The sequence below is a fragment of the Perognathus longimembris genome, chromosome 21, assembly GCF_023159225.1.
Source record: "Perognathus longimembris pacificus isolate PPM17 chromosome 21, ASM2315922v1, whole genome shotgun sequence".
In the NCBI taxonomy this organism is placed as follows: domain Eukaryota; kingdom Metazoa; phylum Chordata; class Mammalia; order Rodentia; family Heteromyidae; genus Perognathus; species Perognathus longimembris.
In genome coordinates, this window is record NC_063181.1 from 33,807,337 (window position 1) to 33,915,447 (window position 108,111).

Genomic DNA, 108,111 nt, shown 5'->3' on the forward strand with positions numbered 1-108,111 from the left:
CATTTGTAAGGAAATGGAAGGACTTGGAAAAAAAAATCATACTAAGTGAAGTGAGCCAGACCCAAAGAAATAAGGCCTCTATGGTTTTCCTCATAGGGAATAATTAGTACATGTCTAGGATAGTCTTAGCAGAAGATCACAATAGCTCAACAGCTATGCTCATATGAACACATAAGATGATGCTAAGCAAAATGAACTCCAAGTTATGGAAACAAGTGGTATATCATGGTTGTAGTTATTTTCAACATGCCATGTGAAACCATACCCACTTTTTTTTTCTCTTGTATTCCCTTCCCAGGGTTTTACCCCTACTATTACTGTACCTGATCTTAGTACCCTGGATACTGTATATACATGTATTGGAACTAGGGAAAGGAAAGGGAATACCAAAATCGAGAGACAAAGGATAAAAAGGCAAACCATTGCAACAGCAATACGTACAAAACTATATGGTGTAAGCCAACTGTACAACTCATTGGGGGGGGGAGGTAGAGGAAAATGAGGGAGAAGGTACAAGTTGGAGAAGAAATATACTCACTGCCTTACATATGAAACAGTAACCCCTCTGTACTTCACTTTGACAATAAAGAAGAAGAAAAAAAACCATATTAGACAAACTTGAAATTGCAGTCCTTTACTTATAGCTAAAATTTCAGTTCTCTAGCATGAGTTCAGTAGTGCACACCTGTAACCCCAGGATTTAGGAGGTTGGGGCAGAAAAATTTGAGTTTGAGACTAGGCAGTAAAAACAAAACAAAAAAGCTGAAGGACAGCCTGGGGACCTGAATTGAAGCCCTAATATTGAAAAGCAAAAAATAAATAACAACAATAATAATAAACTATCAGCAACAAAAATTTCTGCCTTCTGTATGCCATAAAATGGCTCTGAACTGGGACTCATCTACATAGAACACTTAACACTTTCTAATCAGAAAAAAAATAAACCTTACATTTTAAAAAAGATGGTTGTGTGGGACTTGGAAAGTGGCCTAGTGTTCGAAGGCTTGTCTAGCATGCATGAAGCCCTGGGTTCGAATGCTTAGCACCACATATACAGAAAAAGCCAGAAGTGGTGCTATGGCTCAAGTGGGAGAGTGCTAGCCCTGAGCAAAAATAAAAAAGATACAAAAAATGGTTGTGTGAGGTAGTGCTACAGATGTGGTATGTAGTATTAAATGACTGAATTAAATGAGGGTTTGAAAGTCATTTATTTATTTTTTAAGCTTTAAATAGATTTCATTCTCTATTTCTTTTTTTTTTAACATTTACTTATTTATTGTTAAAGTGATGTACAGAAGGGTTACAGTTTCATACATAAGGCAGTGAGTACATTTCTTTGTTTTGTTTTGTTTGCCAATCCTGGGGCTTGGACTCAGGGCCTGAGCACTGTCCCTGGCTTCTTTTTGCTCAAGGCTAGCACTTTACCACTTGAGCCACAGCGCCACTTCCGGCTTTTTCTGTGTGTGTGGTGCTGAGGAATTGAACCCAGGGCTTCATGTATACGAAGCAAGCACCCTTACCACTAGGCCATATTCCCAGCCCACATTTCTTGTTCAACTTGTTACCTCCTCCCTCATTTCTCCCCCTTCCCCTTCCCCTTCCCCCGCCCCCAATGAGTTGTACAGTTGGTTTACACCAAATGATTTTGTGAGTATTGCTTTTGGAATTGTTTATCTTTTTATCCTTTGTCTCTTGATTTTGATATTCCCTTTCCCTTCCCTAGTTCTAATACATGTATATATAGTATACAGGGTACTCAGATGAAATACAGTGATAGTGGAGGTACAACCACAGGAAGGGAATACAAGAGAAACAAACAAACAAAAAGCTACAATTTCACATGCCATGTTGAAAATAATTACAACAATGATATAACACTTGCTTCCATAACGTGGAGTTCATTTCACTTAGCATCATCTTATGCGTTCATAAGGGCATAGCTATTGGGCTCTTGTGATCCTCTGCTGTGACTAGCCTAAACCTGTGCTAATTATTCCCTATGAGGGAAACCATAGAGTCCATGTTTCCTTGGGTCTGGCTCACTTCACTTAGTATAATTTTTTCCAAGTCCGTCCATTTCCTTACCAATGGGGCAATGTCATTCTTTCTGTTAGAGGCATAGAATTCCATCACTGGCCAGAAAAGAAATGCAAATCAAAACAACACTGAGATTCCACCTCACCCCAGTAAGAATGTCCATTATCAGGAAAACTAACAACAACAAATGCTGGAGGGGATGTGACCAAAAGGGAACCCTACTACATCCTTGGTGGGAGTGTAAACTTGTTGAACCACTCTGGAAAGCAGTATGGAGATTCCTCAGAAGGCTAGACATAGATCTCCCCTACAACCCAGCAGCCCCACTTTTGGGCATCTACCCAAAAGATTACAAGCAAGGCCATACTAAAGCCACCAGCACAACTATGTTCATCGCAGCACAATTTGTCATAGCTAAAATATGGAACCAACCCAGATGCCCCTCAGTAGACGAGTGGATCCGGAAAATGTGGCACATATACACAGTGAAAGTCATTTATGTCCCTTCTCCTTGAACGGCTTCTTTGGGAAATCCAGACATACTAACTTGGAGGTGAAGTGCTCATTGCCTGCCTTCAATAAGTGAGTAAAACAGGCACTGAATCGAAGTGCAAGAGACAAGTTAGGAATGGGGACATGGTCAAAGCTTTGTGTGGGACGTGGGGAGTGATATAGCACTGGAGGTGTGAAGGCATCCAGGGCATTCCCTGTGGAGACTTGACACACGAGAAAGACAATACCTTTGTGCTATCTATGACACAAAGCTTGTTAGACCAGGCAGTAGTGTCAAGACAATGGCAGAAAAGCCGCTCATCTGTGCAGTTCAGATGCCATTTTGATTTCCCCCTTTGCCCCAGTCACTAGGGCAAGGGGAAAGAGTTGGGTGACAGTGATCTAGACGTCCCCATACCTGGTGACCCCACCGAGTAAGACCTGAAAGGCAGCCACCGTGAACCTGGTGGGTGGGAGGCCATGGCAGCTGGGCAGAGAAGCCAGGAGGCTGTTTACCACGAGCCAGGTGAATGAATCACTGTGTGTGGACGTTTGTCACCACACCCAGGGTGTCTGAGGCAAAGGACAAAGAGGAGCAGCCATTACCAGTCCCTTTCTGCTCCTCCCTCCAGACTAGCACACAAACCTCCCCCCATCCCACACCTGTGTTCCTAGACAAGATTTTGGAACCCATGCACCTAGATGGGGCAGCAACAGTCTCCCCGGAGTCCCTCTTCTTCCGTCTAGCAAGGGGCACAGGTTTCGAGTGAGAGCCATGCCAGCCAGCTGGAACATGGCCCTCCTTTCCCGGTCTGATTTAACCGCGCAGCTGCTCTGTAGGGCCTGGGCTGGACGCCTGGCTCTCTGCTGCTGCTCGTGGAGGAGGATGGGTGTCTTACCTGTCCAGTCTAACCTGCCGGACACCTTGCCCACGTGCTCAGGGCGACTGAAACTGGCTTCCTCTTTCAGTGGGTCTTAGAGGCGGGGCAGGTGGGAGGAAGGGCAGTCATTCTTCAATACCCAGGCTGTGGGAGGTGAATAGAAACACTCCTGAGATCCGATCCGTGACCCTGGGAAGGTGCGGCTGACCTCCAGCTGCTGGCTGGACAGACGGGGTGGGGTTGGGGGCAATGGTCAGGGTGGGCAGCAGGCTGGGTCCCCCGAGTGCTAGCCTTGGATTTTGTTGCCTGTCACTGCACCTGTGCATCTCCCCCAATCCTCAAATATGGGGCTGTCAAACTGAGAAGAGACAGATTGTTACCCCTGGGTGGCTGGCTGCTCAGTCATCCGGTCTTGTGGATAATGTGCTCTGGACTGGAAGGAGGGAGGGGGCAGCCAGGGAGGCCCCGGGGGGAAGCCGCATATGGCTCTGAGACACACACTGTGCCATTGTCTCTGACAAATGTCCAGTTCCTACCTCCAGGGACGCCATGCATACACCTGCAGCGCTGAACATCTACTACCAGCGCTAGGCATCCGAGGGAGGACGCTGCTTTCTCCTGGTGGAGAGCTGGCCTTCCCACCTCCTCTGTCCCATCACCACTGCTTTAGCCAGTCTGGGTCTGGCAGAAACCCAAACATGGAGGTCATAGTGCTCACAAGTTTTCTTCCTGCTCCCTCCCTCCCTCCTCAGCAGTGAAGAGCTGGTTCCTCCCAGTCAGTGTGGCAGGTCAGCCAGGTATCATTCCTTGTTCTCTTCCTTGGAGGAGTGTTTTGAGAGCATCTAGGTGCTGGTGGCTCATTACTAGCTACGCAAGAGGCTGAGATAGGAAGACTGAGGTTCAAAGTCAGACAGGGCAGGAAAGTCTGTGAGATTCTTATCTTAACCAGAAAAAAGCCAGATAGAGTTGTGGCTTAAGTGGTAGAGTGCCACCTTGAAAGGAAAATGTCAAGTGACAGGGGGAGGCTTTGAGTGCAAGCCCTAGGCTAAGCATGTACACACACACCCATACACACACATACACAACCCTACACACACATGTGGACATGTTCTGGAAGTAGAAGAGCAGAGTGGAGATCAGAGCTCAAAGCAACTTCCCCTCATGTTTGGTTTTGACCCCAAATTTATCTTTTGTTCTTTTTTCCAGTTCTGGGTCTTGAACTCAGGGCCTGGGCACTGCCCCTGAACTTCTTTTGCTCAAGAGTAGCACTCGACCACTTGAGCCACAGCGCCACTCCTGGCCTTTTCTGTTTATGTGGTGCTGAGGAATCAAACCCAGGGTTTCATGAATGCAAGGCAAGCACTCTACCACTAAGCCACGTTCCCAGCCATGACCCCAAATTTAGACTCTGAGGCTGTTTCTACTCATGCCTGTCAGGTGGCCTGAGCACAGTTAAATGCTATCCCTGCTCATAGCCTTAACCCAGGTCTATAACTTGGTGCTTATCTCTTAATGACCTAGTCCACCATGGTTGTTCTGTTTCCTTCACTGGCCCCAGTGCTCTCCTAAGTATGCAATACTCCAGTTATAAAGGGGTAGCCTGTAGCCCCTAAATACGCCATGACTTTGACACCCTCATGTCTTTGAGACCCTCCCAGCTGTTTTCTCCTATTGATATTTTCTTCTCCTATGCCTCTTTTTCTGACTATCAATCAAATATATCCTCAGTGCCATTACCTTCCTACAAACATACCTGCTTACATAGATATTCTCTTTCCTCAAAAATACCCACAGCAGCTGGGTGTCTCAGGCCTGTAATTTTAGCTACTCAGGAGGCTGAGATCTGAAGATTACAGTCAAAGCTCTCTGGGGCAGGAAAGAGTAAGACTCTTAACTATCAAGAAAAGTCAAAAGTAGATTGTGGCTCAAGTGGTAGAGCACTAGCCTTGAGCAAAAAAGCTCAGGGATAGAACCCAAGCCATGAGTTCAAGCTTCAGGACCAGTGCGCATGCACACACACACACACACACACACACACACACACACACACACACATCCTAGAGCAGCTTACCAATATAATATTTCTTTTGTATTATTTTAGTGCTTATTAATGTAATTCTTCCATTGTATTATTATGGTGTGCTTTGGAACCAAGTCACGCTCAGCTTTGGGCCTCCAAAAGCACCTGCCTCATGTCTGTCACAAATTAAGATTTTTGTGTGTGTACCAGTTCTGGGGCTTGAGCTCGGGGCTTGGGTACTGTCCTTGAACTTCTTTTGCTCAAGGTTAGTGCTCTACCACTTGAGCCACAGCTCCACTTCCGAATTATTTATTTATTTATTTTGCTGGTTAATTGGAGATAAGAGTTTCATGAACTTTCCTGCCTGAGCTGGCTTCAAACTGTGATCCTTGGCTCCCACCCTCCTGAGTAGCTAGAACTGCAACATGAGCCACTGGTGCCTGGCTTACAAAGTAAGTTCTCAATAAATCTTTATGGACATGTATTGAGCTATGAAGTCAAATGAAGAGAACAGATCCTCAAGAAGGGAAAATGGTACCAAAACACATAATTCTGTTATGCTGTCCTGTCCTACACCTTCCTTCTTCCCATATTTAGTATGTAGCTGCCTCCAGTTCCAAGTCTGAGGCAAAATGCCTGTCTTTCGATATCCTACAGTTTAAATGAAACACTTAGGAATCATGACTGGCCAGCATAACCTACAGACTCGAAGTCAACAGCACTTCCTGAATACCTTTGTAGCCTCAGGTTTCTGCTAGGTACCGTGAAGGTACCAGTTGCCTGATCCCTACCCTCAAGGTAGTGACAAAGAGTCAGAAGAAGGGAGAAGTTTGAGTGAAGTCTTGCTATGGGAAGGACTTGGGAGAGGGTGACAAGAGCAAAGAAAGGGATGGGCCACAAAGCCAATGCCCTCCTGGAGGGGATAGATTGTCTAGACAGGTCTGTTTGTTCAGGAGGTAGAAGTGATTTTTCAAGGTGGGGCCCAAGGAGGAATAAATACCTTGAAATCTCTAAGTGTGAAGCTAAGGCTGTTCCAGGCAAGACAACATTGCAGGATTCACCCCCCCCCCCTCCACAGGGTTCCCAAAGCTTAGCGGTGTGGAGGGAGGGAGAGATCTGGAGGTTACAGGAATGAGGCCAGCAACAATCTAAAATTGAGGGTCTGAAGAAGCAGGAGAGTCAGTCAGCTCTGGATTGGGAGCCAGTTTTAGGCCCAGCTCTGCAACAGAACCTAGAATATGTAGCTATGTTCTTCATACTTCCTTAACTGTAAAAATGTTAAACCATTCAAACAACCTTTCAAAGCTGATGAGCCACTGGGAAGGAGTGGAAACCAAAGCCTGAGAAATGAAGGGAAGTGGTCAGACTAATAGGCCCTTAGAACAAGAACTTAGCTGAGGGGGAGCCCCCAGATAAAGTTTAAAGAGGGACTGAAACCAGCCCAACCAGGGCACAATGCGGAACTGACGGGGGGGGGGGGGGGGGAAGGGGGGAGGGGGGGGGCTGTCATCCGTGCTGCTGTTTGGTTTGGCCATCCCGTTTCCAGTTCCCCCTTCTCTTTGCTTTTTCTGACTTAGCCTCTCAGCGTTTGGCGAGGGCAGGGCACCTCCTCACCCACCTCGTCCCTACTTACCTTCCCCTTTTCTGGCCCTCCCCCCAGACCCCCCGGAGCTAAGGTAGAAAGCAGCCATGAATTGGGCCTCCCACACGTCCAGTCTCCCTCCAGGTAGAACGGAGACCTCACAGAGTTCCAGGACGAGGCTAAAAAGTGGAACGCATGTTTTTCTTTTACAGCAATGCTAGCAGGCGATGGCTATCTTATTTTATGGCTGAGCAGAATAAAACGTTAGGTAATCTACACAAGGCCGTACACCTGCCACCTGGGGACGCCTTGGGCTGCGACACCCTCAGGCCCCGGGGCAGCCTCCCGGCTGGGAACGCCCAGGCCACGCCCCTGCTCACGTGACCTGGCCCTCCTCCCCGCCCACCACACCGCTCCGGCCCCGCCCCTGGCGCCCCGAAGCCGTCCCTGGACAACAGGTTGGGGCGGGCGGAGGGACGGGCAGATGGGGGCGTGGCCAGGAGGGGGCGTGGCCGGAAGCCTTAAAGGGGCCGCGCGGGCGGCGGGCCGCAGTTCTCTTCTGCAGTCTGAGCTGGGCGCGGCGTCACCATGTCCCTGGCGGCCTCGGCGGGCAGGGGCCCGGGGACCCTGTGGTCCCCAACCCACGTGCAGGTGACGGTGTTGCAGGCGCGGGGTCTGCGGGCCAAGGGCCCCGGGGGTACGAGCGACGCGTACGCGGTGATCCAGGTGGGCAAGGAGAAGTACGCCACGTCGGTGTCGGAGCGCAGCCTGGGCGCGCCGGTGTGGCGGGAGGAGGCCACCTTCGAGCTGCCGCCGCTGCTGGCGTCCGGGGCCGCGCCCGCGGCCGCCGCCACCCTGCAGCTCACCGTGCTGCACCGTGCGCTGCTCGGCCTCGACAAGTTCCTGGGCCGCGCCGAGGTGGATCTGCGCGAGCTGCACCGGGACCAGGGCCGCCGGCGGAAGCAGTGAGTGTGGGCCGGGGGCGGGGTGGGGGGGGCCGGGGGCCAGGGGCGGGGTGGGGGCGTCCCGGGGGCCGCGCCGAGGTGGACCTGCGCGAGCTGCACCGGGACCAGGGCCGCCGGAGGGAGCAGTGAGTGCGGGCCGGGGGCGGGGTGGGGGGGGCCGGGGACCAGGGGCGGGGTGGGGGGTCCCGGGGGCCGCGCCGAGGTGGACCTGCGCGAGCTGCACCGGGACCAGGGCCGCGGGAGGAAGCAGTGAGTGCGGGCCGGGGGCGGGGTGGGCGGGGTCCCGGGGCCCGGAGGGGCGTGCGGGCCGGGGCGGGCGTTGGCGGGGGGGGGGCGGGGGGCACGCTCCCCAGCCAGGTGTCGCCGGGCTCCCGCGGCGCTCGGCGCCCGCGCCCGGGTCTTCCCCGGTGTGGGGCTCTGGGGACGCTGGGGACCGCCGTGAACCTGCGGGGCGCCCGTCAGCGCCCGACGCGGTGAGCTCCAGCTGGAGTGGTGATGATTTGTGGGCTGGAGAATTCTAGGTGTGTGTCCGGTACTCGTCGCTGAACCCGGGGAAAATTAGCTGCAGAAAGGAAATCCCACGCCGCCCGCAGAGCGGGGCCCTTACCTGGGGGCGGCTGGGGCCGGGGCCGGGGCCGGGGCGGGGAATACCACCTGTCTGTTTTGCCATATCCCACATCTGGTTCCTCCAGCAAGCATAGTTTGGTGGCTGCAGGGCTGGACTGGTTATCTATCGGTCCTCTTTGGAGTCTGTCCTATTCTTGGCCTTGGCTGCTCACCTGTCACCGCCTAGGGGCTGGTTCTCTCCCAGAGTATCTCACTGTACCAGAAAGCTGGGCAAAACCCAGTCCAAAGCTCACTGTTAGGGATTTATTTAGTCCCATTGGCAGGTGTTCGGAAAGGGCTGTGCGTTATCCCATGGAACATCTGTTTATCTAGTGTACCAAAGCTTAGTTAGCCTCACTAGTTGCTTTGCTTGACCTAAAAGATGCCGGCCAGCCATCTCACCGCCTGAAACCCTGCAGTGTTTTGAAGCACACTGATCCACTCTGAGTGAATTAGGTAGACTACTTTAGCTTTTCCGAGTGCCAGAGGCTTCCTTGTTGCTCTGAGCTTTACTTTAGGGTGGGCTCAGTTTCAGGAATGTGTTAGCACATGGACTATCTCATTCACTTATCTGGTCATAGATGAATAGCCATTTCTGAACGCAAATCAGATAAAAAATAGAGACTCTTGTGAAGATGGAAGAAGTATCTCATAGCATCAACTTACAAGCCAGCAGGCTGTTCAGTGTCTTTGGTAACGAGCAGTTGAAGCAATGCTAATTTTCCATCAGATTAAATGACATTTTGGAGCCTTGGGTTGTTGGCTGTTGGCCATTCTTTGTCTTGCTTCATCTTAAGATGTAAGGATGTATTCACTTCCGTCTTTGCCATCTGTTTCTCTGTGAATATTTCATCTCTTTGACAGATAGATCACATCTCCCTACCAGAGATGGGGATTTCAGAGCCCTGGGTCTGGTGTCTTCTGTGAACCTGACTCATTGTTGGCTTGCTCAGGCTCACCCGTTTCCCTATTTCTAAATGGAGCATGTTGCCGGACTTAATTGATGTTTGTAAGGTGTCTCTACGATTCTGGACTCAGGAAGCCAGTGTTAAGGTTCAAAAGGTTCTGTACTGTTTTGTGAGAGATGAAGCCTTTCTAAGCTGTCTTAAGAGTGAAGTCTCTGATTGCATTTTTCTCATCTTCATGGTAATCCTAAACCTACATGGTCACTCCTGTTCCTAGTAGAAAAGCTCATTGCCACTTAGTCACAGTGTGGCTTACTGGAAAATTGTGCTTAGTTAATGTTTTTTGGTCACTTCAGTGGAAGACTTACTGCTCCTCTATGAGTAGTAGGTAAAATCATAAGCTTTTCCATCTACCACTTCCTGGGGCTTTCCAAAGAGTTGGTGGAACCCAGTTAAACTAAGTTGTCTTTATGCCTCAGTTTATCACTAGGGTACCCTAAAATAGCTGAGATGTGGAGAGTAAGACATGTTCTAAAAGGCAGATGTTTAAACAAAAAGAAACTAGTTGAACTGGAAAAGTCATTCAAACTAGTTATTAATGGTTTGACTCTACCTTAGACATTGCAAACCGGAAACTGAACAAAAGTTAAAATCCTGGTCTGTATATTGTGTGTATATGTGGGGTGTGTGTGTGTGTGTGTGTTCCTAGCAAAGAAGAGTTGCTTCAATGAAGCATGACTTTTGTTATGGGTTCAGATGCAGATACTCTAGAGCCATTAGAGCATTAAGAGCCAACTGTGCTAATGTTCCCATTTATTTTCTTGTGAAAGCCTCCACCTATCAAATTAAGTTGGAGTCAAGAGAATGTACTTTTTATTATCATCTCAACTTTGGTGTGATGACACATACTTTAAAAACACTAAGGTGACACATAGATAGGATATATTTAATAGGAAGCATGTGTGACTTTTAGGTAGGAAATGCATTTTAACATCTGGTAGAGACTAGCGTCTCAGTCAAATGGGAGTAGTGAAGTACCTGGACCTCAAACCAACAAGGCTCAAACTGTAAGTGTACTCAGATGTTGGAATCGGTTGACAGTTGAAAAACTGGGGTTATTAAAAAGAAATAGGAAATTGAACTATGTAACTTGAGGGTGAGGATGGGAGGGGAAACGGGGAGCATGACGGAAGCGATGACCATGGTCAGGATGCATTGTACTCAGCCTGACTTACGGGATTGCCCCCTCTTTGTACAACTGTTTAATAATAAAAATGAAAAAAAAGAAATAGGGCTAGGTGGTTGTTTTTCTAGGATAGATTCAGAGAATGGCTTAAATGGCAGTAGAGATAACTCCCAAGATATGAGCAATTGGGGTTTGTGCTTATACTTTTAGGTAAGAGGTTGGAAATTTTAAGCAGTGTTGTTGCTGTGTTTTTTTTTCTCCTCTCTTTCTTGGAATTTCCCTTGAAGATAGTATTGGGCCTTCCTGGAAGCCCTCCCACTTATCAAGCCCTACCTACTTTACTGGAGAAAGCTGAGCTTGGTGTGCAAGACCAAGTTCTCCTTAGGTACTGGGGTAAACAACCTTACCTCACTATGACAACTAGGAGAGTAAGTCAGACTTCTCATTAGTTGAGGTGGAAGAGGTTTGTTGTGTTTTTTTTTTTTTTTTAAGACAATACTTAGCATTTTATTTGTAAGACTTTCATTTAGCATGGAGGGACTTCCAACTGTTTTTTCTCTTTCTCATTTTTACAGTTCATTTAAATATGTTTACTACCTCCTATGTGGCAAGTGCTGGCTATACAGTGTGAACTAGTGCTGAGCAAGGCAGGCATGGCTTCTGCTTTTGGGAAGCTCAGGGCCTTGTGGAGGAGTAGACATTAAACAAATGAACACAGAAATGATCATGAATTGTGATAAATCCTGTAGAGGAAAGAGCAGGAAGGTCATGGTTTAAAGAAGGAGATTGTGAAATGGGGTGTAGTGGATGGAGCTTAGAGTCCCAGTTATGCTGAAGAGTGAGACGGGATTATTTAATCCCAGGAGTTTAAGGCCAGCCTGAGCAGAGGAGACTGCAGATAGTTTTTTGGCGTACATCTGAGCAATAAAGAGGAATTCTTCTACTGAAGAGTGAAGCAAGGGGGTCTGGTAAGAAACCTGTGCAAAAGCTCCAAGGCCGGAGCACCTGAGGACTTAGAAGATTGTATAGGATGAAGCTGAAGAGAAGGGTAGCTTTATTTAAGAGGAATAGAGCCAGGCCCTAGTGTTCACACCTGTAATTCTAGCTACTCAGGAGGCTGAGATCCGAGGATTCGAAGCCAGCCTGGGCAGACAAATTGTAGAGTTTCTTATATCCATTTAACTAGCAAAAAGCTAACAGTGGCGATATGGCTCAAGTGATAGAGCCAAGGAAGAGCTTGAGTTCCTGAGTTCAAGCCCCAATACAAGCACCAAAAAAAGGGGGTGGCGCAGGAAGGATAATGTGATTTGGTTGTGGATTTCAGAAATACTTTATGGGTTTAATTGGCCTAACTGATGGGCTGAAGTGGTAGGGGGTGTGAGAGAGGAAGTAATAAGAATGAACTAGTGAAGTAAAGTGTTGAAAGTGAACCAGGAAGTGTGGCTGCTTTCTTCCTCCAACAGTCACTTAGATACTAGGGTGAGGTCACGATGACTGACAACTTTGGGAGTGCCATTTGGGAGCTGAGTCTTCTATTGTAGCAAATGACTGGGACATGCCATAGAAACTAGGGTGTGTATAAGTCTCTCAGTAATTACCATTTTAGTGCAAGCCTTTGTTCTGTAATCTAGTGGCAACTGTAATCTCATTGGTGTACTCTAAGCAGTTGATGATGTCACTGCTTCTGGAACTATAGGTCCGAGGAAAAGAAGTAAGAACTGAGGATCATGGTTCAAAACTAGGATGGATAGAAAGTCTGTGAGATTCTTATCTCTTACTAATGATCAAAAAGTGGGAAATAGAGGTGTGGTTAAAGTGATAGAGCTCCAGCCTTGAATGAAAAAGCTAAGTGAGAGCATGAGACTCTTGAGTTCAAGCCCCACTATTGGCAAGCACACATTACCAACCCCCTCCTCTACCCCCCAAAAAGGTATAAATCCATGAATGAAAAGTAAAGCTCACAAATAAATGAACCACTTAATTAATGCCATCAACTCTAGCATATATTTTCTGGCATATCTTAGGTAGATAGTAAAATACTGTAGGATTAGTTGTTGTGTCCTGGAAACTCATCCTTTTGAAGGAACAACACGTCCTGGCTTAGCTCCAGAGGAATCAAGGAGCTCCGGCCATAGAGATAGGAGAGTGATAGGAGGCCATCTGAGGCTTTATTTTCCTTACAGAGCAATTCCCAGGCTGTTCTTTGGTTCTGGATTTTGGCAGATTTCTATACCTTGAGGATCTTTGAATTCCAACAAAACCAACACCCAGCCTTTGTGTTGGCAAAATGAGGCCTGCTCCCTCTGAGAAGTCCTGGCTTGGCTTTCGTGCCACATCTGACTCTGAAGACCTAGCCTGGCTTTGGCCTGTTTTTCCTGAGCCAGGGACCATTTCTAACTTTGCTTTGCTATGTGACCAAATGCAGGGGTTCACTCAATGTCTCTGGAGTGGCTGAGTGGTTGGGGACATCCTACAGGCCTGGTGGCAGTTTGCCGGGGTGAACTGGAGAATTGTTCAATCTTACATCTAGCCAGTGGATTAAAGACTGGAGGTAGTGGGCAAAGTCAGGGGACAAAGCTCTGCCTCATTGTTTCCCAGCCTGGGATTCAGCTCTGTGATTGATTACTACCCAGGTTCCCTCTGTGACTAGGGCCAGGATGATGCCTTTTGCAAAGGAGCCAGTTTGACCCAGTAATGAGAAGAGAAATTCTTTCCCTGCTGGGAAAGATAATCTAGTAAAGAAAAATCCAGGGCTTGAGGCTCCAGGGTGTCCCGGGGAAATACTTTTAGGAATGTGCCTGTGGGGAGAAAAAAGGCAGCCGCGATGACCTGTTCTTGAGTTTGGGCCCTTGAATTGCCCAGAGGAAAGGCATTTATGAGAAATATTTTCAGAGGTGTGACTGCCACTCGAATCACTTTTGTAGTGCATTTTTATGCATAAGGACATGGCTAACCTCTAGATAAGACAACAAAGGTTCTAGAAATACTCGTCTGAAAAGGCCTCTTTGTCGTGGAGTCCATGTTCTCTGTGCGAGCAGTTGCAAAGGCAGTCCGTGGTTATAACTTCTTCCAGGATGTCACCTCCGGTAGCACCTTTCCTTTCTTGGTCAGCGAAAGTGATTGGTGTGCACTGCAACCAAATGGAACTTTTCATTTTACTAATCATTTATTAAAGTGAATTTTTAGTGCTTTTTTTTCCCTTGCTGTAGACATAGTGTGATTACGAGATAAATCACAGATTCTCTGCTCCCTTGCCAGGAGCTCTCAGAAGGGAGTACATGAGTCTGTTGATGGGGTGAGGAGAGTGAACTGAATGTTCTTTGATGTTGGTCATGCACAAGTTTGTTTTCTTTTGTCCTGGCCCAGGGATGTGAGTCAAACCATTGCGTTTTCTTTTCCGTCCTTAAAAATCTCTTTGCTTGAGAACCCCACAGTTGGCATGCTGTTCTTTGGTAGATCAAATATAATGCATCAGTGGCTCTTACGTCTGGCCAACAGGTAAGAGCCTGGATCTGATGGTAGAGTATTAACTTTTGTGTCTTTTTTGAGATATGATCAAACCTTGCAAGTAGATGATTGAAGGCACAATAGGCTTACATTTTACAAATGCGTTAATTTTCCTAATTGTTAGAGAATCTTCAAATGTTTTTTCCTTCAGTCTTCACTGAAGAACCTACTGTTGGTTCCCACTTGGAAACATTGGTTCACACATGTCAGCGAATTTTGCCCTGGCATGTCTGAGCGAATGGGAGCCCTGTTTCTCATCTCTTCTTGTTTAGAAACTGAAGGATTCTGTGAGGGTAACTATGTGTCTCTCAAGAAGTTACAGGAAATATACTCCAATCATAATACAAACCAAGTGTTACTCCCTTCAAAGGAAAATCTGTTGTTACTTATGTTAGATGATTAAATTTAAGTATTAGATAATGTAGGCAGAACTATTAATACCTTGGGCTATGGACATGGTTCAAGTGCTCTACTGTGCTTGTCTAGCAAGTTACAAGGCCCTGAGTTCAAACCATAAGAATGCCGATGCACATATTTGTGATCCTAAATTCTCTTTCAGCAGCAACTTTCTGAAGGGTAAACTGGAATATTTGCACTTCACAGAATATCGTAGTCTTTAGAATCAATGATAACGAGACTATAAGGCAAGCACATGTCATGTGCTGCAGATAAAAATGACCTGTGCACACTAGTTTCAACTGAATAGTGATTATGGCTACAGCTACAGCCGGACACTGTTTTGAGCATTTCTCCTGTGTTAAACCATCAGATCCTCTTGGCAGCCTCGTGAGGTGGGTGCCCTGATGCCTGTTTCAGAGAGGCAGCTGGAGCCACAGGGAGACAGATAACTTGCCTAAGGTCTCTCAGCTAATGGTGGGTTAGGTCTTCGCCGGAAGAAGAAAATGTATACAATTTTATAGGTCATAAACATTTCAGTCCCTGTTTGCTCCACATTGCTTCTAGGCTAATAGGGGAAGAGACTGGACATTGCAACTCAATCCGAATGGACATGACGTTCTTTTCCTTGGGTGTCCTCACACACTTACCACAGGACATTCCACTTCATTCATTCATTCATTTTAAAATTTTACTGTGTGCGTATGCATGCACACACACACCAGTACTAAGGCTTGAACTCGGGGCCTCACAGTCTCACTTGTCTTTTTTTTTATTCAAGACTGGTGTTCTACCACTTGAACCCCAGCTCTACCTTTGGCTTTTTGGTGGCTAATTGGAGATAAAGATCTCATGGCCTTTTCTGCCAAGGTAGGCTTCAAATAGTGATCCTCAGATCTCAGCCTCCGGAGTAGCTGGGTATGATCCACCAGCACATTTGTTGTTGTTATTATTATTATTATTTCCAGTTCTGAGACTTGAACTCAGGGCCTGAGCACTGTCCCTGGCTTTTGTTTTGCTTAAGGCTAGCACTCTACCACTTAAGCCACAGTGCCCACTTCTGGCTTTTTCTGTGTATGTGGTGCTGAGGAATCAAACCCAGGCCTTCGTGTATGCTAGGTAAGCCCTCTACCACTAGGCCACATACCCGGCACTATTTATTTATTTTTGTATTAGTACAAGCACTTAAACTTGGTGCCTTTGAGCTCTTGCTTGACTTCTTTTGCTCTTGGCTGTTGGCACTTGAGCCATGCCTCCAGTCCTCGGCTTTATTTCTAATCCCTGCCGAGGTGGTACCCGAGCCCTTTTGTAAAGCACCTTGCACAAGGCCTGGTACACACTCTGCTCTGTGTGCTGCTCTGTGCTTCCTGCTTCCCTCCCCACCCGAGGCCGCAATCCCCTGGGTGGTGAGCCTTGGTTACTGTGGAGGTGACTCACACCTCAGGTTGTACTTGAGGTTTGGCCTAAAAAGGAAAGTAGGCAGTCCACACTGATGCTGGAGTCTAGACCGCACACATCCCTTGAGATGAACACTGACCCATCTCAAATGTGGCAACCACGCGTAGAGCTGCTCCGCCTTGTTGGCTTTCCCATGCCTAGAGCTTCCTGGAGTTTGTTTGAGGATTTGTGGTTATTCATTTTGCTAAATAGTCTCTTGGTAGGTGGCTCTGGTAGCCCTCTGGGGGTTTAAACTAGCTGAGAACCTTATTTACCATGAAATTATGTGCTTGTTCAGGAATGTCTTTTCCTGTGAAATTATTTTTGTATGCTTCCCAGTGAAGAAAGTTGCCTTGCAATTGTACTGATGTTCAAAATGAGAAACTGGACAGTGCTTGTACCAGTGTACAAGCCCTTACCAGTGTAGCTGGCCCTTAGTGATGTGCAGTGACCCGCTGTGTAGTCTTCCAGAAGGTAAGCTTGTGCGGGCGTCTTCCTCGCGCTGTCTCTCTTGCTCCTGGGCACGTAAGCATGTGTGTACTGAATCTCAGAAGCCAACATATTTCTATATGGGTCTGCCCTCCAGAATGTCTTGAAGGAAAAACATGTTTTCTTCGACTGTAGAAAGACATGCCAGCCAGTTCTTTGCCAGCTGGTGTAATCCTATCTGTACGCAGGGACGCACTGAGAGACAGTATTTCCCTGTCTCAGAAACAACATTGCCTGGCCCTGTGGCAGTCCAGTGAGAGGCCCCTGGGAGCCACTGGTTTTTGTCATTGTTGCTTGTAGGAATTGAAATCAGGGCCTGGGCACTGTACTAGAGCTACAATTCTTCTTCCAGTGTACTGGTGGTTAATTAGAGTCTCATGGACTTTCCTACCCCGGCTAGCTTCAAACCACAATCCTCAGATCACAGCTGCTGAGTAACTAGGCTTATAGACGTGAGCCACTAGTGCCTGGCCTGGCTTCAGTTTTCTGTGTGAGATGCCGATTGTAATGTTCTTCTGCAAATGAGCCAATAACAATGGTTATCTCTGGGAAGAGGACTGAGGGGCCAAAGGAGTAATAAAAAGTGTTCTGTGTGGTTGCAATTTTTATTCTATACCTGTTAATTACTTTAAAATATGGTTTGGGGCAGAAGGTGTAGCTCAGTGATTGAGTATATACATAGCTAGCGCACATAGGGCCTGAGGTTCTTTCCCAGCAACACCCAAAAAGAAGACTTATAAATCAACTGTTGATTTCTTATGTTCAAAGATCCGTGTGTGTGTGTGTGTATGTGTGTAAAAACTCAGGGTCTGGGAACTCTCTGTTAGCTTTTTTGTTTAAGGCTGGTGCTCTATTGCTTGCGCCACAGCTCCACTTTTGGCTTTTTTTTTCTGGTTAATTGGAAATAAATGGATTTTTCCCACTCAGGCTGACTTCAAACCAAGATCTTCAGATCTCAGTCTCCTGAGTTGCTAAGGATTAAGGCCGGAACCACCTGTACTTGAGGAGCAAAAGGCAGTGTTTTAAGTATAAGTGGATTATAGAACGGATTGTTTAATTACTTCTTTGTGGGCGGGGGAGATGGAGTGAAGGCTTTTTTTTCCCTTTGAGGTTATAGGCTTTAAAATAAACCTCTTGTATTGGGATTATACCTTTCTTCCTGTACTCTGCCCTTTGTTCAGGTAAAGGAGCCCAGCCTGGGTTTCTGAGATAAGTGCGGCGTTGTGGGTCTGTGTGGAAGGTGGTGCGGCCCACACGCGTGCCACCTCGCTGGGACTGCATTATTGATGGGAACTGAAAGACGCAGAGACAGAGACACTGAAACACCGAACGCAGCCCACTGGGAAACCCACAGCCCCGTGCTGATTTGGGATTTCTAGGAGGAGACCTTCACCGACTGTGGCCGCTTGTCGTCTGCAGTTCTCTGTGTCACAGATATCCCTTGCTCACCCTGCCTTTCCCTTTATGGCTTTCATGAATCCAGCACAGATTGTAAACCAGTTGAACCATTTCCTGGAAGGCCTCCCTGCCTATGACTCCTGGTCTATTTCGCCGTCCTCACAACACCCCTGTAATGTGCTTGGCTGTCTGGTGTTTGGTGTTAGGTTTGCTTGGGAAAGTAGACAGTAAGAACAGGTTGAATTTCTGTTTGAACCTCTTAGTGGTCCTGGAAGCTTTCTAAAGTTCTACCTTACGGGTGAGGTAGGGGGAGAGAGGGGAGAACGACGACGGGGTAACATTGGTCTTGATGTACTGTCCCCTTTGGCACGCCTGTACTCCTAGCTTCTGAGGAGGCTGAGATCTGAGAATCGATGTTCAAGCCCACCCCAGGCAGGAGATTCCATGAGGCTCTCTGAAAAGCTAGAGGTAGAGCTGTGGCTCAGCTATCCTTGAGGGGGGAAAAAAGGTCAAGGACAGCACCCAGGTCCTGAGTTCAAGCCCCAGTATGGGAATGCATGCATATCCCCCGCTTCTCTCTGTCTCTCACTCTCTCTCAGATAATTGAAACAAAATAAAATAAATCCCACTTTAGTGCCTGGTAGTAAAACCGGCCACTAGGCAAGAATCTGGGCTTTGATGGCAGGTTTGCCCTGTAACTTTGTAGAAACACACATAGTCAAGTGGCATTCTTCGAAGATCTTTAACCTGCACCGCTGGGGAGCAGGGCTGGCAGGAGCCAATAGGGAGAGGCTGGTGGAGAAGCCCAGGCCGCTCCTCGCGGGTGGGGGAGGTGAGGCCTTTGCTGCTGTGGCCTCAGCCACTTCTCCTTTCCTGGAGCCTGCGACTGGTAGTTACAAGAGTTCCCCCCCCCCCATTCCACCCCCCATTCCACCCCCCACCAATAACCAAGCTACTGCGAACCACGTGACCATCACAGGAGAAAAATACAAATAATCCTCTCAACATCCAAGTGACAAATATGCCAAGTCGTCCAGGCCAGGTCCTAGAAAATGGGTTGAAAATAAAAACGCAAGGCTGGCTGGGGAGAGAAATGGGCTCCAAAGACCTTGTATCTTCTAATCCGGAACACTCTCTCTCTCTCTCTCTCTCTCTCTCTCTCTCTCTCTCTCTCTCTCTCTCTCGCTCTCTCTCTCTCTCGCTCTCACTCTCGCTCTCCCTCTCACTCTCTTCTCTCTCCTCTCTTCTCTCTTCTCTCTCACCTGTGATGGTGGATAAACCATAAAAAGTTCAAAATAGTAGTTCCATCTTGGCTCTATTTTGTCAATTTAAGTTCTTAATGATTGTATGTTGGGCTTTATATAGTCATAATTTATGGTTGATAGCAAGCTATAGTAGGGTCTTCAACTTCTTTCCTTAATGGGGATCATTTAAATTAGAAACTTATGGGCTAGAGGTGGAACTCAGTGGTAGAGCACTTGCCTAGCATGCTTAAGACCCTGTATTCCATCCCCTGGAGAGCAAAACAAAAATTTGAGCCACACTCTAGTAGCTTACATCTGTAATCCTACCAACTCAGGAGGCTGAGATCTGAGGATTGTGGTTCGAACAGCTCAGCCATGAAAGTTTAAGACTCTTTTTAAAATTATTATTATCAAGATGATGTGCAGAGGGGTTACAGTTACATACTTAAGGTATTGAGTACATTTCTTGTAGTCTGGGACTCTTATCTCCAATAAACTACCAGAAAGCCAGCTTTGAGCAAAATAGCTAGTAGCTCCTAGTCCTACAGTTCTAGCCCCAGTACCAGCACAAACAAAACAAAACAAAAATCATGTGAGCACACACACAAGAGCTTAAGCTTCTTCAAGAAGAGTTGAAGTTTGAACCCTTGCTTTCTCCTACAAAAGATGGATTAGGGGAGAATTTAAAGTAGAAGTCTTGGTGGGGGAGAAAGAAGAGCTCTGGAAAAATGCAGAAAGGATTTAGAATCCTAGTTGTATTCATACTAGTTACCAATGAGCCACTTTGTGAGCTCTGATTTCCTCATTTGGGAAGTGAGCATAATATCCACATTGTGTTATTCTTGTGAGACTTAAAGGAGGTTGTCTGTTAAGTGCATATTGTCTCTGGTATGACGTTGGTGTTAGTCAAGTGTTAGCTTTCTACTTTCCTCTGCCCCGTGCATTTCTGTATAGAGCAAGCCAAATACTGGGGCCTGTGGTCTGCACTCATTTGGACAAAACCTTAATTTCCCTAAAGCCCATGGCCATTGGCTCTTAAATAGGTCACTGAAAAAAACATCTGAACGTGGGTTCTACATTTGCAAGGTGACCTGTGGATGGCCCTTGTTAGGCCAGGTATTTGGACTTGGCTGCCCCTTAATGGTTCTGTTGGCAATTAGATCTCACAGTTCACCAAAGGTGTTGGGTTCCCAGCTGCAAAAAAAATAGATGCCAGGGAGATTGCTTTTCCTGAAGTTGTTCTGTCATCTGAGTGAGGCTGCTATAATGTCATTTGCCACATCTTGAGGTAGTTTGTAAGTGATTAAGTGAAATACTTGCATGGCGTTCGAAATGTTCTTTTTTATTCTTTAGAATAATAAGTCTGAGTATACTGCCTTCTTTCTAGTTTCTTTCCCCCTTCAAATTGTGGTAATAAAACCTAAAATTAAGCTCTATTACTTTTATCCTTTTGTGTTACTGAGGATGGAACCCAGGGCACAGTACCTAATAGACAAAAGCTATACCACCGCTAGCCCTTCTTGTTTTTGAGAAAGTGTGTCACTAACTTTTGCTGAGACTGGCCTCAAACTTGTGAATCTCCTGCCTCTACCTCCCAAGTATCTCAGATTATCGTTGTGTGCCATCCTGCCCAGCTATTTATTTCTTTATTTTTATGCAGTCCTGGGACTTGAACTCAGAGCCTGGGAACTGTCTCTGAGCATTTCTTTGACTTAAAAAAAATTGTTTTTGTGTAACTGATATTCAAAGAGGTTACAGTTACATGAATTAGATACAATCAATATACTTCTTTTTGAGCCATTTTCCCCCCTTCCATTACTTTCTGCCTATCTTTCCCTCCCATCCCCACCCATAAGATATCCAGTTCATTTTCTGCATAGTGTCTGTCTGTTGTATTTGTGCATCCTTGTTCTACCCTTGTTACCCACCTTACCCTTCCAAATACAAAGTAACAAATAATACAAAAAGAACAGCAACAATGTCAATTCTTGTTCCCTGTTTTTGGAGTTCATTTCATAGAATATTATTTTACATGGTCATCTGTCCACAGCTATTGAGCCTTTGCCCACAACTCCTATGCTTAGCCTCCTTTAGCCTCTGTATGTTAATTATTAGGGTCCTATATAATTTATTTATTTATTTTGGTCATTCCGTGTGTTTACTTGTAGATTTATAGGCACATTTTTTGTAATTTATTTATTAATTAAACACAAAATTTTTTGACAACGTGTTGTGCAAAAAGGGTACAGTTACATAGTAGGGCAGTGTGTACATTTCTTGTGATATCTTACACCCTGTTTTTCTTTCCCTTCCCTAGGTCAGGTAGACATATATACAATACACAATGTACCAAGAACATGTACAGTAGCCACATGGCCTACGCCAAAGAAAATTCGCCTAGGGCTTTAAATGTAATGTTGATATTAGACAATATGTCGACAGTAGTCTTATATGAATGTACATACATAGCTTTTGAGCTATTGTATTCCACTGAGAGGTCAATTTTTGACCTTTATATGTTGAGTAGTTGTTTGGTTTTAGTTATATAATGTTGGGTCGCTGCCCCAATCCTGTGGGAAATACCATTTGAGAAGCAGTTTTTGGTTTCACAGACCTGGTCTCTACTGTCTCCCCTCCCCCCACCTTAACAGTCATATATCAGGGAGATCATGCCCCTTTGTTATCTGTGTTCTAGGCTTGTCTCGCTCAACATTATTTGTTCAAGTTCTGACCATTTCCCTGCGAATAACAATATTTCACCATTCCTAATCGCTATGTAGTATTCCATTGTGTATAGGTACCATATTTTTTGGATCCATTCATCTGTGGAGGGGCATCTGGGTTGTTTCCATATTTTGGCTATTGTGAATTGTGCAATGATAAACATGGAAGTACAAATGTCTTTTTGATATCTTGGGACCTGCTGTTCAGGATAGATGCCTAGGAGTGGTATGGCTGGGTCATAGGGTAGGTCTATATTGAGCTTTTTGAGAAATCTCCATACTGTTCTCTAAAGTGGTTGTACTAATTTGCACTCCCACCAACAATGGAGAAGGGCTCCTCTTTCCCCGAACCCCCTCCAGCATTTGTTGTTGCCTGAGTTCAGAGTATAGGCCATTCTAACTGGAGTGAGGTGGTATCTCAGGGTTGTTTTTATTTGCATTTCCTTTACTACCAAGGATGTTGAACATTTCCTCATATGTTTCTTTACCATTTTTATCTCTTCTCTTGTGAAGTCTCTCTTTAGCTCCTTTGCCCATTTCCTAATTGGTTTACTGGGCTTGGAGGGGCTTAGTTTTTTGAGTTCTCTGTAGATGACAGATATTAGGCCTTTGTCTGTTGCTGTGCTGGTAAAGATACTTTCCCATATGGTTGGCTGTCTTTCTGTTTTGGTGGCTATGTCCTTAACTGTGCAGAAACTTTTTAATTTGTAGTAGTCCCATTTGTCGAGTCTCTCGCCTATTTGTTGTGCCCCTGGGACTCTATTCAGGAAGTTCCTTCCTGTGCCTATAAGTTCTAGCATCTTTCCTACTCTGTCCTTCAATAGTTTCAAGGATTCAGGTTTGATATTGAGGTCCTTGATCCATTTTTAGTTGATCTTGGTGCATGGTGATAGGCTTGGGTCTACTTTGAGTTTTCTGCATATGACTGCCCAGTTCTCCCAGCACCAATAGTTGAAGAGGCTATGTTTATTCCATTGTATGTCTTTGGCACCTTTGTCGAATATCAGCTGACCGTAAGAGTGTGGTTTTATTTCTGGATCTTCAATTTTATTACATTGGTCTTCCGGTCTGTTTTTATACCAATACCAGGCTGTTTTTGTTATGATGGCCCTATAGTAGAGCTTGAAGTCTGGTATTGTGATACCTCCTGCACTGCTTTTTTTGCCTAGAATTGCTTTGGCTATTCTAGGTCTTTTGCTGTTCCATATGAATTTATGGATTGCTTTCTCTATTTCAGTGAAGAATGTAACTGGGATTTTGATAGGGATTACATTGAATTTGTATAACAATTTGGGCAATATGGCCATTTTCACTATATTGATTCTGCCTACCCATGAGCATGGGAGGTCTTTCCATCTCCTTGTGTCTTCTTTGATTTCCCTTATTAGATTTTTATAGTTCTCATTAAATAGGTCCATCACGTCCTTGGTTAGGTTGATCCCTAGGTACTTTATTGTTTTTTTGGCTAGTGTAAATGGAATTGTTTCCGTAATTTCCTTTTCTGTTTGTACATTGCTGGTGTACAGAAAAACTGCTGACTTTTGTGGATTGATTTTGTATTCTGCTGCTTTGCCAAAATGGTTTATTAGGTGTAGGAGTTTGGGTACTGAGTTTTTTGGGTCCTTCAGATATAAGATCATGTCGTCTGTGAATAGGGATAACTTGATTTCTTCCTTGCCGATGTGTATAGGCACATTTTAGTTACTACAAATGAAGGAAACTATGCAGCCTATGTTCCTTTGGCTTTGGCTTACTTTGCTTAATATAATTTTTTCCACGTCTTTCCATTTCCTTCCAAATGATACAGTATCATTCTTTCTGATGGATGAGTAGAATATATGTGTATATGTGTGGTGTGTGTGTATACATACATACATGTACGTACATATGTACATACACACATGTATATATATATATATGAATAGAATATATATCACATTTTCTTGATCCACTCATCCACTGAGGGACATCTAGGTTGATTTCATATCTTGGCTATGATAAACAATGCTATAATAAACATGGTTTTGCTGGTGGCTTTAGTTTGGCCTGGTTTGTGGTCCATTGGATAAATGCCCAGGAGTGGAATTGCTGGATCATAGGGAGAAGCCCTTTTGTTATTGTTAGCTTTCCTGATAATGGTCATTTTAACTGGAGTGAGGTGGAATCTTAATGTTTTGATTTGCCTTTCTTTTATGGCCAGAGATGTTGAACACTTCTTCAGGAGTCTGTTAGCCATTTTTCTTCTTCTGAGAAGTCTCTCTTTAGGTCTTTAGCCCATTTATTGATTGAGTTGTTGTGTTTTTGAGGATTTATTTTGGATATGAGGCCCTTGTCTGATGTATAGCTAGTGAAGATTTTCTCCCATTCTGTAGGCTATTTATCTTGCTAGCTATGTTCTTTGCTAAGAAGTTCTTTAGTTTAATATAATCCCATGCATCTAGCCTTTCTTTGATTTGTTGTGATTCTGGGTCCTTATTTAGAAAGTTTCGCCCCATGCCTAGAAGGCGTAGGGTTTCCTCTACCTTTCCCTGTAATATTTTTATAGCATCTGGCCTTACATTGAGGTCTTTGATCCATTTAAAGTTGATTCTTGTACAGGGTGATATGTAGGTATCTAGCTTTGGTTTTCGGCATGTAGATAGCCAATTTTGCCAGCACCATTTGTTGAAGAGGCTATCTTTCTTCCAACCTGTGTTTTTGGCTCCATTATCAAATGTTGGGTTGCTATATGTTTGTGGGCTTATTTCTGGGCCTTTTATTCTAGTTTGTTGGTCCCCAGGCCTATTCCTGTGCTAGGATCAAGCTATTTTTTTTTATTACTATGGCTTTGCAATTAAGTTTTTTTTTTGTTGTTGTTGTTTTTTTTCCAGTCCTGGGCCTTGAACTCAGGGCCTGAGCACTGTCCCGGGCTTCTTTTTGCTCAAGGCTAACTCTCTGCCACTTGAGCCACAGTGCCAGTTCTGGCCATTTTCTATATATGTGGTGCTTGGGAATTGAACCCAGGGCTTCATGCATGCTAGGCAAGTACTCTACCACTAAGCCACATTCCCACCCCTCCCTATGAATTTTTGAATTGATTTCTCTTATTTCTTTGAAGAAAGTTGTGATTTTGATGGGTATTGCATTGAATTTGTATATTACTTTGGGCAGAGTTACCATTTTTACTATGTTAATTTTTCTCAAAGCTAGTGCTCTACCACTGTAGCCACAGCTCTACTTCCTACCCAGCTAGCTTTGAGCTGTGATCCTCAGCTCTCAGCCTCCTGAGTAGTTAGAATTGCAGAAGGGAGCCACTGGTGTCCAGCCCAGCTCTTAATATCATTTTTACTCACTAACTTATTTGTTTTGACAGGGTGTTGCTCTGTTGCTTAGGCTGATCTCAAACTTCTGTACTCAAGTGATCCTTCCGTTTCAGAATCCAAGCTAGTTGGGATTACAAGTGTGAACCACTGTGCTCAGCTTTTTAGTGTTAGAAATAGCTCTTTAATGGATCAGGGTTTTAGATGATTACACGGGGTGGAGGTGTAGCTCAGTGGTAGATCTCTTGCTCAGTATGCTCAAGGCCTTGGGTTCATCACCAGCCCACAAAAATCAATAAAGAAATAAAGGTACAAGTTCTGCCCTCATCACCCATTTCACCAAAGAGAAAGCCTAGGAATGCATTTGTTGAAGCAAAGAGGAGGGGCCAGTTAATGAGGCTCTTCTGCCCAAAGGTAACCTGTCAGCCTCTCTTTCCCTCTAGGTGGTATACCTTAAGATCCAAGCCAGGAAAGAAGGAGAAAGAGCGAGGAGAAATTGAGGTGGACATCCAGTTCATGAGAAACAACATGACTGCCAGCATGTTTGACCTCTCCATGAAAGACAAACCTCGGAACCCGTTTGGAAAACTGAAAGACAAGATCAAAGGGAAGAATAAGGATAGTCTATCAGATACGGCCTCTGCCATTGTCCCCAGTGTGACACCCTCTGTAGACAGTGATGATGAGTCTTTGTCAAAAGACAAGAAAAAGAAATCAAAGATCAAGACTTTGTTTTCTAAGTCGAATTTGCAGAAAACAGCACTTTCTCAGTCTATGTCTGTCCTGCCTACTTCAAAGCCAGACAAAGTGCTCCTTCGGCCTGGAGACTTCCAGTCTCAGTGGGAGGATGACGACCCTGAGGATGAGTCCTCCTCTGCCTCAGACAGTGAGTCCCTGCTGCTTCTCACTTGGCTCCTCTTCCCATTCCCACCTTGGCCTATCATGCAGTGGCAGGTGTTCAGAGAAGACTTTACCTCAGCATGTCCATCATTGTGTTGATGGTGGTGGTGGTGGTAATAGAGATGGCTGTGATCATGATGGTTAATGTCAGTTTGGGCTGAGAGCCATATAAAGCCAAGGAACCACCAGGTGCTGGTGGCTCATGCCTGTAATCTTACCTGCACAGGAGGTAGAGATCTGAGGATCCCAGTTTGAAACCAGCCTGAGTAGACAAATCTGAGACTATTATCTCCAGTTAACCAGTAAAAAGCCAGAAGTGGAGGTGTGGCTCAAGTGGTAGAGTGACACTTGTGAGCTAAAAAGCCAAGTGAGAGTACTAGAGGCCCAAATCCAAGCCCAGCAAAAAACAAGCAAACAGCTAGGCTCAAATCTCCAGTTAGTCAACAGAAAGCTGCAAGCGGAGGTATGACTAAAGCAGTAGAGTGCTAGACTTGAGCAAAAGAGCTAAGGGAGAGGCTGGGAATGTGGCCTGGCTGCAGAGTGCTGTGCTGGCCTAGCATGCGTGAAAGCCCTGGGTTCAATTCCTCAGCACCACAGAAACAGAAACAGCCAGAAGTGGCGCTGTGGTTCAAGTGGTAAGAGTACTGGCCTTGAGCAAAAAGCAAAAAGAAGCAAGAGATAGTGCTCCGGCCCTGAGTCCAAAGACCCAGGACTGGTGAAAGAAAGGAAGAAAGGAAGAAAGAAAGAGAGAGAGAAAGAGAGAAAGAGAGAGAGAGAAAGAGAGGGAGGGAGGGAAGAAGGAAGGAAGGGAGGGAGGAAGGAAGGAAGGAAGGAAGGAGCGAGCTAAGAGATAAGAGATAGCACTCTGGCTATGAGTTCAAATCCCAGGATTGGCACACGTGCATGCACAAAACACACAACACACACACACACACACACACACACACACACACACACAGAAAACTAAATGAAAAAACAATATGGAACCTTGTAATTCTGGTATTTCATTATTAATTCACTCAGTAGTTACTTAGCTCCTGTTATATGCTTAACCCTGAGATATATCCCTAAAGGAAGCTCAGGAATCCTGCTCCCTTAACACAAATTAATTGTATATTTTAAGCTTTATTTAATTAACTTATTTGAATATTCATACTTGCATTTTGTATTTGATTTTCAATTTCTTGGACTAATTAATTGTTTTTCTTTTCTTTTTTTGTATCAGTCCTAGGACTTGAACTCAGGGTCTGAGTGTTCCTGCCTTTTTTTTTTTTTTGCCACTCCTGGGGCTTGAACTCAGGGCCTGAGCACTGTCCCTGGCTTCTTTTTTGCTCAAGGCTAGCACTCTACCACTTGAGCCACAGTGCACACTTCTGGCTTTTTCTGTGTATGTGGTGCTGAGGAATCGAACCCAGGGCTTCATGCATGCTAGGCAAGCACTCTACCACTAAGCCACATTCTCAGCCCTGTTCTGGCCTTCTTGCTCAAGGCTAGCACTCTACTACTTGAGCCACAGCTCTACTTCTGGCTTTTGTTGTTGTTGTTGGTTGTAGGGCTTGAACTCAGGGCCTGGGTGCTGTTTCTGAGCTTTTTTACTTAAGTCTAGTGCTGTACCACTTTGAGGCACAGTGCCACTTCTGGTTTTCAGGTTGTTAATTGGAAATAAGAGAGTCTCACAGACTTTCCTGCCCAGGCTTCCATCAAACTGCAACCCTCAGACCTCAGCTTCCAATGTAGCTAGGATGATAGGCATGAACTCCCAGCACTTCTGACTTTTTTTTTTTTTGGCCAGTCCTGGGCCTTGGACTCAGGGCCTGAGCACTGTCCCTGGCTTCCTTTTGCTCAAGGCTAGCACTCTGCCACTTGAGCCACAGCGCCACTTCTGGCCATTTTCTGTATATGTGGTGCTGGGGAATTGAACCCAGGGCCTCATGTATACGAGGCAAGCACTCTTGCCACTAGGCCATATCCCCAGCCCCTGACTTTTTGATGATCAAATGAAAATAGGAGTCTCACAGACTTTCTTGCCCAGGTTGGCTTCAAACTGTGATCCTCAGGTCTCAAGCTCCTGAGTTGCTAGGATTACAGGTGTGAGCCACCAGCGCCTAGCTATTTAACTTATTTTTGGGACAAGGTCCCCCTGTGCAGTCCAGACTGGCCTCAAACTCACAAATCTGCTGAAATTATAGATGTGTACCTCCATACTCGGCCTTGAACTTTAATTTCAATAACTAAATTCCTGCTGTTTGAAAAAGGCTACCCTTTTTCTCATTATTTTCACAAAAGTGTATTCAGCAATTGACCACTGCCTGCCCACTACAAATCACTTTATTTTATTCATTCATTTATCCTTCCGTTCTTTTACTGGGAATGAAACCCAAGGCTTTAGGTATCCTAGGCAAGTGCTTTACCAATGCACCACATCTTAAGTCTACATTCATTTAATTCTTTATCTCCTCTCTGTATTCCTTCCTAGTCATATCCCACAAGGGAGCAGGGAGTGCAGACCCGAAACAACTGAGCCAGATCAACTTCAGCCTTCCCAAGAAGGAGGGGTTGTCCTTTCTTGGGGGCCTTCGGTCCAAGAACGACTTCCTCTCCCGCTCTAATGTCTGTATCAATGGGAACCATGTTTACATGGAGCAGCCAGAGGCCAGGAGCGAGACGAAGGACAGCAGTCCATCCAATTCCCCATCGCCCCAGGGCTTCCGGAAGAAGCATTTGTTCTCCTCCACGGAAAACCTGGCCATTCGGTCCTGGAAGGAGGCTGGGGAAGGTACCAGCACGTCTCAGGACAGGCGGCTGTCTGAGACCTCCACCAAGGGCTCTCCGAAGGCCACGGACGCCCTGAAGTCCATGTCTCTGCCCTCCTACCGTCCCCCGGCCAGTGGGGACATCCGGGAAAACATGGTTCCAGTGAACTTGGAGGTTGCGAGAGAAACCAAAGAGAGCAAGAAGCCAGAGAGCAAGAAGTCCTCTTTGCTTTCTCTGGTGACAGGAAAGAAGGATGCGGTGAAGGGCAGTGAAGGAGAAAGCCCCCACGCTGTCCCCTTCAAAGAGAAGGAAGGTGTGCTTGCAGAAGCCCAGCCCAGGGAGGAAGACCTGGTGAGACGGCTGGAGAAAGATGCCGCAGCTGTTGCCTCCAGACGGGGCAATTCCCTGAACCCCTTTGAAGACGTGCATATCTCAGAGCCGGAAGCAGGACAGGAGTCCACGTGTGAACCAAAGCCACCGGTTCCTTCTGCCAGGGCCCCACAGACCAAAGCGGTGAAGCCTCGGTGAGTGTTGGCTCTTCTCACACAGAGCCTGTCCCTTCCCTCTGTGGGACTTAGAAGGAAGGCCTCTGTGCACGAGAGCAAACCTGGCCTGTCCCGTGGTGGCCCTGTGTGTGCCAAAGGTTTGCTAGCTGTTTTCACAAGTCCCTACCGAGGACTAGTCTGGCCTGGCCTCGGCTGCATGGAGGCCCAAAGCTGCCACCCAGTAGGTGTGGCTTGTTCTCAGTGAGCCACTGAGTTGTGGGGTACAGAAGATGTGTTTATTACGTTTTTAGTGAACGTTTCCCCGTGAGGAAGAGGCTATCTTAACCTGCACTGTGGCGTCGCTTTGCTGGCATGAGTGACTTTTGAGCGTGCCTGTGACAGCTTTCTGTGTTTCCTCTGTGCCTGGATGGCCTTCTGCTTTCTCACGCGACACAGTCACACTCAGGGTTTCTGTAGTCTGGGAGATAGACACTTTTTTATTAGAGATCGGCTTTCCTTGGACATACACACACACGCACACATGTCCTTTCTCTTTGAAATCCATTCTCTGTTGCCTTGAGTTGCGTTTCTTTTTTTTTTTTTTTTGGCCAGTCCTGGGCCTTGGACTCAGGGCCTGAGCACTGTCCCTGGCTTCTTCTTGCTCAAGGCTAGTACTCTGCCACTTGAGCCACAGCGCCACTTCTGGCTGTTTTCTGTATATGTGGTGCTGGGGAATCGAACCCAGGGCCTCATGTATACGAGGCAAGCTCTCTTGCCACTAGGCCATATCCCCAGCCCCTTGAGTTGCGTTTCTTACTGAACTTTTTAGATGAACTTTTTTTGTCCTGTTGTAATCAGGTACTAATCTGGAATCACTGGCTATTACAAACAGCTGGATTTTTCCGTTCCTACTGCAGCAGACGTTGGCGTGGCAGATGTGCTTGGTGATAGAAGTATCCCTTTCATGTATGCTGGGAGCATACATAGCTCAGTGGCAGAGTGCGCTTAGCATGTGTGAGGCCCTGCGGACAATCCCCAGCACTAAGGAAAGACAAAGTAGTATACTTTCTGTATGTTAAGGACGGGTTTCCCCTAACTTTCCAATGTGTTAGCCCATATATATATATGTATATATATGTGTATATGTCCGTATGTATATATATATGTATATGTACGTATATATGTATGTATATGTACGTATATATGTATATGTATGTATATATGTATATATATACATTCCTCTTAGAACATTTATGCATAATTATACATTTTTAAAAGTCTCTTACAATGCATCTGCAACTGACCTGCAGATTTTATTTTGTCCTTTTTGCAGACTGGAAGTGTCTCCAGAGGCTCAACCCAAAGCCAGGTTTCCTTCTTCCCCCAGCTCTCCTCTTCCTTTCTCCGCTCTTCTTCCCAGCTCTGGTCAGGCACTCGGCCTTTCTGAATTAGGGCATGGTTCAGAGACAGAGTCCTCTGAAAGTCCCTCTGTCTTCTCCTCTTTCTCATCCCCCATCGCAGCTCCCATTTCCACATCCACTCCAATTGAACACTGGGCCCCCACAGGCCAGGGTCGGGTCAGTTCTGAAGAACCGCCTTTGCTCCGTAAAGCAGACATGCAAAAGGAGAGGTCAGCACCAGTTCCAAACACTGGCTCCTCCGCGTTGGGATCCCTTTGCAAACAGACACCCACTGCAGTATGGGAAAAGACAGAAGATTCTCCAAGGAGCCAGAGCAGTGAGGCTGACCCGGTAAGGGAAGCCATCAATGAGGAATCAGGAAAGCAAGAGCTTCAGGGGGCTCCCCATCCAGAGCAGGACTGTGTCCTCTGCCCCGAAGAGGCCCACACAGCCCCCTTTGCGCTTTCCCTCAGCAGTGCCACAATCACAGGCCCTTCCCTGAAGCCTCTAGCCAGGCGAGATACAGACACGGAAGATCACTCTAGATCTTTGAGGGAGAACAGAGTTAGTGGCGGAATGACTCCCCCAGCCAAAGACTTGGCATCTCCGCTTCAGGTGGAAGTGATAGCCCTCCCAAAGGACACCACGACTCAGAAACACGAAGAGATGGAGCGGAATGCTAGTGAGGCCCCAAAGAAAGTCAAAAAGCGTGTGTCCTTTTCTGAGCAGCTCTTTACACAAGAGGAAGTGGAGAAACCCACAGGATTCGTGGCAGAAGAGAGAAGGCATCCCCAGAAGCTGGCCTGTGAGGAGGCTGTTCCTGGAGCCACATCCGGCCTTCCTCACCCAGGTGACGTGGAGAAGGAGCCTGCGGACACAGAAGATCAGCTCCGGCTCCCCTCTCAGGGGGAGAGTTCCTCCCAAGGCTCCATGAGTGAAGCAAGCTCAGCAGAAGGCAGCCTACTTTTCCAGACAGAAGGGGGTGACCCCCTCCCAGCTCAGTATCAGAGCAAAGCCAGCGATCATGAAGGCCTATTGTCTGATCCCCTGAGTGGTCTTCCATCCGCCTCAGATGTGAAGCCTCCCCTTATGGCTGATCTGAACGTGTCCCTCCCTTCCATTCCTGAAGTAGCCTCAGATGACGAAAGAGTCGATGAGGTTGAAGGTATCCGGAAGCCCGCAAAGCCAGCGGTGCCGGAAGTAGTAGGAGCTTCCTCCTTGGGTGTGTCCTCTCCCAGTCCCGAGGATGGTGGGGTGCTCAGGTCCTCTTTCACGGAGAGTCTGCTTGACCCAAGGCCACAAGCCTCCAAAGCAGCTTCTGTAGAGCAGACGGCAGCGCTGGGAACTCATAAACCACATTTTGACAAGGGCTCGATCGTGGATGAGCAGTTGCCAGGCCCTGATGCTGGTGAAGAAACAAAGGGCAAGGAAAGTGCTGGCCCGTCCCCGGACTCTCCTGTGCCCAGCCCCTCCCTCTCTGAGCCCTTTCCTGCTGCACATTCTTTCCCCCGCCCTCCACATTCCCACACTGACCACACCAGTCCAGCAGAGTCTCACAAACAAGCCACAGCAGAGGGCTCCGCTGCTAAGGTTGACAATTTTGGCAAGAGGAAGCCGCTTCTTCAGGCGTGGGTCTCGCCCTCAGAGACACATCCAGTCTCAGCTCAGCCGAGCACGGGAACGGGGGCAGCCAAGCACAGGTGAGAGACGGGAGATTGTCTTTGTGACTGGGAGAGATGTCCCCTCTTTGCTTTTACCTGCGGTGGTCGTGGCTTCAACCACAGAGCTCCTGCGCCCCCAGTCTGCCTCCCTGGCTGAGAGGGCTTGTGGTGGGAATACCTGAAGACCATGCCGCAGGAGTAGCAGGATCATGGCAGGAGCTCTAGAAATGGCTCAGGAATCCTGCAGTCCCATTCTGGGGCCTTCCACCTGTAATGCTCCTGAGAGTGCCAGTGAGAAGCCATAGTGAGCGATAGAGTCACATGTGTTGAAAACCATCCAGAGAGCAGCTGCTGTGCTTGTTCTGAACTGGGAGCCCATTGGGCTGAAGCTGAGTGGAGCGCTAGTGATAGGCTGTAGTTACTTCCAGAAATAAGAGACTTTCTGGGGTCCTTCTAGTGGGATGTGTTTGGGGATTGAACGCAGGATCCCCTGTGTGCTAGGTACTTGCTTTGCTACTGAGCTTCACCCTAGGCCTTAAAGACTGTCATTCACCCCTCCTAATCTCCTTAACCAGTCTAAAGCTCACAAGAAAAGCAAGGTACCTGGCCTAGGATGTGCTTTGCTGGCTTGTGTGTGGTGGTGGCCTTGTCCTGTCTGCGTTCGATTCCACAGGAACTGAGACACTGGAGTGATGTGAGCAGAGGAGTGTATTCTACTCTCTCCTCCCTCTTCTGTTTTGCCAGCTGCCATCTTTGAGGTGGACAGTTCTCAATTTTGTGGTTATGGGAAGGTTTCAGGATCTTCTTCCCCTTCTCTTTAGACTCCAGCCTGTGAAGCCAATGAATACAGCAGCCATCAAGATCACAAACTCCAATTTGGGAACTGCCACAATCGTCAGTGAGAACCTCATCAATGAAGCCATGATGAAGGTATGGCACGTTGGCATGTTATGGACCTACAGGTATCGTGGGTAAAGTCACCATTATAGCTTAGCATGGCAGGGCATGCCTATAATTCCAGTTATCCTGGAGGAGGCTAAGGGGAGAGAATCATTTGAGTCCATTAGTTTGTGACTAGTCCAGCAACACAGCAAGACCCCATCTCAAAAGGAAAAAGGAGCCAGGTGCTAGTGTCTCTTGCCTGGAATCCTAGCTTCACAGGAGGCTGAGATCTGAGGATTGACTTGGAAGCCAGCTGGGCAGAAAAGTCTGAGACTCTTATCTCCAACTAACCACCCGGAAAGCCACAAGTAGAGCTGAGTCTCAAGTGGTAGAGTGCTAGCCTTGAGCAAAAAAGCTCAGGGACAGTGCCCAGACCACGTTCATCTCCAGGACTGCCCCCCCCCCCCAAATGAATGAATAAAAAAAATTTAAAGTGCTTGCCTAGCGTACACGTGTAGTGCCCTGGGCTTAATTCCTAGTCACCATGGTAGACATCTCTTTGGGTACCAGGCAGTGCCAGGAGTTACCTAATAATACATTTGATGACTTTGGAATTTGGGGGGTAATTTGGGGGAATCTCCTAGACTTTCCATTGGATGAATAATTGTTTATTCTCATATTGTTATTTATTGCTTTTCTTTGTGTGTCAAGCAACATGACTGACACTGGAAATCCCATTCATCCATTCATTCATTTAATCTTTTTGAGCCATACTTCCATGCCCTGGTACTTCTTTTTTTGTTTTGTTTTGTTTTTTGCCAGTCCTGGGGCTTGAACTCAGGGCCTGAGCACTGTCCCTGGCTTCTTTTTGCTCAAGGCCAGCACTCCGCCACTTGAGCCACAGCACCACTTCTGGCCATTTTCTATATATGTGGTGCTGAGGAATCGAACCCAGGGCTTCATGTATACGAAGTAAGCCCTTTACCACTAGGCCATACTTCCAGCCCCCCTGGTACATCTTTTTATTGAGAAGAAAATGTCACTCCACAATCTGGCCTGTTTCAAACCAGATACTTTCTTTTCTCCTGTTTCCTTTTTATCTCTTGTGGGAAATGTCAAATTCTTGAATTGTAATTTATTCCACAGATGACTTGTTTAGTAACTTTATTTTGAAATTATTTCAAACATAACAAAAGTTGCAAGAACAGTACAAAGAATCCTTGTAAACATTTCCTCCGGATTCACCAACTGTTCACATCTGACCAGGTTTGCTTTATCTCTCCCCCTCTCTACTTCCTCTCCCTCCCCTGCTGTCTGTGTATTCAGACATGCACTTGTCTTTTTCCCCTGAATTATTGGAAAGTAAGTTGTACAAATACAAGACATTCATCAAATCTGGAAATTTACCCTAGACATAGCACTGTTTTGTCATCTGCAGTCATTTAGTTTTTTGCCAATTGTCCCCATAATGTTCTATTTAGCTGGTTTTTTTTTTTGTCCAAGAGCCAATTCAGGATCCCTTTGTAATCATAAGTGGTAATTGTTGAAAATAAGCTAGTATCATCTAGCTCTCTGCTCTCTCTTGAAGAACATGCTAATAGGGCAAGTGGTAAGCATTGTTTTCAAAATTATTAGCCATTGCTAATACCCACTACACTTCACCTGTAGCCTAGAAATTTATACTTACTGAAGTCCATCCATTGGGCTTTGGTTTCTCTGTAATCATTGCAGGTAGAAACATCTACACTATCTTCCTAGAATCAACAACATTTATCAGGAAATGAGGCCCAAGAGCATGACAAAGGTGATGATAATGGAAGACAGTCATTTAGCAGCCTCCAACTCCTACTTCCTTTTATGTGGAGTGCTTTGTGGTCCTTTCTGATGATATTTTTTATTTTATTTTATTTTTTTGATGCTGGGATTAAACCCAGAGAGAAACAAACACCCCTCTTCCGGGAAATTAGCAAGATCTTGGCTCTCATTTTATTTACTCTGCAAATTTCATTTAAACCAGGGGCCTATCTCCTGGAACTGATAAAGAGAATAGTTCACTGCCAAGGTAAGGCAGCTCTGCTTATTCTTGCTCAGGATTTGTAAATCTGGCAGCAGTCCCTCCACCTTCCATAGATCTCTTGGTCCTGGTTCCTTCCCTGATAAAAGTTATGAAGAGGTCTGGGAATGTGGCTTAGTGGTAGAGAGCTTGCCTAGCATATATGAAGCTCTGGGTTCGATTCATCAGCACCACATACACAGAAAAGGTCAAAAGTGGTGCTGTGGCTCAGAGTGCTAGCTTTGAGCAAAAAGAAGCCAGGGACAGTGCTTTGTCCCTGAATCCCAAGCCCCAGGACTGGCGAAAAAGGAAGGAAGGAAGGAAGGAAGGAAGGAAGGAAGGAAGGAAGGAAGGAAGGAAGGAAGGAAGGAAGGAAAGAAGGAAGGAAGGAAGGAAGGAAGGAAGGAAGGAAGGAAGGACGGACCTGGAATGTTCCCTGGAGACTGTTACTGGCTTTTTGTATAATGGGTACTTTTTACTAAACCCAAGATAGTATTTAGAAAAATAACTGCTCTTCAGAATGTTGCAAAATAAGGGAAAGGTTGGGAGAAGAAAGCAATTGCAGAGGTAAAGTTATGAAAAGCTACCTGGATCATTGCTATAGTGATTTTTCCCCAACCCCCAGGGCAATTGTTTTAGGGCCCCATTCTTTATATTTGATTTATAACTAGGAGCATATTATTTACCCAGGTGGCTTTAAGACTTTGTTTATGAAACAGGAAAGCCAAGTAGATCCAAACATTTTCGGTTTTATTGAAAAAGTTGGACACACATTTAAATGTATGTCATTATTGCAACTATGTAAAAAGTAAAATTCAGAGTAAAAGGTCCTGGTAAGAAGAGTGTGACAGTGAACACCAATCTGTCTTGCACTGGTGGAGATTTTCTCTGTGCTTTTGTCTTTCCATAGCCCTTGCTTACTTTCTATAAGGCTGGATTGTTATATCTATCTATCTATCTTTTTTTTTTTTTTTTTGCCAATCCTGGGCCTTGAACTCAGGGCCTGAGCACTGTCTCTGGCTTCTTTTTGCTCAAGGCTAGCACTCTGCCACTTGAGCCACAGCACCACTTCTGGCTTTTTCTGTTTGTGTGGTGCTGAGGAATCGAACCCAGGGCTTCATGTCTACAAGGCGAGCACTCTTGCCACTAGGCCATATTCCCAGCCCCTTTATATATATATTTTAAAACACAGAACTAGGGTCTTCTAATGATTTCAAAGTCCTATGTATCTTCTCTCCTCTTCAGTTACAAATTCCTTGGTGAGTAGTTGGTTGAGAATTTGTATGAAGTGGCTTAATATGTTTGCTTTTTCAGTTCTAGGTATTTACCTTCGAGAAATATTTAGAGATATGACCAAAGTGTTTTGTTCATGCTCTTTATTTTGTGTGTGTGCCAGTTTGGGGGCTTGAACTCAGAGCTTGGGTGCTGTCCCTGAAATTTTGCTCAAAGATAGTGCTCTACCAATTAAGCCATAGCTCCACTTCTGGCTTTTTTGGGGAGTAGTTAATTGGAGATAAGAGTCTCATGGACTTTGCTGCCCAGACTGGCCTCAAACCTTGATTCTCAGATCTCAGGCTCCTGAGTAGCTAGGGTTACAGGTGTGAGCCACCAGCGCCTAGCTGCCTGTGCACATTTTGTGCATGTATGTATGTATGTATGTATGTATGTATGTATGTATGTATGTATGTAGTTTGTTATGGGGATTGAACTCAGGACCTGGTGCTGTCCCTGAACTTTTTTGCTTAAGGGTAATGGTCTACCACTTTGAGCCACAGCTCCACTTCCAGTTTTTAGATTAATTGAAAATAGAGTCATGGCCTTTCCTTCCCAGGCTGGTTTTAAACCACAGTCCTCAAATCTCAGCCTCTTGAGTAGTTAGGATGATAGGTGTGAGGCACCAGCTCCTATCTCTGCTCATGCGTTTTAATAAGAATATCTTACTTATGGAGGTTGAAAATAACTGAAATAGTTAACAAGATGTTAAAATACAATGGGATTTTAAGTGGTAAAGCAATTTTAAGTTAAATTTAATGATGGGACCATAAACTAACAGTAATTTTCAAAAATTATCAAACTCTATTGTATTTGATGCTGTTTTACCTTGTGAAACATACTATAAAGAAAGCCAGAATACGAGGAGAGAAGATTCTGTGACTGGTTTAGAATTCTGGGGCATGCTGGAACTATGTTATTTGATAAATTCTGACTCCTGAAAAGGTTTACAGCCTGGAAAAGGTTGTTATTCCATAAGTCTGGCCTGTTAGTTAATGAAGATACAGCTTAAAGTACTCAGGGAAAATAAAAGCAATATTTCCAAGAAAAAAAAACATGAAAAATAAGAAAGGGACCCCAAACATTATGTGTTAGACTTATGGATAGTATTTTTGCACCTTCTGTATTTGAAATTTTTCACCATGAACAATACTCTCCCTCCCTCCCTCCCTCCCTCCCTCCCTCCCTCCCCCTCCCTCCCTCCCTCCCTCCCTCCCTCCCTCCTTCCCTCCCTCCTTCCTTCCTTCCCTTCCACAGGCTCACACTTTGCTAAATGTGAGATTCTATAGCCTCAGCTTCCCAAGTGATGGATTATATGCATACACCATCATGGCGAAACATTCCTTTTATAGTAAAAAATAAAAATAAAAATTGGAGGAGGAATGAACTTTACTTTGAGGTGTGAGAGATTGAACTCAGGACCTCACACACGCTAGGCAAGTGCTCTACCACTGAGTGAAATCCCTAGCCCTACAAAATAAGCTTTAATTCATTGTCACAGTCTGGTTCTGACAGCACTTGCCTTTGACACTTGTCTTGGGCACCCGGGAGCAGTATAAAGTTGCACACTGTACCACCTGGACTCTGACCTCCGACCCTTGAATTACAGTCATTAGGAGCCCGAGTGTCCTGGCCACTGCTTCCTCATCTCTCTGCCTCTAAATCCCCTGTGTAGACTAACTTGTATAAGATTTTCTTTTAAAAATAGTTTTTTAGCATTTCTCTGTCTTTGTCTCTCTTTCTCTTTGCTGGTCCTGGGGCTCAAACTCTGGGCCTGGGCACTGTCCCTGAGCTACTTTCTGCCCAAGACTATTGCTCTAACACTTGGGCCACAGCACTACTCCCAGCTTTTTCTGTGATTAATTGGAGATAAGAGTATCATGGACTTTCCTGCCCAGGCTGGCTTTGGACTACAGTCCTGAGTAGCTAGGATTATAAGCGTGAGCCACTGGCACCCAGCTTTTTCTTTCCTTTAAAAATTAATGCCAGGGGCTGGGAATATGGCCTAGTGGCAAGAGTGCTTGCCTCCTATACATGAAGCCTTGGGTTCGATTCCCCAGCACCACATATATAGAAAAAGCCGAAGTGGTGCTCTAGCTCAAGTGGTAGAGTGCTAGCTTTGAGCAAAAAGAAGCTCAGGGACAGTGCTCAGAGTTCAATGAACAGAACTGGCAAAAAAGACCCCAAAAAACTGTCAGGGTGATTGCTGTCATCAGAAGAAGGAACACTGCGTTCCAGGCCAGGCCGCTGTCCCCAGAGAGTATGCCCTTGATGGCTGTCAAAGGTGATGGGCCCGGCCGCAGTTGGCCTTGACTCTGCAAATTTTGCCAATATGAAATGAGATGTGTGTCTCGGAGCGGCCACTCTATCAATCGGATCACCAAATTCTTCTGAGGTGGCTTTCTGTCTCTCTCTCTCATTCTTGCTATGTTTCCTGGCTGTTTTTTTTTTTTTTTTCCACCACAGCCTTCAAGTAGCTGGGGTAGCAGATGTGTAACACCATGCCTAGCTGATTACATTTCTTTTTCTGTTTCTTATCTAGTTTTTGGTGGCCCTGGGAATTGAACTCCGGGCCTCATGTATACTACCACTGAGCTACATTCCAGTCTCTGGTTTTTATACTTTTTCTTTTTTGGGGCTGGTCATGGGGCTTGAACTCAGGGCCTGGGCTCTGTCCTCGAGCCTCTCTGTGCTCAAGGCTATCATTCTACCACTTGAGCCACAGCGCCACTTCCAGCTTTTTCTGTGTATGTGGTACTGAGGAATTGAACCCAGAGCTTTATGCCTGTTAGACAAGCACATTTCCAGCCCCCTGATTTTTATACTTTTAAGGGATCATAAAACAAAATAAAGAAGTACATATAAACCTGGCATTGGCAGCTCACACCTGTAATCCTAGCTACTCAGGAGGCTGAGATAGGAGGAGTGTGGAGGTTTGAAGCCAGTCTGTGCAGAAAATCCAGAGACTCATTATTATTATCATTATTATTATTTTGCCAGTCCTGGGGCTTGATTCAGGACCTGGATGCTGTCCCTGAGCTTCTTTTGCTCAAGGCTAGCATTCTGCCACTTGAGCCACAGTGGCACTTCTGGCTTTTTCTGTTTATGTGGTGCTGAGGAATCAAACTCAGGGCTTCATGCATGCTAGAAAAGCACTCTACACTAAGCCACATTCCCAGCCCTGACTCTTGAGACTCTTAGCTCCAATTAACTACCCTTCCCCCCAATGAAGTGGAGCTGTGGCTCCAGTGCTAAACTTGAGCCAAAAAAAAAAAAAAAGCTCAGCATCCAGGCTCTGCATTCAAACCCCAGGACCAGCACAAAAGCAAAAAACAGACAAAAAAAGTACATACAACAGAAGCTAAATGTAGTTCTCACAATGTCTAAAATAATTACTCTCTGGCTTTATACAGAAGCCTCATGAAAGCCAGGCACCAATGGCTGAGTCCTGTAATCCTAGTTAGTCGGGATACTGAGATGTGAGGATAAAGATTTGAAGGGGGCAGAAAAGTCTATGAGACCCTTATCTCCCATTAGCCACCAAAAAGCCAGAAGTGGAGGCATGGCTCAAGCGATAGACTATGACTGGAAACAAAACAAAACAAAAAACCTGGCAAGCACATAAGGCTCTCGGGGCCCCAGTAGTAGAACAACAAAAAGAGAATTCCCAAGAAGTTCAGATCACTAGTAATATTTTCCTCTTTTGTATTCCTTTTGGATAGTTGTGTCTATGGTGACTTTATAACTCCCCCCCCCCCCTTCCTTCTCTCTCCAAAGAAATACAACCCATCAGACCCTGCCTTTGCCTATGCGCAGCTGACTCACGATGAGCTGATTCAGCTGGTCCTCAAACAGAAGGAAACAATAAGTAAGAAGGAGTTCCAGGTCCGAGAGCTGGAAGACTACATTGACAATCTGCTAGTTCGGGTTATGGAAGAAACTCCCAACATCCTCCGTGTTCCAGCTCAGGTCGGCAAAAAAGCAGGAAAAATGTGAATGACCAGAATCAAACACCGAGCTGCTTCTGTGAGCCTGTTTCCACCGGCTCCACCGGCTCTTGACACCAGGCCTTGGGCTGCCTGCAAACCAGCCACCAGACAGCCTTCCCGCCACCATCTCCCTTGCATCTTATCTAGAAAGAGTTCTACCAGCTGGAGTCAGGTTAATTATTACAACAAATCTCTTACTGTACATTCCCAGAGTTTTCGTTTTAAATGCCACTGTGCCTTTAACTGGGTTGGAAATATTTTATGCCCACTAGAGAGATGATCAATAATAAACACTGATCCTGAGTCAGAGACTCAGACAGGACCAGAGGTGCTGATACGATTTCAACACTGACGTACTTAGCTTCCGTCATGAAAACTTCCAAATACTCATCCTCTAGCCATTAAAATGTAGGACGAAATGAGAAAGGGCCACTGCATTTGGTGCTGTGTTATGCCTACTTTCTTGTTCTTTGAGCAGCTTAGGTGTATGACTTTTCAGCTGTAGATTTAAAATTTTAATACCAAATAAATTGACTAAGCTTCTTGGATTTTTTTCTGGTGGGGGGACGGGAGAAGAACCTCTGAATGTGCCTCTTTCAAACTTCAGTAGCCACTACTCTCTAGCCTTAACATGGACGCATAGGGTCTTCTCCCAGACACTAAAAGAAGGAGGGATTGAATCACTTGCGCTCAGTTGGGGTTTGGTGAGAGCTCTTCTCTGTTCACGGGGCCGGTGTCTGCTGACTCCCCGGGCCTGGTCAGTGCCTTCACCCTCGTAAGGGTGCTAGGACAGTTCTCGGTGGTAGAGAACTAGTTCAGTGAGTTCCTTTCGCTATTTCCCCCGGTGCCTTTGCTTGGCCTGCTGGTTTCCTGAGCAGCATTTCCTGGAGGGTGGTGGAGCCCGGTACTCCTCTAGAAGAAGGGCGGGCCGGGTTGGGGATGCGGCTCAGTAGCGCAGAGCTTGGCCGGCATGTGTGGGGCCCCCTGACTTCCATCCCCAGCATTACATATCTGGCCTGTGAATACCTGGCTTGGAAGGAAATCAAGTTACATCTTGGAGACAGAAGAAGTTATAATGAAGGGTTCCATGTAGTTAGTAAAATTTAAAAGACAGTAGAGAACAAAAGTGCCGTAGCTTTTAAATGATCGCATCTTTTCAGTCAATAGATTCAGATATTTTATACCTTTGTTAGGAGAGCTGGGCTGGGATATAGCTCAGCTTACGTATAATGGTATAAAATGTGGAGTTCATCCCTAGCACTGCAAAACTTAGGTAAATAAATAATTACAAGGAGCAAGAAGATGTTATTTTTGGATTGCTACTTTTTTGGGGTTCAGTTATGGGTCTTGAACTCTGGGCCTGGGCGCTGTCTCTGAGCTCTTCAGCTCAAGGCTAGTGCTCTGCCACTTGAGCCACAGTGCCGCTTCCAGTTTTTGGGTGGTTAATTGGAGATAAGAGTCTCATGGATTTCCTGCCTGAGCTGGCTTTGAACTCTGATCCTCAGATCTCAGCTTTGTTTTTTTTTTTTTTTTTTTTGGGGGGGGGGGCAGTCCTGGGCCTTGGACTCAGGGCCTGAGCACTGTCCCTGGCTTCTTTTTGCTCAAGGCTAGCACTCTGCCACTTGAGCCACAGCGCCGTTTCTGGCCGTTTTCTGTATATGTGGTGCTGGGGAATCGAACCCAGGGCCTCGTGTATCCAAGGCAGGCACTCTTGCCACTAGGCCATATCCCCAGCCCTGTTTTTTTTGTTTTTTTTTTTTTGAGACAGGGTTTTACTTTTAGGCCAGGCTGGTCTAAATGATGGATGCTTCTGCTTCAGCTTCCCAAGTGCTGGAATCACAGGTGTGTGGCACACACCTGGTAAGTTGCTGTATTTTTTAAACTATTATGTATATTTTTCCAGTGCTGGGGCTTGAACTCAGGGCCTGAGCACTGTCCCTGGCTTCTTTTTGCTCAAGGCTAGCACTCTACTACTTGAGCCACAGCACCACTTCTGGCTGTTTCTGTTTATGTGGTGCTGAGGAATCGAACCCAGGGCTTCATGCATACAAGGCCAGCACTCTGCCGCTAGGCCGCATTCCCAGTCACATACATGTTTTTAACTAGGGCACTCGGTCTCTTCTTAACTAATAGCACCACATCAGATTTTCAAGATAATTTCACTACTGGTCACCTCAAGTTGGAATTAGAAAGCTTTTTTTTTTTTCTTCCTGGTTGTGATAGAATCCCCTCAAGGCTTGACATCTCTACTGGGAGAAAAATGATCTCAGGCCGGTGGCGAGGGCGAGTTGAGAGGGTCGCAGTTAGTGAGCTGAGAATCTCCTCTGTGAATGCGCTTGTCATGTGGAAGGTAGGCAGCAAGGTGACTGGTGGCCTCATCCCGTTGCAGGATTGTGCTTGCTGTGACACTGTTTAGATTGGAGCACTTTAATATGAAGGTGACACTGTTATGTTCATTTATCTAACAGGCTTTTAATGACCCCCAGCTATTTAATTTAATTTAATTCTCTCCTACAGTACCAGAGAAACACTGTAAACTTCTCAGATGACTTGTATTTTTATAGTGCTATGAAATTTATTGGTAAGCCTATAACGAAAACTGTGTACTCACTGGAACTCTGAAAATGTACCTGTCTGTGTATCTGTTCTGCATCTTGTTTTTTTTTTACTTGATATAATTGTATTTGACTGTGACAACCCAAGGGCACTGGGGGCGGGTGTGTTGAGTAGCTTCTGTTCCTTGGAGCAGATGATGTATGGATCTGCCTGTTTATCAGGAGCTCAGAAATACCCGCTCCTAGGATCTGAGTGTGGGAATCTGTTGGGAAGACTCATCTAGATGGAGGAGTGAATCCCATGCTCTGAAATGCCACTTGGGAACTTGGAAGAATGAAGGACAATATACTTCGTGAGTGTCTGACTTCTGCCAGACACTGGACAGCTGGAAGGAAATTGATTTATAGCATTCCTGTACTACATAACGCAGATGTCCTGGAGGTTATTCAGTTAGTTACTGTCTGTCCTTGATGATTCAACTTGGGCCCTGCGGAGGGAGGGGGCTTACCTAAGAGAAGCTGTGCCTTGCTCTGCTAGCAACAGTGCTGGGGGACTTGGAGATTGGAACTCCTGGATCTGGCGTATACCTAAGAGCACCCATCTACACAAGGAGAACTGGAATTTGCCATTAGCTACTGTGAGCGCTCGCCTAACTGCTCCGCCCAGAGCTGTGCTCTGAAGAAGCGGGGAAGTATTGTGTTATTACCAGTGAGCTTCATTTGGAGCTTCTAAAAAATGTCACCCGTGGCCCACTTGTTTCATAGCAATTGATTCCTAAGTAGATGTCCTGTCCTTCTCTTCTCTTTTCTTTCTTTTTCTCTTTCTCTTTCTCTTCCTCTTCCTCTTTCTCCTCTCTCCCCCTCCCTCCCCCACTACTGGGGCTTTAACTCAGAACTTTGTGCTCTTCCTTGGCTTTTTTGCTCAAGGCTAGTGCTCTACTACCTGAGCCACAGCTCCACTTCTGCCTTTTTGCTGGTTAATGGGAAGATAAGGGTCTCATTGACTTTCCTGGCCAGGCTGGCTTTGAACTGCAATCCTCAGCTCTGTCTCCGGAGTAGCTAGGATTAGAGGAATGAGCCTCTGGCTCCTGGCTCCCTCTCCTCTTTGAATCTTAATGAGGTGCTGTGCTCAGTAGCTGTGGGCCAGTGGAGGGCTGTGCGTGCGCACCTGTGTGAATGAGGTGAGCCGAACGCCTCCCAGCAGGAAGCCCAGCACTGCGGAGACAGCCCGGGATGCCTGGGCACATACTGTATTGAGCCAGAGGCCTGGTGATGTTGAAACACGTGAGATCTTTCTCCCGTCATCGCTTCTCCAAGCCAGCCTGCTTGCCCTTTCCTTCCCTTCCTTTCCCTCTGGGAGTTGAACCCAGGGCTGTGTGCAAGCTTAAGCCCCTACACCACTCCAACTCCAATGTTCATTTGTTCTTCTTTTAATTAAGGGTCCCTCAATGCTGAAAAGTAGCTTTAGATGGGGAACTTAGTCTCCGACTACCTGCTCCACCCTCACTTCTCCTAGTTACTATGTGAGATACTAGATTGACTTTCCCCGCCTTACATTTGAAGGATCACCCAGCATTTTTGGATTTTAGGATTCTTATTTTCTGCTTTATTACTTTGGGAGGTTTGAATTTCTTTGTTTTGTTTTTAAAGAAGTAACCTAAAATTTTCTTTAACACTAAATAAAATGGTACTACCTTTCAAAGCTCTGTGTTTGCACTTTAGGGTATGTGTGATGGTTACTTCGGCCTTGCTGGAAATCTCTCCTCCGACTCAACTGTTTTAGTGTGTGTGTGTGTGTGTGTGTGTGTGTGTGTGTGTGTGTGTGTGCGTGTGTTGGGGATTGAACCCAGAGTCTGGTGCATACAAAGAAAGTAAAAAAGGTAAAGACAAAGGGAAGGCATAGGCACCTGTAGATTTTTCTAAGTCACATCAAAACATGTTGTTGGAAAAGAGAATAAACAACAGAACGTGAAGGGTGCTCGTCCCATCTCTCACTAAGGCCACAGGGTCAGCAGTGCGGTCCCCCTTAGCCCCTGGGTCCAGAATCTAAGCAGAAGAATCCTGTGGATGGGCTTTCTCATCAGGCACCGTCTTTTGGGCCCGGGAGTCTTGCTTTCTGGTGGGGCTGAAGCCATCGCTTCCAACTCACAACTGGCTTTCCTGGCCCTGCGAGGCCGGCATCTCTCAAGCCTCAAAGTTCTCGAGGCCAATGTCAGCAGCCTTTTGACTCCACTGTTTTACACAGAAACCTGTTTATTGAGCCCTGGGAAGTGTCTCCACAGACAGGCTCTCGCAGTGTTGTGGGAAAGCTGCCTTTATCCACATGATCAAATATTCCCTTTAGGCTGAGTCTTGACTGCAGTGGGAAGGCCAGAAGGCCAGTATGGGATGAGAACTTGCCATTTGCTAAGCACTGAACTATTATTTCTAATACTTGTCATGATAAACGATGCTGCTGCTAGGCATACGAGGAGACTGAGAATCAAGCATCAGAATTTTAGTTTAGTGAAGCCACACCAGAACAGTTAAGTAAGGATCTAGCATGCTCTCTCTCTGTGTGTGTGTGTGTGTGTGTGTGTGTGTGTGTGTGTGTGTGTGTGTGTGCGCGTGGTGTAGGGGGAAGCGGTCAGGCTAAATAATTCAGAAGGAAAACTACGAGGACAGTAACCACAACTCAGGTAGTCCCGGTCATGTATTGTGGTTCCGTACACTGGCGAGTGTTGGAAAGAATGAGTATCACTGAAAAACCAAGGTGGTGGGAAGGAAATCTGGTGAGAAGCCCCGAGGCCTGTCACAGCAGCAGGCTCAGGATAACGATGTGAAAGTGAGTGAAGCTGGGTTTCCGTCAAGTGAGCAGGGAGGAAGTGGGGCTGGTGCCGGGTTGCGGTGCCGGGTTGCGGTGCCGGGTTGCGGTGCCGGGTTGGAGCCCGGCTGGCCGCGCTGTCTCGGGACTGCCTGCCCGCTCGGGATTCCAGTGACCCCGCCCCAGGAAGGCCATCGAGGGGTGCTTCTGATGGGCGCCTAGGATGGATTTTCAGAGTGGAACATGCTTTTGAATGCTGGCCTTCCTCACGACGAGAGAGCCAGATTGCTCCCACAAAGACACGGGAACATTGGGCAGGCCAGCAACTCAGCGGGACACACAACACCCTCACCAGTGTAGGCTGGGCAGAGGGCTTCCTCGGTGCTGGGCCACCCTCCCTCAGTACCTCCCTTTTCAGTCTTCCTGACTGGAAGGCCAACAGTGCACATGTCTTTCCAACAGCCCTCCTCAGAATCTAACCCAGTCCACACCCGGCACTCATCTGCAAGGCCTCAGGCCCATCACAAATGCCAGCGACACCGAGAAGAGGCCGTGGTAGTGCAAGGGGCACTGTAGATGTCATGTGTCTGTTCTAATTTCCTGGTGTGACACCAACACATTTCCAAACACTGGTTTCTTCCAGGCCTGGAGAGCTCCTGGGCCTCCACACTTAGCAGAGCACAACACCTGATGAGGCCTCTCTCTTCTCATAACATTTCCACCTTAAGAGAGGCTTTTGACATTTGTTTCCAATTCTGGCTCCTGACATGAAGCCCTAGGTTCGATTCCCCAGCACCACATATACAGAAAACGGCCAGAAGCGGCGCTGTGGCTCAAGTGGCAGAGTGCTAGCCTTGAGCAAAAAGAAGCCAGGGACAGTGCTCAGGCCCTGAAGTCCAAGGCCCAGGACTGGCCAATTCCGGCTCCTGAATTCAGGGCCTCAAGCTTTTGCTTGGCTTATTTCCCTCAAGGCCGGAGCACTCAAAACCAGTCATATCACTCTTTCTGGCCTTTTGTGGTTAACCGGAGGTAAGAGTCTCACAGACTTTTCTGCTGGGATTGTCTTCAAACCTTTCTCCTCAGATCTCAGCCTTCTAGGTAGCTAGGATTAGATGCAGGAGTCATGGGCACATGGTTGAGAAGAGGCTCTTAAGGCACCAGTACTTGTACCTGGAAAAGGTAATTGAATTGTTCTAGTTGTTGCTGGTGGGCTGGTCATAAAATTGCTATTCCACATTATAATAGGGAGAGTGGGATAACAAGAGTCTGTAAAAATCCTGGCTTTTGTGTGCCACTATAGAGCTTGAACTCAAGGTCTTGGCACTGTCCTTGAGCTGTTTTGTTCAAGGTTAGCTCTCTACTAGTTGAGTCACAGCTCCACTTCCAGCTTTTTGGTGGTTAGAAGAGCCTCATGGACTTTCCTGCCTAGGCTGGCTTTGAACTGTCATTCTCAAATCTCAGCCTCCTCAATAGCTAGGATTACAGGCATGAGCCACTGACATCTGGCAATCCTGGTCTTTTTTTTTCTCTCTCTCTTGATATTCAAGATATACACAGTGTGAGAATCACACTGAAGAAAGCATCAGCCATCTGCTGCTATTCTGTGTAACAATGTAACGAAATACCTCCTGTGCTAATTACATTGTTTTTCCTTTTTGCTCAAGGCTAGAGCTCTACCACTTGAGCCACAGCTCCACTTCTGGCTTTTTCTGTATATGTGGTGGTGAGGAATCAAATCCAGGGCTTCATGCATGCTAGGCAAGCACTCTGCTCCTAAGCCACACTCCCAGCTACTAACATTGTTTTTAGGGACATGTTTCTCTTCCCCTGTAAGAACGTTGAGTGCGCTAAAATGAATGGATGTCCCTGAAGGGTAAGTGTGTCTTAAAACTCACCTGCCAGACAACCAGCTGTCAATCATCATGCACATCTCATGAGAGACTTCCACAGGAAGGCCCGCCCATGGCTGTGATGCTGAAGCCCCCTGTGGTGGCGGCCACCTTGAGGGGAGCGTCTTTGTGGATGACTGTATCCCTCAGCCAGCTGGAGGGAGGAGGAGCCTCCCGTGCAGTCCTGCATTCGAGCTCCATGACAGTGGAGGAGATTTCTCTTAAAAGGAGCAGACTTTTACAGAGTAAGCACTCTCTTACAGAATAAGCATGCTCTAATAGAAGGGATACTTTCTAAAACTTTCTTTTCTTCATTTGTTTCTTTTACTTTGGAGACAAGGTTTCATTATGTAGCCCAACCTGGCCTTGAATATCTTTGGGACCCCCCCCCCACTCCCAAGTGCTAGGATCACCATGCTTGATATTTGTGTTTGGTTTTTCTTTCTTTCTTCTTCTATTTCTTTCCTTCCTTCCTTCCTTCCTTCCTTCCTTCCTTTCTTTCTTTCTTTCTTCTTCTTTCTTTCTTTCTTTCTTTCTTTCTTTCTTTCTTTCTTTCTTTCTTTCTTTCTTTCTTTCTTTCTTTCTTTCTTTCTTCTTTCTTTCTTTCTTCTCTCTTTCTTTCTCTCTCTTTCTTTCTTTTGCCAGTCCTGAGCCTTGGACTCAGGGCCTGAGCACTGTCCCTGACTTCTTCTTGCTCAAGGCTAGCACTCTGCCACTTGAGCCACAGCGCCACTTCTGGTCGTTTTCTGTATATGTGGTGCTAGGGAATTGAACCCAGGGCTTCATGTATATGAGGCAAGCACTCTTGCCACTAGGCCATATTCCCAGCCCAAATGCATGGTTGGGATTTTTGTTTGTTTTTGCTAGTTCTTGGGCTTGAACTCTGGTCCTAGGCTCTGTCTTTGAGCTTCTTTTGCTCAAGACTAGCGTTCTACCACTTGATCCACAGCACTACTTCTGGCTTTTGCTGAGTAGTTTATTGGAGATAGGAGTCTCACAGACTTTCCTGCTCGGACTCCAGCCCTTATTGTTCTCATTATTTTTGAGATACGGTCTTGATTTCTGCTTGGCTGACTTAGAGCCATGATCTTATTTATGCTTCACATGTAGCAAGGGTGAAAGATGTGCACCATTGTGCCCTTTTGCTAGGTTGGGATGGGAATCTTGTGAACTTTTCTTCCTGTGCTGGCCTCAAACTACAGTCCAGCCAGTCTCAGCTTCCCAAGAGGTTAGGATTACAGATTGCTATGTGAGCCATCACGCCAGAGTGAATTTTGGATAGTCTTTGTTAGGTTTTTAAAGTAGGTAGCTGGTAAAGGAGAATGCCACCCAGTATTCAGGCAGGAGAGAAAGTTTATTACCAAACTGCTGGCCCGTGGCCAAGATCATGCCTGGCGGGAGAGAAGGGCGACCCCCCACCCAGTCCCTCTTATCCAGGGCAGGGGCGGGGGTGTGGCCAGGTGGATTAGGATGTGACCTCAGGGAAAGGGGAGGTAACTGCCTCCAGGTCTGCTGGTTACCCAGGTAACTGGGTGGAGACTTAATGAGGTGGGAGCATCTGCAAGGAGCCCTCCAGGGATGGAGTTTACAGTCTTAAAGCTCAAAGTTTTATTATTTTTTTAATTAATTAATTAATTAATTAATTTTATTTTTTTTAAAATTTTTGGCCAGTCCTGGGCTTTGGACTCAGGGCCTGAGCACTGTCCCTGGCTTCTTTTTGCTCAAGGCTAGCACTCTGCCACTTGAGCCACAGTGCCACTTCTGGCCATTTTCTACATATGTGGTGCTGGGGAATTGAACCCACGGCCTCATGTATACGAGGCAAGCACTCTTGCCACTAGGCCATATCCCCAGCCCAAGCTCAAAGTTTTAAATGCATCTGAATAAATCTGCTTGCACCCTCCATTTGGCCAAAAGCTTCACGAATCCAAATCATTTCACATAGACATTCCTTGCCTGGCCTCTGAAGGTATCTTGAGCTTGCCACCCCCGATTCTAATTCAGTCCCCTCATTTTACAGTGAAGAAAAACAAACATTTAAGAAAGGAATATGCTGGTTGCGAGTGGTTCACTGAAATCATGTTCGAAGCCAGCCTGGGCAGGGAAGTTTGTGAGACTCTTAGCTGTAATTAACCATCAAGAAGCCGGAAATGGAGCTATGGCTCAAGTGGCATCTCATTAGCCTTGGGTGAAAAACTCAGGGACAACGCCCAGGCCCTGGAGTTCAAGCCCCAGGTCCATCACCAAAAAGGAAGGAAGGAAGGAAAAGGAAAGACTGAAAAAGATAGAAAGAAAGGAATTTACCTAGGCAAACAGCTCTGGGAAACAGCATAGTTTCTCTTACTACAGCATTCTACTTTTAGCTACTTTCTACCATGACCCAAACCAACATTTGTTACCACAGACAGTGGAAAACCTGTGATTCCACCAGGCTTTAAACAAACAAAAAAGGTGTATCAAGAATGCCCACAGGGGGCTGGGGATATGGCCTAGTGGCAAGAGTGCTTGCCTTGTATACTTGAAGCCCTGGGTTCAATTCCCCAGCACCACATATATAGAAAATGGCCAGAAGTGGTGCTGTGACTCAAGTGGCAGAGTGCTAGCCTTGAGCAGGAAGAAGCCAGGGACGGTGCTCAGGCCCTGAGTCCAAGGCCCAGGACTGGCAAAAAAAAAAAAAAAAAAAAAGAATGTCCACAGGGCTGGGAATATGGTCTAGTGGTAAAGTGGGTTCAATTCCCCAGTGCTCAGGCCCTGAGTTCAAGCCCCAGGACTGGCAACAAAAACAAAACCAAAGAAAGAAAGAATCAACAACTTCCTGCCTGTGATACAAGTCCAAGTAGGCAGAAAGTGTACGCCAATTCCAGCCCCCAGGGCGATGCGCCTCAAACCCCTGAGCGCCAAGGACGTGAACCGCAGCTCGCGCCGGAACCTCTTCTCCTAGCTCTGGTTTCTGCCCGAGGCCTCGGAGGCAAACACAGGAAGTGCGCGCGCAGCCGCTCCAGCCGGAAGAACGCGTTGCCACTTCTATAAGGGTCCTCCCTAGTTCCTGTCGCCGTGCGGTTGCTGTTGGGGAGCCGGGAGTGGGCGAGCGGGGGCTCCGGGCGCGCTGTGCCGGGAGTGAGGATGTCGAGCGGGGGCCGCTGCCCGGACTGTGGCTCCGCGGCGCTCGTGGAAGACTCACACTATTCGCAGAGCCAGCTGGTGTGCTCCGACTGCGGCTGCGTGGTCACCGAGGGGACCCTAACCACCACCTATACGGATGAGGGCAACCTCCGAGGTACCCCCTATGCCCTCCCGGGAGTGGAGCGAGATGCCAGACACCCACCCCCCTTCCCACCCCTCTCCTTTCCTTGTCACCTGCACACCTCCCCACGGGAGGAAGCAGCCTAAAGTAAAGTTGAAGGAGGCGGTCAACACTCAGCGCTCACATGACCTGCTCACTGTTGGACGATCGTGGGTAAATCTTTTACGAATATAAAATGGCCCAGAGTCGTTTTTAGAACCAATTGGCAAAAATACTCCCTCCCCACCATTAAAAAAAATCTGCAGCCAGGAAAATTGCCTAGTTTACAGGTACACTAGAGGGGATTGAAAATTTAGTTAGATTGGAGCCGTTGGAGTTGATTCAGTGTGGAAATAAACTACAGTGGAACTAAAGCCTTTCTGGATTTGGCACTGCCATGGACATAGAAAACCAGAGGGGCCTTTCCCTGTACATCTGTGAGACAGAGCAGGTGTGCACTGACTTGAATTCCACCTTCTTACCTTGTGTGGTGGGAGTGCAAAGGTCTGAGGAACAGAGACTAAGTGTGCTATTGATTGTTCATTATTTTTACAGAAATAACATATTCTCGAAGCACTGGGGAAAATGAACAAGTTAGTCGCAGCCAGCAACGAGGTGAGAGTCAACTTTTTACAATTGGTAGCTTTAAAGAAATGATCCTGAAGCCAGGGGCTGGTGGTTCATGCCTGTAATCCTACTCAAGAGGCTATGATCTGAGGATTGCAGTTCAAAGTTAGCCCAGGCAGGAAAGTCTGTGAGACTCTTATCTCCAGATAACCACCAGAAAATAAGAAGTGGTGCTGTGACTCAAAGTGGTAGAGTGCTAGCCTTGAGTGAAAAAGCTCAGGGACAGCACTCAGGCCCTCCCTGATTTCCAGCCCCATGACCAACAACAACAATAAAATCCTGATGGTCTAGTCTGTCTTAGTGCACTTCCTGGTGTGAGGTAGACTAGAAGAGAATAGTAATTAGAAATAAAGGTTTGGTGGCAAGGGTAAATCTGAGAGTGTCCATATAGATATGTTGAAATGAAATTCGCCTTGAACAACTAAGTGATGCTAATAAAAAATGTAAAGAGAAAGCTGAGTGCCAGTGGTTCATGTCGGTAATCCTAACTACTCAGGAGGCTGAGATCTAAGGATCTTGATTTGAAGCTAGTCAAGGCAGGAAAGCCCATGAGATTCCTATCTCCAATTAGCCACCAAAAAGCCAGAAGTAGATCTATGACTCAAGTGGTAGAGTGCCAGCCTTGAGCAAAAAAGCTCAAGACCCAAGTGCAAGTTTTGGGACTGGCACACATACAGACACATCAAAAGAAAGAAAGAAAAAAGCAACTGGAGGATCTTGGCACTGTGGTACACTCCTATAATACCAGCACTTGGGAGTCTGAGATAGGAGCAAAAACCTCAGGTTTGATTTTAAGCAAACAAAAACCACAACATCCAAAAAGAATAAGAAGAGCCAGGTTCTGGTGTCTCACACCACTAATGACTCAGGGGGCTGGGATCACAGTTCAAAGCCAGCCCAGGAAAATCCATGAGACTCTCATCTCCAATTAAAGACAGAAAAAGTCAGAAGTAGTGCTGTAGTTCAAGTGGTAGAGTGCTAGCCTTGAGCAAAAGGAGCTTAATTAAGGACAGTGCCCAGGCCCAGAATTAGCAGCAGCAGCAGAAGCAGAAGATGAAGAGGAAGGAGGAGGAAGAGGTAGGAAAACAGAAAGAAAGAATGGGGGATGTTTCTGAGAGCTGTAGTAATCCGATATATGATATTTATAATTTATAATAGCCTCAGGAGCTTGGCTATAACTTTGCTAGGGCTGTAGCTTACTGGTACATGGTGTGCTTAGCAGGGGGTATAGGGTGGTGAGTTAAATCCCCAATGCCTAAAAGTGGCTCAGCTATAAATAATACCAGCCTCCAAAAATGGTGGGTTGACCGTGACTTCTCTTATTTCTGTACCACTGAGATCTAGGATGTAGCTAGCTTTGTGGTAGAGAGCTTGTATAGCATGTGTATGGTTCCCCAAGGGGAAAAAATAGCACGATAAAAAAAAAACTGCACAGTGTTCACCAATCTATCCAAAAAGGCATGTTATTTGTACATTTGGCATCTGCTAGCAGCACCAGTTTGATTCACAGAACTTGCTAATAGGTGTTTACTAGCTCTTTTGACCTCTTAGTGTGTGTGTGTGTGTGTGTGTGTGTGTGTGTGTGTGTGTGTGTGTGTGTGTCCTGGTTCTAGGTCTGAACTCAGGGCCTGAGTGCTGATAGAGTCTCACCGACACTCCTGCTCTAGCTGGCTTTGAATTGTGACCCTAGCAGATCTCCACCTGCTAAGTAGCTAGGGTTACAGGGGTGAGCCACCGGCATCCAGCTTGATTTCTCTTACTTTTTTTTTTTTGCCAGTCCTGGGCCTTGAACTCAGGGCCTGAACACTGTCCCTGGCTTCTTCAAGGCTAGCGCTCTGCCACTTGAGCCACAGCGCCATTTCTGTCCGTTTTCTATATATGTGGTGCTGGGGAATCGAACTCAGGGCTTCATGTATACGAGGCAAGCACTCTTGCCAGTAGGCCATATCCCCAGCCCTCTTACTAACTCTTGCTATGCGTTTCTTAGGTCTTCGCCGAGTGAGAGACCTTTGTCGAGTGCTCCAGTTGCCATCGACATTTGAGGACACAGCAATTGCCTATTACCAAAAGGCATTCCGGCACTCTGGCATTCGTGCTGCCAGGCTGCAGAAGAAGGAGGTGTTGGTGGGCTGCTGTGTTTTAATCACCTGCCGGCAGCATAACTGGCCCCTTACCATGGGGACCATCTGCACCCTGTTATATGCAGACCTGGATATGTTTTCTGGCACCTACATGCAGATAGTGAAGCTTCTGGGGCTAGATGTGCCGTCTCTGTGCTTGGCAGACTTGGTGAAGACTTACTGCAGCAGGTACCTGTCCAGGGCACAGCAGGATAGGCTGTGTCTTTCACTTACGGCTGTCACCAGAGTCCATGTGATAGGATTTGGGTGATAAACGTATTCCTTTTACCCCGTGCCTACCGCTCGTGAGGTTAGCTTTTCCGGGGGGCTGGGATTTCACATCCCTTCGCTGCCTTAGCAGCCTGCTGATGTAGGAAGACGTTTCATGCTGCGGCTCAGGGTTGCTTAGTCGCCCCACTCGTGCCTCCCAGTGCCCTATGAGTGGCAGGCCTGCGGCATGGCTGTGTAGCTGTGGTGGCAACCTTGCTTCAGTAAGACCGCTTGGGAACACAGCCGAAAGGACAGTAGTCGATGGTAGAATTGAGGTCAGAAGTTAAGTTCTTTTGTTTGTTTGTTTTTAAGTAGCTATGACCTTCTTAAAAAAAAATCAAATATTGTAGAAGACAAAATGCTTTAAAAAAATGTTATAGTTGTAGGGCTGGGAATATGGCCTAGTGCTAATGTGCTCGCCTCGTATACATGGACTGGCAAAAAAAAAAAAAAAGTATGGTTGGCCAGGTGTGGTGCGCGACACATCTGTAATTCTGGCACTTAAGAAGCTGAAGCAATGGGGCTGGGAATATGGCCTCGTGGTAGAGTGTTTGCCTCTTATACATGAAGCTTTGGGTTGGATTCCTCAGCACCACATATATAAAGCTGGAAGTGGCGCTGTGGCTCAAGTGGTAGAGTGTTAGCTCTGAGCAAAAAAGAAGCCAGGGACAGTGCTCAGACCCTGAGTTCAAGCCCCAGGACTGGCAAAAAAAAAGAAGCTGAGGCAAAAGATGGGTACCAGTGGCTTATACTTTTTTTTTTTTTTTGGTTGTAGGGCTTGAATTTAGGGCCTTAGCCCTGTCCCTGAGCTTTCTTGCTCAAGGCTAGCACTCTACCACTTGAGTCACAGTGTCACTTCTGGTTTTCTGGTGGTTAATTGGGGTTTCCTGCCTGGGCTGGCTTTGAACCATAATCCTCAGATCTCAGCGTCTGTGAGCTATCGCCACCTGGTGGCTTACACCTTTAATCCTAGCTACTAGGGAGGCTGAGGTTTAAGGATCCAAGTTTGAAGCCAGCCCAAGAAGAAAAGTGTGAGACTCTTATCTCTAGTTAACCATCAAAAGCCAGAAGTGGCGCTGTGGTTCAAGTGGTAGAATGCTAGCTTTGAGCAAAAAAGCTCAGGGACAGGGCTCAGGCCCTGAGTTCAAGACCCAGGACACACACACACACACACACACACACACACCACACACGCACGCACGCACGCGCACACACACACACACACACACACACACACACACACACACATACACACACACCCCCAGGCAGGGAGTAGCCTGGGCTACAGCTCGAGACCCAGTCTCTAATAAATAGTTGATATTCTGCTACTTGCTAGCTGGATGCCTGGGGCAGGTTTTTCAACTCTAAGTACACATCACAGAGTACATTTTCTTTTCTGAGTTGGAACTTGAAGCCTTGTGCTTGCCAGGCAAAGGCTGCCCTTTGAACCCTCCCCTAATCCCTACCAGGATACATTTTGTATAGAATTCATGATAAATCTGTAAAGCACTAGAGTTGGGGCTAACAGGAAGGTTCCAGACCTTGCTGCCTTCTTCCGCCTGTCCCCTGGCAAGCAGAGCCCTCACGCTGTTTTCTCTGTCTGCCTCTGCAAACCTCCCCCAGGAGGACAGAATAGCCTCCCTGTCGGGAGTGGAGTGCCTTTCCCCAGCAGATCAGGGCCACCACCCCCATCGCTGAGACCTGATCTTCATTGTGCTTTATTTCAGCTTCAAGCTGTTCCAAGGCTCCTCTGTGCCAGCCAAATATGCGGAAGACAAAGACAAGATGCTGTCTCGAACCCTGCAGCTAGTAGAGCTGGCAGATGAGACGTGGCTGGTGACGGGCCGGCACCCTTTGCCTGTCATCACTGCAGCGGCTTTCCTGGCGTGGCAGTCTCTGCGGCCTGCCCATCGGCTAACGTGTTCCCTAGCGCAGTTTTGTAAAGTGGCCAGTGTGGACCTGCCCTACCCTGCTGCCTCCCGCCTGCAGGAACTGCTGGCCGTGCTGCTGCGGATGGCCGAGCAGCTGGCCTGGCTGCACATTCTCAAACTGGACAAGCGATCTGTGGTAAAGCACATTGGCGACCTTCTCCAGCACCGACACCTGCTCATCCGCATGGCCTTTCGGGAAGGGACAGCACAAGTGGAGTCCCAGGAGGAGCTTCAGGGACAACAGCAAAGACGGGAAGAAGAAGAAGTGGGGGACAACCCCTCAGATGTGCCCAATGGGAAGCGACCGGCCAGTCCTGCCCTTCTCCTCCCACCCTGCATGTTGAAGCCCCCAAAGCGGATCCATAGCGCATCCTCCATCTCCACAGTGACTGGAGATGAAAACATTTCTGATAGTGAGATAGAGCAGTACTTGAGGACCCCTCAGGAAGTAAGGGACTTTCAGAGAGCCCAAGCTGCTAGCCAGGCTGCTGTGGGCACCCCTAACCCTCCTTGATGTTCTCCAGTTGGGCCTACTTGATCTTGTTCTGAGCAGCATAGTAGGCCTGTGATATCACAGGAAGTAAGTGTATGTAGCCTTGAATATTGTCTCGTTTGAAGGAACCAGAGGGGTCCACTTAGCTGGTCCTCAGGTCCTGGAGTAGGAATTGGGAGGAACAAGTTGCAAATGTCTTACATTTTGTGGGGTGGCTTTTTCCCTGAAACTCTTAATGGAAAATACTACTCTCTCCTGCCCCAGTTTGAATCACTCTGCTCTCGTGGCATTCCCAGTGATACCAACCATCCGAGAAGCAGTAGCTATGTCCATTCTAGGCACCTCTTGTGTGTATGGTGTTACGAGATCCTCTAGCTCTTTAAGAATTGACTGGGCTGGGAATGTGGCAGAGTGGTAGAGTGCCTGCCTCGTATACATGAAGCCCTGGGTTCGATTCCCCAGCACCACATATACAGAAAAAGCTGGAAGTGGTACTGTGGCTCAAGTGGTGGAGCACTAGCCCTGAGCAGAAAGCCAGGGATAGTTCTCAGGACCTTAGTTCAAGCCCCAGGACTGGCAAAAAAAAAAAAAAAAAAAAAAAAAAGGAATGACTGTGGTGGATTACAGCTATAATTCAAAGGGCTTTGCAAAACTTTAATATATTAAAACAAGAGGCATCTGCTAGAAAACATTCTATTGTATAAAACCCAAGCTTTTAAAAACATGTTTTCTTTGGCACTTTTCATTCCCTCCCTCCCCTTTCCCCAGCGTATTGCAAAAAGCTCCAGTGCTAAGGCATTGGCAGGGTATGTAAACAGCAGCCAGCATATGTGGAAGAATAATGCAAAGCTTTTTTTTTTTCCTTCTAATATTGTCTGTGCAGCAAGCATAAATAACAGGGCTGGTCTTGAAGAACATGGTTTCTCCCCTCTGTCCTCTCACCTGAGCAGGTGAGGGTGACATGAAGATTGGGAGAGGGACCTGGGCCAGACCTGGTTTGCCTGTTGCTCTTCACAAGGCCCAAGTGGAAGGCCCCTATAGTGAAAGGCTGGTGATAGCTTTTAGATGGGGAAAAATACCGGTGCTGGGGTTTTAGAGTAGTAGAGACAGAGGCCTCTTGAAGAGCAGCAGGAACCCTAGTTGTTGGCCTAGGGCGTGGCTTGGGCTCTGTGAGCTGGGAGTCTGGTTTGCTATTTTGAAGTTAGGTCGGATGATAGGGCTGCTTCTATAGGCCTCATGGAGGCCTGGAGGAGCTCTTCCTTGGTCCCTCGGGCGGCTGAGGCCGTGGCTCTTGGAATTGAGCGTGCAAGTGCCTTTCCAAAGGCCGCCTGCCCGCCAGGGCGGAGCCGCTCTTCACCACGCTGCCCGGGCTGTCGGCACCTGGCCGGGCGGCTTCTCGGGTGTGGCTGTGGGCATTGTGGGGAAGACTTCTGGCCCACTCCACGCGAAGGCTGCCCCTAGCTCTTCCTTCCGGCCGGCCCCCTCCCACAGGACCCGTCGTCTCCGAGCTGCCTTCCAGGCCGCCCTCGCCGTGCCTCCCCGGCCCGGCGCTCCCCTGGCTCCCGGGGCCGAGCGTGGGGAGCTGCCCGGGATCGGCCGAGGCTCCGGCCCGCCGTGCTTCCCCCGAAGGCAGCGTGGACCGGAGTCCACGCCCAGGACTCTCCTCTCCTTGGCGGACACCGGGGAGCTGGCCGGGGGTCTGAGTCGCGCACGTTTCTGGATTGCCTGTCGCTCGCTCGGGGTCGGCCCGCGTGGCAGGTGGCAGCCGCCGGGGGTGCCGGCCGGTGCGGGGCGCCGCTCCGGGGCGCGGGGGGCGCGGAGGGCGGTCGGGCGGCCGGCCCGCCCTGCCCTTAGACGGTGGTCTCGCTCTTCCAGAGGCCGGTCTTCATGCAGCCGCCCCCGGCCGGCTCGGCGGCGCCCGCGTCGTCGTACTGGCCGCCCCTCGGGGCGCCGTTGAGGCCGGCGGCGTGCAGCGGGTACGAGCGGCGCTTGCCGTCCCTGTCGGGCGCGCCGCCCCGGAGGTTGTCGCGGCTGGCGCAGCGGCGCTGGCCGGGCCGCGCGGGCTCGGGCGGCGGCGCGCTCGTGTCGCTGCCCTCGGACGGCGTGAGCATGGGCTCGGCCTCGGCCGGGAGGCTGCCGCCCGGGCCGCTGTCGGAGGGGCTGTGGCGCAGGCTGCCGCTCTCGCTGGACGGCGGCTCGGGCGCCCCGGGCGCCGCGCCCGCGCGCAGGGCCTTCAGCCGGCTCCGGCCGCCGGCCTCGCCCGCGCGGTGCGCCTTGGCGCGGCTCTTGTGCGCGCGGCGTCCGTGGTGGTGCACGTTGTTGGGGTGTCGGGGAGCCGGGCCGCCCCGGGGGCCCGGGGGCTCCGGCCCCGCGTCGCAGCCCTGGCTCTGGGCCAGCTGCAGGTTGGTGAGCTTGCAGGGCCCCGGGGCCGGCGCGGAGCCGCCGCTCGGGGAGGACTTGAGGGAGGCCGGCCCGTCCGCCAGCACCGGGGAGCCGTCCTCGGGGGCGGCGGGCAGGGCCCGGCCCGGGCCGCGGGAGCCCGGGGGGGCGGCCAGGGCGCAGCAGGCGCGCCACGAGGCCCGCACGTCCCGGCGCCGGGCGCAGTGATGCGTGAAGACGAAGAGGCCCAGCGCCGAGGCCGCCGCCCCGTACAGACAGCTGCACACCGCGCGCGGCAGCCAGCGCTGGGACACGGCCAGCGCCCCGCACGCCCACAGGGCCAGGTACAGGAAGTGCGTGGTCATCAGCGCCCCCAGCTGCACCCCGGGGGAGTAGAGGCCGTCCCCCTCCTCCTCCGGGGGCCCGGGGGGCCCCACCCCGGCGCTCCCCGCCGCCAGGAGGGAACCCGAGTCACTCAGGAGGGCGCCACTGCCCCTGAGCCTGGGGGGACCTCTCAGCTCCTCGCCCGGCTCGGGGGACAGCCGGCTGCTGCCCCCCTTCGGGCTCCGCGCCAGGGGACCCCGCAGGTGCAGCCCCGCGCACAGAAAGTAGATCCAGGTGATCAGCAGAATCAAAGCCACCGGGATGTAGAAGGCACCCAGGCTCGGCCGCCACACCAGCCAGCAGCTGAGGGGAGACGGAGGCAGTGGGTGAGTGGGCGCACAGGCCTGGTGTGCTTAGCATCGATGGGGAGGGGAGGGGAGGGCGTGGGGAGGGACGGCAGGCAGGCGCGGGCGCAGGAGGGGGCCATGCTCACTAGGGACTGTGGTCGCGGTAGTTGTGGATGTTGACGGCGGCTGTGATGCCACAGATGATGAGTGGGATCCCTCCAGCGATCAAATAAAACCTGGAGGGGGACAGGTTTGGAGGCCAGGGAGGTGAGAGGAGGAGGGGGGGCCGCAGGTGCTCAGAACCCTGGCTTGGCGTCTGTCTCCGCCCTCCTCCCGTCAGTCTGTCAGGAGGTATTGTGCCAGGGCTGCAAGGCCCACGAGGGCAGGCCTGACGGGTGGGTCCCTCCCGGCTTAGCCAAGACTGTTCTGAGAGACGCGGAAGCCAGGGGTGCTGCTCAGCGTCTCTGGGTCCCCAGTCACCTCCCTCCCTGGAAAGCCGACAGGACTTGCCCACTCCGGGGCCTGCTGCCCCCTGGCCGCACCCAGGCCTTTGAGTGAGCCCCTGGGGGGGCTTCCGTTTACCCTTCATTCTCCCAAGCTCCCAGGGCAGAGCTGACAGCTGAGAACCCTCACCGGAGCATGGGGCGGGGCGCAGGCGGGGAGTCCCCTTCCGGAGGAGGAGGCGCCCTCCAGGTCAGCTCCTTGTGCAGGACTCGGGCCTTCACCCCCATCCACAGCAGCGTGGACAAGGAGGAGTAGTGCAGGGTAACGCCCACCTAGGGGTGGAGGCGCCGAGGCTGAGGGCTGGCCACCCACCCGAGCCACTCGGAGCCTTAGTAGCTAGTGGGCTCCCCATCCTCCCACCTTCCCAGCACCCTCAGCCACAACCGCCTCTCCACGCAGCCCACTCCCAAGGAACCCACCAGGCTTTCCATTCCCACCCAGGCTTCTCTCCCAGCAGAGATTCACCCACCATGGCTGCGTCACTGACCCCTGACCTCTCTCCTCCATTACAGTTCTCCCTCTCTGGGTTCAAGCTCCAGCTCCAATTTTCCCTGACCTGGTTCTGCCCACTCCGCTCCCCCTGGCTGTCCAGATCACCCCTCCGTCCCCTCTTTAAGACAGAGAGCGGTGGAGCTGGGGCCTGATCCCAGGAGTCTGTTGCGCATCTCCCTAGACTGTCATCCCTGATCCTGTAGCCTTGTGCTTACCGCCTGGCAGACCATCGGGTAGTTAGTGAGTGTGATGCCCCCTGCGAAGACAGCAGAGGTCATGGCCACGTGGAAGCACAGGTTCAGCAGCATGTGCCAGCCCTTCCGGGACACACGGATGGAGCTGCCCCAAAAGAATGTCCTTCGTCAATAGGCTGTCCAACCCATAGGGCCACAGAGGGGCGGGCGAGTCCACGTGAGCACGTATGTGTGTGAATGTGACCCAGCCGCCAGGAGGAAGGCCTTAGCTCACAAAATGTACCCAGAGACTCAGATACAAGCAAAGCAAGAACCTGGGCACACCCACAAGGACGGCCCTCAGAAACACCTGCCAGTCCCTAATGAGGCCTGCGCTCGCCCCCCTCCCTGCCCTGCAGAGCGGCTCCCACCTGTGGTTGAGGATGTAGGTGATGATCGTGGAGAAGAGGCAGAGCAGCAGCAGGGCAGTGCAGGGGTACACAACCGGATGCAAGCCGGCCCCAGAGCCCCCTGCTTCCCTGGGGAACGCACTCAGCTCCTGGAAGAGAGAAGTGAAACTACAGCGCTGCCCTCCCCCACCTCTGGCCCGATTCCTTCTTCCTAAGCCCCGTCAGCTCTGGACTCCCCCTCGGTGCCTAGTCCGTCCAGGTAGACACGTGGACATCCACGTGGACTTCCACTCGGGAAGGGCAGCCATAGGGAACAAAGATGGTATCCTGCTTGCTTTTCTTCCTCCTAGTGTCTTGCCTTTTGAAGGATGTTTTAGAGATGAGAAAAGAGGAAGAAGTTTCTGTCTGTGACACTGCTGCTTGCCTGCTCAGTGTTTGGGAAAATGGGATATGAAATGTGATGGGGTTGGGAATGTCTAGAAAGAGAAATGGTCCCAGATTGCTTTTCCAGTTTAACAATCTGGGTCTCAGAAAGTACGGGATGGCCGGGTGGCTCATGCCTGTAATCCTAACTACTCAAGAGGCTCAGATCTGAAGATTGTGCCTTAAAGCCAGCCTGGGCAGGAAAGGCCAAGACACTCCTATCTCCAGTTAGTTTATCCCCCAAATCCAGAAGTGGAGCTGTGGCTCAAGTGCTAGTTTTGCGCAAATAATAAATAAATAAATAAATAAATAAATAAATAATAAAGCAAGCTCAGGGATAGCGCCTAGGCTCTGAGTTCAAGCCCCAAGACTAGCACAGAAAAAAAAAAGTACAATATGTGAAGACGAGGCTAGGTAGTTCTAGATTCATCTCTCTAGACGAGAATGGGGACAGGCTTTGTCTGCAGGAAGATGGAGAGGTGTGGTGGAGGCCACTGGGCCATTTCCCACCACAGTCTGGAGTTACAGGGCTCAAGAAGGCTGCTGTTCCCATCAAGAGGCACTCTGTACATAAATGGACATGTTAAAAACGAAACCTGCTTGTCCAACTCAGTGGTGCTCACAACAACGACGCTAACAATAACGAAAGCTGCAGTCCTCCCGCTATGTCTCCGCGGCCCCAGATGGCCAGAATCCCCAATCCCCCCCTCATGCTTTCCCCTCCCGCGCCTTCCCCCCACAGACACCCACCATGAGCACGGCCACGTTGCCCAGGTGCTGGCAGTGCAGGGAGCTGACGTTGGGCTGGCTGGAGCGGAGCTGGCAGCCTTCCGAGTTCCAGCCCCCAGCCCCCTCCTGGCTCCAGCGCGCCGCCATGGGCTCGGCCCCCTCAGCCCAGTGCCGCAGTGCAACAGCCACGGGCTCTGTCAGGTTTCCCACGCCACAGCCACCTGCAGGAGAGGGAAGCCACGGGAGGCCACGGGAGGCCGTCAGCACGGGAGGCGGGGCACTGAGCGCTGCAGCAGAGTTTGCATTAGACCCCGGGCACCTGGGGCGGGAGGGGGAAGGAAGCTGCAGGTGCTGGGAGGTGATCCATGTCAGGTGCCTGGGAAGAGCATGAGCTGCTCTTGAACTGCGGTGCTCGGTACAGGAAGGGAGGAGTGAACGTGGAGACAGCAGTGAGAGACCAGGGGACGGTGGCAGTCAGGAGGGCACCCTATCGGGAAGGCGCCCGAGGTGGAAGGGAACAGGAGGGGAGTGTGCCCCAAGCACCCCGCTCTCCCCTCACACTTCCCACTCATCTCCCCACACGGCTGCTAGCACTGTGGTCTTGAGGCAGCTCATCCACCAGCTCTTGGAGAAGCCTCGGTGTTCAGGAAAGGGCGCCCCGGCCCCTAACGGGGTTCAGCTATTGTGGGCAATGCTCCACTCTTTGCACTGCGGCTCACTTAACCGCCTGTCTTCTCTGCTCAAGTGTATGCTCTCTGTGGACAAGCACACAGCTGTCCGTGCACAGGTGTGTCCCAACCCCAGCAGCCTGGCCAGTGCACGGCACTCAGTGAGTGTGAATACAGAGTGGAAAGGAGCACGTCCCTTCTAGAAACAGCAAGTGGTGACAGCCACACCTGGGGATAGGAGATGCCTGGTGTCATGTCACACAGGACCCTAGAGAGCATGTGGAAGAAGATAGGGACCACGGAAGCCTTGAAGGTGTGCGGCTCAGATGTTTCTAGAAGGTGAGTCTGGGGTCGGTGTAGCAGTCAATGGAAAGGCGTGAGCAAAGGTGGAAGGGGAGAAGAGGGCGAGGGCTAGCTGTGGATGAGGCTACGGCTGATCCATGTCATTCCCGGTGCCGGGGCGGGGGGGGGGGCGGGGGGGCTCAGCTCATATGACCTCCCACCCTGGTCTCCACCCTCCGCAGGGTTTCTGGGATGCCTGGCAGTGTCCGGTTCAAGCAGCAACCTCTAAGGAACAGCCACAACAAACATTTTCATCCTTCTACAAATAGCAAAGGGAGTGCTGAGCTTCGGGTGGGGCCCGTGGGGCAGCACGCTGAGCTCACGGCTCTCTCCGGTGTAATAAGCCTGGGATCTAAGACCCACGTGTGGGGTGGGGGTGTAGCTCAGCGCCAGCGATCCCTAGTTCTATCTCTACCCCCCCCCCCCAGCAGACAGTGGCATTCAGGCCCTGCATCCGCCTTGGTCTAGCTTGTAAAGCCCAGCGCCCTGAGCCTCTCCACCATCCCTTCCTGCACCGCCATGTCTGCCTCGTCCATCCTTAGGAAACGAGGGCCCCACCATCCTCTGCCAGCGTTGCCAGGGTAACGGGGGCCGTGGGGAGTGTGGGGACCGGGAAGATGGACATGCGGGAGTCCAGTGCCTTACTGGTTCCTGCAAAGATCACGGGCGTGGCCACACCGCGCCTCCGGCCAGGCCCAGCGGCTCCAGGACGAGAGGCGTTGCCATGGCTTCGGAACAGGCGGCCATTCCGGAAGACAAGCAGTTGCAGGGTGCAGTCTGGGGGGACTGGGGGAGCCAGGGCAGCCGGAAGCGACGCGAATAGGCTGGGGGGCAGCTGAATGGAAGCCAGGGCCACGCTGTTCTGGGGGTGACATAGGAACTCCTCAGGGATGCTCAGCACTCACGACATCATTTTTCCTGCCCCTTCCCTCCTCCCACTCTCCAGCCCCCCCCCCATACCAGACACCTGCAAGGCTCAGCAACCCCTTCAACCCCCAGCCCTGCCTCTGTGCCCACCTTGATGTGGAAGGATGACAGAGAGATGTTGGGTCTCCCCGTGGTGCAGCGGAAGCGCAGCTGCTGGTCGGCGGGGGGCTCGGGCTCGGGCGGGGCGTCCTGGCCAGGGCCCCCCAGCCGCGCGCCCACCACACCCGCCTCCTTCCTCTGGAAGGCCGTGCAGGTCAGGCCCACGTAGCTGTGGGGCTTGATGAGGTAGGCCTCCAGGGCCACGTTTCTTGAGTTCTGGGGACAGGAACAGGGACAGGTCACTCCACTGTGTGAGACTCCGGGCTGCGTTCTTCTCTACAAGGGGGCCCAGGCTGCACCCACCCAACGCCTGCCATCTTCTCAAAGCAAGGCTGTGGGGTCTCCACAGCACCCATGGCCACAGGCATTCTCCCTCCTGAGAAGGGCCAGGTGCTCCTGTGTGTACCCCATCTTCTTAGCTCGCTCACCCCCTCACTTACCCCACTAGTCCTGTTGTCTCAACTCAGCTCAAGTGCCTAGACTATATCTTGTAAGTAGAAGTTCTTTTTATTTTTATTTTTTGCCAGTCCTGGGGCTTGAACTCAGGGCCTGAGCACTGTCCCTGGCTTCTTTTTGCTCAAGGCTAGCACTCTGCCACTTGAGCCACAGTGCCACTTCTGGCCATTTTCTACATATGTGGTGCTGGGGAATCGAACCCAGGGCTTCATGTATATGAGGCAAGCACTCTTGCCATTAGGCAAGTTCTATCCGAGTTTTCTGTGTGTGTCTGGACCTGGGCATTGAACTCAAGGCTTGGGCTCTGCCCCTGCGCTTCTGCACTCAAGGCTAGCACTCTGCCGCGTGAGCCACAGCTCTGCTTCTGGCTTTTTTTTTTTTTTTTTTTTTTTGGGTGAGCCACTGGAGATATCAGTATCACGGACTTCCTGCCTGGGCTGGCTTTGAACTGCAATCCTCAGATCTCGGCCTCCTGAGTAGCTAAGATTACAGGGGTGAGCCACAGGTGCCTGGCTCTCCCAGGGTTTTTGAAATTGAAGCTAGGCACCCAAACCCCCAAACAAAAACAAACCAGCCAAATTAGAGAGCTTGTGCCCCGCCCCCGCAGGGCACTTTAGCATTCCTTCACTGTAAGGGCTGCCAGCCTGGAGCCCCAGCGCTCCTCCTGTGCCCTCTGCTCCTTCTCAGCTCCCTCCAGCCAACCCCAGCAGGACCTCTGCGTCAGCGGCCCTCTCCTCTGCCCGCCTCGCCTCTGCATCAGCAGCCCTCTCCTCTGCCCGCCTCGGCCTGAGGCAGGTTTTCTCTCGGTGATCATGCGGCCACTTCAGGTCTCTCCCAGTTCCCGCCCCATGCTGAACTACTTTACCACGGAGATGTGCTGAGCGTGGGGGCTGAGAGCAGCACTCCCAACGCGCTCCAGGGCGCCCACGATGCCGCTGCAGGCCTTGTCCTCGCGCTGGGCCAGCCACAGCAGGTGTTCGTCCACCAGCATCAGGTTGCTGGCCATGTCCACCATCACCTCCACCAGCTGCGGGGAGCGCAAGGCGAGGCCGTCACGGGGAAGGAGTGGAGTTTGGGATCTGGGGGCCGGGGTGCGGGAAAGGCCCGAGGCAGGGGGAGGGTGGCTCTCAGGGGCTCAGGACGAAGCTGAATCTTACCTCTTTGATCTGATCCACATAACCCAAAAATTTCTGAATCATCTGAGCCACATAGACCACATCCATCATGTCTGAAAAGCTGGCGGCCTCAGCTGTGTATACTCTCAGTTGGTGGGCCAGCGTTAGCGCATTGGAGGCATTGATGGGCATCTGGGGCGGGTGGGGGGAGAAAGGATCACTGCACTGTCTTCCTTCTCCCCCAGAACTACTCCAAGGAGCCCTTGTCCCCGGTATTGGTGCTCAGAGGCCTGTACCACCTACTGGTTTAGCCCAGATTGGCGGCACCTAGAGGGCCCCGCTCAGCACCGCCCCTGGCTGCCCACCGCTAAGCGCGATGACAGCACGTCCCAGTGTGTGGAAGGATGGTGAGGGGGATGGGAGGGGGGACCCCACGGAATGAATCCCCTGGAAGAGGAGCCGGCGCGAGGACAGCAGCTGGGGCACAGCAGCTGGGGCGACAGGGCCTGCCTCCCGGCCCTCACTGAGCACCCCTCAGAGCAGCCTTGGGCTGGACTCCCTGCCCCCGCAGGGCATCAGTCTTCATCCCCACACCCGAGCTGGAGGGGTGCCCCCCTTCCTCTCCCAGCCTCACCAGCACAAAGGTGTAGAGCACCCGCGTGATGTCATTGGTGTACAGACAATGGGAGTAGTCCCCTGGCTCCCAGCGGCCAGCTCGGTCACACCGGCGAGAGGCTCGGGTACCTGGGGCACCCCCACTCAGGGGCACCGAGGTGAAGGGGTACTGGAGGCAGGACTGGTAGGCTGTAATTCCAGCGAGTGTCCGAGGCCACCTGTGGACAGAGTGAGAACGGTGATGGGACCCGGGCCCTGCAAGACCCGCCTCCCGCCCTTTGGACTGTGATACCAGAGCCGTGGTCTGTGGACCCAAATCACCTGCAGGTTCTACTCCGATAGTGCCACCCCAGGGGATGGAGGCATGCCTTCCGAGTTCTGAGTTCAAGTCTAATTCTGCCACTTAATAGCTACAGCCTTGGGCAAGTCACTCTCCTTTCAGGTGTTTAGTATCCTTAGTGGGGAAAATAATACTGGCCCTGACATACAGAAAGGTTCAAAGCCAGCCTAGGCAGGAAAGTCCAAGAGACTCTTATCTCTGATTAGCTACCAAGTAAAAAAAAACTGGAAGTGGTACTGTAGGCTCAAGTGGTACCCTAGCCTAGTGAGCAAGAAGAGCTCAGGGTGTCCCTCACTCCTGTAATCCTACCTTCTTAGGAGGCTGAGATCGGAGGATAGAGATTCAAAGCCAGCCAAGGGGGGAAAGTCTGTGAGACTCTGATCTCCAATTAACCATCAGAAAACCGGAAGTGGAGCTGTGGCTCAAAGTGGTAGAGCATGAGCCTTGGGCACAAAAGCGCAGCGCCCAGGCCCTGAGTTCAAGCCCCAGGACTGGCACAAAGATAAAAGTAAAAATCGCTTGGAGGAGGCCTTTACAAAGTACCGGTGTGAGGAAGCAATTTAAGCCCTTGTGGTCTGCGCAGCGCATCTCATGTGGTCATTGTACCCCTAAACCTAAGTTCTCTTGAAATGCAATGACATGACTTTGGGCTGAAGGAGGGCGGACAAGGAGCTTCTGGTCATCTTTGCTCTTGGGTACAAGAGCAGGGACGAAGGGCAGGGACAGCATGGGGTGGGACCGTAGTTGGATCTTGGGTGCAGCCCTCCGCAGAGTGGAGCAACAGAACCTGAAGTCCCCACGGTTGTTGGCCACGCGCTCAGCTGGGCAGTAGGAGGCGGAGGTCTCCAGCACCACAATCTCCACCTTCTTGCTGGTGTTGCCCTGGACAGTGGACACCAAGCACTCCCATTCTCCTGAGGCCCAGACGCCGATGTGAGACAGGGTCAGCTCGCTGCGGACAAGGGCAGGGGCTGGCTCGTTGAGATGCTCCGGGGCCAGATCCACACTACTCTCGGTGGCCCTGGCCGCCCCTCCCCAGCCACCCAGCCGCCCTGCCCTGGAGAAATACCATCAGGACCTTTTGCTCTATTGGAAGGACGGACACAAGCGCATACTTCTTTAGTCTGACTGACCTTATGGTGTACAGGTTTTCTGAGTTTTAATTTCTCTGTCTTTACAATAGAGATAATCACATCTCTTAGAGATCTACTGTAGAGATCGAATTAGACAATACAGGTGAAGGGCTCTAAATGATAAACATGATAAACATGAGAAAAAGCTGGGTGTCCGTGGCCCACACCTGTAATCCTAGCGACTCAAGAGGCAGAGATGTTAGGATAGTGGCTTGATAGAAGTGCAGCTGTGACTCCAGTGACAGCAGCAGCCTTGAATAATAAAGTCAGGGGAGCGTGCCTGCGCCCTGAGTTTAAGCACCAGTATGGGCACAACAACAACAACAATAACAACAACAACAACACACAAACAAAAGAAAAACCCACTAGGAAATGTCAAATGTCACTTGTTTTTCTATCAGATATTTAATTTCTAATCTCTGTTCAGGCTATTTATGGTTGTCTTAGCTTTCTAGAAATTCATATGTAGCTAGCTACACACACACACATACACACACACACACACACACACAGGAGAAAGTCTGGGCATGGCTCTTTGGGGTACGGAATGGGAACTATGGCTGAGGAGCAGCAGGGCCTACCTGGTGATGAAGGTGCAGTCATGGATCAGGCTCTGGGCCAGAACGATGCCCGCCTGCTCATCCCCCTCCACCGGGGCCCGGTTGTGGTACCAGCGGATGCGCGTGTCATTGCCCAGGTAGCTGGCAGAGCACTGGAAGGGCAGCCGGTCACCTTGGAACACCACTTGCCGCAGCGATGGAATGAGATGGTGCGTGTGCAGCTCCAGGGCCCCCTCTGTGGAGGAAATGGCTCTGTGAGGCCTCACTATACACGGCGAGAGAACCCCGCAGGGAAAGGCAGCCCTCTGTCTGGAGCCTCCTCAGGCTGGCAAGGAAAAGGGTCCCTAAAAGGCCTCCAAGATTAGGGGCTGGGAGTATGGCCTAGTGGTAGAGTGCTTGCCTTGCATACGTGAAACCCTAGGTTCGATTCCTCAGCACCACATATATAGAAAAAGCCAAAAAAAAAAAAAAAAAGTGGTGCTGTGGCTCAATTGGTAAAGTGCTAGCCTTGAGCAAAAAAAGAAGCCCAGGATCAGTGCCCAGGTCCTGAGTTCAAAGCACCAGGACTGGAAAAAAAAAAAAAAAAGAAAGCCTCCAAGATTCGAGAAAGGAGAGGGGCAGGTATGTGGTACCAGATAAAAATGCTTGGACTCAGGGCCTGAGCACCGTCCCTGGCTTCTTCTTGCTCAAGGCTAGCACTCTGCCACTGAGCCACAGCGCCACTTCCGGCTTTCTCTGTGTGTGTGGTGCTGAGGAATCGAACCCAGGCCTTTATGCATGCTAGGCGAGCACTCTCCCGCCAAGCCACATTCCCAGCCCAAGCAAGTAGTCTTGAAGGAGGCTTAGAAGAGCTGAGAACTGGGATACAGCTCAGCAGTCGGGATTCACCCCTGGTGGAACCGAGGGAAAGACGCAGAGGACACACACAACCACAGAACACTCGGGGCCAGGGAGCCTGAAGCCACTGGCTGTGGGTGAAGGGCGGGGCTCCGCGCTGGCCTGGACGCACGCAGCCCGGGGTTTGCTCACCACAGCACAGCTGGGAGTCCTGAAGGCCCCCCAGGGCCTGGGCATGCAGGGCGCTGGGGTAGGCACAGAGCGTGCGCTCTGACAGCTGCAAGGAGTGGTTCCGGGCCCAGGGGAGCAGCCAGCGCAGGTGACAGTCACAGGTCAGGAACTCAGTGCCAAAGTCCCTGGGGGGCCAGTAGAGGGGTCATGGAGTGGAGCAGAGGTCTTGTGAGCTCCCGGGGGTGGGGATGGGACCGAGTCTGGCAAGCAGGGGGCAGCCTTGGCCCGCGCACACCCCACCCCACCCGCCACTGTGAATGCAGCCGTGTCTGGCCGGCCGTCGTGGCTAACGTGGCTAACGTGCTGAAGTGTGTCTCCTCCAGAGGCAGGGGCTGCTCCTGGCTGGGAAAGATACTCACACCACTTTAAGGGCTGGCAGCTCATCAAAGACTCCAGGCTGCAGGCTGGAGAAGATGTTTCCAGATATATTTCTGCAGGAGGCAGGGGACAGTGCGTCAGGCTTTTAGGGGCTCTCTGGGGCAGCGGGGAGGGGTGCGTCTGCGCTGCTGCTCCCTCCTGGACCTTCTGTCCAGCCTGTGCTTCCCCCTCCCCCTCCCACCTGACCGCACTCACAGTCTCAGAAGCCTGGGCAGGCCTTGGAAGGTCTCAGAGGCCAGACAGCCAATCCGATTGTTGGAGAGATCTCTAGAGAGACACACTCGGAAAGTTGGTTACACGATAACACAAGGATTCGCTTGTGGGGGGCACATGCAGGTGGCCGGAGCTCACGGGGAGAGGGGGCTTGGAATGAGGGCCAAAGTAGGGGCCTGGAATGCCCACCACACCTTTGGCCCCAGAACTGTCCTGAGTGGAGGTTGGTAGGCTGAGAAGGAACAAGGGCACAGGCAGGACAGCTTGCGGGATCTGGGGGAAGGCTGGGGGGGCTTGGTGGGGGGACATGCCACTCACAAGCGCCTCAGTTCCCCCAGGCCCAAGAAGGCTCCAGGCTGCACGGTGCTGATGACGTTGTTCCTCAGGTCCCTGTGGGAGACAGTGGGAGGCTCTCACCCTCCCTGCATCTGGGGGGGGGGGTGTCACTGGGTGCTGGGCGGGGACACTGTCACCACAGGTACTGGCCTTCTTTGGATTTTCTTTCCTTCTACAGCTCTCTTCAAAAAAGGCTATGGGGGGGCTGGGAATATGGCCTAGTGGCAAGAGTGCTTGCCTCGTATACATGAAGCCCTGGGTTCAATTCCCCAGCACCACATATACAGAAAACGGCCAGAAGTGACGTTGTGGCTCAAGTGGCAGAGTGCTAGCCTTGAGCAAAAGGAAGCCAGGGACAGTGCTCAGGCCCTGAGTTCAAGGCCCAGGACTGGCCAAAAAAACAAGGCTATAGGCCCTGAAATCCTTGCTATTCAGGAGGCTGAGACCTGAGGGTCAAAGTTCAAAGCTAGCCAGGGTAGGAAAGTTTGTGAGACTCTTATCTCCAATCCACCAGCAAAAAACCCTCCAAAACCAAAACAAAATACAAAAAAAGCCAGCAAACATGTCAGAAGTGGAGGTGTAGTTCAAGTACTACAATGCCAGCCAAGAGCAAAAAAACGAAGGGACAGCACCCGGGCTCTGAGTTCAAGCCCCAGTATACATGTACACACACACACACACACACACACACACACACACACACACACACAGTAATGAACCTCTGCTCCTCTCAGCGCACTAGGACAGATCTCTTCAGCCTCCCTGGTTACCGCCAAGGGTGAGAAGAATGTTAGGGATGGTGGTAGGATGAGAAGGGCCTGAGGGAGGAGGAACTCAAAATGGGGTGGACAGAGCTGGGGGCTGGGAATCAGGGAGTCTTTACCTCCCCCATGGGTCTACCTTAGGCCTTTCCTCAGGCCCTGGGATGAAACTGGTCACCTGGCTGGTGGCTGCCCCATCCACCGCTTCAGGGCAGGGCTGAGATCATCAGTCCAGCCTCCTGCTCTTTGAGTGAGGCCCCGGGGTGATTGCGTAGTGAAGCCCCTTAGCCCTACCTTTTCCAGTAGGACTCTTGGAAGCCCAGAGCTAAGAGAAGGTAGCAAGGAAGGTGCCTGGAGGCCGAACAGGTCACAGGGCAGAACAGCCCCGGTGCCAAGCTCCATCTGCATGGCGGGCTGAACTGCAAGCAAAGCCTCCCAGCAGCCTCTGGACTAAACCCGCTGTCTCACCTGTGTGCTCTGGACCGTTTCTGACTACTGGAACCCAATGGTGCCCATCAACTAGAAGGCCCACCCTACCACCTGACAGGCAGTCCTCTGAGCTCTTAGGGGTCCACTGAGCCCATCCATCTTCCACGCATCCCCCATGCGGATGGGCATGGCCAGGGAGAGAGGTCCTTAGACGGGACATCACTCAAGGTCCACCCTGGTTTTCCCAGCCCCCACTGGGCACTTCCCTGGGGCTCACTGCTCAATGGGCATCTTTCCTGCCCCACTCATGCCCCTGGAGAGAAGGCAGAAGGGGTGGGGGGAGACTCCTGGAGTAACCCCATCGGGGGGGGGGGGCTGCAAGGGGCATGAAGTCAGGACAGACAGAGATACCCAGAGTTAAGCAGCTTCCCAAGGCTCTGCTCAGAAGCAGTGAGTCCCAGGCTCTGGGCTCTGCGGGCCACAGCCTCAGGGCCAGCGCTGGGTGTGGACAGGAGGGAGTTAATGGAGGAGTCAGCTCCCCGCTGGGCAAGAGGAAATGGGTGTCGGGATAGGGAGAAGGGAGGTGCTGTCCCAACAGGGGGCTTGTTTGTCTATTCCCAGTTGGTGATTCACAAAGAAGGAGGGAGGGAGGGAGAGAAAGGATAGAAAGAGAGAGAGAGAGAGAGAGAGAGAGAGAGAGAGAGAGATCAGGGCTCCTCTGCCTCAGTACCATTTCCATGAAGGGCTCAAATGGACCCACAGGGCCAGATTCCTAGAAGATTCCAGAGTGCCAGGAAGGCACCAGGGCGAGGGATACATGCTCCCTGCCTGGGCCACCCTCCCTAGAGACCCCCTTTGACTGCCAGGCCCCCCTCCTCCTCGCTTGCCCCCTGTGCCCCCTGGCCCTTGTGGGGTCTGGCCATTCTCAGAGCCCTGCCTCCCACCCCCACACGGGACAGGCAGAGGGAAACACATTCCTCATTGTGTCACTTCCCTTCATGGGCTGCCAAGGGGCTGAGGCCACAGCCCCCCACCCTTCCCGCTCTGTGTTTATTCTCATTTCCTCCCTGGCCCCCCTCAGGAGCCCCCACCGGCCCGGCCCATGGATGCTTTGCAGATGGGAGCAAGAAAGTCCCTCAACCCCAGCTCCTCTCCCTGCCCCGTTTCCTGCAGCCTGGGCCACGTGGGGCCTCTCGGATAGGGCAGCTTCCACCACGTTGGGTGTTCTTTCCCTGCTGCCTCCAGACAGCCTGCAGCATGGCTTCCGGTGACCACAGCTGTCCCCTTGAGGACCCACCGTTGAGTTCCGACAAGCTCTTGAGCTAGATTTTCGGAGTCAGGAAAGTCATTCTGAGGCTGTGCTCCTCTAGGGGCATGAGGAGATGCTACCGCAGGACTTAGATATTTTTAAGACTAGCAAGGAGCCTATCAATTGATTGCATCCTCCTCCTCCTCCTCCTCCTCCTCCTCCTCCTCCTCCTCCTCCTCCTCCTCCTCCTCCTCCTCCTCCTCCTCCTCCTCCTCCTCCTCCTCCTCCTCTTCTCCTCTTCTTTTGTGGTGCTAGTACTGGCTGGGGCTTGAGTTAGGGTCTGGGCACTGTCCCTTGGCTCTTTGCACCCAGGCTGGTGCTCTACCACTTGAGCCACAGCTCTGCTTCCAGCTTTTGGTGGTTAACTGGAGATAAGAGTCTCACAGACTTTTCTGCACAGGCTGGCTTCAAACTGCAATAGTAGCTAGGGTTACGGGCTTGAGTCACCCACCGGCAGCGCCTGGCACACCCTGTTGGAAAAACTAGCAAAAGCTATATAGCCAGAAAAATACGCTACCCACATCAGTGTACATTCAACTTCTGGGGGTCATGGGTCCTCAATTAAGAATCCCAGCCCTAGCCAAGTGCTCATGCTTGTAATCCTAGCTACTCAGAAAGTTGAGATCTTAGGTTCGTGGTTCAAAGCCAGCCTGGGCAGGTAACCCCATGAGACTCTTAGCTCCATTTAAACACCAAAAAGCTGGAAGTGGCTGGGTGCCAGTGGCTCACGCCTGTAATTCCTAGCTACTAAGGAGGCTGAGATCTGAGGATCGAGGTTCAAAGCCAGCCCGTGCAGGAAAGTCCCTGAGACTCATCTCCAATTAACCACAAGAAAACTGAAGTGGCACTGTGGCTGCAGTGGTAGAGGGCTAGTCTTGAGCTGAAGAACTCAGGGACAGCCAGGCCCAGAGTTCAAGCCCCACGACCACCACCAACAACAACAACAAAAAGCTAGAACTGGTTTTGTGGCTCAAGTGGTAGAGCATTAGCCTTGAACAGAAACGTGCAAGAATGGTGCCTAGACCCTGAGTTCAAGCCAAAGGAGTGGCACACACACACACACACACACAAAATCCCAGCTCTAGATTATCTAAACTAATCTGTTTCCTGAGGTGAGGCCACAGACTAAGGTAGCCTGCCTGCCCAAGGATATATAATGAAGGACCCTTCTACTTGTTGCCTGCTGCCAGAGAGCCTAGGGAAGAGGCAACCTGTGGAAGGAACTGTACCTCCCACAGCCTTTTGCCTAAGTGGACGATGCTGTCATTCCCTTAGCTCCAGGACATGCCTGTTCCAATGTTTACATCAACATAGAGACCAAGGCTCCCTAAGGCAGAAGTGGAACAAGAGGTCCCAGGAACAATCATACCCTATGCATTTCTCGGGAAAACATAGCACACATAATAAAAGAGATGCTGGAGGGTGAGTGTCTGAAATCCCAGCATTTAGCAAGCCGAGGCAGGAAGATTAAGAATTCCAGCCCAGGGCTGGGAATGTGGCCTAGTGGTAAAGTGCTTGTCTCATATACATGAAGCCCTGGGTTCAATTCCTCAGCATCACATATATAGAAAAAGCCGGAAGTGGCGCTGTGGCTCAAGTGGTAGAGTGCTATAGCCTTGAGCAAAAAGAAGCCAGGGACAGTGCTCAGGCCCTGAGTTCAAACCTCAGGACTGGCAAAAAAAAAAAAAGAAAGAAAAAGAAAAGGAATTCCAGGCCAGTTGTGCACAGTGGCTCATGCCTGAAATCCCAACTAGTCAGGAAGCTGAGATCTGAGGATTGTAGTTCAAAGCCAGCCTGGGCAGGAAAGTCCTGTGAGACTCTTATCTCCAATTAACCACCCAAAAGCTGGAGGTGGAGCTGTGGCTCAGTGGTTGAGTGCTACCCTGGAGCAAAAACAGTCCAGGGACAGTACTCAGGGTCCTTAGTTCAAGCCCCATTTCCTGCATAGGAAGCAGGAAATTTTTCTCTCTTTTACTATTTCTCCCTGCTTTACCTTTGTTATAGTAAAACCAATCTTTGCTAAAAGTAAAAAAAATTCCAGGCCAGCCTGGCTACACAGCGAGATCTGTCACAACAACAAAGTAGCAGAAAGTAAAAGTTCCTAGCAGCCTGATTCATAATGATAGCTGCTAAGATAATGGAAAACTTGAAATGTCAATCGACTGATGAATGGACAAAGTTGGAGTGATTTGGAGATGCCAGTGGCTCACACTTACAACCCTAGAAATTTAGGAGGCTGAGATCTGAGGATTAAGGTTTGAAGCCGAGCTGGGCAGACATATCTGAGAGACTCATCTCTAATTTAGCAGCAAAAAGCTGGAAGTAGAGGTATGGCTCAAGTGCCAGCTGTGAGAGAAAAAGCTGAGGGAGAGTGTGAGGCTCTAAATTCAGGCCCTAATTTGGACACACACACACACACACACACACACACACACACACACAGAGTATATTGGAGAATGTGAATGAGGGTGAATATGGTCAAAGTACTTTATATACATAGATGAGACTATAATAATGAAACTTGTTGATTCTATTTTAAGAGTCGTGGAGAGTAATAAAAGGGACGAGGCAGATGCAGTATATTCTGTGTATGTAAGGAAATTTCACAACGAAACCTCCCTTGTACAACTATTTATGCTAATAAAAAAATTTCAACCAGGGCTGGGAATATGGCCTAGTGGTAAAGTGTTCACCTCATATACATGAAGCCCTGGGTTCAATTCCTCAGCACCAGATATATAGAGAAAGCCGGAAATGGCGCTGTGACTCAAGTGGTAGAGTGCTAGCCTTGAGCAAAAAGAAGCCAGGGACAGTGCTCAGGCCCTGAGTTCCAGCCCCAGACCTGGCAAAAAAACAAAACCAAACAAAAACAAACAAATTTCAGCTGGGCACTGGTGGTTCATGTCTGTACTCCTAGCTACTCAGGAGGTTGAGATCTGAGGATCACCGTTCAAAGCCAGCCTGGGCAGGAAAGCCCGGAGCTTCCTATCTCCAGTTAACCACCAGAAAACTGGAAGCAGAGCTATCCTTGAGCAAAGAGTTCAGGGACAGTGCCCAGGCCCAAAGTCCAAGCCCCACAACCGAAAAAAAATCCTCATTTAAAAAATGCTGCTGTGTGTTAGAGGCTGACACCTGTAATAGCTACTCTGAGGATCAGGGTTTAAAATCAGCGCAGGCAGAGAAAACCATGGGACGCCAGCCTCCAGTTAACCACCAAAAAGCTGCATGTGGAGCTGGGAGCCAAGCGGCAGAGTGCTACCGTGAGTGAAAAAGCTCAGGGACAGCGCTCAGGCTCTGAGTTCAAGCTCCATGACTGTCACACACACACACACACACACACACACACACACACACACTCACACACACACAGTATATTCATTACGATGGAGTATTACTTAGCCACAAAGAGCTATGAAGTGCTGATACATACATGGATGAGCCTGGAAAATATTATGCTGAAAGAAGCCAGTTATTAAAGATTACATGTTGCATAAGTCCATTTATATGAAATGCCCATAATAGGCAAATATATAGAGACAGAGTAGATTAGTGGTGGAAGAATGGAGAGTGACAGCTAATGATTCAAAGTTCCTTTTGTGGATGATGGGAATGTTCTAAAATTAGATTATGGTGATGATTACACAATTCCTTAAAACCCCATTGAATGGTGCCCTTTAAATGGGTAACCTTTATAGAATATAAATTATGTCCATTAAAGCTGTTAAGTGGTTGAGTTGGTGTGTGTGTGTGTGTGTGTGTGTGTGTGTGTGTGTGTGTGTGTGTGTGTGTCTACATTCAGGCAGGGTGGGGTGGTACAAATTGGCCTGCTGGCCCTACAGACCTCCCTGCTTGTGGGTTTGAAAACCAAATTATAGGTTTGTTGGCCGCAGAGCAGCTTGCCCTGGGCTCCGCAGGCTTCCAGGGCTCTCCAGAAAGTGTGGGCAGGCTGCAAGGCAGGCCGGACACCCCTGCAGGTACAGCGGAGGCTGTGTGCAGGAGTTGGGAACAGGTCCTGGTGCCCAAGGAAACCCACCATCCCAACACTCTCCCATCTGCCCGTGCTACCATGCTGAGCACTTGCACTGTGCCGGCTACTGGCACTCACATCCCTCAACCTGTCAGCCTTGCTCCCCACGCCACAGGCAGCTTTGGTGGGGCACTTCTTCCACCCCAGTGATGTCGGGGATGGGAACACCGGAGGGACAGAACCTCCAGCGTCACTCTTGGCCCCGCCCACAGATTAATGGAAACCACCTGGCCTGCGTGAGTCCCACTCCCTCCCCCCCCAGCCTCTACTTGCCTGCTTTCATTCCCATGAGCATCTGTTTCTAATGAGTGCCCCAGCACCCGCTGCATACCAGCCCCCAGGGCTCATTAATCTCATTAGGCAATGACAAATCATCCCTAGGCTGGCCAGGCTCCCCTCCCCGGGCCTTTTCCTCCACCTCCCACAAGCCTCTGCTGCAGGCTCTGGCCACAATGAACCATAAACCAGAGTGCAAGCAGACGATTGCTCCATTAGTCTCTTCTGTGGTTTGTAGGGTCTGTGGTCTAAGGGTGTCTCTCTGTGTTCAGAACACCCCTGGAGCCCCCAAAGTCTGTCCCGCATTGCATGTAGTTGATGAGGGATCAGAGGTAGCAAAGGATCATTTACATTTCTGGTGGTGTGGCTCGGTGGAAGAGTGCTTATGTAACATCTAAGAGGGCCTGGTTCCATCTCCAGTATCACAGAAGGAAAGGGTGTGGCGGGGTGTTTTGGTGTGCTGGGGGCCCTTATATTTCACGTCCATCATTACCTGGCCATGCTGAGAAGTTTGGACACCCCTATACATGACAAGCAGCCATCCCAACATCTTGCAAGTTGGAATTCTTCCAAGGGCAGACACCTAGAGGGGGTGCTCATGGACAGGCACTCTTGGGCTGACCACTACCCACCTCTGCTGGTTCTGCTGCAAGTTTTCTGGTCCACAGTACCCAACTCTGGGTGAGTCCCTCGCTCTATTCAGACTCTCCCTTAAGATCCCCTCTGACATAGTCCAACTGGGCTCACTGTCCTTTCTGCCTACCCTAACACCTAAGTCCCATCCACCTGCCTACACCCTCCCCAGCCTCGGGCAGAATCCTACACTGCCAAACAGACGGCAGAAAAACCTACTGCCCACTCTTGGCCAACAAAGTAACCTCTGCATTTACACATGAGCCACTCTCAATGGTCTGAGGAGCTCTCGGCACCAGAAGGCCATGTGGGCATGTATTAGAGTACTCTGGACCAACCAGTGCAGTAGTTACTAGCCTAGATCCCAACCTCCCATGGCCTGCTGCCTGGAGACCATGGATATTCAGCTGTCCCTTCTGACTCAATGATTTAACACTTCTAGGAGTGGGCCACAGGATCTGTATTATTTAGAGTCCTCTCCTCACTCTGGTGATGGTTTGTTTTGTGTGTCAGCTTGGCCAGGCTATAATACTCAAGTGATTTAGTCAAACCCTAATCCAGCCAGGAGCAGTGACCCACATATGTAGTTCTAGCTACTTTGAAGGCTGAAGCATGAAGGGTCAGGTTCAGAAGTTGAGGCCAGCCTGGGCTACTTAGCAAGACCCTGTCTCAAAAACTACCAAAAAAAAAAAAAATCCTGAACATGACAGTACCTGCCTGTAATCACAGCACACAGGTTGAGGTGGGAGGATCTGAAAAGTTCAAGGCCAGTCAAGGCTACAGAGCAAGACCCTGCCAGAAAACAAACAAAAGGCCCCTAAAACCAGCCAATCACAAAATGTTACCGATCTAGATGCTGTGAAGGCATTTTTGTGCGCGAGGTTAAGACCTACAATCAGTTGGTCTTAAAGAGATTATCCTGGACCATGTGGATGGCCTCATCAACCAGCTGAAAGTCTGAGAGGGAAAACTGAGATTTCTTAGAAAAGAAATTCTGCCTTCAGACAGCAGCTTCAACTCCTGCCTGACTTTCAGGTCTCCTGGCTTGCCTTGTCCTCATCTATATCAACACAGTAGTGGTCAACAGAATGGGAGTCCTGGGCCCTGCCTCCACCCTCCCCCAGCCTGGACCCCCCCTCCCCCATCCTGTTATACACAACATTCCCCTCTGCCTAGAGACTCCTCCAGAGAGCCTGCCCAGGGACAGCCCTGGGAGCACCACTCACATCCGAGAATCACAAGATTTTTGTGAGGGGGGTGCAGCATGTTCCTGGGGATTCAACTCGGGGTCTCATGCTCTACCACTTGAGGCAAAGCCTCCAGCCCCGATTCGCTTTGAGTATTTTCAAGGTAGGGTCTTGCTTTATGCCCAGGGCAGCCTGGACTGCAGTCTTCTTACTTGGGGTTCCTCCTGTCGCTGGGAAGGACAGGTGCACACCAACGCTCCCAGTCAGTGGGTGAGATGGAGTCTTGTGAACTTCTTTTTACCCAGGCTGACCTCGAACCACCTCTTCTAATCTTCACCTCCCAAGTAGTTAGGATTATAGCCTTGAACCATCTTGTCTGGCCAGATCATAGGATTGAAAATCCACAGTGCACCTTACAAATCACTCCACCCCCTGAGAACACGAAAGCCCCAGCACGGGCACCCGCCCCATCACTCTGCCCTTAACTCCTACCACTTCCCTTCCCCTTGCTCTCTTTGCTCACTCACACCCTCCCCCTCCCCTTCCTCCTCCTCCTCCTCCTCCTCCTCCTCCTCTTTCTTTTCTTCCTTCTTTTTGGTTTCTTATCATGTTGCCCAGTCTGGCTTCAAACTCCTAGGCTCAAGTAATCCTCTTGTCTCTAGGAGCTTGGACTACAGGTGCACACTGCGTGGCTTGTCCTTCTCTTCTGTTTCTCAAACACAGGGCTCCTGGGCCTTCAGGATTGCTGTCTCATCTCCATGCCTCCATCCTGTCAAGTTGGGGTCACCTGATCGGCAAGACCTTCCTTGTCCTCCCTGCATTAAGTAGCACCCATCTTTCTTGCCTTCTCTGTCCCTTGCCCTGATTTTCTCATCGCTCCACACATGACAGAGGTAGTAGCTGCTCTCTGGGCTCTGTCAGTACTGGGGAGTGACGTGGGGGCAGCGCTTACACTTGGTGGGCACCAGGAACAGAGCCCAGCGCATGGCAGGGCCCCCTAAACATGTGTCAGTGAGTGAATGGAGTGATTCATCGCAGCAAGGGCTCGCGCGCAGGGGTGGGAATTCTTGCTCTCATGCCCTTTCTCATGCCGTGCTCCTCCCATACCCCATGGCTCGGCACTGAGTCGATGCCCATCTCTTGTGAGTGTCTCGATTGTCCTCCACACTTTAGTCGTTCCCAGGCTTAGAATGCCCCTGCTCTGTGGGCTCCTGGGCCTCTGGTGTTGGACAGAGGGCTAGGATTCACAACATTGACATGTGGGGGGAAGAGGCTCATCTTTTTATCTTCAGCAGAAAATTATCCTCCTGGGATTAAAGGACTAAGGGAAGGGGGCAGATTGAATGAGAGAATGGAGGTGGGGGGGGGGGGAATGTACTGAGGCAACCTGAGGCTCAGAGCAGTACTCGCCCACTGGGGGTACCTGAGGAGGAAGAGGAGCAAAGGCAGGACTGGCTCATGGCGTAGGGAAGGGGCCAGAGATGCGGCTGCATTCATCTTCCTCCAAAAAGCCTCAAAGGAACCTTTGGTTTCCTGCAACTGCTGTGGGAGACCAAGCCTGGCCAAAGGAGGATTCGGCTCCCAAACGCGCGGTGGTTTATGGGAAAATTTAGATGTTCCCCCACGGGACCTAAGGAGATGTGGAGCTGCTCTGCTGTGAGCTGCGGAGCACAGCGCATGTGTGTGCAGCCCGTCACCCACCAGGACTCCCTCGAGCTCCGGCCCCAAGCCTGCCCTCCATGGGATTCCCCCCACAGGTGGATTCTCATAGAGCTCCGAAGATACCACCCGGCGTTAGGCACTGCATCTCCAGTGCCCGGAACCCTCCGTCCTCACAGATGCCTCCTTGGAACTTGACAGAAAGAAGCCCCAGCCTCCTTCTTATGCACCTAACTGGCATCGCTTGTGGTCTCCACTACGCTTGGGTGTCCCATTGCATTGTCTTAAAGAGTTTGCGCAGAAAGGTATTAGACCATGCCGAAGGCCCCGGGGAAGGCCCAGGGGATGTCTCACCACAGAGGTGCGAGAGAGCTTGCAGGGCGAGAGAAGGCAAGACTCCACCTTCAGGAGAGACGAGTGGAGAGGACATGAACACAACATGGCGGTCCCGGCGGCTCCGGGAGCATGCGGGTGGAGAGGGGACTTGGAGGGGCTGACGCAAGCTTCTCATCTGGCAGGCTAGGCGACTTGCCCAAGTGGCGGGGCCCGTGTCCAGCCCAGGCTTGTCCACCTCTCCTAGGCCCTCGGAACACCCTGGCTGCGGTTGAGTGGTGGTCAGGCCTTTTGCAGGCATCAGACCATAGTCCGACTCAGCTTCCAGCTCCTCCTCACTTTCCCCCCAAAGGGCTGCAAACCGTGTGTGTGTGTGTGTGTGTGTGTGTGTGTGTGTGTGTGTGTGTGTGTGTGTGTGTGTGTGTCCTCTCAGCCTGCAGCTGCGGGTGGGGTGTTCTTCAATTCTGGTTAGGCTGGTGGGCACAGGCAGCCTATAGGACACTGCTGCCCTGCCTTGCAACTTTAATCCAGGGCAGGGATGGGGGCGAGCAGGCTAAGAGAGAATCAGCTTGGCCACCCTCAGCCCAGCACAGAACTGGGCTCCCCTCCTGCCTTTGTTTGTTGATTTGTTTTTCTGGAAGGAGGAAAGGGGCCTCTGTCACATTAAGGCTCAGCCCTTTCACGCTGAGCCCCCAGCCGGGAGGAGTGGGCCAGCTAAAGCACTCAGCCCTCTCGGCTAATTGCTCATTAAAGAGCGTTAATGAGCTTCCCGACGCCCCTCCCGGCCTGTTCCAGGGAGGACTCCCAGCGCTCAGTCACCCCAGGCCCAGCCCACTCTCCTTAGTGAGCACGCAGGTCCTAGCTCTGGTGTGGACCTGTGGGTCTGGGTTCACTCAGCAAACAAGATTTCTCAACCTCCCCACAGTACGATCTGTGTGTAGCCAGCACCTCCCCACCCCACCCTGTTAGCACTTACAGCTTTTCCAGCAGAGACAGTCCCAGGAAGGAGCCATTGCGGAGCAAGGTGATCTTGTTGTTGCTCAAGAGCCTGAGGGAGAACACAGACAGGGTGCTGTCAGGGGGGCCCTCAGCTACGGATGCAGGGGGACCCAGGCTCACCCCAGGCATTGGTCTAACTATCCCAGGAGCCATGCAGTGGGTGCCCACGCTCCACTCCAGGAGACTTAGAAGCGGTGAGCAGTGCAGACACGGACATTTCATGGCCCCGAGTCGCCCCACAGACGGATTTGACTTGGGGCTCTACGTGTGGGTAGGCTGAGCAGGTGTGAAGTTGTTAGGCTCTTTTTCAACTCTGGAGACCTGGGATAGATAGACATCACCATCATCCTGCTTGTCACAGATCCGCCCTTGTTCTGGCTTCCTGCTGTACATCCAGAGCAGTGTGTGTGTGTGTGTGTGTGTGTGTGTGTGTGTGTGTGTGTGACCTCATCAGGGCCAGGGTTTGGCTCCAGGTGGACAGGCAGCCCGGCAGGTCAATGCACTGTCCCATGGAAGCCAAGGACTCCATAAAAAGGCAGTGCCTGGGTAGCCCTGGGCTTACAGCCGCCGCAGCCCTGCTTCTCTAAGGCTGTGTGCAGCCTAGAGGAAGGCTGATGGAGCCCAGGGCTGCTCCAGCCTTTGCACTGCCCCCTCTGAATCCTGCTTATTTACTCACTTGTGTTTAGAGGAGATCCCTGCCAGCCCACTCCGCCTTTCCCTGCCAGACTCCCACAGGGAATAGGGAGGGGCAGACTAGCAAAAAGGCTCATCTTGGACAGTTAATTGCTTATTAGAAAGCTTTAATGACCCTCTCAGCTCAAACTCTTGCCTGCTGTGGGCTGAGCAAAGAGTTTCCTTTTTTCCCCCCTTTTTGTCTGAAACCCTGACTCAAGCTCTGTCTCTAACGCTTTTCCTCATTGGCTGGAGCTCTACCACTGAATCCATGCCTCCGGCCTCAAGAGTTTCTTTTATCTGCTCTTGCGTGCTGGAGTACTGAGCAGAAGGCCCGAGGCGCCGAGCTCAGCAGTCTCTGGGCTAGGCCGTTAGGGTGAGGAAAGGTGACGAGGCAAAGATGAGCAGTCACGTGTCTCCCCCAGACTTCCTGGGAGTGGGTTGGGGGGTCAGCAGTGATGAGGCCTCAGGCACCCACTGATCCAGCTGCTCCATTTTTGTCTTTTCTTCTCTCTCTTTCATTTAATTCAAATTTGTTAGCTGCCACTTTCACTCACTGGCTAGCGCTCTACCAATTGAGCCAGGCGGACAACCCCCTTCACCTTTTCTTTTTGAATGTATGATGCCTGGGACTGCACCTACACAAGCACTCTCCCAGTGAGCTACAGCCCAGCTTCCGCTCCATCTTCAACAGCTTCCCAGAGAATGCCTGGTGTGGCCACGACGGAGGAGGTCGATGGGGGTGGCGTTCGGTGTCAGAGGAAAGGATGATCTCCTTTCCGTCATTCCCCTTCAGATAGACGCCCCCCTCCACCCTTCTACTCACAGTCTATGGTCCCTCCAACTGTGAGGGGTCCCCATGGGCACGAAGAGTGGCTCGGGGGTATTGCTGGGTTTCCAAAATGTCACACACACACACACTTACACATACTTACACACCCACCACCACCACCACCATCATCATACTGATATTTCAGAAGGCCTATGAGAGGGCTGGAGACATAGCACGTACCCAGCACTTTAATATAAACATTAGAGCTTTTAGGAACACTTTTCCTTGAACTCTGGAGGGCCTAGTGCTCCAGCTTGGTTTTCCTGCTCAGGACTGGGCCACACTTCCACATCCTCTTTTTCTCATTTTACCTCCAGTGGTGACAGTAGGCCCTAGTAGGCCTTGGGGGTGACAGATTCTTGATGACGAGAATTATGTTTTAGGTCAAATCACCCTGTCTTCAGTTCTGTCCCTTCGAACACTCCAGAGTTTGCAATCAGTGAAGAAGGTAAGAGGACCTTAGATCTCTTGGGAATGCCAACGGCGGGTCCTGCAATGCTCAGTGAAAACAGCATCCGTTCCTGTGGCCTCCCCAGTGGTCGTCCCTGGCTAGGCAGAGCGTAAGGGGGAAGGACTGAAATGCTACTCGGGGTGGATAATAGGGGAACAGAGCTCCGGGTCACTACAGGTCCTTCTGAAAAGGTGGCTGGCCATGAACATTACTTCTCAAGCTTGCAAAGTGTGTGAATGACTTAGCAGGAAAGGGGAACATAGATGATATTCTGGGAATATGTCTGAAGGTTCCAGGTTGAAAGACACTTACTTTTAACACTAATCCAGATGTGGCAGTATACACCTGCCCCAGAAGGACTGAGTAGCTGAAGTTCAAGGTCAGACATTATCACAAAACAAATAGACCCATTGTACTATGAAAATGATATTTTTGCCAAAAATTACCTAAATTTTTCTGTAGAAGTTTTAGAAATAGATTCTGAAAGCTCATTGAATAAAAAATAGCATATGAAAAAGTTCTCCGGCTTCTCAGTCCCCAAGATTTAAGCCTAGGATCCCTGTTTGAGAACGATGTTCAAAGAGGTTGCAAGGGTACAGCCCAGACAATCGGCCAGCACCCCTCCCCTTTCACCTATACCAAACACTTCAACTCACAGCTGGCCTGTAGAGACAGAGTAAGCTGCAAACTCATATGTGATTTTAAATGTTCAAGTAGCCACGTTAAAACAAAAACTTAAAAATTAAGGAATTAGCCGGGTACCACTCGTGCCTGTCATCCTAACGACTCAAGGAAGCTGAGATCTGAGGACAACTGGAAGCCAGCCTGGGCAGGAAAGTCTGTGAGACTCTTATCTCCAATTAACCACTGAAAAGCCTGAAGTGGCACTATGGCTCAAGTGGTAGATTGCTAGCCTTGAGCACAAAAACTCAGGAACAGTGCCCAGGCCCTAAATTCAAGCCCCAGGTCTGACACCAAAATAATAATAATAATAATTATTATTATTTAAAGAATTGTATTTTATTGTTAGTTGTAGTGCCTCATGCCTGTAATCCAGGTTGCTGAGAGGTCAGGAGGACCCGTTTGAGGTCAGTGCAGGCGAAGTTAGTGAGGCATGATCATCTCAGTTAAGAAACAAGGCATAGAGATGGGTCTATGATCTGAGCTAAGTGGATGACCAAAGGTAGGAGGATCACAGTCTGGGACCCACCCAAGCAAAATATTTGAGATCCTACCTGAAATAAGAACTAAAGCACCTGGGTGCTGGTGGCTCACACTTGTAATCCTAGCTACTCAGAAGGCTGAGATCTGCGGTTGCCTTTCAAAGCCAGTGCAGGCAGGAAAGTCCATGGGACGCTTATCTCCAATAAACTACCAAAAAAGCTGAAGTGAAGCTGTGAAGTGGAGTCGAGCAAAAGAAACACAGGGACAGCGCCCAGACCCCGAGTTCAAGCCCCAGGATTGGCACCACCACCACCACCACCAACCAACCAGAAAACCTAAAGCAAACAAAAGGCTTTGAGGTATAATTCAAGTGGTAGAAGGCTTGCCTAGCAGGCTGGAAGGTCTTGAGTCCAAGTCCTGATGCTGCACCTGCACACACACACATCCCAGCTCTCCACAGAACCCGATCGTTTCCGAGTGTAATCAATATGCAAAACGACGAACAGGACGCTTTTCTTCGTTGCATGTGGACAAAGCCGTGGGAACTCGAGTGTGTTGTATCCATCAGAACATCTCAACTGACAGCCACGCTGGAGCCACAGTGCTGTGGGGCTGGATGGGGAGGGCAGGGAAGGAAGGGGAGCCCTGAGCCCAGACTCCTTCCAGGCCGGGAGAGGGCAGAGCAGGGGTCGAGGGCAGCTGCAGCCCACACTTCCGGCTTCGCTAGCCCAGCGCAGAGCGCGGCCTACAGCCTCAGATCGCCAAGGGGAATGCATCTCTGACCTCCGCCCTCTTGCCCAGGCCAAAGCGCAGGCTTCGGGCACGCGGAGGTTCCTGCTCGTCTGTTCCCACTGCCAGCTCCCAGGCAGACGGCTGTAAGGATCTTTTGCCTTCACTACCTGGCGCGTGCTGAGGAAACTGACTTTAGACACAGACGAGCCCAGGAGTGCCCTCGAGCGTCTCTGAGGGCGCTGTTCTCACGTGAGGATAGGTCTGGGAATTTTGTTTCTTTTGTCGGTTCTGGGGAGGGAACTCAGGGTCTTGTGCATGCCAGGGAAGGACTCCAGCCCCAAGCCCAGGGGCTTCTTGAGCAGGTGGGAAGCTGGCAGTAACGTGACTGCTGGTGGGGTAGATGGACACACCCCATGGTCTCCACCTCACGAGGAGAAAAAGGTCCCCACCATCTGAGGCGGTCTCCTGTGTCCCAGACACAGGGTGAGCCTGGGCTCTCTTCAGCCTCCCTCCCCCCCCCCCCACGGCCTGCACCTCCTTCTCACACTCTGCCGCCCAGGGAGCCAGCCTGGCGGACCTCCTCCCAACCATGCCGCCCTGCGGGCACAGCAGAACCCTGGCTGCCCAGCCAAGACTCCAGCTTCTTTCCTCCCTCTTTCCCACTCCAACCTCAAGCTTTCTATGGGAAGGAAGCCCAGCCCCCGGGGTCCCGTTCCCTACTCTAGAGTTTGATATCTGGCCAAACAGCAGGGACACACTCAGTTCACTCCCGAACTCTTTCCAAGCTAAGGGCCTATTTTAGGGGAAAGAAGTGAGCGGAGTCACCACAACTGAGACTGAAGGCCAAGGGAGTGAGTGGCTGGCGTCTACAGAGAGTCCCTGTGGCCTCTGGGTAGCCACAGGAACTCCCCAGATACCACCCTGACATCAAAGGTGACCCTACAGGCATCTGCTCTGAGGGGCGTGGAGCCAGCACGTGCCTGTACTGAATGAGTCTCCCAAGTGCTGGCAGTCATGCACGTCAGCCCCTCTCCAAACCACGCAGACAAAGGGGGGGTGGGGCAGAGCTCTGACACTGGGCATCCACACTCCAGGGAGTCCGAGACTGGAGTCTAGATCCCCCGGCGGTGGAACCAGCCTCTCCTGCCACAACACCTGCTGCTGGTAACTTGGCCATGTCTTAAGGAGACCAGCAGTTGGGGAAGGAGGTGCTCTGCTTGTTGAGAGCCCACCCTGAACTGGCCAGAGGAAACCATAGCTCTCCGCTGGCCTATAGGCAGAGAGCCCAGGGCCTTTGAGAATTTTCAGGGCCCACAAGAATGTCTGGAACTTAAAATATAATTATCACCTCTAAAATATAAATACTGGGCTGGGGTAGAGTACTTGGTTAGCATTCACAAGGACCTGGGTAGGATCTTCAACACCATGGCACATTAAATAAATGAGCAAACAAATGCTACAACATTGGAAAGTAACACATCCTTAATTACATCTAGCAAATGTGATGGTTTATCACTAAGCAATAATTGTTGTGTTTAATGTAAGTTTAGTGTGGTTGATAGGACATTAGGGTCTCCGAGAGACCTGCTGTCCACAGGTGGTGCTTCAACACAGTGTCAATCCCAGGGCCATGCTTCTGTGCATTCTCCTCCCTCTTCATGTCCACTTAGACTAACAGTGGGGCACATACATGTTGGAGAGGATATGCAAGGTGACCGGTCCACTCCTGAACTTTTTTTTACCATCCCTTCTCCTGGCTGGAAGCCTATTCAGTAAGCTCCAAACACCTGCAGGCAAGCAAAGACCCATATAGTGCCTTCCTTCCCCAGGTCCTGAGAATGTTCCAGAACTCAGCCTAGAAATGGGGCCAGCCAGGGAGGGCAGGCTGTAAGTGACTGTAGCTAGGTTAAGGCTAAGGCCTTGTAGCAACTACTGCTTATCTGTTTCTGTTTGTTTCTCTCTCTCTCTCTCTCTCTCTCTCTCTCTCTCTCTCTCTCTCTCTCTGAGATTAATAGGGCTTAAACTCAGGGCCTCTCATTCTCAGGTGGCTTTTTTTGCTAAGCTGGTGCTGTACACACTTGAGCCCTGCCTCTAATTCTGGCTTTTTGCTCATTAATTGGAAATAAGAATTACTCGATTTGTCTCCCTAGGCTGGTTTCAAACCTCTATCCTCAGAACTCAGCTTCCTGGGTAGCTAGGCTTACACACATGAGCCACTGGCACCAGTCTTTGTCTGCTTTTTCTAAACTCCTTTTCTTGTCTCCCTCGTCTATTTTACCCTAACCTTCCTGTAGACAAGGACCCTCTATTTGTTGTGGTTGGCAAAGCTAAGAAATAAGGGCTCAGGTGGGAAGGACTGGCTTTGAGCTTTGGGATCAAATCTAGAGGCAGAAACCTAAGAAAAGGCACCACAGATGCGTGCGTGCGTGTGTGTGTGTGTGTGTGTGTGTGTGTGTGTGTGTGTGTGAGAGAGAGAGAGAGAGAGAGAGAGAGAGAGAGAGAGAGAGAGAGATGAGAATGGGTTGATGGAGATTTGGGGGTTCAAGCACCCTCACTTGAGAACAAGGAACTAGAGCCCACTGTAAGGTAGACTATATGTTTGCTCAACCCTCGGTGACACGCTACTGCTATGGACACAGAAACACATAGGGTATCTTTTCTTTGTGTGCCAGTGCTGGGATTTGAACTCTGAACCTTGCCTTTCTTTTCCTGGTGCTCTACCATTTGAGCCACATCTATACTTCTTATTTCTCGCTGGTTAATTGGAGTTGCCTGAATTTGTCTGCACAGGCTGGCTCCAAACCTCATTCCCGAGATCTCAGCCTCTTCAGCAGCTAGGATTATAGGTGCGAGCCATGGTGCCTAGTCTATCTTTGCCTTTTTTCCCCTGATTATTTTGGAGAGGGAAGCTCATAAACTTTTCTTCCTCTTTTGCACCAAACATGCATCCTATCACTGAGCTATACCCCCTGCAAGATCCATTTATATTTTAAAATACGTATGCTTTCTCTAGCCCAAAATTTGGCTCTCACTGGTAGGATTTGCCTGTGTGGAGGAGATGATGAAGGCAGGTTGCCAGGTTCTGTGTGGATGTGCACGCGCGTGTGCACACCCTGTACCCTGCAGGATGCATTGCCCTCCACCTTCTTGAGGGGAAATTTGTCAAGATAACGTGTGTCAAGCCCAGAACTGGTAGTTCATCAATGGACTCCAAGCTACATGGGAGGCTGAGATTGGAAGGGTTCGGTTTAAGACTAGCCTGGGGAGAAACACTCGAGACCCCTTTCTCGGCTGGCACTGATGGGGGGCACAATCGTGGACAGGGAGCTCACTGCAGAGCTCTGCTGTTGCAAGTCAGAGGGCAGCTTCCTTCTCCCTCTCATTTCTCCCCGCTCCCTGCCCCCGTTTCCAGGACAGAGCACCTATCCTTTCCCCAGCTAGCCCGGTGCCCCGGTGTGGCCCTCTGGGACAACGTGGCCATCCTGAGACTGGGAGAGATGAACGGCCTGCACAAACACGTGCAACGCTGGAGGTCCCACACTCTCTGGGTCAAGCTGCCTTCCAATATTCTGCGCGGTGCTTTGAATGGTGGTCCCTAAGTCACTGGGAAGAAGATGGCTCGTGGATCTGCTCCGCCCTGTCCTCGGCATTTCTGCCCCAAGCGTGTCTCCATGTGTGGAGTGTACGGGACTCTGTCCCTCCCATGTTGAGAGTAGGCTGAGGATGCCTGCCAGGTGGGAAAGTCAGATTAAAGGCTTTGTTACTGAACTTCTCAGTCTAGGTTTTGTTGTTTGGGGTTGGGTTGGGTGCATTTGTTGTTACTGTCTGTCTGTCTATCTATCTATCTATCTATCTATCTATCTATCTATCTATCTATCTATCTATATCTGGCTGCCAATCAGGCTTTATCAGTAATAAAACATTTTTATTTCCTTGTCTGATAACTTTCTTTTTATCTCAGAAACCCAGCTCAAGTTATGAAAAGGAGAGTTAGTAAGTTACATTTTGGGGTGCTCTGGAACTCCGGTGCCTCGATGCCTGCACAGGGTGAGCCTTGGGAGGCGGTGAGGAGCACCTCCGTCCCCAAACAACTCCCTGGGGGCTGGCTCCATTGGCTGGCCTTGCCTCTGTGCCCCCACTTGTCCAGGTAGCGGTGGTGGCAGGGGGGTGGGGGTGGTGGTGGTGGTGGTGGTGTCAGGAGTCCTGGAGGTGTCTGTCTGATTAGGAACTGCATGAGCTGGGCCAGGTCAGCCCCTTTCTGGGGGTCACCTGGCTCAGTACAGAGGAGCCCCTAACCTTGTCTTTGGGAGTCTTTTCCATCTTGTGGCCCGAGTGGCCTCCAGTCTCAAGTCACCATGTTTCTGCCTCGCCACACTATTGCCAGCATGGTCAGGAGTGGCGTAGGGGAGGGTGAGGAAGCCAGGGTGTGTGTGTGTGTGTGTGTGTGTGTGTGTGTGTGTGCATGTGTGCGTGTGTGTGTGTGTGTGTGTGCGTGTGCGTGTGTGTGTTCAGACCTTGCCTTCCTCTTCCAGCTGGGAGCCGTCTGGCCCCTGAAGCAGGCTGGAACTCCCTCCTCAGGCCACTCTCTCCGCCCCACTGCCTGCTTCGGTGACAGATGGGCTCCCCTGCCCCTCACCTGGCCCCATCCATCTTGCGTCTCCCCCTGGCTCCCCCAAGGGAGCCCTCCCTGTCCCCCTGGGGGGGAGCAGGTCGGGGAGGCTGCCTGACATAGCTCACTCTGTGTCTCTGCTCTCTCCTCTCCTCCCCCTCCCTCCATAGCCCAGTCCTAAAAGCAAAGGAATGTTCTGGAGTTTGGGAAGGATGGGGGCCCCCTGGAGAAGGGAGGAAGGGGAGGAGGCAAGCTCGTCCTGTCAGTGTCTGAGCTCTAAATAGAACACAGCGGCTGGGCTGGGGGAATGAAAATAAACAGCCCCTCTAAGCAGCCTTTCCTAGCAGTCTGTCAGCCCAGGGCCATTTCCCTCCTCTCCCCTCTCCGGTGTCCCCTCCCAGGGCAGCCTCTCCCTCGGGGACCATGGAGTAGCTGTGTGGCATAGGAGAACTCAACTCCCCTCTCTGGGCTTTGGTGAGAAGAGCAGCCAGCCCCCTCCCCACGCCTTTCACTGAGCCATGGCTCAACTCAGAAATGGCTGCAACTTTTTCTCTGGCAAAAAAGGGTTCTTATCCCAATGGCTCCCATGTGGGATAAACTTAGAAACACTCTCTCGCTTTAAAAACATGACCCCAAATTTAGGGGTCATTCTATGGTTAGTTTCAAATTACACTGGTTTGCTTCTGCCTTTGGGGGGAAATTCTCAGACTCATCCCCAGAACTAAGGTTGCCCCTTTCCCTCTTCAATCAAAGGGTGATCTACAGTGGCCCGGCAGCAAGGGGTTTCTTTGGGGCTCAGGACTGGCTAGGTTCACAGACATATCCTGATTAACTCAGGCCAAATGACCCGCTCTGGCTCCTAGCCCTTGGGGGCTGAACTGTAAATGCATTGTTGGGACTCAGCCTGATGGCCCCTCGAACCTCCTGAGTGCAAAGAGGACTGGCCCAGGGGACTCTGCTCTCTCCCTGAGACAGGACCACCCGAAGATGCCTCCCAGCCTCCCAGCCCGAGTTTCCAAGACCCAGAAAAATGGCAGCCAGAGTTGCTGGGGCCTGAGCACCCACCTCTAAAGGAGGTGTGGGGGGGGGCAGCGGGGAGAGTCAGGCAGGCCTGGCTTGGATCCCTCTGCATCCCTCCCTTCAGACAGGCAGGGACAGGGGGTTTCAGAAGCCCACCTGGGATGCTGCCACTGGTAGCTGCATCCTGGAGGGCAAAGGGGGGTGGGTGGGTGTACCCTGGAGTCTCCAGGCTCCCCTCACCTTCTCTGTCTCAGCCTCTTCCCTCTTTTCTTTCCTTCTTTTCCTCTGCGTCCCCCCTCCCCCTCCTCTGTTCACAAAAGCTCTCTGTACACAGCCACTTCCTCTGGCTGCTGTCTCTGAGCCCAGACCTTATGAGAACCATATGGGGAAAGAGGGTGGACGAGAAGAGGGTGGGGGAAGCGGGCTGGGCCCGCCTCTCCAGCCAGCATCTTTCCACCGCCCTCGGCTACGAGCATGGCGCTTGGCACACGGTGCCCTAAACCTCTCTAACTGGATCCTTGTGGCTTCGGACCGGAGTCTCAGTCCAAAGCCGGAGGGCTATAGGGAGATCGACACAAGAACCTCCTCCCTGGGGCGCAGTAACTCCCTGGGACACACTAACGGGACTATGTGGTGTCTCCACACCTCCCCTCCCACTGCCAAACTCCTAGCACACATGCCCGGCCGGTGTGGCACATCTAATCGCCAATGTCCCCTTCTCCCAGTCTCCTTCTCCCAGCAGGCTACGCAGCTGTCCTTGCAGGGGAAGCCTCTGTCCGCCTCTGCCTGCCCCCTCCTCACCTAGAACACTCTCAAGTCAAAAAGGCCTGGACCTGCTAGGGGAAGGCGGGCTTTTAAAAGTAGTTATTGTACCCTTCACATCATCTTTTTTTTTTGGCCAGTCCTGGAGCTTGGACTCAGGGCCTGAGCACTGTCCCTGGCTTCTTTTTGCTCAAGGCTAGCACTCTTGCCATAGCACCACTTCTGGCCGTTTATATGTGTGTGTGTGTGTGTGTGTGTGTGTGTGTGTGTGGTGCTGGGGAATCGAACCCAGGGCTTCATGTATACGAGGCGAGCACTCTTGCCACTAGGCCATATTTCCAGCCCCTTCACATCATCTCTATGGTAACAATACAAAATTTTAAAGTAGTTTTTGAATCAAGTTCCAATGGCTCACAACTATAATCCTAACTACTCAGGAGGCTGAGATTTGAGTATCACGGTTGGAAGCCAGCCAGGGTAGGAAAGTCCATGAGATTCTTACTTTCAATTAAACAGCAAAGAGCCAGAAATGGAGCTGTCTCGAGAGGTAGAGTTCATCCTTGAGTGGCAAAAGCTAAAGGACAGTGTCCAGGCCTTGAGATCAAGTACCAGTATTGGCACAAAGTAACAATAGAAGCCATTTTTGTGTCCAATGATTCCTGGAGTCTAAGTAGGACCTTCTTGACAGAAATGCTAAGAGAACCCTACTAGTTAATCTCTCCCTAATCCCACCTACCTATGACACTTGAGCAAGGCGCTATCTCTCCAGTCCCTTTGTAGCAGCCTCAGTGTGCTCAGCCGCAAGAGTAGGGGCAGGGACTTGCTTATCTGTAAGACCCTGTTTGGTGCAGACAAAGTAGGAATTTATGACACTCAGAGTCTACCACTCAGTTGGCCTGGGAGGTCTTCACATGCCCTGTCTGGAATTCCTTATTCTCAGACCCTTCCCCCTTCCTGGAAGTCCCAGAGCTGAGGAGCCGGGGGCAGGCCCTCAGCAGCTGCCCAGAATCTCACCACCAGCTCCTCCACCTCCCCGTAATAAGCCACCAGCTCTGGGACCTCTCTCCTCAGGGGAGGCCCATAAAGACTCCAGCTCTGGACAAGAGTATTTGTGCCCACAGCTGCCTTGCATACTAGGCTGGAGGCTGGGGGTGGGGCAGATGGATCAGGAAGGAAGCCAAGAGCTCGGCTTTCCTGGAAAACTTCGAATGAAAGTCCACGAGAGAGGAGAAAACTTAAAAAAAAAAAAGACAAAAAGAAAACAAGCAAGAGAGTGTGGGGGAGAGGGAATGGAGTCTGGAAACATGGAGCGCAGAGTTGAGACAGTAGGGTGGAGGCGAAGCAGGCTTGCTGAGATCAACAGGACTGCTCACAGAATCCCTTGGAAGTGGCCAGAGCTCTCTGCAAGCTAGGAAGGGAGGCAGGGACTGCAGACCGGGACTTTATCTAGCACCTGGAGTGCAGGCGCTCATTGTCTTCTAGACTTCCCAATGGGGAAATCAGAGGTTCCTCCTTGAGGACACAGGGGAAGGAGAGAAGCCACAATACAAAAAAAGCTCAACTTCTCTTGCTCGCCCCAGGTGACAAGTCATAAGGCGAAAGGGAAAATCTATGTAGAAAAGAAATTAGGAAAGGGCAGAGGAGGAAATAGAAGGCACACCATTTTCTTCTTGTTTGTTTTGAGAAAAGGGCTCCTTATGTAGCCCAGACTCACCTCAAACTTTCAACCCTCCTACCTTCAGCCTCCCGAAGGCTGCAATTAAGGGCATGGAATTACAAGGCCCATCATATCCTTGGCCTTGTGTTCTGCTGCCTGGTAGAAATGGCAGCTTCTTTCCAGCCCTTATCTTCCTTCTTCCTTCAATGTTCTGGGGCACCACGGAGTGCTAGCAGAGAACCCCAAGGAATGCACACCCAGCTTCTGCTGGAGAGTCTGGGTTCTGTTTCCTACAGAGGCCAGCTTGGGGGCTTTAGAAGATAATATCAGGTTAGTGTGGGGCTAAGAAACATGTCTGTCTGGCAATTCGGTTGAACTCCTAGTTGATAAGCCATGAGATTCTCAAAGGCTTCTGGGTCCAATCTGGTTCTAGGTCCCTATGGGGATGTAAAGCCAGACAGGGAGGTGGGGGTGGGGAAGGTACCCAAGCCAGGGAGGTCAGTGGCTAGAGAAGAAAAGGGGAGCCTTTTCTCCAGGGAGGATTTAGGATGGGTGGATGAGCTACGAGTCACATCTGCTGCTACCCTGTCACAATATATTCTCACCAACTATTAGCCCCACTCTCTCCTTGGAGTGGCGTCCATGGGAATTTGCCACGGCTGGAAAGCATTAGTTGCCAAATCATTTTAAGCTGTACTACAGAAACACTTTTCTATCCAGCCCCTTCTGCTCTGGCTATGTCAGGATTCCCTAATTCCGACCAACAGTCACACGGGGATCACTCAAAGGAGGGTGCCCCACATAGACACCGGGCATGCGTGTACCCCACTCAGCGCTCAACTAGCATTGTGCAGCGACGGCTTGCCCAGGCCCGCAGGGGCCCTTGGATCCAGTGGACACTGGGGTGTGTGGGGAGGTGTGTATGGTGCTGAGCTGTCCTCCTTGCCATTGCCATAGCCCTGAGCTGAAGATCAGGGAAGGCAGACACCACGCCTCTTCTGCAAGGCACACATGCACACACACCCCAGCTGGGAAGAACGCAGGCCAGGCAGTAAACGTCACAGGCTGGCCAGTTGTGTCCTGTCAGGAAGCGGGCAGCCTCTGAACTCACCAACCAGAGGCGTTACTGTATTGTTCTGGACACAATCGAATGGAAGTAGCCAGCCCCAACCCCGGCAAGGTGGGTGGAGAAACAGTGGCCACGAGGGTCAGGAGGACAGCTAAGGGGAAGCAGCTTTTAGGACAGGAAAGTACGGGGCTGCCGCTAGGGCGCGATCCTCAACCTCCACGGCGTGAGTGGAGCTCACCGCACATGGTCAGTCCAGGAAACCGCGGTGGTGCGGGGGGGGGGGGGGGGAGGTCGCGAAGGCTGCGGTTGCTGGGGACTTGGGGGTCAGGTTGTGCGGCAAAGCCTGGCCGGTGGCCGGCAACGCGAGGTGTGGATTGGGCCCTGGGTTGGAACGAGGAGCGCAATCACAGGAGGAGGCCGGGAGGCGCGCGCCTCCCTTTAGCCATTTCTTTCTTCCTTATCTTAGCGCAAAGAAGCCTAGGAGTCAAAGCTCCAACGAGCTCAAAAGAACAGACGAGGACGCAGATCCCGGCCCAAGCTCACCACACACAACGCTCACAAGTGGGAAAGGGGACCCAAGAGGAATCAATCGGGGCGCTGGGATCTCATGCAGACCCATAGCACCCCAGTCCCAAGGATAGACTTGCCCAAGCTCACCCTCCAGGCTCTCCTAAGAAGACCCCAGGCCCAGGGGAAGGAGGAGGGCGATCCCGATTGGAGGAGCCAGGCCTGCCCGGTAAATTCGGGAGGTTCCCCCGGCGAGTCCGCGGCGGTTAAGGACCGCAGACACGCACTGGGCCGGGGCGCCGTCTTTCCGCCGCCCTCTCCGCTCCCGCCCGCTCGGGTCTCCAAGTCTGAAAGCGGGGGCTTGGGCTTGAAATCGGGACGCGCGTTCCGCCGGCGCGCGCTCCATCCACCTGCGCAGGTGAGCGGCGCGCGCCGCGCCTCGCCCGGGCGCCCCGACGCCCCGACGCCCCGACGCCCCTCTCCCTCCCGGGCCCCGAAGCCCCCGCCCGGCCTCGACGTGGGCAAGCTCCGGGGCGCCCGGACTCAGCCGCCACCCCCCCTCCGCCCCCGTCTCGCCCTCCCGCACCTCCGTCCGTGCGCCGGGCAGGGTACTCACAGGGTAACGGTGCCGTTGGGCAGCAGGCCGGGCTCGGGGGGCTCCGGGAGGTCTCCGCCGCCGCACACCACCCTCCTGCGCGCCGGGTTGGGGGCGCCGCTGCCCAGTCCCTTGGGCCGCTCCCCCGAGCACTTGCAGCTGCGGATGGGGACCGGGCAGCCCGGAGCACCCCCGACCCCGGGCGCCAGGAGCAGCAGCCAGGGCAGCCAGAGCAGCGGCGGCAGCGGCAGGCGCGCGGACGCCCCCCGCATCCTGCGACCCCGCAAGCCCATCACCCCATCGCCCCGCGGGGACCCGCAGCGCTGGGGCCGGGCGGCGCCGCCGGCCGTCGGGACGCGGGCGTGCGGGGGGGGGGGGGAGGCGCGCTCAGCGGGGGCCCCGGGCGTCCGAGGGGCGGGCCGGGGGCCCGGGGCGGAGGCGAGCCCTGGGGTCCCAGGCGCCGCGCCCCGGGGGCATGTCCGGCGAGCTCCCCGCGGCGGAGGACGCGGGCGCGGCTGTCAGCGCCGCGCGGGAGGCCCCGGGCGGGACGGCCCGACTCTCCGCGCCGCGCTCCCGGGCCGCGGGCCGCCGGGCGTCCGGGCGTCGCCGGCTCCCTCCGCGCGGGGCTGGGACGTAGCGGACCGCGCTGGGCTCCTGCCGCCGCCGCCGCCGCCGCCCCGTGCCATGGATGGGGGCAGCTCGGCGCCGCGCCGCTCCCGCCGCCTCCAGCCCCCGCCCCGCCACTCCGCGAGGCCCTAGCGCCTCCCGACCCGTGCAGCCCGTCCGGCCCCCAAACGGCAGCTTTCACCCAGCCCTCCCCGGCCCGTGCGCGTCCGGACTGCGGGGAGCAGGCTTGGGGGGGGGGGGGGGGGCTTTGGATGACCTACGGGGCTCGGCTTGAGACGGCTGGGGCTCTGTTCGCCGGCGATCGGAGGTTTCCATTCGCCTCGGCGGCGTGACAGGCCGGTCTAGACCTTGCCTCTCGCTGTCACAGCCCTGCTCCAGCCCACAGACTGTGAGGCCACCGAAGGAGGATCCCAGCCATGGACGGGGAAGCGGCTGACCTCGCCCAGTGAGCCGCGACCTTGTCCAGTGGGGGGTGCATGTTGTTGGGCCAAGGAGAGGTCAAAGGCCAAGGCAGGCCCTGCTAGCTCTGACCTTCCCCCTCCCTCTGTGTGTGTGTGTGTGTGTGTGTGTGTGTGTGTGTGTGTGTGTGTGTAACAGCAAGTGAGAAATGGGAAATTAGGCAGAGGGATCTGTGCCAGTACAGGCAGAGGACCGCACAGTGACAGTGAGTCAGGACATCCCCTTTCTAGGCTCAGCTCTGCCTTTTAATTTATTAGCTGTCTGATTTTGAACACACTGATGGAACATCTTGGGGTACTAGTCCAAGGGTCAAAATGAGGTCCTGCCTACCCCCTAGTTTATTCGTGTAAATTGTGGGTAAATTGTGGCCTGAGAAGGAGGTGGAAGAAAGACAGCCTTGGGCAGGGTCTGACCTTGAGAAAGGGGAAGGAGCCTGAGACGGAGATGGAACCTCCTGGCCAGAGCCTATAGTCCCAGCACTTGAAGGTCCGCAGGATCCTCAGCTGGAGCCAGAGCCTGGACTTAGTAGTGAGACTGTCTCAACAAAACCAAATATTAAAAAACTGGGTGTCTGTCGTTCACACTTGTAATCCTAGCTACTCTGGATGCTGAGATCTGAGAATCAAGGTTTGCAGCCAGCTCCAGAAAGAATGTCTGTGAGACTCTTATCTCCAATTAATCACCAAAAGCTGGAAGTGGAGCTGTGGCTCCAACTGTAGCCTTGGACATTAACGCCCAGAGACAGTGCCCAGGCCCTGAGTTCAAGCCCCAGTACCTGCACAATAATCCTCTCCCCCAAACAAAACAAAAGAACCGTCTGTGATTAGGCTGTATGTACTCATAACCTGACGCATGGAATTGAAGCTTCTTTGTACAACTACTTAATAATATTTATTTTTTGCTAGTCCTGGGGCTTGAACTCAGGGCCTGGGCACTGTCCCTGACTTCTGTTTGCTCAAGGCACTCTACTATTAGAGGCACAGCATCCTTTCTGGCTTTTTCTGTATACATGGTGCTGAGGAATCAAACCCAGAGCTTCAGGTATACGAGGCAAGCACTCTACTATTAGGCCATATTCCCAGCCCTTAGTAATAATTTTTAAAAATGCTTCTGGGTATTGCTTCTGAATTGCAATGTAAACTGGAAACCTGGTTGGGGAATGTGGCTCATAGTATCTGCCTTCCCAGATTCCCCAGAAAGGGTGGCCTTTCTGTCCCTTAATGGAGCCTTGATTGCTAAGAAGCCAGCTACCAGGACTGGAGCAGGACTTGTGTTCCCACCTGGAAGTACCATTCATGTCGTGTCCCCCCCCCCCCCCCCATGGCCACCACCTTCTTCCACGAGCTTGGCCTTGCTAGGGTGAAGGGGCCTTTCCCTACTGTGCCTGTCAGCCAAGTCTCCTCACTCCCTTGCAGAAAAGTGGCTCCTCTCTTTGGCCTGCTGGCAGCAGGCCTTGGGCCTGACACTGGCCCCCTTGCTTTCCCTCCCGGCTCCTCATCCCTCCCAGTTGAACTTCCAAAGATAAATAAATAGTGATTGCAAATGGAGGAAGGGAGAAGAGGAATGGCCTTCCCCAGCAGGAGCCCTCAGCAGGCCTGGCTAAGCCTGCATTCCTCAGGAAAGGGTCAGAGGAGCCAGCCACAGCTATAGCCCACAGGCAGGCGCTGCCCACCCAGCCTCCCGTGTGTCCACAAGAAGAGGAGAGGCCTCGGGCCCAAGTCACAGCTTCTTTTGACTTCTTTTTGCTAAATGAAGACACTCCAAAGTCTGGAAAGGAATTGTTCTGTTCCCCCCACACTCTCAAAAGCTAAGTAGAGACCAGATGACGTTGACATGACATTAAGGGGAGGCCTCTACTTGGTAGTGAAGAATGAGATATCTGGTGGAGAACTTAGTCCTATCCTGAGGGCGATCACATTTGACTTTCGTAATAATGCTGAGGATGACATAGTCCCAGGGGGTTACGTTTCCATTTCTAACTCCTACAGAGGTAAAGAGCCTGGCTGGGCTCTAGGGCCCCCTGGTTCCTTTCTAGATTCTGTCTGATGGACTCCAAGCTTTCCCCATAGGCTATTTCCCGTTTCTGTCCTCAGGTACACAGGAGTGAGTTCAGCTCAAAATCTTGTGTGTTTATTTACTTACTTTGCTGTACTGGAGCTTGAACTCAGGGCCTGGCCACTGTGTCTTAGCTTTTTTTTACTCAAGGCTAGTTAGTGCTCCAACACTTGCGCCTCAGCTCCACTTTGGGTAGTTAATTTGATAAGAGCTTCCTGGACTTTCCTGCCCAGGCTGGCTTTGAACAATGATTCCCAGACCCAGGCTCCTGAATAGCTAGGATTACAGACATAAACCACTGGTGTTGGGCCAACACCTTGTTTTAAAAATATAATATGCAATATCCCAGTTACTTGGAAGACTGAGGCAGGATGATCACTTGAGCAAGGAGTTCCAGGCCAGTGGGGTAACATTGTGCTATCTTCTGTGTTAAACAAGACAGAATAAATACCAAAAAAGTTTTGGTTGAGATAAAAGGATGATTCGAACTTAGTTCCAAGTCAGGTGCTGGTGGCTCAAGCCTGTAATCCTTGCTACGCAGGAGGTTGAGATCTGAGGATCACAGTTTGAAGCCAGCCTGGGCAGGAAAGTTGGTGAGATTAACTACCAAAATAAACCGGGAAGTGGAGCTGGGTGGCTCAAGTGGTAGAGCACAGGGGCAGTTCCTAGACCTTGAGTTCAAACCTCCAGGATCTGCACAAAATAAACAAGCAAAAACTGAAAAATACAAACAAAAAAAACACCTTAGTTCCCAAAATTCAGAAGATAAAATATCTGGCTAAGAAGTCTGACCAATTAAAAACATATATATATATATATATATATATATATATATATATATATATATATATATATATATCCAGTCCTGGGACTTGGACTTAGGACCTGAGCACTGTCCCTGGCTTCTTTTTGCTCAAGGCTAGCACTCTACCACTTGAGTCACAGCGCCACTTCCAGCTTTTTCTGTATATGTGGTGCTGAGGAAATGAACCCAGAACTTCATGCATGTAAGGCAAGTACTCTACCGCTAAGCCATATTCCCAGCCCTAAAATATACTTTTTAAATTTAAATTTATTTATTTTTATTTTGCAAGCCTCAGGTTGAAACCAGGGCTTTACATTCTAGGCATCTGTTATACCACTCCCCAGCCCAGAGTCCAAATTTGGAACTGTCATTCTATCAAATGACAGTTGTGGGCAGAGAGAAACTCCCAACAATTCCTTCAAGTGTTGCACTTTCCCTTGAGCCTTGCTCTCTCCTTCTCTGGCTTGCTGAGTTACACCATTAAAGACGACTACTTCCAAAGCAGATGGGGAATAGAACCAGTGACCCCTTTCCCTAAATCCCCAACAGAGGAAGGGAAGGTGGAAACTTCCCAAAAGAGCTGACTACTGAGGCAGAAGAAGGTAAAAGGATGAAGAAGAAATCCCCCAAACAGGCTGGCAGTGTATCGCTCGGTGGTAGAGTACATATCTAGCCTGGGCCAAGCCCTGAAATCCATTTTCAGCACCAGAAGAAAAGAGAAGCAAAGCACAACAAAAATTACAAGCTCTATGATGTCCCTTCCCCTTCCCAGGACGGCCCACCTGGGCCCGCCTCCCCTGTCCTGTACTTCAATGCTGTCCTTTAGGAGCGCACCTCTGAGTGTTCAGGACAGAAAGCGCATGCCCAGACAGAAGGGAAGACACAGAACTGTGGGAAGCTACCCAGGTGACACGTGGGGCTGAGAGATTGCTTCTCTTTGGTAATTAGATGCCACCACATAAAAAGGGCAGGGTATAATTTAGACTTGCCCACAGGCAGAGTCATACTCTGTCTCTACTCAAGTCCAATTCACTCATGAAATGGAATCTATGCGCATTGCCTGCACAGGGCACAGTGACCGAGAGCTTGGACTCTGAAGCTGGACTCAAGTCCTGCTGTTCAACTGATGGTGTTACTCTAGGCCTGCTTTGCTGGTCTGTGAAGTGGGGATAAAATAGTGTTCAAAACCATGAATACACTATGTGTGTGTGCAGGTACACACTCACATGTGTGTGCACGCACCTCAAGTGTGAGCACTGGGGCATGAAATCAATTGCCTTTTTTATTCAAGTGGAGTGTTCTACCACTGGAGTCACACCTCCGCTTATGGCTTTTGGGTAGAGAGAGGAATCTCTTGAGTTTGTGTGCCTGAGCTGGCTTTGGAACTGCCATCCTCAAATCCTGAGCAGCGAGGATTACACGCGCAGCCACTGGCGCCCAGCTTGGGAGTCTATTTTGTTTTTCTGTTGCTATTTTCTTTTTTATGTGGTGTATGTGATTCTAGAATCAGACATCTTGTTCAATTAAATAAATATGTCATTGAACTGAGCAGAGGAGATTGGTTTTTATAGACCAAAAAGGGCAGAGGAAAGCAGAAACAGGGAACAAATACAAATGATAATTAACCAAAACAAAGAGCAAAACAAAACAAAAGAATCAAAGGTTCAGGTATTATGAAAATTATCTTCCTTATTAAGGTTAAAGCTGGGGAGACTTTCTTATCATGCCAGCTAAAACTGGCTGTTATCACTCACTCTCCTAACTTCTAAGGAGGCCAGATAAGATAAACTTAATTCTGCATTGTGAGAAAGAATTTATCAGGATTCCATTTTGCTATGGTCTGTTGGGCTTAGTGCAAGAGCTCAATCCAAGTCTATAATTTTTTTCTATTGTGGTACTAAGCTTTTTGGCATGCTAGTTATATGCCCTGTCACCGAGATCATTGCCAGCTCAGCCACCTGTAAATTTATTTATGTATATGTTTTTGTGGTTTTTTTTTTTTTGCTAGTCCTGGGGCTTGAACTCAGGGCCTGAGCACTGTCCCTGGCTTCTTTTTGCTCAAGGCTAGCACTCTACCACTTGAGCCACAGTTCCACTTCCAGCTTTTTCTGTTTATGTGATACTGAGGAATCAAACCTAGGGCATCATGCATGCTAGGTAAGCACTCTACTGCTTAGCCACATTCCCAGCCCAGCCACTTGTAAATTTAACAACTGTAATCAACTTGGGGAGCTGTGATTTAGACAATAGGAGATATATGTCTGTGTGGTACAATATTTTGTTTTGGTCCCTGGTTCCTAATAGAGATTCTGAAACTCTTGGATTGTCCTGTGGAATCGATTTTTTGTATGTTCATTCTGGGGGTTGGTTTTTATCTTATTTTGTTTGTTGAGATGGGATCCCATTGTGTTGCTCAGGCTTGTCTGCTGGAATTCCTGGGTTCAAGCATCCTCTTGTCTTAGCTACTTAGGTAGTTGGGACTATAGGTTCCTGTTTTTTAGAGTTCCTTTTTTTGGTCTATTGAGCAAATGGGAAGACTTGGGGTAAGTCCTCTAGGTAGCTTCAGAAAGTCACTAGAAAGACCAAGTCAGCAGACAGTTGGAACTTGCACCTACCCTGACCTCTGGTAAGGGGCTGGGCAGCTGGGAGGGTTAGCTCTATAAAAGTTCTTTTTTTTTTTTTTTTTTTTTTTTTTGGCCAGTCCTGGGCCTTGGACTCAGGGCTTGAGCACTGTCCCTGGCTTCTTTTTGCTCAAGGCTAGCACTCTGCCACTTGAGCCACAGCGCCGCTTCTTGCCGTTTTCTGTATATGTGGTGCTGGGGAATCGAACCTAGGGCCTCGTGTATCCGAGGCAGGCACTCTTGCCACTAGGCTATATCCCCAGCCCCTCTATAAAAGTTCTTAACGCTGGGCACTGGTGGCTCAGGTCTGTAATCTAAGTTCTTCAGGAGGCTGTAATCTGGGAATCATGGTTCAAGGCCATCCTGAGCAGGAAAGTCCATGACGCTTTTATCTCTAATTAACCACCAAAAAAGTCAGAAGTGGAGTTGTGGCTCAAGTGGTAGACTTCAAGGCTTGTGCACAAAAAGCTCATGGACAGCACCCAGGCCCTGAGTTCAAGCCGCAGGACCAGCACACACACACACACACACACACACACACACACACACACACACACAACACACAGCTCTTGAACAACAAAATCAGAGAGCTTCTCTCCCTCACATCAGGGTTGTGGGATGGAAAGCACAGAAGCTCCGAGTCACCCATTCTCCACAATATCCCATTTAGCTGTTCTGAATTTTATTTTTATGTGTGTGTGAGTGTCGGTGATGGAACCTAAGATCTATCACGTGCTAACTACATGTCCTACCATTGAGCTATACTCCTAGCCCCGCAGCCCATCTTAGTGCCCAAGAAATAATTATTTTCTTATCAACACATTGTTACTGAGGTCTTAGTCATGTATCTTTTGTGTTTGTGTGTTTGTGCTGGTTCTGGGGCTTGAACCCCATCCGAGCCTGGATCCTGTCCCCAAGCTTCTTTGCTCAAGGCTACCTTTTGAGCCTCAATGTCACTTCCAGCCTTTTCTGTTTTCCTACACGCTAGCAAGCACTCTACCATTAAGCCGTACTCCCAGACCCAGAAACACTTCCTTCACTGGGCTGGCTTCAAATCATGACCCTCAGGTCTTGGAGCATCTATGGCGGGCAGGACTGAAGATGTAGCAGTCTGAATTTCAAGAGCTCAGGAGACAGCAGAGGGAGATAGGCAATGCATAATAAGTAAAGGAGGAGATATTAAAAAGTAAAGCTAATGGAGCAAATTCCAGCAGAGTGACTGCTAAGAAATGACGAGGAAGACCTGACTGCCAAGATGCTCCCAGAGCAAAGTTCCGAAGGAGTGGAGGAGGCCTTGGGGGACTGGGCGTTGTTGCATGCAGAGGGAGTAGTTAATGGCCAGTAGTTGATGGGAGTAGTTAATGCCAGGGTGGTCAAGGGTGAGTGGGGCCCCTGTATGGCTGAAGTACAGAAGAAGGAAGGAGCTAGGTAAGAGCTTGCTTCCATGATTCCCCTTCTGATAGGAGTTAGTAGAAAAGCTGGCAGGAAGTTTCAGCCTATACAGCTTGTAGATGACAGGATAAGTCGATAAACCACAATTTACCTGACAACAAAATGGGGGCAAGGAGCTACAAAATAGTGTGGAAGCGGTTGGGAATGTGGCTTAGTGGTAGAGCGCTTGCCTAGCATGCATGAAGCCCTGGGTTCCATACCTCGGTACCACATAAACAGAAGAAGCTGGAAGTGGCGCTGTGGCTCAAGTGGTAGAGTGCTAGCCTTGAGCAAAAAGGAGCTCAGGGAAAGTGCCCAGGCCCTGAGTTCAAGCCCCACGACTGGCAACAACAACAACAACAAAAAGTAAGGAAGTCACAAGCATAAAAGAACAAGAAAATGAGGACAACTAGTAAATCTTTGGTGTCAGACCTTTTTTTTTTTTTTTTTTTTTTTGGCCAGTCCTGGGCCTTGAACTCAGGGCCTGAGCACTGTCCCTGGCTTCTTCCCGCTCAAGGCTAGCACTCCGCCACTTGAGCCACAGCGCCGCTTCTTGCCGTTTTCTGTATATGTGGTGCTGGGGAATCGAACCTAGGGCCTCGTGTATCCGAGGCAGGCACTCTTGCCACTAGGCTATATCCCCAGCCCCTGGTGTCAGACCTTTTAGGAAGCAGAAGGGAGCTCTGGAAATCAGAAGACCATCCATTTTCCACTAACCCAAGACCAAGCTTTGTAAAGAGGAAGATGACTGAAGACTCAAGTCGGTGAGATGGAATAAACTCCCATCTTCCCCATGGTATGTCTATGCCATGTGCTTTCTTTCTCTGTCATATTTCTTCTTTCTTTCTTTCCTTCTTCCTTCCTTTCTTTCCTTCTTTCTTCCTTTCTTTTTTTGTGCCAGTCTTCTTTCTTTCCTTCTTTTTTCTTTCTGTAAGGTTCAATGGAAAGGAAACCTCCCATATGGTTCAGGCAGAAAAGAGTTTTTTTGGGGGGAGGGTAGTGGAGAGGAGCTCACTGTAGGCCTGCACAAGATGGACGTGCACGGAGACAGAGGGGAAGGAAAATGAGAAAATGAGGAAACTCATGTGGGGCTGGATTATGTAGGGAAAGGCAGGAGGCGGGACCACAAAAGATGGGGAAGGGGCCTCAGAGCCTGGGGACCCTCTCACTGTCCGAGGGAAGCTTGACCAGGGCAGTTCAGGATGTGACCTCAGTGGGTGAAGAAGTGACCTCAGAGGCTGGGATCCTTCGCTCACTTACAGTCAGGTGATCCACAGTCAGGTGCTTACTGGTTTTCAGGCTGGTGAAGAAGAAGGGGCAAGGGGCTGTTCTCCTGGGCAGACTGAACCTACCGTCCCTCCATCCCTTCCTTCCTCCCTCCTTCCCTCCCCCTTCCCTCTTTCCCCTTCCCTCCCTCCTCCCCTCCCTCCCTCCCTTCCTCCCTCCCTTCCTCCCTGCCTCCTTCCCTCCCTCCCTCCCTCTCTCCCTCCCTCCCTTCCTTCTTCAGTCTCTCTCTCTCTCTCCTTCCTTCCTTCTTTCTTTTTGTGCTAGTACTAGGGCTTGAACTCAGAATCTGGATGCTGTCCCTTAGCTTTTTGGCACTCTACCACTTGAGCCACAACTCTACTTCCAACTTTTTGGTGGTTAATTAGATAAAAATCTCATGGATTTTCCTGCCCAGGCTGACTTTGAACCATGATCCTTGGATCTCAGCCTCCTGAGTAGCTGGGATTACAGGCATTGTAAGGTCCACCCCCAGAAGGGCTCCATGCAAATGCCCCCTCCACCACCAGTTTAAGTCTGCAGCCCTCTGGGGGTGGACCTTACAGGCATGAGCTAACAGAATTCTTGTCTGGAATTCTTTTCTTGTTAGACAAGAGGACTGAGGTTGTTAAGCTGTCCTAAATTTTCTGGTAACACATCGAGTGAGTTGGCCAGGAAGTTAGAGATTAAGTATGTCTTTTTCCAACTTGGACTCATCAAATGGTTACGTATTTTGGTGCTGTGACAAGGATGTGCTGTTCAGGTTACACTTTGAAGCATGTCTAGTGATAGGGAAAGGACTTTGGATTACTTTCTGGGTAAGAAACCTAGAAGTTTGGGAAGGAGGGATGGATTTAAATTGCCTTTCAGTTGGAGGATCAACTAACTCTAAGAGTGAGGGGGGGGAAGCAGGAAATATTAAGGAGACCAGCACTAAGTCTACCAAGAAATCCTGATGTCTTAGACAAAGGAGATGGTGAGGGAGGCTTAGAGAAGCTGGACTCTGTACAGTATGATATGGAGTAAATATTTGGTCTTGTCTCAGTTGGGGGGGGGCAGGTTCCTGAAATCCTTGGGATCTCTGAAATGATAAGGGTCTTTTGTATGCTGATGAATTGACTAAGGGCTGGCTGTCCCTACCAAGCCTGTGGAGGGAGCTGGACACAAGACTAAGGCAGGATTAGAGGGTTGGGCTTGAACCAGTTCCTTGACTGATATCCTGGGAGGGGAGGGGATTGAAGGTTGAGCTGACAGATTACTATGGCCAATAATTTCATCATTCCTGCCAAGGAAATGAAGCCCTCATAAAAACTGCGCAAAGACAAGGCTTGGCGAGCTTCAGGACATGGTAGGAAAGAGACGGTTTGTGATACTGCACCTGGCCACTCTGCATCTCCCCATGGCGTTCTTTTGTCCTGTCTTTATAGCAAACCAGCAAGCGTGTTTCCCTGAATTCTGGGAGCTGTCCTGCCATCAAATTGAGGGCAGCTCATGTTGGGATCTGAAGTAGGAATGTGTATGTGGAGGAATTGGGGGCTTGAGCCCTCATCCTGTGTGCTCTGGGGCCGACTTCACGTAGCCATCTCAGAAGTTAAGGGAATGGTGCTCCCAAGGCAGGGATTGCTTGCTGCCAAGAAGAATCCTCCTCCAGTCTTCTGTGTTGACTGTTTGGTAAGAGAAGAGGAAAAACAGCCTTTTCTACTCATGGGGTCAGATGGGATTTTCTGACTATGGATAGAAGAAATTATTGTTAACCAGGTATGGTGGTACACATCTGTAATCCTAGCTACTCCAGAGCCAGAGGTAAGAGGATTGCCAGTTCGAGGCAACCCCAGGGCAAAGATAGTAAAACCCTAGCTCAAAATTAATCTTTTATTTTTTTACTAATTAGTTTTAAAAGGTGTAGGGGCAACAGGTGGGTGATGAGTCCTCCATTCTACTAGGCAAGCAAAAAGGGCAGATCGCTACCTTCATGGAATGGACTGCTTAGTAGAAGTGGTTCCTGAGCAGATAAGGAAAACAATTCTGTCCTTAGACATTGTGATTGGTGCTTTAAAGGAAGAGAGGGAAAGGGGACTATTAGCCCAAAGAAGGGACTGCTCTCTGCCAGCCCTTCTGTTTTCCTGGGCATCAGGAAAGGACTGCCTGAAGAAGTACCTATAAGTTGACCTGAGGCCCAACAGCCAAGGAGGACCAAGGAGGTTCCTTAACCCGGGTCGGAAGGAACCTTCCCTGTGCCTTACATATCTCAGGAGAGGAAGGGGGCGGGAGAGAGTGGAGATGGTCGTGTTTGGAGACAGTAAAGAAGGTACCTTAAGTGGGATGAGGGCTAAGCCTGGCCGCTGCCCTCTCTTCCTCTTCTTCCTCTACTCTTCCTTCTTCCCCCTATCCTCTATTTTCTCATCTTTCCCCTCCTCCTCTCTCCTCCCCTTCTTCTGCCTCCTGCTCCTCCCCACCTCCTTCTCCTCATGCTCTTCCTCCTCCTCCTCCTTCTCCTCCACCCCGCTTCTTCCCTATCCTCGTTCTCCTTTCCCTTCCTCCCTACAGTGTAGAAGCAGGGCCTTTTTTGCGATCTGAGAAGGCTGTGCCTATAGGAGCAAGC

At 50.3% G+C, this 108,111-nt stretch overlaps 3 protein-coding genes across 5 annotated transcripts; 2 read left to right on the forward strand and 1 right to left on the reverse strand.

Annotated features, from left to right (window-relative positions):
* Positions 1-7,557: 7,557 nt before the first annotated feature.
* Positions 7,558-41,106, forward strand: Rab11fip1 (RAB11 family interacting protein 1). 2 transcript variants are annotated; one of them, XM_048330657.1, is made up of 6 exons: positions 7,558-7,977; positions 25,611-26,053; positions 28,544-29,345; positions 30,640-32,406; positions 33,189-33,297; positions 40,352-41,106. In XM_048330657.1, exons 1-6 carry the CDS (start codon positions 7,601-7,603, stop codon positions 40,568-40,570), a joined length of 3,717 nt encoding a protein of 1,238 aa, XP_048186614.1. In that variant the 5' UTR covers positions 7,558-7,600; the 3' UTR covers positions 40,571-41,106. The 2 variants fall into 2 exon arrangements, with proteins under 2 accessions (XP_048186614.1, XP_048186615.1); XM_048330658.1 differs by lacking the exon at positions 30,640-32,406 and having other exon boundaries at positions 7,561-7,977.
* Positions 41,107-50,838: 9,732 nt separating this feature from the next.
* Brf2 (BRF2 RNA polymerase III transcription initiation factor subunit) lies at positions 50,839-56,975 on the forward strand. Its single transcript, XM_048330467.1, has 4 exons — positions 50,839-51,087; positions 51,649-51,708; positions 53,708-54,029; positions 55,838-56,975. Exons 1-4 carry the CDS (start codon positions 50,934-50,936, stop codon positions 56,553-56,555), a joined length of 1,254 nt encoding a protein of 417 aa, XP_048186424.1. The 5' UTR covers positions 50,839-50,933; the 3' UTR covers positions 56,556-56,975.
* Positions 56,976-57,124: 149 nt separating this feature from the next.
* Positions 57,125-96,564, reverse strand: Adgra2 (adhesion G protein-coupled receptor A2). Of its 2 annotated transcripts, XM_048330465.1 has the most exons (19): positions 96,270-96,564; positions 82,156-82,227; positions 70,548-70,619; positions 70,212-70,283; positions 69,998-70,069; positions 69,600-69,763; positions 68,592-68,805; positions 67,665-67,829; positions 66,557-66,755; positions 65,965-66,114; positions 65,673-65,834; positions 64,343-64,567; positions 63,971-64,187; positions 62,337-62,536; positions 61,185-61,312; positions 60,796-60,919; positions 60,218-60,360; positions 59,731-59,820; positions 57,125-59,600 (listed from the first exon to the last, which is right to left on the reverse strand). In XM_048330465.1, the coding sequence occupies exons 1-19, from the start codon at positions 96,539-96,541 to the stop codon at positions 58,385-58,387; spliced, it is 3,957 nt and encodes a 1,318-aa protein (XP_048186422.1). In that variant the 5' UTR covers positions 96,542-96,564; the 3' UTR covers positions 57,125-58,384. The 2 variants fall into 2 exon arrangements, with proteins under 2 accessions (XP_048186422.1, XP_048186423.1); XM_048330466.1 differs by lacking the exons at positions 82,156-82,227; positions 96,270-96,564 and having other exon boundaries at positions 70,000-70,069; positions 70,548-70,615.
* Positions 96,565-108,111: the final 11,547 nt, after the last annotated feature.

Excerpts from the sequence above, each read along its gene's own strand:
- Rab11fip1 (XM_048330657.1), top strand. The coding sequence starts at position 7,601 with ATGTCCCTGGCGGCCTCGGCGGGCAGGGGCCCGGGGACCCTGTGGTCC. Across the intron at positions 32,407-33,188 it reads ACGGGGGCAGCCAAGCACAG|ACTCCAGCCTGTGAAGCCAA; the intron begins GTGAGAGACGGG and ends CCTTCTCTTTAG. Across the intron at positions 33,298-40,351 it reads TCAATGAAGCCATGATGAAG|AAATACAACCCATCAGACCC; the intron begins GTATGGCACGTT and ends CTCTCTCCAAAG.
- Brf2 (XM_048330467.1), top strand. The coding sequence starts at position 50,934 with ATGTCGAGCGGGGGCCGCTGCCCGGACTGTGGCTCCGCGGCGCTCGTG. Across the intron at positions 51,088-51,648 it reads GGATGAGGGCAACCTCCGAG|AAATAACATATTCTCGAAGC; the intron begins GTACCCCCTATG and ends TTATTTTTACAG. Across the intron at positions 54,030-55,837 it reads GTGAAGACTTACTGCAGCAG|CTTCAAGCTGTTCCAAGGCT; the intron begins GTACCTGTCCAG and ends GCTTTATTTCAG.
- Adgra2 (XM_048330465.1), bottom strand. The coding sequence starts at position 96,541 with ATGGGCTTGCGGGGTCGCAGGATGCGGGGGGCGTCCGCGCGCCTGCCG. Across the intron at positions 70,620-82,155 it reads CTGTCTCTGCTGGAAAAGCT|GGACCTGAGGAACAACGTCA; the intron begins GTAAGTGCTAAC and ends TGTCTCCCACAG. Across the intron at positions 65,835-65,964 it reads ATGTGGATCAGATCAAAGAG|CTGGTGGAGGTGATGGTGGA; the intron begins GTAAGATTCAGC and ends CGCTCCCCGCAG.